The following is a 144,179-nucleotide window of genomic DNA, read 5'->3' as shown; positions in this document are numbered from 1 at the left end:
GGACCAAAAATTAATTTGAAAATCAAAAGTATAATGAACCCAAGGTGTTTGTTTTTGCAGCCTTGACTCTGAACATACATGTGCACACTGCACTGCTAATATGAACACACCAGCATTGCCAGTCAAGGCCGTTTGAAACACATTGACTGATTAAAGTACGTTATGAATTGTGGTACTTTTACTATACATTTAGAATTCTGCTCTTACAAAAGCATGGTGTTTTAGTTATGTAAAACAGACACTGAATAATTTCCTAATATTATTCTTCAGCTTGCAAGTATCTAATTAATTTTGACCATGTTATAACATTTCAAGAAATGAAAAGCTCAATGGTGTATCATATTACAATAGGATTATTATTTCTTTTGTATTTGTATGTGTGCAGGTGCTGGTATGAGCACATGTTTATTCACAAGTGTATGTGAGTGTGCATATGTGTGTATGTTTGTGCATATGTGTATGTGTACAGGGGGTAGGTGCATATAAGCTATCCACCTTGAGTTTTCAAGAGAGGGTCCCCATGAGTATCTGAAGCTTATTGATTGAGCTGGGGGAGTTATTGAGATTTATCTCCTTACGTGGCCTGGGAGCACACCCATACAGTGTCATGCTTAGCACTTTCCTTGTGGTTGTTTGGGTTCAAACTCAGGTTTTCATGTTTTTATGGCAAACACTAAACACACTGAGCTATCACTCCAGCCCCTGAGCTATTAGTTCTTATAGACACTCTGCAGTGTCTAGCTCATTCACATCAGACACTGTAGAAGTCTGTCATAATGAAGAGCTTCCCACACACCACAGAAGATATCACTGGGCTGTGGCAGGGATGGTGTGGGTGGAATCTACATTTAGTTGGCAAGGGTTTTCTTTCTTGGCTAATTTTTTTATGATGGTATTATTGTGTTAGGATAGTTTTAAAAGTTGCTGTTTGAATTGCTAAGTTTCTATAAAAAAAAAAACCTTGATTTTGACAAGGTATTAAGACAAAACCTTCAACAATTTAAGTGACCCTATATTTACTTCTGCTATCTCATACTATGTATTTATTCAAAGAGATTTCTCAGTATTGACAATTGCAAAATCAAAATATTGATCAACTTTGTAAAAGGCTGAAGATAATCTGTGTCCTGTAGTATCAAGTATCAGCCAAGATTTAATTCTTTATGCTACTATAAGTAAGCAATCTGCCTCATTAGTATATAAATTGACTTTCATTTTTAATCGTATAAAATTATGTATATACCCCAAACTACTTAAATTTATTATTATCATTATTATTGGTTATAGTAGTGCTATTACAGGCCCATGTGTCATGGTATGCATACAGAGATCATAGGCCAGCTTTGTAGAGTCAGTTCTGGGAGTTGAATTCAGATTTTTAGACCTATATGACAAATACTTTTAGGCATTAAATCATCTCAACAGCCCCAAATAACTAATTTAATGTTTATTATTTACTACCAGTTAAAGTTTGGTTTATATACCTATTTTATGTACTTATATGTAAATATACCTGTAAATGTATAAATTTTGTATATGTAAAAAGTTTCTGTGAGTGTTCTAGCTGGAGTTTTCATTTCATTTTTGCTCTGATTTTCAGTACTGAGGCTGGAGCCCAGAACTGCATGTGTGCTAAGAAGTAAGTCTGCACCTCAGCTACATGTCCAGCCCTCTACTGTGTATTAATATAGACCGCATACATTATCTCTACAAATGATGTTTCTGAAATAATTTTAAAATGTAATTAAAATTCTTCATCTGAAAAGATACTTTGGGATTTATTTTATAGTATATTATCTTTTAATTGCAGAAATTGCTCTAGTTACTTTTCTACTGCTGTGAAGAGATGCCGTGACCAAGAGAATTTATGAAAGAAATCATTTAATTGGTGACTTGCTTCAGAAGGTGAGTGCACACCTATCACAGCAGAGAGCACGGGCTGCTGGCAAGCAGGGAAAACTGGGAGCAGTAGCTGAGCTCTCACAGCGACCCATAAGCACGCGGCATTTTCCTTGTAAAGTCTCCAAGCCCACCCACCCCCACTAACACACCTCCTCCAATAAGACCACATCTCCTAATCTGCCCTAAATAATCCACCAACTGGGAACCAAGGATTGGAATATATGAGGCCATGGGGGTCATTATCACTCAACTACCACAAAAATGTTATCAAGCCTTTTTCTTACAAGATAAATATTCTACTTGAGAATAGGCAAAGTCTCTGTCAATTCCTTGGTTTTGCATTTGTATAAAAGAAGAGGCAGAAGGGATAAGATGGTTTGGCGGATTGAGAGCACTTCCTGCTAAACCCGATGACCTGATTTCAATCCCTGGTGTCCACCCAGTGGAAGGAGAGAACTGACTCCAAGTTGTCCTCTGACTCCTAAAAGCATGCACGCGCGCGCACATACACACATGCACACACACTCACATACATGTGCATACATGCACACACACACACACACACATTAAGATGTTTTTAATGGTTTAAAGCCTCCCCAATCCTACCCTGCCTTCACTGAGTATTGCTTTCCAGAGAACTACAGAAAGCTCTTCGTTGTGGCTGAAGCCTGTCTCCTTTCAGTCTGTGTAGCAAATGAACGTGGGCATCAGAGACTTGATGTTTTGGGGGTAGCTGTAAGAAACAATTTCATAGGAGGTTTCTTACTGATGCTTAGAAACTAAAGGTACTGAGAAAAAGAAATGTGTGTGTGTGTGTGTGTGAGAGAGAGAGAGAGAGAGAGAGAGAGAGAGAGAGCACTCATCAGTTTATAAATTCGGTGACAATGAATTCTCTGCTGCTCTTTAAAACCCTGGGCAAGTCTAGAGTTATTCGTGCTACTTGCACACACTTCCTGTAATGATACAACAGTATTATTGCATTCCCTCCTATAACTTATATTCCCTGTGTATTGAGTGAGCTGCTATTTTGACCTGCACATACATACAAAAGAGCATTTTTATTTAAGAAGAATTGGAACACATCAGCTTTGTGCTGTATGCCATGAATCAGACTTGCCATTGGAAGCCACTGGGATTTAACCACACCAGTGTGGTTTCCCTTCGGTAGCTAAGATGCCTGGGACTGGGGAGTTGGTTTTACTCTAATAGACTCCAGCTGAGTTAGGTGGAAGGCTGTTCCACAACAAAACCCTATCTAGGGACAAAAAACGTCAGTCTGTCCTCAAGAGCAGTTAGGGTATAGGTCAGTAAGTGTGGTAAAGCCGCCCTTCCGTGAAAGATCTGGAAGACAGACAAGTGGTAATCTGTCCCAACTTGCTATTTTCTGCCTTCAGTGGCTGGGGCCCAGAAGGCTCAGGTGACTGACTGGCTGGAGCCACACTGTAGTTAGTGGCACAGCCAGGATGTGCCTCGGACCAATGACTCATGTCAGACTTTCCTGGGCTCTGAATTCAGCGGAGGAAATGCTTTGTTTTCAAAGCTAAGTTCCTTTCTTTCCAAACTTCACTTCCTGCATCCATAGGGAGAAAAATAACACTTTTTAGAGAATGTGGTCAAAACAACAACAACAAAATGTGGTGATGTAAACACCACGTCACTGAAGAATTGATGATGGTATCGGGACAGTAACGAGAATTGAGAAGGAATATTATTTTTTTAAATGTAGAAAACACTCCATATGGAAGTTAATGTTTGCGTGTACAATACTGTGCTTCCTCAAGTTCATATCTAGCAGCTACACCCTCTCTATCCTTGTCCCACGCATTAACCACTGATCTCCAAACCAACATCCCCATTTTCCTGTCAAATCAAAGGTGCAGGCACGCCAAAAGTATCATACTCACAAAAATATGCCACAATTTCAGTCCCCTCCCCCAATACACACACATTACACATACAGCTGTTGTTTGGTGTTTTCAAGGGATCAGGGAGTTGCTTCAGCATTCAAAATATCCAGATGTGCTCATCCCATACAAAAGCTGCAACAGTGTCTGCATATAACCTTCCATATAGTCCTATATCTTTTCAATCATCTCTGGATGACTTGTAATAACTACACGTTGTGAGTACTGTGTGATTAATTCTACCTCATTGTGTAAGGAAAGGTCTGTACATGCTCGGCGTAGATGCAGTGTCTGGCTGGGGAATATTTTCCATTCAAATTGGTGCAGATCCAGAGATGTGAAGGACCAGCTCTTCTTCACCATTCTTCATTGATCCATTCTACCATACCTGTTGAATATCAGTCCAAGCATTATCTCCTGGATGCATCCTTCCATGACCCGCAGGCAGAATTTATGAATCTCTATTGTATTGCTTTGTTGTACCCATGGTGACTTCCACTATAGCACTTGGAGCCTTTGATTACTGTTATTTGATTACCTATATTCATCTTTCCATATTTGATACAAGGATGGGTTCAAGGCATGTCTGATTAAAAACAAAAATGTATGCGTAAAGGTCTCTGGCTTTATCTTGGGGCAGAACCTCTGTAGACTGAAATCCCTGTTAAACAAGCAGCACCTGCAAAGGACAAAGTTCAATTTGAGGACACTTGACATTTAAAAAGTATTGTCTTCTGTTCAATCCTGGAGAATGCGGGCGGTTGAGGAGTCTAAAAGTAACCAAGGACACTGCCACCCTAGGGCAGTTTAAACTGGAACTGAAATCCTATGGTGAGTCTGGGAACCATCTTGAGCTTTGTTCTTTCCAGATGGTTTGTACCAATGTGTATCTAATGCAGCAAAAAATGTTCCAGTCACAGAACCTGGGAGCAAAATCAATGTATAGGGGGGATACACCTGATGTATGGCAGAGGTTGCTAGACTCCCACAGTGAACTGAAGACTGACCCATGCTTAGGAAATTCCTTGGCTCCATTTGAAGTCATGCAAAATAATATTTCTTAGACACCATGATTAAGAGGCTAAGTGGTTAAGTCCATAGACTCTGATCAAAGACTAACTTGAGTCCCAGGCCCAATACTGCCACCTGCTGATAGGTGACACTGTAAACTTCCATTTCTTCCCCTTACAACCTTGTCTACCACAAAGAGGAAGGAATGGATATTAAATATCATAGAAACAACCAAATGTCAAAAGCTTGTGAGAGTGCTCTGGTAATGGTCATGAAACTAAACTTTCCTATATCTAAGAAATATTTCTAAGAAAGTTATATAGACACTGCACAAATAGCATGCATGTGGCACACATATAACGGAGATCACTGAAATACGAAGAGAATCGGCCATTTCTTATAAATGGCGATGTTTGTCTCAAATAGTGAAAGTCCATGTGTGGGATCCATTTGGTCACTGTTGTTATTGGAATATAAAGCATCCCCTAGAGTCTCCCGTGTGTGAACACTTGCTCCCAACTGGATGATCCTAGAACCTTTAGAAAGTGGTGTTTTGGTAGAGAAAGTATATCACTGGAGGCAGGTTTTAAAGTTAGATAGCTTTTCCCCACTTTCTCTCCCTCTCTCTCTCTCTCTCTCTCTCTCTCTCTCTCTCTCTCTCTCTCTCTCTTCTTCCTGAGTTCAGGTGAAACTTGATCAGCCAGCTTCCTGACTGCCCTCCCTGCCTAACATTTCTGCTGCCATATCTTCTCCATCATGATGGACTATATCCCCCCCCTTCCCCTCCCCCCGGGAACTGTGAACCACAATAAATCCTTTCTTCCTTAAGTTGCTTCTGTCAGGGTATTTTATCTCATCAGCAGAAAGGAAAATAAGATAGTCACCTAAGTGACAGACAATAATTTTCTTATTATACCCAGCATTTGCTGTATAAATACTACTCCCCCCACCCTTTTTCAAACCCTTTGGAAAACACAGAAGTGTAAAAGTAGCAAAAAAAAAAACATGTCGGGGATGCCAAGGGTTGGGGGGAGGGAGGGATGAGGGTGTGGACACAACAGATTTCCAGCAAGCCTATGTTGTCAGGTAATGTATGAATACAAGACAACACACATTTATCAAAGTCTGTAGAGTTACATCATGGAGAATGGACCAAGGTGTGAATTCCAGAGCTCAGTTAACAATGATGTATCAATAATAGCTTACCCTGGTGTTAGTTGGCTTTGCATTATTGTACTAACTAATTTGAGAAAAAAAGTTCTTTTTGGTGGGGGAGGGGGAGGAAGCTTAGAGTTTTATTTTTTCTGTAACTTTGTGGTCCATGGCAGAGCAAAATACCATGGTTGGAGGATGCAGCAGAGCAGCCTGCTTCCCTCACAGCATCTGGGTAGGAAAGAGAGAGGGAGGAGAACAGAAGTATCAGTGTCCATTTTAAGGCCACAGGCATCAACTACTTAAAGCCCTCAATTGTCTCCACCCATTAAAGGTCCCATAACGCCCCAGCTCTAAAGATAGTAATTTTTTTTCAAACTGCCCCAAATCTAGTCAGATCTCAGAGCAAATAGATTGCTCTCTATGTTGTCAAGAGTAGCAGAGTTCAAAGCCTTCTTTAGCTGACAATAGTCTAAGAGCAGTGACTATTTAAAAAGCAAAACCTCAGGGCCGAGTGTGAAGGTTGGCAGTAAAGCATTTGCCTAGCACATCTGAAACTCTGAGCTGAGTACTTAGCACTATAAACACACACACACACACACACACAGAGAGAGAGAGAGACACACACACACAGACACACACACAGACACATACACACAAACACACACACAAACATACATACAAACACACACACACACACACACACAGAGAGAGAGAGAGAGAGAGAGAGAGAGAGAGAGAGAGAGAGAGAGAGAAAGAGAGAGAGAGAATAAAGCCACTATTCTTAAGTCTAAATGAGGAAGATTTCTCAAGATGGCTTATAAAAGGTCTAAAGGAACACTTAATTATATACTAATCAAAGACTCTAATTGTAACCCAGCACCCCATCATACACAAAGAAGCATTGGTGGATGTGTTCAGAAAAGATAGACAGGTTGTATGGATAGCATTTAGAGGGATTCTAACAAGTACTGTAACATGTCATGGTGACTGTGACACAAGGATTCATTTCCAAAGGTTCTGCATTCCCTAGGGCAGTGGGGCAGGAGCGCGTGCTTTGTCCTCTGTGTGGCATGCCAATTTCTTACATGACAGTTTTACAAGGGCTTTGCAGATCTCAAGTAGTAGGATTCGTCATCCCTGCAGATCCTGACACCAGTCACAGTAGACTCGGTGCAGGGGCTTTGTGTTGAAGCGGAGAGATGGGGAAACCCCCAGAGCCCACTGTTGGGCCCATTTCTGGAGCATTCACTGCATAGCAGGGGACAGTTTCGTCCACAAAAAGCTACTCGAGAGTCAAGAGGAAGAAGTCCCCTTATTGGCATGATCTTCATCTGGTAAGTAGAAGGTTGATGCTTAGTTCGTGAATAACCTAGAAATGGTTTTTAAACAGCCACAGCATTTTAGACAGAACATTCTGCCGTGTTTTTACAATTAGCCCAGCCTTTCTCCTCAGAGAACAAAAGCAAACTCTAGTTAATGCTCCTAACCCAAATCACAATTTTGGTAATCGACACACTTCCCTTTCTCTTTGTACAATCCATTAGAAAGATAATGGGCTCTGAGTTGTATCTCAGAGCAACCACCGTCACCAGCAGCACTAAGATGTCTCTGTGTGTGTCAGAGTGGGGGTGTCAAGACAAACGCATTTGAAAGTGCCTAGGAAGGACTCTGCCTCTAGAGCACACTTACTTAAGGCCCACAAATCATTTCCATCTGAGGAAGGGTGGGGGTTGACTGTGACAGGAGGGGAGGGGGTCAGCCAGTAATCTGATCTCAAAGAAAATTGTCACAATTACCACCTGTACTGGTGGTCTTGGCCCAAGTTCACACTGCCTGGGAAGAGAGACAGACTCGACTCTACAGTTCTCCTTCTGGTCCTTGGAGGAGTAGCTATTGTGGCTTCAGGGCTGTCTGCGGTAGCAAAGCACGAAGTTAAGCATGCCACCCATGTGGGAAAAGCAAGCACAGGACAGGGAGACCCCAAAGCTACTCACTCAATAGCCTCACACATTTCAAAGGCCAGTAAGGTAAGCAGAAGTCTGGCCTTAATGATGTGTGTATGCTCTACATAGATCTCCCTGTCACTCAATTCGACACTAAATACTGATGTGAACAGTTTTTACAGATGTCACTGAAGTTCAGGAAACAGATCAGAAAAATCTTAAAACAGAAAAATCACCTGTTTACTTGACTGAATTGCCTGCATCCTTTGAATCTGGGTAAAAGAACCTTGATGAAGAGGCTCAAGAGGATGGTACCAAAGGAAACCCCATCTAATCCTTAGGCAGAGCAGAGGCTCGGGAGATGTCTTAGAGGTAAAGCAGTTTCCACAAAAGCATGAGGACTAGAAATTGCATCCTCAGAAAATCTGTAACAAGCTGGATGGCATGGTGGCCAGACTATAATCTCAGCATATAAAGCTGAGGCTGGGAATTCTCACAGCAAGCCATCTGGTTAGCCAAAATACAGTGAGCTCCAGGTTCAGGGAGAGACTGTGCCTCATTGTTGAAGGAAGAGGGCTACGGAAAGGCATGTGGCATTGGCCTCGAGTCTCCACTCTGTGTGTGCACAGATGCATGTGCACTTTACACTTGTGCAATTGCACATGCATGTGCACGCGCACGCGCACGCATACACACACACACACACACACACACACACACGAGGAGTGGGTTTAAAGAGAAGTACAGTCATGGTCTGAATCTGAAATATCTCCAGAGGCTGGGGTTTTAAATGCTTGTTCCCAGCTGGTCATACTATTTGGGAAGACTGTGGAACCTACAGGAGGTGGAGCCTCAAGGGTACAATTAGGTCACTAGGAGTGATCCTTTGAAGGTGGTCCCTAGTCCCCAGTCATGGAAACTCCCTGATTCCTAGCCCGGCTTGATATGAGGGGCCTTTGCTGCAGCTCCCACAATAGTGAACATGCCTTCCCACTATGAGCCCAGGTAAACTTTCCTCCTGGAAGCTGTCAGGAATTCAGCAGTGTCACAAAGGAACTAGTAAAGGCAGTGAGAGAGGAACAAAGTGGCCAAAGACGCATGGGGGAAATGGGATTTTCAGTTCTCCAACCTCAGGCATTGGGTCTGCCCATACTGGGCACGAGATGGAGAGAAAACACTTCTCTAGAACCTCCAGAGGAGAGAACTCGGCACAGCCCCACATCTCAACTTCCATTTTGACTTCAAGCACAAGCCCAGCCCTGCCACACTGTAGACTCTGTGAGCTGCAGATACCCAGGCCTGCACGCATGCTGCTTTGAGCTGAAGGCTGAGCCATCTATCACTCTACAGTAGATACTCACCAGTTGCTTTGTCTCCCTGCACTGTTAGCCCTCCTAACCTTCAGGCTCTAAATCAAACAGCAATGCGAAATATTTGAAAAAAATATTTAGCTTTTACAGAAAGTGTGAGGACGTATCTCCATCATTCCTTAAATAGTCCAGTGCAACAAGATTAATGTTCCTGCTATTATGTATTGTAAATTAGCTAGATGTGATTTAAAGTGTAAAGAAAGCTCCGGGTGGGTTCTAGGCAAACATTTCTTTATGTCACATACGGGACTTGGGCATGTGTGCACTTCCGTGTGCTTCTGGGGTCCCGGAAGCAGTGGCCCTTGGACACCTGAGCCCATTGTGTTTGCCTGTCTCTCTTACTTATTCTGATTCTCTTTTTTCTGCATACGGTAGAACGTAGCAAGACATATAAGAATAGTTTTATTTCTCTAGATCTAGAAAAAAGGAGAATACTTCACATGTTTTAAGGTAAAATAATATTTATTTAACAAGCTTTTGGTGATTAAGGCTTTGTGTCTTTAATAGCCAAATAGCTTGGTGCTTGCATATAATATAGATAGCTACTCTCAGAGATATGGGTAGTTCTCCGCCACAGCATCTACAAGCTTCTGATTCTAAGGCAGAAGAGCAGGGTCAGGGCCAGGGGGAGGCAGGTGAGGCATTCACAGAGGTGAAGGGAACATGCAAAATTCAACTACCTAAATAAATGATAATATTTAATTACAGGGAAATGCACACTATAAAATGCACTAAGTGCACAGTTCAGTGGTGGTGAGTACACTCCAGTATTGCACAGACACGGCTATCTCCATCGCCTGAACCTCTGTGCCCACGAGGAACAATCTTAGGAGCAAAGAAATATTGAACAGAACGTATAAAGGTTTCCCATGGATTCCCCTCCCCCATATTTAGTCACACCCTTATGAGTGCTCCACCCTTCGGTGCATTTGTTAAATGGATGAGTCTACAAAGACATATCGTCGTCACCAAGATCACCAGAGTTTATATAAGCATTCACGCTGGGTGTTGTAGGTGCTCAGGTTTAGACAGATGCATAATGGCATATGTCTACCACAACAGTACCACACTGAGTAATTTCACTCTGAGTGATTGCCTAAGCCTCTCTGTCTGCCTCTCTCTCTCTCTCTCTCTCTCTCTCTCTCTCTCTCTCTCTCTCTCTCTCGCTCTCTCTCTGTGTGTGTGTGTGTGTGTGTGTGTGTGTCTCTCTCCTCCTTACTTTTTGTTATTTCATTTATTTTGTCCTCTCCAGGGTGACATTTGGTTGGAATTACATAATGTCCCTATAATCAGACTGACTTCTTTCACTTAGCAACCTGCATTTAAGAGTTGTTTTCAGTACTGGCAATGAAACATGAGGTATTACACAAGCTAGGCAAGCACCTGACCAGTGAGCAGTAAGTCCCCAACAACTGTGAAGGATCAGAATGAATACAAAGATATCTAAGAAAAGTGACCAGAATGTATGTAAATACTAGATCCCTGTATGGCCACACACCTCAACTCACTGTCTTCTCTGATAAAGTCACATGTCTTATAAAATTGAGCCATCCTCTATTGGTTATTTGTTGCCAACATATTTTTCTTATTTTGAATCAGCTGTGACAGCCTGGGAATACTCTTTAGGCTACATGAACGCTGCCTAAGAGTGGGGTACATTCTTTCGCATTCCCAGCCCTCCCCTGCCGGACACTTCTGGGAAGTCCCTAGGTGGTGGGTGGTGTAGATTACAGCTGAGAAATTAGTTCAGATCATGCAAATAAATAAGAGGAATAGGGAATCAGCATGGGGCTCTGTCCTGGCTTCCAGCACAAGCTCCCATCCCTGTTTCCAGAGCTTTTACTGGCATGACTTCAAATACCTTCACCCTGGATCTCAGCAGCGAAGTGCCTGCAGAGCTGAGAGAATTGCTTAGTGACTAGGGAAAAAGGCAGAGCCTGGCGCCTTCACCAGCTGGCTCCTCTTTCTGGTCTTCTTCCCACCCACAGGGTGCTGTGAGGGCTGGGATCAAGTGGCCACAGGCACTGGCAGGTGCTCCTTCCCTCCCAGAACAAGGAAGGACTCAGATAGGTGATACCTCTGGGAAGGCAGCCAGGGAGTTTCTCCTCCGGTGCTGGGTGGGCAGTTTAGGTCAAATGAGATAGTACATGGACAGAAAGGTACATTTGAAACTGATTCAAGGAGGCACCTCAGCCAATGCTGCTCCAATCTCCCTCCAATGGAAGATGATCTATAAAGGCTTCTCTACCATTAGGAAGTCATCTGGTCACTCTTTTAGGGTTCATGAGTGAAGGAAGAAATGTGTCAGGTCTCACAGCAATGTTGTGTTAAGACAGAGGAAAATCTAAAGAGTAAAGATGATGCAGGACCAGACAAAGGACAGAGGAACTGGAAAGCCACTTGTAGGCCCTGAAGGCAGAGGCATGGATGTGGCCCAGACCCTTGGCAGAGTGTTGAGGTGCCAAAAAATCCTGGTTTCTGAAGCAATAAGAAAGCTTGTTCCCATTCTCTCGGGGAGAGGATGGAATGTTCTGAATTAGATCAAGCATCAATCTGTGAATGGTGGTGAGAGACAAACACTCTTCCTTTCCTGTGTTGGCCCTCCCACATTTATCCTGGATGGGCCAGTTTAAAAGAGAGCTTCACTGGTCCTCATCATTGGTCTCCTGGAACTGTTCAGCTGACAGAGTGGAGACTGGTCTATAAGGATCTTTGTAAGGTGATGGATGGAAATCATATAACCGCCCCCCCCCAGCACCAGCACCCACCAATTGTCTATGAGCCTAGATTGGACTTCATGTCTGGGCTTTATGTCTGTGTGAAGAGCAGATATGAGAAAACTAGGTTCATCGATCTGAGTCCCCTCCATCATCAATAGCTGCAACTAGAGAGAGTCAGAGCCATCCAGGGGTTTGTCCTGTACAATGACCTTCCCTGACTGACTGAGAATAGATGGATTTCCCAGAATAGACCAGGGTGCATGGTGTGGGGAATCCCCCAGGGCCTAAGTGCTTGATGACTAAAATCCAGTCAAACAGGGCTTGCAGCAGTGTTTGAAGGCTTTCTTTTGAGAGATGGGAGGTGTTGGGTTGGTTGATAGGTTGGCTGTTTTCACCCAGGGCCTCACAAACATGAAGTAAGTGCTCTATAACTGAGCAATATTCTCAGCCCTGGAATGCTTCCCACTATGGATTTTGTAGTTTGTGTGGGATACAATGAAAAGTAAAAGCTGGACTTTTTTTTCTCCTATAAATGGTTATTAAGAAGACTCTTGGGATCTAACTCCATCTAGCTGCTCCTTCAAAGACAGTGAAAAACTGCAGTTTCACACCCGATGGCGCTCTGTGGCTGTGCCCTGCATGTGCCCGAGGTCAGGGGGGCATGAGAATGAAACCTTATTTCCTCTGAAGCGCCTGGAAATGATGTTCGTGGGAGTCATCAGGAGCCCCCACTCACTCCTGTCCCCAAACTTCAAACCAAGTTTTCTGACTGCATGATTGCATCCCAGAATATGCTAGATGCCACTGTATCCATGTAGAGGGTACGGAGTGGGTACTTACTGTGGAACCTGGGATTCCCAAGTTTCTGCACTCAAGGCCTAGTTCCTGAGAGGTCAGAGTGCAGCTCCCCACTTCTTGCCCAACAGTTTGGGTTGAGACTATGGGATTCGAGGAAGTCTGTATGTAAACCTTACTGACAAGGGAAATGTGATGCATCACATCCAGGCCCAAGAAATTCTATACATGTTGGTGTGTCCTAAATGGAACTGACTCTGCTGCCTCTTCACTTTATTTACACACACACACACACACACACACACACACACTGCAGATATATACCCTGACCCTGGCGCTATGTGATCTGTTCTACTACATAGCACTTCTCTGAAACCATCCATGGAGTAGTTTATCTGTATCACCAAGATGAGTTCTGCTCCTGACGGAACTGCAAGAGAACAGAAGGGAAGCAGAGGAGACTCGCAGGTGGCTTCCGTTTCCTCGAATCGCAGACTCCACACAAAAACAAACAGCACTAAATGCCGACGCTCAGGAGCTGTGTTTGTCCCCATTTGTCACAGTCTGTGTGGCCATTTTGCTATGTCTCTGCTGCATCCTAAGCCTTTAGTTGTAAGTTTCCCTTTTCCCTTGGATTTTCTGTTCTTTTGAACCTAGGAAATGTCAGTGGTTTGTCTTAAGTATCTTTGGGCTGGGAGGAGACTTTTTTTCTCTTTAGAGTCAGAGCAGGAAAGGGGCATTCAGCTTATCTTGCTCACTTCCTGAAATCCAAACAACTCTCAGAAAACCGCCTCACACCCTATTCATTCAAATATGTCTCTGCCCTTGGAAAGAGTCGGAGCCATTTCAACTTGACAAAACTGTTTGGAACTGGTTTGAAAAGCCTCCACAGACTTAGAGAAATAACTTAGAAAGTCTGAGGCAAAAATTGGTGTGGTTAGTTTTCTCCTGTGGAAACAATTTAGAAAAAAACTTTCTTTATTCAGAGAATGGGACTCCAATTGGCTGCCCAAAGCTCTCTAGTGGACTGATGGCAAATATATTAGAACTCTGCCCCAAAGTCTGTGTGCCCACTGACCTGGGGACATCTGATTATTCTCAGAGTTCCCCTCGTCCTGGCTAGAAAAATGTGCTTTTAGATCTGTGTGTGATGGAAATGATAGGTTTTGAATAAATCTACTTGCCCCCAATCAGATCAAATGTATTTTTAAATCATTAAAAGAACATTAAGATTCTCACTTATTTTTTTTATAAAAGCAAGAATTCTAATGCAAACCTTTCTGTCTTTAAAAATGAAAAAAGGAAAACAATTACCAGGCAGCTAAGTCATTTGTACAAATCAAGTACATTTCCAAACACAGCGCATGTCTCAGACAATGATCCACGCCCCCTTCCACAGCTTTCTTCCAGCTTTCATGGGAAACACAGAGCTCAGGGTCCCGGTTCAGGAAGTGGCCATGAGCAACTTTCTCACTTGCCGGGACTCTGAGATGTACCTGCACACTCGACAGTGTGCCTAGTGTGGTCTTGGGAACATGACTGTAACATGGGGGTCACGGGTGTCCATGCCTAAAGACTGGTTATTATGACTACTGTGACATCTCTGTGGTCATGCCTCTGAATCTGGCTGCTTTGCCTGGTTGGTGCCATGAGGAATCTGTTCACTGCTATCAGCTGAGACAGTGGACATGTTCATCTGCAAGTCCTCAGTGCTCATGTGGAAATCCTTGGCCAACACTCAGTGGAGGAGCCTGCCTTAGAGTATGGGAAAGTTCCATTGTCAAACCACTGGCTTTGCCGTCATAATTCATTGTCAGAGTTAAAAATAAAACCCAGCCACCCAAAATCATGACATTTCATTCTTTTCACTATAATATGATTATTTACTATTTTTGAATAAATTTCTGTGGCATTTATTTACTAAGTTGCTTTGATAAAGACTCAATAATAGAGCCATCAAGGCAATTCTTTTTAACCCTTTAAGCAACTTGTTTATTTACTTACTTTTACATTAAGCCTTTAAGCTTTTAAGCAACTTTTTAACCCTTTAAACAACTTGTTTATTTATTTACTTACTTTTGCATTAAGCCATGATGCTTTGTTTTATTTTTTGTTTTTTATTAAAAAATAGATTTGTTTCTCATATAAAATATCCTGACTACAGTTTCCTCTCACTGTCCTCCTCTCAGTCCCTGCCCACATCCCCTCTTATCCAGATCCACTTCCTGTCTGTCTCTCATTAGAAGAAACAGGCTTCTAGGGGGTAATAAAATAAAATATAATAAGATAAAACAAAAACCATCATAGCAGGGTTGGACAAGACAAACAGAGGGAAAAGAACATAAGAATCAGACTTATTTACACACTCATTTACACACTCAGGAATCCTCAAAACCACTAAACTGGAAGCCATAATATATATGCCTAGGACCTGGTGCAGAGTCATGCAGGCCCCAGCATGATGCCTCAGTCCGACAGTTCATATGAGCTTGGCCCATGATGGTTTAGAAGGTCATGTTTTTTGGTGTCCTCAACCCTCTCTGTTTCATACTCCTTTTGCCTCCTCTTCTCTTTGTCCAGTAGTGGGTCTCTATATTTCTTCCCATCTGCAGAAGGTTGCAAATCCTAGAAGCAGAAAGAAGTTTCTCTGATGATGGTTGATGCTACACTAATCTTTGAGTGTAACAGATAATCATTAGGAATCATTTTATTGCTACTTTTTTTAAGGACAATAATATTTGGTTTCACCCTAAGTCCCTGGACTATTTAGTCTTTAGTTTTTGCTCCCTTAGGCAGTATAGGGAATGGGTTTCATCTTGTGGTGTGGGGTTTATATCAAATTAAATTCTGTTTAGTTACTTCTCCAAGCCTTGTGCAACCATTGCCCAAGCATATCTTGTAGGTAGGACACCATTGTAGATCAAAGAGTTTCTGGCTGTGTTGGTGTTTATGTTTCTCTTTTGGTAAAATACAGGGTACCTTCCTGTACCAAAGATGCAGGGCGAAGGCTCCAGCTTGACCTCTCCATGTTCAATCTCTTGTGTAGGTATTGTCTTCAGCAATAGGGACTTGTCAGTTTTGGAGAAAATCTATAGCCTTGGAAAGAGCCTGTGATGTGTGGAGATTCTGATGCAACATCTTTGGCCAACAACTCAATTAGATGCAATCCGATCCTGGTACTGGCAGCTTCATTTGGTAGCAAAAAAAGAAAAAACGAAAAGCCATTTGGAACTCTGTCTCCCTCATTAGTTGATTGTTTCATTTAGATAGCCTTTGTGTATGTGTATATTTTAGGAAATGTCTACTGTATTATATTTCCATACTACCCTTTAAATAATCCTTAATTTTAGCTGTCTCTCCCCACATTTCATCTCTTATCCTCCTGCCCTTGATCCTCCCACAACAGACCCCCTCCCTCTATTCATAACTACATATTCTGTTTCCCTTTCCTAAGGAGATCTGCCTGTACCCTCCAGTAGCTTCTTCAGTACCTAACCTCTGGGATTCTATGGATTATACCTTGGTTGTCATTGATTTAACAGCTAATATCCTCAGATAATTTAAAATCTACTGTATTTGTCTTTCTGGGTCTGCAATACCTCGGTCAAGTTGGTTTTATTTTTTAGTTCCATTCATTTGTCTGATGGCTCACTGATAAAGGCTCTTCCCATAGCTTGCTATTTATTTATTTATTTATTTATTTATTTATTTATTTATTTATTAATGTATGCTGGGGATTAAACTTAGTCTCATTTTAGCACATGCTCTACCACTGACATACTCCCCAAACTCAGCACATTAATTTTTTATCTTAACCATTTGGGTCATATCTTTCCCCCCTGAAATACATTGTGAAACTTTTGATTCTCTTGGAAACTAAAGTTTTAAAATGGTGATACAAATTCAAAACATCTGGACAGAATGATAATGATAAATGTCTATAATCCCAGACATATAATAATTTCAGGCCATAGAAGCTTCATTCCTACTGGCTAACTGACATAGTTCTGGAAAGTACCATGGATACTCTCATAGACAAGTGACCAGCAGTCTGATCCACTACAAACAATGGGAACTACAATAATGATTGTCCTGGCAAAATATGCCCACTTGTGCAACAGTGGCACAAATGTTGTTAGAGCAACCAAACACTTTCTGATTGGACCTAACGTTTGCTTCACAAGATGAAACCTATACCTGGCACCGTTATAGAGGCCAAGACAGTAGTATGGAAGAATCAACTGCTATTATTTTTCTAAATGGTTATAATGTTAAACTGAATCCTAATGACCTATTGTTACATCCACAGAGTAGTATATTTCTTCATCAGACAAACCTCTTCTTGCAGTAAATGTCAATTAGTATAGAGATATACAATTAATTAACATACAGAGAATAAGACGCCGCACAGTGCTAAACCCTAAGTGGAATAGCTGTATTGCATTCCTCTCCCCAAGAATCGAAAGAGGGACTGGAAAGATTGTTAGAGCCAGACGCAGTGGTTGACTACAACAGAGGCTTTCTGAGCACTCCTGGGCAGCCGCACACATGCACTCACAGCAGTTTTGACAGCATGCTCAAGACCTACACTAGTTCAAGTCAGGAGAAATTCCACTGTGGAGGAGAGACAGACCCAGAGCCACACCATAGTTGAAGAGCTGCTGGCAATTGCTATCTGTTGAGAAAAGCAGAGTCAGTGTGCTCAAGATGTGACCTAATCAACCTCAGGGTAGAGATCACAGCCAGGAGTATCTGGGCAGCACAAATGAACTCCATGGCTTTTAAAGAAATAAAAGGATATAAAATAGGTTGGTAAGGTTTGGGAGTTATATCTGGGAGAAGATGTGAAGGGAGTGGATGTGAATAAAATATATTTATGAAAATTTCAAATGATTAATTAAAATATTTTTAAGGAATTATAAAAGTATAAATTACAAACAAAAAAAAAAAAACAAATTAAAGAATTTCAGGTCAGGCAGGGGTACGCAGTAAGTTCAAAACCAACTTAGGAAACTTAGTGAGACCCTGCCCCAAAATAAAAATAAAAGCAATCTGGGAGATGGAGTTCAGTGGTAGAGTTTTCACCTAGCCCACACAAGGCCCTGGTAGAGTTTTTACCTAGCCCATTCAATCCCCCACAATAAAAGAAAGAAAAAGTGTAGTTCATTTTTAATTCTACAGGCTAGTGATATGAAGAACATTTGTGTGTGTGTGAGTGTATGAGATTGTCTGTGTGCATATGTGTATAGAGGCCAGAGGTCAATGCTGTGTGTCTTTTTCTATCTCCCCCTACCCTGTTTTTTGAGAAATACTCTCTCACTGAACCTCGAGCTCAATGATTTGGTCAGACTGGCTGCCCAGCAAGGCCCCATGATCTGTCTTTACCTCCCAGTTCTGTGATTGTAGGTGAACACTGGCAAACCTGCCTTTTGACATGGCTTCTTGGAATCCAAACTCAGGTCTTCATGCTTCATGTTTAAGTAGCAAGCACGTGACCAATAGAGCCATCTCCCCAGCCGCATAAGGTACATTTATATTGTCTAACCATTCCACTGTTCTTGAGTCAATTATATTTAATATGCCTTCACCTTGCCTTGATATAAGAGCTGATTCATATTAACATAAATTAACGTTGTCTCCATGTCCTTGCAATTGCTGTGTGCCCCAGACTTTGTTCTACTGCCATGCTTTTCAGGGAAGCAAGTGAGGTGTCTATGGATGTTTATCCTATATACTAAGGAGCCTCAAGCTTCGAAGGCTTTTGAAGTCCTAAGACATGATTTTCTTACTGCTCTTGGTTTTTTTTCTTACTTACCTTCTCTCACCAAGGTGTAAACAACAATTTTTCTTTAGAGAAAAATTCCCCATTCCTGAATTCTCTACTTCCGCTGTTTCCTGAGTTGCTACATGGGTGGCCAAGAGCTAAACTTTAAGTCTGACTGTAGAAAACTCTCTGAGAGTACAGTCACAAATTCTCTGTGAATGCACTCTGTGGTGTGCGCACCGTGGTAACTGGAAAATACTCTTGCTTCTTGCAGGATCTTTGTCTTACATTGCAGTGACTGACAGACACCTGACCTGTAAATAAAGGATGACTCTCATTCTTGTTTGTCTTGGTTGCCTTAAACTTCCCTTAACATCAAAAGGCAGAGTGCAATAATAACATCTGCTAGCTTAGTCCCCACTGTGAAAGCAAAGGAGAAAATTCAATTATGGAGACAGAAAATTCAAGCAAAACTCCCTGTTAGGTTACTATCATTTCCTGCCATCAAAATAAAAGACAGATTCTTTCTGTACTTACTCTTGGTTTGTCTTGCTTGTGAAGTTATTATTTCCCTCTACATATCAGGCAGGGAACTCTGGCCAGAACCTAAACCTTTAGATCAACTGGAGGGCAGGCACTGTTGGAGAAGACACCAGGTGCATGGGAATGCTTTAAATACCTTCTCCTTTCTGTGTCTCTCTCTGTGTCTCTGTGTCTGTCTCTCTGTGTCTCTGTCTTTCCCTCTGTCTCTCTCTCTCTCTCTCAATATGTCTTCTCTCAAGATGTCCTCTCTCAACATGTCCTAGACAGAGGAGAACTTTCTGGAAATATCTGCCAGTGTTGTATTTTGGAGTTTCCATTAAGCCATTGGTTCTACTATGGGTGATTTGGCCAGCCAGGATATATTTGACAATCTCTGTAGACGTATGTGATTGTTGCACTCCTCCACGCAGTGAGTAAAGATACTGATGCTGTAAACCTCCTGCAGTACATAGGTCAACCCTTGCACAAAGCTCCTCTGTTTCCAACTGCCGGGACTGCCTGGTGTTAGGACTGCAGAGAGCATTGGGAAAAAGAAACGGAAGCACAGGTAGATGAGAGAACGACGCACCAATCTCTATGAGTAATAGCAGAGATGCGGAAAGGTTTATGAAGTGTCCATGGGTGGCAAGAGTTCCTGAAAATGGATTCAGGCGCCCAGAGAGCTATTGTTTATTTGAGTTTGAGCAAACAAAATGTGGATGAGCTCGTAGGAAGTTGTGGCTACAAGGTGAGCTGACTGGAGCACTCTGGTGGGGAGAGGTGTTTTTGTGTCTCCTCTAAATGTGTGACCAGCTTTCTTCTACCCTAACAAGGAGCAGAGAGGATGAACTGAATATGGTGAATGCTGCCTATCATGAAACAGTTATAGATCTTTGAAAGAATGTCCTGCTTTGGTTCCTGGTTTTGAAACTGCAGTCGAAAGTCTATTGATCCTACTCCTGATGCTTTTGGAATTGTGGGGAGTCAGCACACCAGGGTGGGTGAGTAGTGGTTTAAGAATCAAAAGATAGAAGGGAAGGTACCAGGTCCCGATGTCCCTTTCTAGGGCATACTCCCAATAACCTAGGTGCTTTTTTATAGGCTCCACCACCTTCCAGTAACACCACAGGACAGATCCAAGCCTTTAACATAGGGTCCTTGGGAGTATTCCAGATCTAAACTATAGCATATTAGGGTGTGGCAGACTTGTCTCTGATTGGAAGGCAGTCTTACTCCTCCTCTTCTTTCTTCCCGCCCTCTTTTCTTCCTTCTTCCCTCTATTTCTGTCCATTCAGTAGGGGCAGATATCTTCAGTTCTCTAGATAGCCTATTGATTCTGTTTCTGTAAAAATCCCTAAGAGAGCCTATTACAAGTCAACATTGAAGATAACATCAATGGATTTGATAAATAGCACTTAGCATATTCATATGATTTGAATTCAGAATATTCATCTGTATGAATAATTAGGTTTAATTGTTAATGAGAGAATGAATAGCAAATGAATACATTAAGTTTGTGATTTTTCCATTCGAACAGTTCTCACCAATGAAAGGCCGACTGTACAATAGTCCTAAATGATTCATTCAACAAGATGCCAATTATGCAAATTTTTAAAAAGATGAAACGTTCCTAAGCTTCAACTATAGAAAATATAAGTTGAGAAGAAAATGCAAAAGTGCATGCCGGGAGGATGCATATCTAACTAAGGAGGGGTTGTGCTCTACTAGGAAATATTTAAATAAATGGGGCTAAGAAGGGACCCAAAGAAGGCTCTGGTTTATGAGAAAAGCTTAGTTTTGTTGTTGCAAATGTCAGGACCACATATGACATGATGGTAACATTTGTCCTTCCCAAGTAATGTTTGTGTTGAATAATGCCTCTCCCCACCCAAAACATACACCTACTTCAGCCCATGAATGTGGCATTGTTTGGAAGCAGAATCTTTGCAGATGTAACTAGGGTGCATCCTAAATCCACTGATGATTTTTTCCAATACAGCATTCAGTTCTGATTCTAAAATTCCAGAACTAGTACCCCACACTGTGAGACACCCTTGAGAGAATGCAGACCCCACTTAAAGTGTGCACTGAAGTCTGGGTGGCCCAACAGCTCCCACTGACTCCTGCCCTCTAAGCTTCTCTTGGTGACCTTAAGAGCCACGTGTTCCAGATGTCAAGGCTACAGGTGGTTCACAGTTGTCCTAGAGAGAGCAGTCTGACCTTGCCTTTAATGAGCAAGAAGTACACTTCTAATTTTTAATTTTATTTTGGCTCATGGAGACAGAGTCTCCTGGAGCCTAGATTGGCCTTGAACTTGTTACATTCATAGTTGATGCTGGACTCCTGATCCTTCTGCCTCCATTATGTCTGAATACAGGAAGGGTAGGTGTGCATCACCATGCACAGCAAGGTCCCCTTTATTGTATAAGTGAGACCTCAGGGTGAGTGTGCTCTGCAGGAAGCTCTGGTCCTGACACGAAATGCCCAGAAGTAACTATCTCATCTTTAATCTACCGACCTCCCTGGATATCAACATTTTCAGGTCTTGCAACCCAAATTCTTCTTCTATTATCAGGGCTCTGTCAGATCTCTTCAGGATTATTAAGCCATTAGTCAATGTGCATTAAAATCAAATCACAGCCTCTTCCACTGGGACCTCATGAATATTCCATAGCCAAGTAAGAGTTCATGTCTCAGCTCTGACTCAGAAAAGGAAATCGTAACACAACACATTTTGCTCAATAGTAAAAACAAAGCCATGTTCACTGAGGCTCTGGGTGCCAAGTATTGTAAAATCTCTCAGCTCTGCCCTCAGATGCCTGTGGGGTTGTTTACTGGCATTTCAGAAAGGAGAAGGGACACTTCAGTGTGGCTGGGGGCGTGGAGTTGTTTGTTACTTGTAACAGATGAAACTTTGCCTAGTCTTTTTTCTTCTTATATTTGTATCTTTCTGTCTCTCTTTCCATCTGTCTGTCTGCATGCCTGCCCACCCACCCACCCATCCATCCATCCATCCATCTATATCTATCTATCTATCTATCTATCTATCTATCTATCTATCTATCTATTCATCCACCCACCCATCCATCCATCCATCCATCATCTATTTTGAGGCCAGAGCTATCTTTGAACTCAGAATATTCTACCCCAGTCTCCCAACTACTGGGATGACCAGCATGTGTAGACTCATTCTTCATCCCTGAATGGTCGCAGACGATGGCGTTTGAATTGTTAATTTATTTCATCAAATCTATGAAGCATTTGCTTTAATGAAAAGAAAACATGAAAACAAGAGGGGAGGAATTGAAGGTTCTAAATCTGAAACCTGACTTCCGATTCCACAACTACCTCCATCAGGTGTGATCTGCCTGCATGAGTCAGAGTGCTATTGAAGATCTCAGTTTCTACATCTGCAGAATGGGTGCAATCGCACTTATCTCCTCCGATTATCTGAAATGTAAACTCGATGAGTTATATTTCAGACATCTAGAAGCAGGCTCAGAAAGCGGTGAAGGTTTTAAATTAATTGCTTTTAAACACTGCAAGTCATCAGAGAGACTCACTTTCCACACACTTGCTCCTCTCAGGGTAGACAATCCCAGGAAAGTTTGGTGCTACTTTCTAGTGCTCTGGCATGGGTTGCTAGGGCGTCAGGGAGGCTATGGGCACGGACAGAGAATGTTCTTGCCACACATCCAGGTTTTAGTATGAGCACCAACCTGAGTCACAAGTGCATACCCCCGCACGACACTCCGGGCCATCTTTCCCTGCCAATGCCACCCACCGAGGCCCAAGCCAGGTGGCTGTGACTCAAACCTGTCTTCACTGACTTGGCATCACAGAGCTTTTGAATGGAGTCCACAAACGCGTGAGACAAAAATAGGCTAGCTAGCCCTCCCTAGGCCTTCGTGGTTGAGGGATGACGGTTGGCTGGTGGTTACGCAACCGAAACCTGGGCCCACCATGGAAACGCCAGCTCAGCCATACCCAAGGCCGAGCTCTCTGCCCACAGCAAACTCCTTTGTTCTTCTTTTTTTTTCCTCTCTGCCACTCCCCCACCTTCCATTCTTCGGAATCCAATTGTTAGAAAGTTGACAGGTGAGCTGGTGAAGGCCTCCTTGGATAGCTTTCCTGTCTTCAGATAAAAATCCTGAGAGGAATGGGGAGCATCAGTGGGGTGTCATCCACACCCAGATCCCAGTGAAGGAGAGGGATACACAGACACCCGTTCTACACCTTCTGGCTATTCCTATTTCTCTGGGGCCTCAGTTGTCCTTTCTGACATCACACCACAGTAACCCATTAATGTTTTATTGTGCTGTCAACTACTCCTGGTCACTTTTCCCACCACCTCTTACAATTTTGTAGTAGAGAGAAAAATGTCAATATGCTGGTCTCGTTTTTACATACTGGTCTTATTCAAATAAGATCACATTTTACATGGATCACAGTATCGTCTTTTTTATTTTATCACCATAATGTGCCCCTTTTGCTAACCCAATTTGTGTGCTGCCTGCTGGTGCTGGGTGACAGTGACCTATGGCATCCTCTGAGGCTTGTTCTGACTGGGCTCTAGATGTAGACCGACCGGGACAAGGTCTCCTCCTTGTCCTGGGCTGTGACTTCTCCCACCTCCTTCTGCTTCTTGAGACAGAGGAAGAACAAGAACAGGGTAGGACTCAGACCCTCTTAGACAAGTTTCAGCCAGGCTACCCGTCACTCTTGGGCATGGACAGCAAGACATGCACACAGGCCCCAGTGCTAGACATCATTCGCTCAGCTGGAAAGAACTGTCATGGGGTGAAGGTTCCCACGTGTCTTGTCCCTGTGTGCTTAGCCCGCAGCCTAGCTCAGGAAGCCGGCAGAGCGGAGGTCAGAGACCAGTGTTTCGGAGCAGTGACAGTGTGCGTCTCAGCTCCTATGTTTATCTCCTTGGCTGTGTAGCCTTGAACATCTGACCTACAGTTTTTTTCATCTTGAAAACAATTGGGTGGAGGGTTGTGAGAACTGCCGAAAATTAAATAAGGCAACCTGGTTGTAGAACTAGGAGGTTCGGGCCAACCAGCTCTATAGGAGCCCTGATCTGTTTGGCTGGGCCACAGCAACCTGCCAACTCCATAGTTTCTTGTTATCTGTTGACTCTAATCCCTGTGCCAATTTGATTGGGTTTTCCTTTTTATTTTCTCATCAGCTTAGGCGTCTTCGATTTGCCCAACGAATGACTTGCTCTTTTCCAGGACCCTAGTCCACAGTCTATAATCCCTTTTGTCTATCCTTAAAAAGACCCACTAGGACACACCCCACCCCGGGCTCTCAGCCCTCTTTAGTCTTGCTCTGGTAGGGCTCCTTCAGTTCATTTACATCCTTCCTATAAACCGGCAGGCGCACAATAGTTTGAAGTCAGGAGTAGGGCTGGACAGAATGCCAGGGCTGATTCTGGGCCAGGAGTCTTGGCTACCAGGGAATGCATAGATTGTTACCATTCAAAACCAGTCTTTCCTCTTATAAAACTACGTTCATGCAAGCGCCCCACTGAACAGTTTTTTTTCCTACTTGATGAGGATGCCTCCGCACTCTGGCCAGTCCTGTTCCTCCATTTTTGACTATACCCATTTGAGGACACCCATCAGTCCACCACCCTATCCTTTGAAGAGTTTGCACTTCTTACTTGTGTTTGCTTCTGCGAGGTTTTCTGTAGCAACTGGGCACAGGGAGGGGAGGAGTATTTTGCTGATGGATAACGCTTTATAAATCAAAAAATAATAACACGAAATACTATAAGCTCTTAGAGGCTAGACAGAGCTTGTGAGCAACATGGGGTGGGGCGCAGCATGGTAGTGAATGACAACATTGCCCTCTGGTGGTCAACTTGAGGAAGAAACCCATAGGTGGCAGGCGGTGCCAGGGGGAGTCTCTGTAACTAAGTTTTCCTATTAATCCCAAAGAAAGCATAATTGAACAATGTTAGGAATTCCCCAAGAAGCTCTGAGTTTCAGGCTCAAAGGAGAAAAACTCCTGTAAATATTCAATTGTTTTAGAATGTGAATGTTTCTTTTCATTTTATTTTTTTTGCACTAGGCAAAAATGCCACATTCCATCACTGTATGTTTTTATGTTTAGTTTTCACATTGTGTACTTTGTCTATAAACTCATAATTTAGGTTCTCTATGAACAAGAAACCTGGATTCAGCACTTCCCCCTGGGCCCGGTGAGAGCTATCATCGGTGGGCTAATGTGTCAGTGTGACAAAGCCTCTTTTCCCAGGCTGTTCCTTTAAAGTTTCAATGGCTCAGGGTAAACTTCTCCAGCCTGGAGTGGGAAGAAACCTGTAGTGTGCTTGGGAGTCGTGAAGGACTGGAGCCCAGAACAGCATATTCCTTTTGCTATTTCTTCACTCCAGGCAGTGTAATTTTGGATACTTAACTCTGTTTCTTCATAAACTAACAGATTTCTGATTCTCATTCTACCAGCTTTTCATGGAAAAGAAGGGCAGGATTTTTTAAAAGAGTGCTCATAGTTTCTCACAAAGGAACAGCTTTGTGAGAACCACCTTTTGCAAATCAGAAAAAAAAATATCAGTGACAGAACACCAAAGCTAGGGCCAGTGGCGAAGGCCTGTCACACCAGCAGCTGGACGTGGAAGTCTGAGGATTCAGAGTAGCCTGGACTACACGAGGTCTGTCTCAAAATAAAACAGAAAAGCCAGCAAAGTCTCATTATGATGGTGCATTTTCTTGTGTGGGATATATCTGCCTGATCAATTGAAGGCTTGGTCTTGACACTAAGTGATGTTTCACTGTTGGTTAACTTTTAAAGATTTATTTGTTTGTGTTTTATGGGCCCAAGGTTTTTTTTTATTGTTGTTTTTACATGTATAGCTACATACCACATGTGTGCCCGTGACCCAGGGAGACCAGGAGTTACAAACAGCTGGGAGCCACCACGTAGCCGCTGGGGACAAACAAGGGTCCTCTGCAAGGGCAACGTGTGCTCTCAACTACTGAGTCATCTCTTCAGACCCAGACAGGCCATCTTTTGGGATGAAATAATGAACAACACAATCCAGAAAAGGGAGATCTAAATGAACACCATGAGGAATATGTGTGAATGTCACACTATGCTCTGCAATCTCAGCCTCTGCCCACCGCGGGCCTGGCAAGTGATGGGCCCAGAGTAGGGAGGGTGTGGTTCCTCTACCATTGAAACTAGTTTCCACTGCTTTTACAGGCATCTTCGTTTTGTAATGGTAGCAAAATGTACCTAATATGAAGTTTTCGAGGCAGTCACTGTCCAGAACAACATCCCCACTGATGTGCAACCATCACTTCTATCTAGCCCTGAAAACCACATGTGTTTGGTCGGCATCTAGCATTCTGCATTCTGTCCTTGTGAATCTGACCACTCAGAAGTGAGATCATAGCACTTGCCATTTTATAACTGGTATATTTTGTGTAGCATTAAGTCATCAGTTTCATCCAGATAGCAAGCATCACAGTTTCTTTCCTACTTGAGACGGAATCATACCCCACTGCACACATACCTCTTTGCCCATCCATTTGCCTGTCAGTAGACAATGATCGTTCTCCCCCCTTGAGCTACCATCAATAACACTGTTATGGGAGTAAGTGTAGACATTTGTTCAAGGCCCTACGTTCAATTCTGTATCTATTTTGTAGAACTGCCATGCTGTTTCTCACACCAAACTCTGAGAAAGCCAAGAACTCTGTGTTCTTCTGCCCTTGACCAAACTTGGGATTTTGCTGTTTCTTGATCACAGCCACCTTGAGGTTGCTTGGCTACTTGCTTCTGATTGATGTGACTCTTCCCAGGAGCTTTAAAAAAGGCGATTTCTCATTGCGGTGTCTCAGAACAGAACGCAATGCCATAGTGGGTGCCGTTAGTCACGAGCTACTGAAAGCCAGCTCACAATGAGACACAGCCTTCCCCAGAACTACCCATTCTTCCTGCTTCCGTCTACTGAGGCACCCCAGTCCTTGCCACCTAAAAGCAGGCTTAGAGCAGAACACTCAGACTTTGGGGAACCTCGGAGTCCTTGTGACCTAGTGTCTGGGTGGCATCTGGAAACCGAGCAGCAGCCAAGCCGGACCACACAGCCCCAGCATTGTAAAGTCACCTTCCTTGTGGCTAGAGCTGCCCATGGTCTGGTAGCTGTCCTGATTGGGTGGGGCACCACGCCGATGTCCAACCACACAGTGGTTTCCATGGAGCCTGGGAAAAGTGAGAAACCCTGGATTATGAGGGAACAAGACCCAAAGGACAAAAATGACTGAGTGGGAAGCCACCATAGCTCTGGCCAGGTCTGGGAAGGAGACGGGATGGGAAGTCATCTAAATATAGCCTGTTTACGGCCAATGATGGGCTCTCACAGACACGGTTTGTGTGTGAGTGGGTGATTGCCACTCCAGCAAATGACTAAGCCAGCGTTTTATCACCGGATTTGACTCGCATCTAAAGTGCTTTTATTGTGCGTACCAGAGAACGAAAACCCCAGACTGTTGCTGTGGCTGAAGATGGGCAGACTTTTCCATGGGAACTTGCTGTCTGTGCCTGTCGGGTGTTTGGATATTTAAAACAAAGTAAGGCTAAAGTAACCACTTGCCTTTCACATCCTAATAGTCATCCTACTTCCGGTTTCTGACTAAAAAGTTTCACATCCACTCTTTCTAGAGTCACCACCAGGTCACGACTTTATAACAAGTTGCAAATACAAAACGCATGTGAGCATTTCATATGGGAGGGAGTGTCTGGGGGGAGACAGGCGTGCTCAGGCATGCTCGCCATTTTACTTGGGACAATGAAGCTATCCAAATGTCTGCCTGAACTCTTGGCAGAAATTGGCAGTGAGTGCGGGTCCCTGGGTAAGACAAGTCATTTTACATAGCTCTAAAGAGAGATGCACGAAACCCATTAACACAGGTATGAATGCCCCTAACAGAGCAGAGCTCTGTGTACCCCTCCTCACCCAAAGGCTTATTCCCTAGACATGGTGCCATCTTCTAAAATGACCCTTGAAGACAGGTAACTTCCTCAAAGAGTAAAGGAGCAATAAGAACCAAAGAGATGCCTTTTCTGGAATCTTCTCATTGACACCTTCTCCTCACAGTCAAAACATGTAGTAGTTTGAATATGCTTGGCTTAGGGAGTGGCACTCTTAGGAGGTGCATCCTTATTGGAGGAGACATAGCCTTGCTATAGAAAGTGTGCCACTGTGGAGGCAGGGCTTTGAGGTCTCATATATATGCTTAAGTCTAGCCAGTGTGATCCAGAGTCTTCTCCTGGAAGCCTTTGGATCAAGATGGAGAACTCTCAAATCCTCCCTCATCATGCCAGCCTGGATGCTGCGGTGCTCTTGCCTTGATGATAATGGACAGAACCTCTGAACCTATAAGTCAACCCCCAATTAAATGCTGTCCTTTTAAGAGTTGCCTTGGTCATGGTGTCTGTTCACAGCAATGGGAACCTAACTAAGACAACACAAACATCATTTATATATCACCCATACATACATCTCACTCCACCTTTCTCCCCCAACTCTCTGACACACACATACACACACACACACACACACACACACACACACACTGCTCTATGTGCTCATGCACATAAATACATACACATGCATTTACGTATGGAGGTATTTATTGTGTGTGTGTGCATGCATAAATTCAATCATTCATACACAGGCATAACATAGAAACATAGCTAGGGTAGAAGCCCTTCTCTTCTATCAGACCATTGTTAAAGTTTCCCTTTGCCATTTGAAAACCTTTCCCCCTAAGACTAGTCAGTCCTCAGGTCTTATCTTCTATACTTCCCCTAGATATATATCTACAAGTCTTTTTTTCTCTAACTTTTGAGAGTTTCTTTGAAAAAAAAAACCATGGAAATTGACAAAGTTGCAAAATTGACAAACATAAGTGATAAAAATTCAGAAATATGGAATCATAGTTCTTGCCCCTGACCAGGAATCGTACTGGCCTGCCTCCTGTTTGTTTCCTGGAGGACCAAAGAGCTTCTGTATGTGATCTTATTCCACCTCATCCACCTGTCACACATGCATTCCAACCTTATCCCCATCTCCTGTGGATTCTGGTTCCCCTAAGCTCTTACATCTCTGCTTACAGGTCTGGGTAGACAGACATTTACACCCATGGGAGTCTAAGAACAACCTGACTGGGCAGAAAGAATCTGGGGCATCAATGGACTAGCAAGGGAGAACCAAGCAACATGGGGCCCTTTCATGTGGTCACGGGTTTAGTCAACAAATGAGAGGCTTCCTTCCTTCAAATGGCAAATGGACCACATCAGTGGAGGGGAGTTTTTCACAGCAAAGTAACAGTCAGGCTTGCTAATTAAGCATGTGACAATGCCATCTTTTGAGTCTGGTAGAAACAGCGGAAGGCTTAGCAGACTAGAGGGGCCATGTTAGATAGTTGACTATTAACATCCAATGAGGAACAAAAGAGACAAGTCAGAATCTGCTGCCAACCTGTCTCAATCTGAGGTTACTGATGGTGTCTATCTTCAAGGCCCTGTAAGAAACTGGGAACAATGTATTGTCTAAACTCCAGTTCTGCAAAAGGCAATGTGGTTCTGTCGTTTAACCATACTAAAGAGCTTAGATCTTTATCTGCAAGATAGAGGGTGGATGCATCCCATAAGGGTACTTTAGAACATTGCTTAGCAGCAATTTTAGATGAACAATAAGCCCATAAAAAGCCACTCAGTGCATCAGAGAAAAGCATATGTAAAGCATATGAAGTTAACACTGCCTTTCACCATGTGACTGTGACTTTGAGGGGCAATGAGGACTCCTACAGACTACTGATGGAAAAGTGATTTGGTACAAACACTTTGGAAGAACAAATGGCAAAATGGCCAAAACACTGACATAAGACCCTGCAGTCCATATATTCTATGTGATTTCCCAAAAGAAACAGATTGTATGTCCATGCAGACTCAAACACCACTGTTCATGGCCCTATCAGACAGACAACTAGAAATGAGTCAAGTGAGCTGTTGACTGACATACAGAGAGGCCACGGCTCATGAGCAGGGTAAGCATTGCACACTGCTGAGCAGTAAAAAGGCACAGGACGTGCGGAGCCCATTCTGACAGGGTGAAGAAAATCTGGTGAAATAACACCCATTGCTTGATGCCTTGATGGAAAAGTCTAGGGAAGGCAGAACTTTGGTGGTTCAAGCTCATCACTGGTGTCCAGAGGCTGATGACAGGTGATCAGGAGAGAGGATCTCCTTCAAAGGGACTCTACAAAGTTTCAGAGTCACAGAAGCACCCTATGTCTTGGGTGTGTTGATGCTTGTATGAAATAATCAACCTCTATCACACTGTACCTATGATATGTGACACGCATAGAGTATGTGTGCTTCAAATCTCGCAACTTTGGTACACAAAAGTAATGACTCAATAAAGCTATAAAAAATGCCTCTGCCCATCCAACCTCTTTTAAACACCATCACAGTGGGATATTCCCTGGGGTTGCAAGTCACAGTTTCTCTCTTTCCAGAAGAACCAAACTGTGCAACAGTGAAGCCACTTTTTGGGACCTAGCTCAGGGAGCAGAAGCCAGATACAAGGAAGTTCATAAACACTGTTCTCAGGTTCCCTGGCCATCCACTTGGTTGACTGCAACCTTGAATAAGAGAGTGAATCCTGAATACTGAGATTCCCAAGATGACCTTGGATCCTGGGACTCCCATGGCAGGGAAAACAGGACCATCCATCCCACACACCCATTGAAAGTAAATAATAACTGTGTGAGTTGGTATCCAAAGAACCACGCATGTCTTCTTCTCCTATGTGCGTGGTAGATTATGAGCTAGCAAGCCCACCAGCTGGTCGTTTGTACTGCAGTTTCAGCGTCATTGGGTTGGTGTCTGTCTGAGTCTGAGCTGCTCTGCAAGCAGAGTCTGGAGTGTGCATCTGATGCAAGTGGTTTACTGGGAAAGGAATTCCAGAAAGCAAGGTGGGGACCTGAGACAGGAGACTGACTGATAAGAAAAGTCAGCAGACACTATAGCTGGGCTACAGTAGCACCTGGGCTGGACTTCAAGTGACCCTCTGAGGAATGGTGATGAACATAACTTAGAACTATGTTCATTCGTGGAATGGGTGCCTGAAATGGTCGCCTTGGGAAGAAAACAGGTGGCATATGGCTCGCAGTTTTGGAATGCCAGTCTATGGCCAGTTGGCCAATTGCTCTTGGGCTGCGGGGCATCAGCCTATCTCAGAGGAAGCACCTGGCAGAGCAACCACCTCACCTCACTGCAAAAGGGAAGAAAAGTGACATGGAAAATGAAAGGGAGTTGGGTCTCAGCAAACCCTTCAAGGGCATACTTACAATGATCAGAAGGCTCTGGGACCCGCGTTCAATTCCCAACACCCACATGGCAGCTCACAACTGTCTGTAATTCCAAAATCTGACACACTCACCCAGACATACATGAGGGCAAAACACCAATGCACTATTTAAAAAAAATGATTAAAGTTCTATTCCCCCATCCCTTCACAATGACACTGTGCTGGTTCTGGGATCCAGGCCTTTAACACAGGTCTTTAAGAATCATTCCATATCCAAACTGCAGCAATGCTCCCCCCGCAACCAAAAGTCAAGGAGCTTGGCATTTCCCACTGGCTCCTAACTCCCATTAATGATGGGTCTCTACTACTGGGCTGTGTGTGCCTAGAAAAGGGAACTATCTGGAATTTGGAAAAAGTCCTGAGGCTAAAGGGAGACAGCTAGGGCACTTACCTGAGCATGTTCAGAGCTTCTTACTAAAACCACACAGAAGCCAGGTGGGTGGAAATGTGGGCCATTTGTCAACATCAGGGCCCAGGGGAAGGCAGCTATCAGTGGCAATCTTTTTTACTAAAGATACCCAAACATGAGGCTCAAGAGATGATGGCTCAGTGGTTAAAAACACTAACTGTTCTTCCAGAGGACCCAAGTACAAGTCCCAGCACCCACATAGTGGATTGCAACCATCTATAACTCCTGTTCGTGGGAATTTGATGTCCTCTTCTGGCCTCTGGTGGCACCTGAACACATACACATAGATAAACACATACACATAGATAAATAATAAAATGCTACAGAACAAGGCAGTTCATCCTGAGATGCTTTCGAAGTCCTCTGAGCACCACTAGGAGGCAGTGAGATGGGTGGGAACACTTCCATGGGTTGCCAGTGGCCTGTGGGGGTTTGTTGTTGATTCAGCATATAGACTCCTCAACTCTAGGATAAAAGGAGGTATTGCCATATGCTTCTCAGCCTGAAGCTCAGACCAAGTCTTGTCCCTAACGAGCTAGCAAGCATACACAGCTCAATGACTTAACTTCAGCCTTGTCTAGGTCCTCCAGAGCCCACTTCCTGCCCCTGTGCCTTGCATCTGCAATGAAAGTCCCAGATCTAGGTGGAAGATAAGCTGCCTTCGGGACAATCTGCTACTTCACTCTTGCCCTGGAGTTGTTCACAACACACCAGCATATAATCAGAGCTCAGAGGATGACAAGACATTTGCTACAAGGCCTGAGGGGGAGTCTGTACTCTTTAAATTTTGAACAGGGAAGGCTTAGCCTATTTCTGCCATGTTTCAAAATATCAGCTGAATGTGCCCCAATGCTCAGGGGAGGTCGCTCCAGCTAGAGTTGGGAGTCAAGGCCTCACTCTTTGAGAAGCTTACATCTGGGAGTGCACTCCTGCCAACTGCTCCCAGCAGAGGAGATGCAAAACCCAGGCAAGTTCTGGAGGGGTGGCAGTCACAGGGCAAAAGAGAGATAGTTAAATAGGTTCCTAATAGTGAGACCCTTTTCTCAATAGTGATGCTTTGTCTCAAAACTTCCAGGACCTGACTGAGCACCTTGGCTAAGTGCCTGGCCAGCGTATCAGCATACTATTTATTAAAAAGCTTGCACTAATTTGAATAGCTCCAGAATGGCTGACACACAGGACCAAAGCTTTTGAGAGTCAAAGTGTAGAAGTAATGGGACAAATTGACTTTAAACCAGACAAGGGACACAAAGCATCTGTCACAGCAAGCTTACAAATCAGTAGCCATGGGGTAAACATGGGCCTCACTTGAGAAAGGGGCTGAGTTACTCTCCCAAATGTGAGTCCTTGTCTTTCTGGTTAGAATCATGGCATTCTATAACAAGGGCAAAGCTACAATAGGCTGGAAGCCCTCTCTTTCTGTCTCTCTCTGTGTGTCTGTCTTCCTGTCTCTGTCTCTTATCTGTGGATGTGAAAGAGGGAGGAAGGGAAGGGAAGGATGAAGGGAGGGAAGGAGAGAGAGAGAGTGACAGAGAGAGACAGAGAGAGACAGAGAGGTTTCCATCCTGAAGTCAGCATCACTGGAGTAGAGATGTGCTGGAGTAGCTGAGTAGAGGAGTGGAGTACATGTGCTGTAGAGAGATGAAAATATATGATTCATAGCTGTAGAGAGCGGGTAAAGGGGTGTGCACAGTAGACAGTGAGAAAGGTGTGGTGTGAGCAGCTGCCTTGAACTCCTGCTCGAGTGTGATGTTTCCTAGATGAACTCATGAGGCTGGTGTGTGAGTTTACGAAGAACAGAAGTACGCTACCAGTTAACACAGGTGGGGTGCTTGCGGCCTTTAGGACCACAGCAGCAGTAGCACTGAGAAGATTTTTACAATGGGAAGTTGTTCAAAGTTGATCAAATGGATTCCCTCATGAGTGTCTCCTCTCCAATAGTACTTTGATGACACGTGTTCTGCTGTGAGAAGTCTACAGACCTTCCTCATCGCGCAGCCTCACTTGCTTCCAATCTGTGTAGAGCTCCCTGCTAAATCAATACTCAGGAAATTCATTAGCATGTAACAGTAATATAAGAAAAGAAGAACTATGTCAGAAGTACGGCCCAAACTTCCTGAAGAGATTAGAAAAAATATGCACAAACTCAGCCTTTGGGAGGGAATAAAGAAAAATGATAAAGACCAGAAGTCTACATATAAAACAAAATTTAACAAATAATCTAACAAAAATTAACAGATAAAACAATAAAATGTAAGCTTGCTCTTTAAGAAGACTATGAGAAGCCCTCAGTTTGATCCCCAGGAACAATGGCAAAAATGAAAAAAATCATTGTTTTCATAATTCTAGAAACTAATAAATGCTTGTGACAACACTTTTGTGATATTTTAACTTACCCTCCTGCACTCCTCTCTTTGGTACTTTGTGGTAGTAATGGTTAATATCGGTTCTATTTGACAGGACCTAGAACACCCTAAGAGACAACTCTCCAGGGATGTCTGGGATTGTCCACATTAGGTTGAAGTGGGAAGATGGTTCTTAACTGTGGGTGCCACCTTGCTTTTGGACTGGGATCCTGAACTAAATGTAATGAAAAGGGTCGCCCAAGCACAGGCCTCATGGCTACCTGCTCCTTGACTGCAGGTATGGTATGGTGTGAGCAGCTGCCTTGAACTCCTGCTGCTGTGACATCCACCGCCCTCCACCGTCCATGTCCATCGTAAACAGCACTTCTACTGTGAGCTAAGAATAATCCCTCCCTCTCCAGGTTTTCTTCATGTCCAGAGCCGATTACATCAGTGAGAGAAGGAACTAATACAATGCTCTTTGAATTCAGCTGCCTAGCAGGCTGCAGACAGGGCGCAATGGGTGTGACGGTCCTTCAACTTCCAGCCTGAGGGCACTGTCACCCTCATATCTAACAGGTAGTTTCTTGGGGGGAATTCCCCAAGAGTTGTTGTGGTGTGAGCCAACCTGGGAGCTCACTTGAGGAAGGAGGAGTGAGCAGAATCCTGTGCCCCAGTTGTCTACCCATAGCAACCAGAGGCACTTGTTTGCCTGAGGTGGACTTGCCAGTTGGAGCTAAATAAGAGGCTATCCAAAAATGAATGAAGAAAACTCCACAGGACTAGATGTTTCTATTGGGATTTTGAAAAGTTCTGAGATACAATGTCCCCATATGTAGGCTGTCTCTATCCATAGGAATTGCCTAAGAAAGACAACCTGTTACCTCTGGCTTTGAGCTTTATGAAAATGTGTAGTAAGACTAAGCAGAATTCTGAATTACTGTTGTATTTAAGTTGTAGCCCAATCCAGAGTAAACTTTTAGCAAGGAGTAGACTTGCCTTAAATATTAATTCTCTATCTAGAGATCACTGTTTTTAAAATATCTTAAATTATACTTTAAAAAAGTCCTCAAGCCGGGCGGTGGTGGCTCATGCCTTTAATCCCAGCACTTGGGAGGCAGAGGCAGGCGGATTTCTGAGTTTGAGGCCAGCCTGGTCTACAGAGTGAGTTGCAGGATAGCCAGGGCTACACAGAGAAACCATGTCTCAAAAAAAAAAAAAAAAGAGTCCTCAAATCTTTAAATTGACCACCAATTAGCTGAGCAGAGATTTAAAAGGTCACATATGATGGGGGATTCGAACTTACCACATACAGGGGACATCTGATTTTAAAACACTTGACAACATGAGACTGAGGGCAACTTTTAAAAAGTTATTTCAAACATCATTCAAGCAAAGAAAAGCATTGAAAAAGGACCGTGGATACAGAGGATGATGGCGGAGCATCACAGCCAGCCGCTCAGATGTGTAAGCTTCGGGCATGTCTCATAGGGAGTGTCCCCTCAGAAAAGCCCTTCTGTGGCCCATGCTTTCACTGGTCATAATTCTATTTGTTCCACAGTTAAAGGAAGTTAAAATGATGAATAGTGGAGAATTGGCTTAAGAGTTTGGCTCTTTGTGTCAGGTTTGTATTGATTAGATAGAGTTATATTTTGTGTTAATTTTATTTTTCTCCTGTAGTTAGTTAGAATGGGGACCATGTGCTCACAACTCTGAGGATGTGTGTGTTTGTGTATGTGTGAATGTGTGAAATTTTTTCAATATTTTTATTTTCTATATTCTTTGTTTACATTCCAAATGATTTCCCCTTTCCCGGATTCCCCCCTCCCCATATGTCCCATAAACCTTCTTCTCTCCATCCCTTCTCCAATCACCTCCCTCCTTTTCCTCTGTCCTTATATTCCCCTCCAATGCTAGATCAATCCTTTCCAGGATCAGGACCCTCTCCATACTTCTTCATGGGAGTCATTTGTTATGCGATTTGTGCCTTGGGTATTCAGGGCTTCTGGGCCAATTAACATCCACTTATCAGAGACTGCAGTGAATGTGTGAAATTAAGTGATTATTTTTAAAGTCTATGCGCCATACACATCTGACTTGTATCCTCCTAGTTGGGGCTCTGTGCTGCCTATAGAATAACTACCTTTAACAAATGAGATACTCTGGTCATTATGCTTTACAAATTACTACATACGGCATAAACACTGCTGTGAGCAGGTGGAAACCGTCCGCCAATATGAACGTGGGGCCCTCTTAGTCTCTCCTGTAAGGAGCATTGTTTTGAGAATGGCAAGCTGAACAGATTGTTCCAACGAGGAACAAAGCCTGGGGAGGGAGGAATCTGATCAATATCTGATCTTTTCTTCCTTACAGCACGAGCAAGGCTTCGATGGTGTCACGTGCTTCAGCTAAGCCATGTGTGATGCTCTGAGACACACGTGAGTATTAGTCAAGCTTGCACAACAAGACACTCTGCAGTGAGAGCCCATTGACTGAGCAGGCAGAAGGAAACTGAAAGCTGTCACAAGAAAACAATGACCCAAACTGGAACCTGGCTGGTGCAAACGTGGCAGAGATGGGCTTGGCACGAGTATGTGTTTCACTATAGAATTTTGGTGCACTGTTGCATAGGCAGCCAGGTGCTGAGTTAATGATTGAATGATAAGACTTTGGACAAAAACAAAGGTTTAGAGTAAAAGGATTTTTTTTAACAAGTTTTCGAAATGCATTCATAAAGGCAGACCATGTGCTATCTTTTGAAACCTTAGAGAAACATTTTTTTTGAAATATAAAGTTCAATTTATTAAACATATGGGCAATCTCAAAATTATCCAGAATAGTAAAAGTAATTTGAAAATAATTAAAATTCAGGAAAACTTCAGGTGTGTATCCAAGTTCTGAGCAACTCTAATATGATGTAAAATGGCTGAGGAAATTTACAATGAACAGGTGTGTAAAGTAATTGAAGGGGAAAAGTTCAGACATTAATTAGCAAGAATTATGAATATCTTTGTTGGATTGTTTTTCTCTTAAATTGACATATTTAAGCATATGTATAAAGAAATATTTAAATTACAAATATAGACCCTAATTCTTACTCATGGAAAGTAAACTTTATAATGATTTATACTTTTGCCATTAATCACTGGATGAAATATAGAAGGGAAACAAAATGGGGGTCTAAAGCAAAAGAAAATACAATTTCAAGTAATTTTGAAAATTTATCCAGTAAGTCTTACAGTAGTGTTGAATTGTCCTTTATCAAAATCCAGCCAAATAAGGACACATATACTCAGAGATTATCTCTGCTTAGAACTACCAAAAGTCAGATCCTGATTCCTGTATGCTAAGGTTTTAAGTGTTGTAGAGAACTAAAAAGAAGGGAAAATTAATACAGTTAGAAAACAATATAGTGATTATACACTGAGGCTGTCATGTGACACCAGGAATGTGTCAGGAGTTGGGACAGGATGGTGGATTTACACGTTCACCGGGTAGACAATAGTAGTTTTATTTCCTTTTTAAAACTTCATAAAAATTATTTAAAGAAAGAAAAGATGCATAAGACTTTAGAATTACAGAGAAGCCCGCTGCTCTAGTTGATGGTATGGAGCAGAAAACTTTCAAGGTGGTGTGCTCAGTAGACCACTGTGCTGGGAGAAGTAAGTAGAGGTGTTGGTACCAGAGCCATGCAAAAAAGCCGAAAAGACTTTGGGAAGAGTATTTAGAGCAGAAAGAAACTAAAAAGAGCATCTCATAAAATCCTCAAAATGTTTGAGGGGCTGTAATCTGAGTATTTTTTTTAAATTTTCTATATTCTTTGTTTACATTCCAAATGATTTCCCCTTTCCCGGTTTCCCCCTCCCCATAAGTTCCATAAGCCCTCTTCCCTCTGCCCATTCCCAAATCAACCCCTTCCCACTTTTGTCCTGGTAATCCCCTACATTGCTGCATCAAGCCTTTCCAGGACCAGGGCCCTCTCCTTCCTTCTTCTTGGGAATGATTTGATATGTTAATTGTGTCTTGGGTATTCAGAGCTTCTGGGCTAATATCCACTTGTCAGTGACTGCATTCTGTGTGTGTTCTTTTGTGAATGGGTTACCTCACTTAGGATGATATTTTTAATTTCCAACTATTTGCCTAAGAATTTCATAAACTCATTGCTTTTAATTCTTGAGTAGTATTCCATTGTGTAAATATACCACATTTTCTGTATCCATTCCTCCATTGAGGGACATCTAGGTTCTTTCCAAGGACAGTGAAGAAAATCCCCTTTGAAACTGGAGATAGAAGATCTCTTCTGTACTCTGGCAAAAAGTTCATCCAGGACAGGCTGTCTCTACAGTAATGGAGGCAGGGGTCTATTGAACTATATGATCTAGCTGAGATTCCCAGAAAACACAGAGAATACTTCCTAATTTCTTCTTGCCTCATATTAAACAAGAGGTGGGGATTATTTAAGAATTCTGACTTCTGCAGACAACAAATGATCCTAACACTCAGGAAAAGGCACCTCCTTAAAATTTAAAATCCTGACACAGAGAACTACTGCATAAGATGACAGACGAGAAACTTCACCACTGAAACTCAGTAAAAGAGGATAGCAAAGATAATATGGTCTTATGTTCCTATGCTAAGGACAAGGTCTGTCAACCAATTTATTTAGCTAGAGGGAGATCTCTGCAGGAAGCAGGCGGTAAAGCTGAGATCGGAGCCCTGGTAGACAGCCTCCCCATGACAGCCTATGGCTTGAAGAAGAAAGCCACCCAGTTAGCACTGGTAGAAACGACATGGAAAGGATTGCTTTCCATCTATATCCGTTACGCAGGCCTAGGAAAGCTGCAGTGTGAGAGTCAGTAATTGTCAGAAAAAGACTTGTAATGTCCCTTTATCAGCAGGCCGGAACCCCAAGAACACTGAGGTTGCAGAGGTTTGCAGTTCCCACTCCGCCATACAGTACCATGAGAAACCTACTAGAAGCAGAGAGTTCTAAGAACTTTCCAGTACAAAGCGGCTATGCCAGCAATTCCTTCCACACGTATTTCTCTTGTATTTTCTACTATTTGATTTCTGCTCTGGTATAAGTGTCTCGTGGTGGGTTTGCTTTTGTCTGAACACGGTTCATTCAGGTTTTAGGGCTGTTGTTTGTATCTCTACCCAATTCACTATAAGGCATTCTTCCATACACTTCAGCCACACCCCACATGCTTTTCTTTTTTATTCCTATTTCTTCTGTCATTTGTATCCCCTCCACATGTTACCTCTTAATTACAACCTTCTGTGGACCCTAGCAATATTTTATGTTCTCCCCTCCTAGATACTTTACCTGCCTTGAGTTTTCTCAAAGCCAATATAACAGTCCTTATCTTTATGCATACTATCTGCCTCTCAGTCCTACTGTACAAAGGTGCATGCCAAACAACCCTCTGTTGTTTACACTACAATGGTTACTGAAGACAAAGGATCCATTGTTATCAACTGTCTAGTCCAAAAATTGCATGGTGGTTGCACTCCCAATTAATATCCTACCCAGCTTACAGCAGGCACTCAAGGCTCCTAATCTAAGCAAGTATTTTCAAACTACCACCAATGCTACCACATCCAAGCTCTACTTAAATATTGCAAATACTTCAATTGAAGGAATAATTTTAATTCAGTTGATAGGATAATATTAAAAATGAATCAAGTAAAGAAGTAATACCAGGTGTGTAAATCCCAATGCAGTAACATAAGAAACACATACAGGGGGACAAAGAGGAGGAGGAGGAAGAGGAGGAGGAGGAAGAGGAGGACGAGGAGGAGGAAGAAGAAGAAGAAGAAGAAGAAGAAGAAGAAGAAGAAGAAGAAGAAGAAGAAGAAGAAGAAGGAGAAGGAGAAGGAGAAGGAGAAGGAGAAGGAGAAGGAGAAGGAGAAGGAGAAGGAGAAGGAGAAGGAGAAGGAGAAGAAGAAGAAGAAGAAGAAGAAGAAGAAGAAGAAGAAGAAGAAGAAGAAGAAGAAGAAGAAGAAGAAGAAGAAGAAAACAAAAACAAGAAACCAATTCCTCCAATAACTTATTAATGCTACAACAATGACAACTAGTGAGAGTGAGTTAGATGAAATCCAAGATAATTCAAAATAATCACTGTATGTTCAAAGACACAAACAGCTGAATGAAATAAGAAATAGGAGGGATAATATGAACTAGGCAGTCAACAAAGACAGAAATGCTAAAGGCAAACCATTCTAAACTGTGAAAAGTAAAAGACGCAGTTAAATATACTCCATGCAGAGTCTAAGCAAGAGAGTGGATCAAGAAGGGAGCCAAGTTCCTGTGCTTGGAAGCAAGTCGGAGGAGCCTGGACAGTCTGATAAGGACAGAGATAAACTAACAAGTAGGTACCAGTGGGATTCAGGCACATCGCTCTCACAAGGCCAGAGTTATACATTATGTGGATAGAAGAAAGTATAGGAAACATGTTCAAAAGAATCATCACTGAAAATTTTCCAGAGTTGGGATACAACATGTCAATCCAGTGGGAGATATTTGGTATACCAAATTGTCAAAACCAAGAGAAGGAAAAAAAAACCTCCCTTGTCATATCACAATTAAAACATTAAATTTACAAACAGAGGAAGCATATTGGAACTAGCAAAAGAGAAACCCTGTGTCATAACAAAGGAGGGCCCATCACAACGGTCAGATTATTCAACTGAACATTAAAGTCCAGTGAGCTTGGAATGGCAAATAGCAAGTTCTGAAAGATAACAACTGTTAACCCAGAATACTACACCCAGCAAAGGTATCTGTCGTAGTTGAGGGAATTTAAAAAAAAAAAGTTTAATGATAAAAATAAACTAAAGGAAGTCATTAGTATTAAGCCAGCTCTCCAGAAGAATCTTGTGGGAGCTTTTATGACTGAAGAAAAAAAATAAATTTATCTATGAGGCCACAGAAAAGAATAAAGCTGTTAGAATAATACTAAGCAAGAAAAGAAGAGAGGAAGGAAGGAAAGAAGAAAGGAAGAAAGGAAGAAAAGGGGAAGAAAAGGATTTTGAGCAAAGATCAAATCCAGGCACTCTGCTGAAAAGATGAACTAAACAGGAAACCAGAAACTTGAAACTCTTTCCTAAAACGTCAGAAATGCCAAGGACAATGAATCAGAGACCCATCCTGATAAGAGGCTGACCAAAAATCAAGATAGAGTGGGGCTTATCTGGAAGGACTTTTGGTCGCAGTCTTCATCTAATGGAGTCAGTCTCGACGTTCACATATAAAATGTCTAAGAAATCCATACTGTCAGAAGCATCATCGGCTTAGACTGAAGGAGCGGAATATAACACTTTACCACAAGGCCTCTGCACTCTCACACTGCTGACGAACGGGACTAGGCTGAGAGACGTGCGTGATAGCACATGCGCACTTGCTTTCCTCGGAGTGGATGAGAATGATTCAGAGAATGAATCAGACGCCTAGATGGCGGTGCGGAGATCTACAGTACTCAACCAGCGACTGAGTAACCTCAAAACCAAAACAACTGCACAGGTGCTTGGACCAGTGAATGACTTGATTCCTTACCTCTTCTAGCTATCTCAACCTGACAGGTGCCTGTGCTGAGGAGGCAAAACTCTCCTCTGAACTTGGAGAAACTATACTCCGAGTACTAGCACTCTAGTGAATGTTCAAGGAAAAATGGAGAGGAGACCAGGAAACCAGGGATGAAACATATCTCTGCAGCGTGCTCCAGCTAGTGCTCCCCAATGACAAAATTGAGGTGTAAATGTGAGAAGTATGGATGTGACAGGGAAGGCAGATCATGACTTACAAAGGTAATTTTGCCATTGTTAGTTCAACGTGTCACAGAAATTGTAGGATTTACTCTAAAAGGAAATGAGAATCAGACAAGCCGTTCTGCTGGGAGAGTAAAGACTGTCCTTGGGAGCAGTCTTCTTTTCCCCATTGGGGCCGTTCTGGGGCATTCCTCACTGGACTTAAGAGGATAAAATTATGATTTAACAGTCCAGTCCCCAGAAGGGATTCTGGGATGATATACTGGACTAGCGGATGGGCACTTCCTGATGTGTGCATTTTGGAGCAGAGACTGTCTTCAGGGGAACACAGAGAGAGGTGAGTTGACTCTTAGAAACTTGTGTGTTCCTCAGCCAACTCAATGAGAAACTAAAGGAAGAAGCTAAAATCATTTTTTTCCAGGAAGGATTATGTGAGATTTTGTGGCCAAGAGGAGTGATTTTATCTGTGATTTCTTATAAAAGTCCCATACAGAAGTGAGGTAAGATTCAGAAAATACTGACTTAATCAGTTCCCCAGAGGCTGGGAGGGTACACTTAAAACTTGGAATCTCTGTCTTCTTTCCCTATATTTATTTGTTCAAGACCAGAAGCTTTTTAATTAACATAATGAATATTACAGTTATTGGTAAAATGAGTAGTAGTGAGAGGACTGGCTAGAAAATCAGCACGTATATTAGCACCTTCACATGAAGAATGGAAATATAATACAGGAAGAATATAATTCATGGTCTTCCCGCTCAACTCCTAGGTTCATGCTCTTGATCATATTACCTTAGCCCCTTAAGCAGCTGGAATTACAGGCATGCACCACGCTACTCCATAAAAATCTACTGCTGTGTCTAAAGAACTCGAATGGCCAGGAGCCGAGGCTCTGAAGAGTGGGTCTCAGACCTTCTTACTCCATTACCTCTTGTCCAGCCATTCTTTGAGGGTGCTGTCACCTGATCTAGCTAGACAGTTGAACCAAGGTTCAATAATCTTTACAAGTTCACTCAAGGCAGATACTGTCACATCCATGTTGGGCAAACCCCTCCATCCAGGACACCTACAAAGGCTCTAAGAACTTAAAAGGGGGTCTTTTCTAGACCAACATAGCAGTTTGTCCGTCTGTAAGTGTGCTTACTATTCTCCATCTGCACGTGCCTCTTGATTCAGCCTATCCCTGTTCTTGTATCGATTTCACCCAGAAGGCAGGTGGTAGGAATCAGAGGGGAGATCTGTTTATTATCTTCACTGGTTTCTAACTACTGGAGGCTTTTAGTCACTTCAGAGAAGACTGCAATGGTTGTAAAGTCCCCCTTTCCCTTATTTTTATCTGAGCACAGGAAATGAGGCTAGTGCGGCATGGTGGCCGTTCTCAGCTCTTCTGCTCAACTGTGCACATCACACTAGTGATCTGGGGCTCCTGGAAGATTCAGCACTGCCGCCTTGTCTGCTCTCCTCTGCTGGTGGCATGACTGGTGGCAGCACCGTTGGCTGATGTGACTGGGGGTTGGAAAGGTCCAGAAGGGCTGCAGGGAGGTGATTTACAGTGCTCTCCCACCACGGGAGGCCACTCTCTCTGACGTGCTAGTTCTTAAAACTTGTGTAAGAATATTTTGGAAGTTTCCAGAAATAACGGTGAGTGTTGAAAAACCCATGAGCCAGCTAAATACAAAGGGGACTCTTGTATGAGACTGTATTCATACCTAGTAATGTTCAGAGGAAAATGAAAGTAAGTTCTTGAAGAAACTTGCATTAGGAGATGTGGAAAGAAATTGCTTGCAGGAAGATCCCAAGGAACCTTCTTCTTTAAAACCATGAAGCCAGAATGCTGATGCACTTTCCTGGTAGGGACTAGAAAGGCTCTGATAGCCTTCTTCTGTAGCATATTGAGGGAGACAAATGTGTCTACTCCAATTCACCTTGGGAGAGGGACACAAAAGGACAGGAGAGGACTTGACTGGCCCTCAACCCCAAATGGTCCTTGAGATTGTGCACTAAGAACTTGTTTCTCATGAAGTGTGGGCCCACGAACACTGATGTGGTTGGTGAGTGACTGCAGCTTTCTCCTTGTGGGGAACAAGTCAGATGACTCACCCCAAGGGTCAGGCCTGAGAGACCGGGTTCAAGAGGACGTGTGATTACTCTAGAGAAAAAAAAAAAAAAAAAAAAAAAACACAAGCTTCTACCTCCACCTGTGATAAAGGGACTAGGCCACTACAGCCTCAACCAGTTCTGATGTTACCCCAGCTGTGCATGCCCATTTGGGAGCTGAACACTCTTATCTTAACACTCTTATTTTTAGACACTCAAGCCCAAAAGACATCATGGCAGCCTATGGCAGGGCAGCCACTGGGTACTGGGGTTCCATGCTGGGGAGTTGTCACTGGCAGATGCCAGGGGTCAGGCAGCTGTGTTAAAGAGATTGGAAAGGTCTACTCTACTCTCTAGCCCTAGACAATATGCACATACATGTGTTGTTCAATATTTTTGGATCAATGGGAAAAGAGCTGAACTCCTACACTGGATCAACCATGTCTTCAAGTGGGACAGCTACTTTTTTCCTGTGGAATTGTCTGCTAGTCACACAGATGGTTCTGGAACCCTCATAAACATGACACTCCTTTAAAGTACCTTGGAGATTTTAGTGTCAAGTATTATCAGGTGGTCAAAAAGGAGGGGATCTGTGCTGTGTTAGCCAAGGCTTCTTTATTGAATAATTTAAATCATTAACAAAGATAAATAAGAACAAAGAAGATAAGATAGTTCTTTAATACACATACATGACTTACAATGCACCTTTAAGGCAAAGAAGTAGAGTCAAGTGTTCCTACTACATCCAGAAATAAAAATGTACATGACAGTCACAACACAATCCACTTTTAGTTCTGGTCTGCATGAATGAACCTCTTCAGAAGGACACACTGACATCTGTCAGGTAGGGTGACAACAAAATGCACACATGTCCAACTTCTCCACAAAGGGGTTAGGTATCTTCTGTTCTTTTAAATGTGCTTAAACCTTACATATATAAAGATCACTTTTAGAAACACACCTCACCAGAATGGGGCAAGAAGATATGTACAGCACTTCTAATTTGAGAAAGTGTATACTTCAGGCTGCACAGAGATGAGGTGTGAAAACGGAACCCAGTATCACCCATCCACTTTCTTGTGTCACTGAAGGCACTTTGCCATTTGGAAAGGAAATTTCCATCTCAAAAAGGTCACAGAGGAGTTGATTGCAGCTCAGTGGTATAGCATGTGCTTAGTGTGTGCAAGGTCCTGGGGTCCATTCCAGCATGAAAAGAAAGAAGGAAGGGAAGAAAGAAGGAAGGAAGGAAGGAAGTAGGAAGGAAGGAAGGAATGGAGGGAGGGAGGAAAAGAGGGAGGACGGGAAGAAGGAAGGAATGGAGGAAAGGAAGGAGAGAGGAAGGAAGGAACAAAGGGAGAGAGGTTGACTGGCTCTTAGAGGAAAATCATAGTGAGGAAGATGGACTAAATTCTAACTTAAGCAAAAGAAATAAGTGAAGAAAATTTAAAGGCAAACACATAGTCGGAGCTCCGGAGATGCCGGACACAGAACTTCAGCCAGCGTGGCCCACAGGGAGGGCAGGGCTGAGCCTGCCCACCGCAGCCCACAGGCCCTGCCTTTCCTTATTTATACTTTTACAAATAAATTTTCCAAGTGAGCTGGCCTGGAGCCCAAACTAAACAAGAAAATGTATGCATGTTGCACTCCTTGCCCAGGCAGGGGAGTGACAGGGAGCAGTCAGAGGAGAAGGAATGAATTAAAGCGTAACCCTCATTTCCTTAGTATAAAATCCATATTTTGATTCCAAAACAAGAAAATTGACTATGCTAATTTCCATAACTATTCACGTGTTCTTCAAAACACTAAAGTGCACATGCCTATTTACATTTTAAAGAAACAAAATAAATTAATATCGGTTGGGCAAAAAGCCACCAAAAAAATAAACTCATGGGTCTCTCAACAAATATGTGTTACCTAATCTAACCTGTAAAGCTTTGCCCTGAGCTATCTTAGAGAAAAGTTTATTCCAATTATCTTTATGAAGCAGATGGAAGTGTGAGCTCTTTCCTCCATGTTCTTAAATAGCAACTGTTTTGGGCAGGTGTTGGTTTCTTCCAAATTCTGGACATGGACACCCTTCCTTCCTGGCTCTCTTCAGGCTATCTCTTTCTGAACAGTACACATGCTGTGTGCTTTGTTAGCTAAAGAAAGCAGCAGCTCCAAGCAGCTTCATTGGAACTAAGAGAAGCCTCCTGTCCACGAAGACGGTGGAAGAGAAAGCAGTACCCCGAATCCCGATGACCTCTTGGAAAAGTGGATGACAGGAACCACAGAATAGCCACAGAACTGGCATCTGCTTTGATTCCCCAGCTTTGCGAAGCCCCTTTCCCATCAGAGCTGTCATCTAACAACAGGGCTGACATCATAGACTCTTACTGGAGCAGCCTCACATAAGCGGAGTGAGGGGACAGGCAAGGCCAGACTGATGGGTGGTCTCCTGCACCACCGTAACTCAGCCTGTAATTGTCAACTTGGTGACTGGACTCACCTCAGCTTGTGCATAAAATGTTCTTGCTGGAGCAGGGTACCCACCTTCCTATCCAGATGTGCAAACTTAACTGCCCACTGGGAGACCCACTCTCAAAGCAGTCTCCTTTCTAAACCTCGAAAAACACAAACTAAAGCAATCACACCCACTAACTGTGGGGTATTGTGGAAATTCGGGTGGCCAAGAAATCATGCCTGTGTGTGACCTAAGCTGTCCTTTCCACATGTGGCAGGTCCAGGTGTATAGCAATGTGAGTTAGAATAAAAAAGTTGCACATCTTGCTGAAGACCTCTCCCTGCGACTCGGGGAGAGTCCATGCCCAGAACTGAAAATGCCCTTCTATGCAGGGTTTTCAACCAGACCCTTGTGTCCCATTTAGCATCTGAGCGTGTTGCCAGCCTGCTGTGGTCAAGGAGGACTAATGCCTGTGCTGGCTTGCACTTTTTTCTCCTTGCTCAGTGAACAGCATCCACTAAGCTTAGCACAGTAATAGAGCATTGGAGTCAGAGCTTCTTCACCTGTCCCAACTTGTGTTTGTGTTTGTGTGTGTATGTGTGTCTGTCTGTCTGTCTGTCTGTCTAGATCTTTTATTTGGAGGAGAAGGTGGAGGAAGAAAGAAGGAAGGAAGGAGAGAGAGGGAGAGAGAGAGAGAGAGAGAGAGAGAGAGAGAGAGAGAGAGAGAGAGAGAGAGAAGCATTTTAAGCTTAAAGGGGACATTAAAAACCAACATTGGATAAATGCATGGCCAAAAGAAAGGGACACGCATCTGTGTGGCCGCCTGAGAACACTGGCTGGAACAAGCAGAGTTTTACAGGTAGCACAACAGTGAAATGATACTCTCCTTCACTTAAGTGGTACCTACTTCCCCTTTACTTCAGAGGTGGGCATGAAAAGACAATGAGGAGGCATTGGCTATTGGTCGGCATGCTTTAGTCAAGGGCCTCAAGTTGGCCCCCAGTGACAGGGCCACTTGGTTATTCTTACCATTGCAATTGTCACATAAATTTATGGCTAAAACCCATTGTTTGCCTGAACTAGACTCAATGACCATCTGGAAACGAGAGCCTGAATGCCAGTGGAATTTCAGGGAACTTTGCAAAGTCTTGCCTTCATAGAGAAATGTTTTCCCTGTTTTGCTATCTGTAGCTCCAGGCCACCCTGTTCCCTAAACGGCACCCACAGTGGTGTTCATATTCCTTATTAAATATCTGGCAGCAAATGGCCCATGAGCTAAGAATAAGAAAATTGCAACCAATGTCAGGCATGGTAGTGTGTGCCTTTAATCCCAGCACTCTGGAGCGATATAAATGCATTTTCTATGAGTTTGAAGCCAGTCTGGTTTACATAGCAAGTTTCAGGTCAGCCAAGACTACCTAAGGACCTTGTCTCAAAAAAAAATGTTTGTAATCAGAAATCATTTTTGCCTTACTCTTATAACCATTGGCTCCTATGAGAATTCGCATAGTTTTGAACTTGTGTAGTGTTTCAGTTTATCCAAAGGCTGATTCTGGACATAAAGCATTCTATTTCTCCTGGATGCACAGACCCAGCTCCTACTGGTGACACCTAGGTCTCAAGGGAAGCTCTTATGGCTGTATTTTGAAGGTTGTCATTTTAAAGACTATCCACAAATACGTACCACCCCAAACCACTATGATTAATGGGGATAAGCTTGCACATTAGACCAGAGCCAGGGGCACTCTGTAAAGTGGTGGGGTATGAATCTGAACATGGAATCAGCTACTGGGTAGAAACTGTTGCACTTGAGAGAGAGTTCAGAACACATGGAGGAAGGTAACCTGTGTGATGGCTGAGCTTGCCTTAGAAGCCTTATGTTCCAACAAGCTAATAATCCATTGAACTCACCTCATTTCAAACCACAAAAATGCAAATCAAAGGGACCAAATCTTAGAATTTTCCTGGTGATATAATTGCCTCCCTTGGGAAACATGGTGCAAGGACTAGAAGTCGTCTTCTCTCCTACAATACATCCTCCAGATTTTGTGTCTCAAGCACCACTCTGGTAGTCCAAGAAACAGCATAACATACCCGCTGCCCCACTAACATCCCAAACTAAAAACAAACATTGAAACATAAGAAGCCAAGAAGGCAGAGAAACATCTTCCCCTCTGTACACTAAGTGGGATGTGGGCATCTGCCTGAGCCCCTAGGGAGCAGCCCTGGGTCACCCACTGAGCACAGCAAAGCCTCTCCAAGTTCAAGTTCAAGGCCTGCCCATGTATGGCTGCCAGTCATCCCAGGGGTCAAGGCACCAGAACTGCTGATTTTTCCAAAAGCCTTCTCAAAGCAGCAGCAACCGCAGCAGTTTTCCTGCAAAGCAAACAAAATACCAGTCTTGTTAATTCAGCAGGACTTTAAAATTGTAATTAGCTGGTTGTGCCCCTTAGGAAAACCACAGAGGACTTTTCATAATGTATGTGTGTATGTGTGTGAGACAGAAAGAGAGCGTTTGACAGATTCCATTGCACACCAGGGCTGGGTTTTTTTTTTTTAAGTCCCCGTGAGTATTTTAACATTATTTGCAATGCTGAAGGACAAGGCTCTCTTTGTTTCATCTGAGGCACAGCCACTCCTGTGCTCTTGTCATCAGTCCACAGTCAACTCCATTTCAGCATCAAAGTGAGCGTTTGTGCTAGGCAGGGAATTTGGTCACCTATCATATAGGAGTGGGGGTGGGTGCTCCACTGACCCTCCCACAGATGCCAGAAGCCACAGAAGCCAAATTCCCTTTATAAAGTGGCCCAAAATAATTGTGTAAAACCTACATACAAATCCCTACATGTTTAAAATCATCTCTTGGTGGCTGACAGTGCTGGCAATATAATGCCACATGAATAATCATACCCCGTTGTTTATGGAGCAGTAATGAGGAAAGAGTGGGTATATTCAGCACAGACACTGTTTTTCTCTGCAAATATTTTCTTTTTTTCTTTTTTTCTTTTTTCTTTTTTTCTTTTCTATATTCTATGTTTACATTCCAAATAATTTTCCCTTTCCTGGTTCCCCCCTCCCCATAAGTTCCCTAAGCCCTCTTCCCTCTGCCCACTCTCCTATCAACCCCCTCCTACTTCTCTGTCCTGGTGCTCCCCTACTATTTTCTATCTACACTTGAATGGATCCAAAGATAAAAGCCACACAAAAGAAGGAGTTGACTGTATGCCCATCTCTGATTGAGACTTGTACGCTGTTACTGCCCGGCCTGACCACTGAGCCACATCTCTAGTTTTATGCCTCATAGATGAGAAAAGACAAGGTTGGGTACAATAAACAGAAAGTCACCAGGCTTGTTTTAAAGGTATTTTATGGGTGCATCAAGAAATCTCTAATGGATCGAAAGAGACTTGCGTGTCTCAATTTACATCATAAACTGTGCCTTGTTCATAGGACTTACATCTCTTTTCCATAAGAATAATCTTTAACCACTAGGTTTTTAAAATAAATATTTAATTTAAATATTAGTTTCACATATAAGAGCTTGCCAGAAACTTCATTCATTTTCTCAAGTGGTTTTGCTCAGTGGTAATAGCTACCTACCTACCTACACACACACATACACACACACACACACACACACACACACACACACACACACACCTTCTGTTTTATTTTGTATGGTGCAGAGAATTGAACTTAAGGCTTTGCACATTCTAGGTAAGCACTGCGGCCTCTGCTCTCTTATAGTTTTACATTTTGAGACAAGTTTTAATAAGATGCCTGGCCTGACCTTGAACTTACTCTGTAGACTAAGCTGGTCTGGAGTTTGCCCTCTGAGTTAATACTTTAATTTTTAATTTAAAAATAGGGGTTCCATAATAGATTCCATGCCCATCAAGCTTGAGGCTGGGTTCTACCCCTAGAGCTGAGAGTAAAGAGAAAGTAATTGACTAATGAAGCACGGAGATTGTGTAGATTGGCAGATCTGAAACCATTCTGCTTGGCCTACATGGAGACTCACACAGGCCAAGGGAGACTGAAGGAATCCAGGAAAGGGAGGCAGACATCCCACAAGACCATCAGGAGGCAAGTCTGCCCGGTCTCAGTAATTCCAGCAGAGTGTACCCAGCTGTATGGTGTGACCAGCTCAGTGCTTCCGCTGCTGTCTCCGCATGGGCTGCACTGTCTTCCATCACACTGGGTTCAAAGTGACAGCTTTGGCATGGAAGGATTTTACCTCCTCCCACCACCATTTCCTCTTCATTCTTTCCCCACAGACCCTGGCGACAGGCCCGCTTTGGAATGCAACCTCCTGTCACCCAGTATGTTCATTCCCACCAGGCCTCAAAAGTGACTCCAGGACTCTCTGTGGGAAGGTGGTTTGTGGCAAACCCAGGGGGTTTGTGGTGACCGGGGACAAAGCCGATTCTAAAGGAAAGGCCGGGGGAGAGTGGAGACAGGGACTAGCACTGCCTGGATGCTCTGGGGCCCTGACTGTTCGCAGATCCTAGGACAGGCCCTGGCTGAAGGTTGTCACTTAGGTCTGGGGCTCCTGTGGGCCTTAAAGTGATATATACCATCCTCTGCTTCCTCTCACTTATTGCACTACAATTTTGACAAATAAGAATGTCTTGTACATATAAGTCCCAAACATTCTTGACTGTTCATAGATTCTTACATAAATGACAGACACTTAAATAACTCTGACAACAGAAGGCTATGTGTTTTCCAAACCCTCGTTTGAGCCTTTGACTATGATGTACTGATTTATTCCCTCCCCATCATATTCTTCAAAAAATTCAAGGCCACTTAAAAGAATATATCCTGGCAGACAGACAGGCAGAAACCCTGGGCCCAGAAAAATACAGATCAGAATGAAAGATTAAGACCAGTTAGAGCTGGAGCTCAGTGTTAGAACACTTGCTTAGCATACATGTAGCTCTAGATTTGTCTCAGGCACCACAATATGAGAAAGAGAGAAAGGAGAAAGGAAAGAGAGACAGAGACAGAGAGACAGAGAGACAGAGAGACAGAGAGACAGAGACAGAGAGAGGGAAAGAGAGGGAGAGACAGAGAGAGACAGAGAGACAGAGAGAGGGAGAGAGGCAGAGAGAAAGACAGAAAGACAGACAGAGACAGAGACAGAGACAGAGACAGAGACAGAGACAGACAGACACACACATACACATACACACACACACACAGAGAGAGAGAGAGAGAGAGAGAGAGAGAGAGAGAGAGAGAGAGAGAGAGACTGTCCACTGCAAAAATATAGCTCTGTACAGTTGCTAAACTTAAGCTACAAGAATGACCATAGACTTTCTAAGATTAGGGCAGTAGCTTCTCTCAGACACTAAATTTGGGGGTTTTAAAGTCACTTTTGTTTGGTGTCCTGTTGTTTTAAGTCTTTTCTAAAATTTGCCTTGAATTTGCTATTAGTATAAAAGAAAGCATACATAAAGCCATCCCTTAATAATTCAACCCAACTGTGTTGATGTGTACAGTAATGATGTGTTTAGTGATGTGTGTGCAGTGATAATGTGTTTAGTAATGTGTGTGCAGTGATAATGTGTGCAGTGATGTGTGGGCAGTGAAGATATGAGAGCAGTGAAGGTGTACAGTAATGATGTGTGCAGTGACCATGTGTGCAGTGATGTGTGTGCAGTGATAATGTGTGCAGTGATGATGTGGGCAGTGAGTGATGATGTAGGCAGTGAGTGCAGTGATGATATGTTCAGTGATGTTGTGTGCAGTGATGTTGTGTGCAGTGATGATGTATGCAGTAATGTGTGGGCAGTGATGATGTGGGCAGTGAATGATAATGTGTGCAGTGATGATGTGTGCAGTGATGATGTGTGCAGTGATATGTGTGCAGTGATTTGTGTCCAGTGATCATATGTGTAGTGATGTATGTGCAGTGATGATGTGGACAGTGATGATGTGGGCAGTGATGATGTGGGAAGTGCTATGTGTGCAGTGATGTGTATGCAGTGTTGATGTGTGCAGTGATGATGTGAGCAGTGATGATCTGTGCAGTGATCATGTGGGCAGTGATCATGTGTGCAGTGATCATGTGGGCAGTGGTCTGTGTACAGTGATGACATGTACAGTGATGTGTGTGCAGTGATGATGTGAGCAGTGATAATGTGGGTAGTGATGATGTGTGCAGTGATGATGTGTGCAGTGATGATGTATGCAGTGATGATGTGTGCAGTGATGATGTATGCAGTGATGATGTGTGCAGTGATGATGTATGCAGTGATGATGTGGGCAGTGACGATGTGTGCAGTGATGATGTGTGCAGTGATGATGTATGCAGTGATGATGTGTGCAGTGATGATGTATGCAGTGATGATGTGGGCAGTGATGATGTATGCAGTGATGATGTGTGCAGTGATGATGTATGCAGTGATGATGTGGGCAGTGATATGGACAGTGATGATGTGGACAGTGATGATGTATGCAGTGATGTGTGTGTAGTGATGATGTGTGCAGTGATGATGTGTGCAGTGATGATGTGTGCAGTGATGATGTGTGCAGTGATGATGTATGCAGTGATGATGTGTGCAGTGATGGTGTGTGCAGTGACGATGTGTCGATGTGTGCAGTGATGATGTGTGCAGTGATGATGTATGCAGTGATGATGTATGCAGTGATATGGACAGTGATGATGTGGACAGTGATGATATATGCAGTGATGTGTGTGTAGTGATGATGTGTGCAGTGATGATGTGTGCAGTGATGATGTGGGCAGTGATGATGTATGTAGTTTCTTGGGGTCAGAGCGCAAAGCCAGGGTGAGAGGCAGCTGCTATTTGGGGGAATGTAGCCTTTAACTTCTGAAACAACACGGTATCTCATGCCACTGTTTTCAGGTTAAGGGTGCATAGCTTCAGGCTTTGTTCCCCCAAGCATCACTCACTGCCTCTGACATTACACAACTCCAAGTAAGGGTGACCTGAGATAATTTCTGTGCCAAGAATCTGGATCCCACTCTGCTAGGAAGTCTCAGGGCTCTGCCTGTGTTATCTCAGAGGGGTCACTCTGCAAGCTGTGGCACAGAGCTATCTACAATCCACACAATAGGGGACTGCACTTCCTCCACTGGGACATGGTAAAGCTGGAGTGAAGAAAGCACAATAACCTGATTGGAGCCCGCCAGCTCAGACACTCCCTGTTTCCCTCAATGTCGGCACAAAAAGAAATACCCAATAACTCCATTCATGTAAGCAATCTACAGACATCACTCAGCAAACAGTTTCAAGACCAGAAAATCACATTGGAACCAAATTTTTCTTGGGGTGTAATCTCAGTTATCCCCCCCCCAAAATGTGATTTTACTTGTTCCCATAGGAAGAGATGGGGGAGACTTAAGACCAACCTTTTGAATAGGCTCCTTCCATGAGTTATTTGGTCGTGAGGTTCGGAACACCAGAGTTGCAATTCTTCTAAGGAAATGAAGAGATTTTGGGAAGAAGGATTAGAACAGTTTCATCAGTTTCTGACTTATAGTAGGAGGGCATGAGAAGGACTGAAGAGTTTCTACTGGGTTCATGGTGCTCTCCCATGACACCCAAGAGGATAAAATTCCTAGCAGCCTTCTGTTGGGAGCACCTGTCTTCATCTACAGCAACATCCCAATATCACCTCCCTTCCTTCCACTGAAGACAGCATCCACCTACCTACTCCCTCATTGCATTTAGTTTGAAAATGTATGTTTGCTCAAAGTCCACTTTGACAAAGCAAAAGAACCAGTATTCATGTCACCGGGGCATGAAGCTAAAGAGCACAACTACTTTCGGGTGAGATCGGGGTAGTAGATGAAAGGATGTTAAGAGGCATTGGAAGATTTAAGACGACAGACAAGGCCTCAGATGGAGACTCTACAGTCATGGTAAAGAAGGTGATACTGACCATTAGCCTTAGTCAACAGGATACAAGGTGTTAAGGAGTGACAGAGACAAGACTGGCATGTAGGGTGTATTAGTGCAGCTGTGGCTGCTGGTGTGTTGTCTTGGTACAGACATTGGGAGATGTGTGAAAACTTTCTGATTGCAGATTGTTCTGATGCAGTTTGGATCATAGCTGCCCATCCCGCAGGCCCATATGCTAAATAAAGGCTTAGCCCCCAGCCTGCGGTGTATTACTAGGAGGTGGTGGACTCTCTAAAAGGCACTGGGAGCATGGCCTTGAGGGGATAGTAGCTTGTTCTTTCTGTATTTCTCTTCCTGGCCACAAAGTGAACTCTCTGCGGAGCAAGAGTTCTTATCGCCACAGGTCTGATAGTAATGAGATTATAGTTGTGATGCAAAATCCTAAAAATAAAAAAGAACTTATCACAAGAACTTTATCATCTCCTATATTTGTTAAAGTGCTGGAAAGATGACTAATACAGAAGTTGGAAATGAGGAAATCCTTTGGTGGAGTATGAGTGACCTATGGTATTTTACATACTAGGGGAAGAACAGGATCTGTTAGCAGATCTGAGAACAGGAAGAAAGGAAGAAAAAAGATTAGTTCTAGGAGAAAGGAAGTCACATTATCCTTAGGTACATTTCTTTCTTCTGGCTCCAGAGCACCAAGGAATTTTGTAGGAGGTGGCTGGTGAGTTCTGATAGGGAGGGGGCTGTTTCTGATGGGGGATGTATGGCATATTGTTGGGGACATAAGACAGAGCAGAATTACTGTGTGTCATTGAAGCCTAAGCCAGAGGCAGAGAATTCCAGCCCTCAATTTCTGAGAGAAAAACATGCTTCTTAAACGAAGACAGCATGTTCAAATGATCAAAAGCTAACTGAGAGTTTTTGACCATAAAACAATTAAAAAGGATAGCAAGAAAACACAAACTACTATAAAATAAATGGTTAAAATGGTAGTTTGGATCAGAATTAAAATTGTATTTTAATACAATTGTAAATTGTTATTTTAGAACCAGATTATTTTAAAAGTAAATCTGTGAAAATTTAGTCTCAATACAGGTTTAGTATTCCTAATCCAAAACTCTGAAATTTGAAATGCTTCAAAATCTAAAACTTTTTGAGTACCAACAACATAACTCATAAGTTGAAAATCCCACATCTGACCTCAAATGCTGTGCAATGATCAAAATGCAGATGTGCTGAAAACACTGAACACTCTTTCCTGAAGATATATTCATAAGGTGTGTATGAGACAAGATGATTCCATTCCAAGATGGAATCCCTTTCTTAAGATATCATATATATATGCAAATATTCCAAAATCTGAAGAGATCCAAGATCTGAAACTCTTCTGGCCTTAAGCATTGTAGACAAGGGATGTTCAACCTGTATTTCTTTAAAAAATAAAATGTACTGGTTGGATATCAGAACCCAGGAACACTAAATGTATATAGAATTGAAAACATGTCCAAGTCCTTACCCACCCATCAGAAGAGTGCGGAAGCTCTGCCAAGACTTCTACACTTCCTTGCCCCTCCTTAGTGTACTTGACAACAGAATAGGGGTGGTAATAATGCCAGGGTTATTAGGTTAGTATGAGGGTTACATGTGCTCATCTTTGTAAAGCAGTTAGATTCAGTGCCGTGTTAGTATAACTTTAATAACTAGACAGATGCACAGACATTTGAAAAATTATTTTCTTGTAACATCTATTTGCCTCAGGTATCACCAGCTGGGAGGCATAACACAAAGGTGATTTTTTTAGTTGTAGTCCCATGATTTAAAATATTTCTAAGCATTTTTTAGCCTGTATAATGTCATTAATTCCTTGCTGTGGTTTCTATATTGTCCTGACATGTCAACATGTATTTAGACTCCTGGCTAAAAATACATTGGTGGAAAATGGGCTCAAAATAGATTGGTTGCCCTAATAAGCAGTTTATGCAGTCTGGGTGAGGTACTGGCTAGGTAATGAGTTTATTTTTATTTGGCATCAGTACCAATTATCAAGGAAAGGTATATTCAGACACAAATAAAACTCAGTACTGATGCTCAATTTAGATGTAGATTTAATTTCAATAAAATTTGGCTGTGGAAAAAGTGAGAACCTGACACACAGTCATTCCAAGGTTTGCTGGTCTGAGAGAACTTCCTTTCCAAACCCCAGGCAGTGTGGACAATGAGGAGGAGAGCAGGAGGAGATGGAAGTGTAGAGCGTATGTACTATCCAGGCATGGCACCAGCCATCCAACTGATGGACACATTAGAGACATTCTTACAAGTCTGAAGCCGGAAGGCGGAGCTGCATACAGCCTCCATGCTCCTCTGTCCCAGTTAGACAGCCTGATGTTGAGGAAAGTTACTCAATGCAGTGAATCTGCTTTTGGGTTATCTCTACGATCTATGGTTATTTAGAAGAGAAAAGCATATGAGGCAGAGAAGTCCAGTTAAGAGTCAACTGAGGCAATCTAGGTGTCCCAGGCTAGGCATAAAGAGAGCCAGAGAGATTCCCAATGCATTTAGAACATGCAAGGTACAGACATGAAATGGAGGACTGAGGGAGGAGAGAAACAGGAAATGCTCATGAGCTGTTGTGCCTCACAATGGATGTTTTTTGCTGGAAGGATGGTTGAAAGTGAGAAGATGGAGCAGAGTTGGCTTTGGGATGAGAAGCCCCAAGTGGAAAACATTTAGGATAAAACCAGACATATAATTCTGAAGTTTAGATTCTGTCCTAAAGGGACAAATGAGGGAGTCAGAACACAAAGACTAAGGTGATGGGAACAGATTAGCATAGTGTGCTCAATTACCCTCAAAAATACTTCAGTCTTTAGTCTCCAATAAAAATCTCTTTCACATATATTCAAACATATGCTCATACCAAGCTTAGTATTACAACTAAGATCTGGTGCCCAGAGGAGAAGAAAGTTCACAAGATAAATAAAGAATTTAGAATTGTGAAAATGTTTAGGGAGAGAGTTCTCCTAAATGTACTTTAGCATATCTTCTCCAAACTGTGTTTATATAGCCCAAGCCATACATCTGTAGACAAGTGTGAGTTTGTGGTACAATATATTTTACAACAGATACAGTGATTTCATAATGCTAAAGGTGATCTATGAAACATATGTAAAAAGATAACATTAATATCTAAATAAAAATACTCCAAGCAATACATTTCTAGCATGTGATCTGAAGCTGTGAGCAAAGACAGTAGGAGGAATCTCATTTAAGCCTGAGTTGACTGTCACATCTGATGAGACAAGCAAGTGCGAAGCGAAGAGAAACAGGAAACATGGTCACCTGTGCACTCAGCCTGGAGTGGAGCTTGTGGTCTGACAACCAGGGGTGCTTGAGAGCTTCGCTGGCACTTAGTCTCCAACTAAAGGGGAATTCAGAAGCACGTTAGAGGAGCACACGAACGACGCCTGAATCAGCAATCTGGCTCTACTCACGGGTCTCGGTATAGTGGCTAACCCACATTCAAACTTGTCTTCTGGAATCGTGTGGTATGAAATTGTCCAGAGGTGACCATCAGCTCTAACTACACTAACAACACTGTTAATATAGGCAGGAAAATAATCAAATTCTTATTAATAATTGAGTGTTTTTTCAAATATAAGCAATTATTCTATGAGATGACATCTGAGCTTCATAAATTTAATTCTTAAGAGACTATTGAAAAGCAAATATACACTTCTTATTTATAAGAATAAAATGCTACAGTAATTCTCAATGAATACAAAAACAATTTAGGTGGTAAGTCATTTGAATATGTCTGCTAACTTTTGAATAAAGGAGTTTTGAAGAGTTTAGAAGAGGAAGCATTACCATAATGATAGAACATATTAGAATACTTTATAAAGAAACTATATTCTTTTGGAGATGAAAAAAGGTTTACAAAATTTGAAAAAAAAATATAACACGAAGAGTAATAAAAGTCATATTACATCCTAACTCTGAAACTTATAAACTTACTTGGTTGCTGATAAATACCACATTAAAATAACATTTCAAATTAAAAACAAATTGCATCAATATGAAATATGCTTCTGCAAAAACATCAAATAGTTCTAAGCAGTCACGAAGCTTCAATGTGGAGGATTGTTTTAATACAATTGCTTTATTAAATGCCAAATATTGAAGTGTAAGTCTTCACTTGCAATGAAGTTATTGAGAACAATCGCCGTTATAGGATCCTGAACATGCAGAAATTATTAAAAACTCCTCAGCCCCATCAACCCCACATGGTTCTACTTAGTGTCCTAAGGTTTTGCTGTTGGGTCCCTTGACCACTCCACAGGGATGGTGTTGAAAGATGATTATTCCTACATTCTAATGAAAAATGTTTAAGATCTATTAAAAAGTTATTAAGATTGTATTTGTAACTGACTTCTAATAATATTTCAGGTTCATTTTTGCACCCCAGATATTTATTTGATGACAGTGATATTTGGCCTGAACTTCAACCAAGTGTTGACTTGAGAGCTAAGTCAGTTGTTCATCTGTTATCTGATATTTCTTGGATACTTGAGAGACCCAGATTGTAGGAGTGGGCAGGACTCAGATGCCCGAAAACTTCACTCAGAGTCCAGAAAACTTACTTCTGGATCTGCTCTGCACTAGCCATTTGATTCCACAGCTCTCAGCCTCTTTCTTTACATGAAACTATGATGATTATCTCCATATATAACAGGAGTAAGCAGAAGTTAAAAATACATCACACACACAGTTCACAGCACATGCAGAGTTTTTCATCCTCCAAGGTTCAAACAAGTTGACATCTTTCCATCTCTATATTGTCTAGGATCCATAAAAGTAAAACAGTAACAACCTTGGCTATTATTGGGCCTAGAGGTCAAGGAAAAAGAAATTAAGTTTCTAAATTGTTTTTCCTCCCAGACGTCATTCGTTAGAGTAGTGGTTCTTAACCTATGGGTCATTACCCCTTCGGTAAACTTCTATCTCCCAAAATATTTACATTATGATTCAAAACAGTAGCAAAAGGACAGTAATGAAGTAGCAATAAAAATAATTTTATGGTTGTGGTCGCCACAACATGAGAAACTGTATTAAAGCGTTGGGGTCACCACAAAATGAGCAACCATATTAAAGGGTTGCAGCCTTAAGAATGGTAAGAGACACCACTGTCGAGGCTCAGACCTGGCCCCATTCTTCTGTGAACTGCTTTGTATTATTTCTTCCTAAAAGACACAACTTGCCAGACTGGTGGTATCTACCATTAACCTCAGCACCTGTAAGACAGAGGCAGGCAGATTTCTATGAGATTGAGACCAGCTTGCTCTACAGACTTGAGTTCCATACCACCCTTAACATATTTCCCAGGGACAGATGGCCAGTTAAGTACTTACATGAAAAAATGTCCCTCCTGGCATCATAACCCACTATCCACACTACTACCCTCCCTTACACCCTCCTCCCTCTTCCCTCACAATCTTGTTTATTAATGGGCCCAAATGCTGCAGAGAGAATCACGCAACTGTTATTGGCTCTGAAGACATTAAGTGTGATCTACTGTCATATAATTTAGGTATAAAGCCATCTAAGGTGGCTTAGTCCATGTCCATCCCACTCTGTGACACTAAAAATCACACTTGTTCATCTGCTCAAATTTGAATTAATGTGTTTTTAGCATGAAAGAAAAACCTAAGGCTGTATGACAGCCTAGAGTGTGAGCTTGAAGGAAGATCAACTTAAGTTTAGTGTCGTTCCTCTCAGTTCCTAGCAATGTGACCATAGGCTAACTACATACCACCTCATCATAAAGTAGTCACAACAGACACTTCTCCCTCTGGGAGTTAAGGGCTATGATTAAAAGAAATAATGTCTGAAAGGCATATGACACTGTCTGGCCAATAAATGTTTATAGACATGGATGGACTGAGGGCAGGTCACCTGAGGCTGACCAGAAGGCTTGATTGCGGGAACTCCATTGCAAAAATCAGAAGGAGACAAGGTTTGCAGCCCCATCCAGCCTCATGACTGAAACAGTCCTGGGCTTGAGTAGATTGGGTCAAGGGGTCAAGTCTCACTGAGCTCAGAGCCTGCACATGCATTGTAGATGTCACTGAGGGAATGGAATTCACTAACTCCACAGTGCACCCTGCACCAAACTATTGCTTCTCCCACAACATGAGATAGACTTGCTTCACCTCTTCTCCTTAATCAGGAGCTTGGAGATGAACTCCTTGGCCTCCTCCGAGATATCCTGAAATTCTTCATCTTCTAAATCCCATCGACAGGCCAGGATGTTGGTCAGCGTCTCAGCATCATTATCGCCCAGAAAGGGGGACAAGCCACTGAGTCTACAAGGCACAGGGTTCAGGGTGAGTAAGTTTTTGGACAGTCATGAATCCTTTATAGATAGGATGCTTTCTAGTTTGAGTATTTAAAAATAAAAGCAGGAATATAGCAATAAACTGCAAGTATATAGCCCATCCCTGCAGCTGGGACCCTGCCTATGTGTCCCATCCCAACCCCCAGTCCAGCAACTACAGCAAGGAAAGTTGCAGTTATATTTGAATAAGTCTCAAAGAATAAAATGAAATTTCTTTTCAAGTATTTTACAGCTGACAAGACAAGGTGCTGTTGCATACCCAGAAAGCAAACCCCAGAATGTTATTGCTGAGATGCAATAATCAGAGCAGTGTGTACTGATCCAAACACGTCAACACCTAGGGCTTTTTAAAACTCATGTTTAGGGCTCTTGGTGGTATCCTGGGACTCAAGGTAACCCATGGAGATGGCAAACATCTTTTTCTCCCCCTAGATACAATGGGGAAAGGAATTCACTCCTTTCAATATTAAGATTCAACAGAACCTAAGCAACAGGAGACAGCACAGTGTTATTCTAGAAGACCTAGGTCAAAGCTTTCATTCTAGTGAAACCTCCTAGACCATTCACTGATTAAGGACGAGTATGTGAGAGACTGCGAAGTTGCTTACAGCATGTATGTGATGACACCCACACTCCACATATCCGTAGGAAAGGAAACGAAATCATAGTTCACAACTTCAGGGGCAAGAAATTCTGGGGTTCCAAAGTTCACCTTCAGCTTCTCTCTGGGCTTGTATCTGAAATTGAGGGGACCAAGATGAGAGCTGAGCATGTCAATCAAAAATCAAAACTAATGAACATTGAAAACAGGCACTATTTATAAGATAAAATTAACTTCAGTTATACAGCAAACTAAAAAATAGACTTTTGCCAGAAATTGCATAATGTCAAAAACCAACAAAACATTCTGGGGGTGTTCAAAAGTAAAAATAAGTCCTATAAAACCTTAATGTTCTAAAACAGCTGTGAGACATCTACTCTGAATAGTTGGAACACCTAAATACAGGCTATGACAGATGCCCTGATTCGGTCCCTCACATGCATTGTCCAGCATAACCCTTTCCAAACTGACAAGATGCTGCCACCACTCATGGTATCTGCTTTCTGCTGAATGACACACTGAGCTGGTAACACACCCATGTAAATCTCTTTGTTCCAGTAAGAAACCAGACCCCTCTATAGTCTTTTTAAAATATTAACATTTTAAAGTCTTCTCATGGAACAAATACAAACATTTAGATAAACACAAATTCTGAATTAATAAGCTTAATAAACTTCACTGGACTAGGTTTTCATTTCTCATTTTTTTTATTAGATGTGTCGTATATATTTCTCAGCACTCAAATCTCAGATCTAACAGGATTAGAGTAAACGCGATTTTCATTAAGTTAATTCTAAATGAAGGCATGGGATCTATCAGCTATGTCTTTGCAAAGATGAGCATGTGTCCCATCTCCTGCTTCTATCCCTGAACTTACATCCAAACAGACATACCTTCTGGCCAATCCAAAATCAATAATTTTTATTTGCTTAGCATCCCGATTCACACACAGGATGTTCTCAGGCTGCCAGGAGAAAGAGACACATTAGCAATGAAAACAACCATCTTTCACTCAAATTGTCCTTGAACCACAACTAAAAATACAAGATGCTCAGGAAAAACATATCAGGCCTTTCACTCGAGGGCTGGTTTGTCTGTGTGGGTATTTTCTCCTTTAATTATGTGGTGGATGAGGTTGTGGGTAGCCTGCCAACCTTGCATTACCCTGCCTGTCCCTCTTCTTGGTTTTACAGATTGCCATAATGTATGAGTTCAGGCAGGGGCCTTCTTGAGGAGAGAAGGAGAAGGAGGTTGCTCTAACACTTTCCAAACAAACTGGTGTAGGCCAGTTCAGAACTGACAGACCCCCTCCTCCCGTTAAAGTATTAAGTATATTTCCTTCTTGAAGCAATATTTCCCTCAAGATTTACGAGTTCCAAGAGAAATGGCCTGATTCAGTTAAACCACCACATTGAATGCGCAATATAATGCGACCAGTTTTGACCTCTGGATGTTTCCCTAGTGCTTTGTCTATGGGAACGTTGCATGCTAAAGGAAGGCTTTTGTCTCCTGTTCATTCTTCATCCTCCAAAATTCCAAGGTTTTGCTGAGCTCTGTCTCAGTGCTTAAAGTCCTTGACTAAGTGTTCCCTTGGAGTTAGATGCTAGTAAAACTTGGCCCTGCTAACCTGACAGGCTTAGAGGAGGGGAAGAAAATCAAGCACTACTACTTAGTGCCCCTGGAATGTCCTGCAGATGTAGCTATATTTATTGGGATAGAAAACTTTAAGTCTGGGAAAAATAAGTAATTTTATTTAAAGCCAAGGTCATCCATAAAATAAGAAATAGCATTCTCAAAGAAGAGCCAAGAACTCTTAAATCCTAATTTGAGCTCCACTAAGAGCTGGGCATTGGCGAAGCTGCCAGGTGCCCTGGATGCCATCCCCGCCCTGTCCATGGGCCACATCCCCTTCCACATCCTGTCTGCTGGAAAGGAGGCCCCAGCAAGGCAGAAACCCAGACACACTTTGTGAAGTGATGGAGTGTCTCCATATCAATATCTAATCACCCATTTGGTTGTGTGTAATATCTTTGGAAGCCCTTTCCAACAATGTCTTTAAACAGATGCCCAAGATGCAAAGCCACTTTACAGTGCAGTGGGTGCTGTACTAGAGCAGCTGAAGATGTGTTTAACTAATGGGCTGAGCAAGTAAAAACCACCCTATTACCAAAGAATACCATCGTTTCCTGAAAATTTGCTTGCAGTGTGTAAAAAGTCATCTTTGAGGGCACTTCAAAAGGATACTTATGATACTAGAACTAAAGAATGTCCATTATCCATGTTCAGATAATATTTACAGAAAATAGGACTACTAAGGAAATTACTTTTAAGTCACCTCTCAACCCCTTGTGGTGATGCATACCCAATACCTTCAGTCTTTCCTTCTAAAGAGCTCTTTGAGGAAAAAAAAAAAACAGGTCCTTCATGACCCATCCAGCTGTCACCTTTATTATTATCTTTATATATAAACCATAACTAAAACTGCCCATTGCAAGTCTTCAATCAATGTTTCAAAGCCACAGATGGAGTCATTTGACTTATGATAGGTCAACTCCTGGCTCCAGTTGCCAATCAAATCCCATCAGGACTATCTATAAAATATCCACAGTGAACAAAAGTGCTCCTTGGAAATGCACATTATAATATTCAACGTGGCCAAGGACTTCGCTAATGATTTTTAACTTCTGACTTTGTCATTTTATGTATCATCCCCTCCTCGAGTGCAACAGTGAATGGGAAAGGCAAGACACATAAATCAAGACAGTGAGGGAAGCCAAGTTCTAGGAAGAGAGGCCCATGGAAACCTATTTAAGAGGGTCAGATTTATTCAGCTGTACCATCCCTGGAGAGTTACAATACACGGTATGTTACATAGAATACAAATTTATCTCCCTGTCATGCTGTGAAAACAGGGAAATGAGAAAATGGGCAAGCCACACAAGAAGATGCACTTTATGATACTGACTCTAACAGACGGGATCGGGGTTAGTAGGGATCGGGGTTAGTAGGGCTTAGTCTTTTGTTGGCTTATCTAGAGCTGTTTACAGCCCAGTTCTGGAGACTTTATAATGAGAGAGAGAGAGAGAGATAAAGAGTGGGAAGGGAGTGGACTGGCTTCCCTCCTGCTCTCTGACTTGTGAATGGCTACCCTCTTGTCTTTTGGCATTGAAGCCCCACTTTCTACCTGCATTCCATTCTCCATGCCTTCTATTCAGAGTTAAGCAAACTCAGAGGAAAGTAAATCCCAAACCAGCGTTTCCTGGAAGAATTTAAGAGGCTACTGGGAATTTTTAGTATCTGGAGAGGGCAGATACAACTTGGGAATTGAAGACTAAAATCCTCCCACCATGGACTCTGATAGTAAGTCATAAGGAATACTGTGAGAATAGAGCTGGTTTTAATTCTACACTTTTAGGGAAATGGCCTCCTGTGTTGATTTACTGCATGTAATTATAAAAATCTCAACAAAAACCTCCAAAGATAGACATGCAAATAATAGTCCCTGAAGGTGGTGACAGAAGTTGAGGATGAGATAAAAATCCTAATTATGCTAGGTGGGGTGACACAAGTCTGTCCCGGTGTCTGGGGAGGCTGAATTGAGAAGAAAGCTTGAGCCTAGAAGTTCATGGCTAGGCTAGGTGAAGAAGCAAGGCAACTCAGAGAGAGAGAGAGAGAGAGAGAGAGAGAGAGAGAGAGAGAGGCCCGTGTTATTCCTAATTCCTGAAACCATGACCATAGAACCATAGACAATCCACCTTTTCAAAGCTGGTACACCGTATGTCACAGATCCCCAAACAACGTGAGAGAGGAGCTAACAAGGCTCGCATTTCACGGGATGAAAAGCACGCTCTACCTTGAGGTCCAAGTGGAGGATGTACATCTGGTGCATGTACCTAATCCCCTCACAGATCTGCTTCATGAACAGGATGGTGTCCAGCTCTGTCAAGTTGCAGTTTTCATCAATGATGCGGTCAAACAGCTCCCCGCCCTCCACACTGCAGAGGGAAGAGGCAAAACTCAGTTCTGACTCACTAAACTCCACATGCTTTTCTTATGGTCAGTTGCTGCCCAAGTTCCTATAGCCCTATCATAGGTGTGTGTGTGTGTATGTGTGTGTGTGTGTGTGTGTGTGTGCATGTATGCATGTGTGCAGTTATTGTCTTCCCTTCTTTGCCATATGAGTTACATGACTCTTGTGTTGGATACCTTCAGTACACCTTATGTACATATGATTGTCAATGTCACATAACTAAAGTCTCAAAGTCCCTGTCACTGGTGGCTGCAGCTCCAGGTGAGTCTATGTCTATCACTTAGCAGATATTGGGGGTGAAGAGGGCTCAGGGACACTCTGAGGTGGGATTCCAGTGTTAACAGAAAGTGAGACATAGTCTTCACAGTTTGAGTTCTTAGATTAAGTATAATGGCAAGATGCTTTTATGTAGCAGGTGCTGGATATTTAAGTTTTCCAAATGCCTTCTATACTGTAGCAAATAAAACTCACAGTTTTAAAACTTGAAATAAAAATGAGCTGAGTTTTCGTGTCTGTTCAGACGGAACGGCTTGCATTTGTGGTGGGTGTGTTGGGGGGTCAGTGGGAGGACTTGGATAGAAAGCACCACGTCACACGCACAGGGCGGGCGCTCTCCCTCCTGCCCGAGCTGATGGAATCCTCACAAGCGTGCTTCTGAGATGAAGCTGCTCAGCCTAGTGTCAGGGCGGCCTCGGCAGGTGCTTTATGTTCACGAGTGCTTACCCAGCCCTCACTCATGGCTTCACATGCTTGGTTTGAGCTACTCACGGGTACCCGTGATCAGTGTAGCACAAGATATTCTGAAATAGAGACCACATTCACCACGCAACATATACTGTCATGATTGTTCCGTTTTACGATGAGCTGCTAACGTATAAGCAAATATTTACCATGGTTATTTAAGAACCTATGGGCTCAGCACTATTTCCATTCTTAGGCATCCATTAAAGGCTTTAGAACATGTTCTTGAGGACAAGGGAGACAACTGTTGAGGGAAACAAAGCTCACAAACCACTCTCCTCTAGATTGCCCAGGATAAAGTCCAGCCTTGGTTTGTGACACAGTTTAGATCCAGGCCACATCTATTTTGTTCTCTGTGTCTCATCAGTGAGTCACACTGGAAGATTGCACTTAACAGCCATTTCCTTTCTGACCCTGGCAAGATCCCATGTCTCCTACAACTCCGACCCAGAGGTGTACTACCCATGGTCCTGGCTGAGTCACGAGTGCTGCGCAGAAGGTGTGTGAGGTGGATGGGAGGAGAGGACACCTACTACTCCATGACAAGGATGATGTCATGCTTGGACTCAAAGGCATCATAGAGCTGGATGAGGTTCACGTGGTCCAGCTGGTTCATGATGCTGATCTCGTTCTTCACATCCTCCTGAGGAGAAGGAAACAGTCTGTTAGAGTGGTGGAGACTGGTCCAGATGAGAGAGACTCACCCCCCGTGGCCTTTACCTTGTCCTTTGCACCTCTAATCTTAATGATTTTAGCAGCCAGCTTCAGGCCTGTTGCTTTCTCTTCACACTTATGGACCTGGCCAAATCGCCCCCTGTCAAAGAAGAGACAGTTCAGTTAGGCACTGTAGTCTGCAGGGCTGTGTATCAGCCCCTGCCAGGTGGACAGTATGAGTTGCCTAGGCATTTGTCTCTTGAGTGAGCAAACCTACAAGTACACCTAGTGTATCTAGAATAGCACTGGTCAAGGTGAGTTCTAAGAATTGCCTATATCCCCCTTATAGATGGAGCATTAAGAATACTGCATCTAGGGCCCTGCATCTGCCCAATACATGCAGGAAGGCATGGCCCCAGAGTTCAGCTGATTCATAGGTATACTAAAATTTGAAAGCCACTAGTGCAGATAATAAAAAAAAACTTTCTGAATACATATGAATGTAGAAAATTGGAATTTATAAGCATATGAACAATACAACCTATAGGTCAAAGATATTAAAATCATTCTAGAAATTGCATTTAAATAAAATAACAATTTGGACATAGAATCATAAAATCAAAAGTACATATTTTAGCCAATGAGTTCCCAGTGAAGACTTTTATGTTAGCTTAAATAACAATTTAATACTTTATAAGATAGCTGACTTCCATGAACATGATTTAACTGTGTCTGTAGAGGTTCAAGTGGTAGAAACTGAGTCCTCGGAGCAGAGATATTGATAGCTGTATTGAGTCTTTAAGACCTAGAACCTAAGTAACCGGTAGGTAACTGTTTCACTAGAGGTTTTTGATATAGTTCTTATTGTGCCCTAGTTAGTTGTCAAGAAAGAGTATTTACAAAGCAAACTCCAATTGCTCTATGACTTCCTGTTCTATACAATTCATTCTCTTTTTTAATCTGTCTCTGCTCTGTCTCTCTGTCTCTCTCCCTCCCTCCTTTTTCTTTCTTTCTTCCTTTGTCTTCCCCACTTTCCTGCTTTCTAGCTCTCTTTGTCTCTCTGTCTCTGTCTGTCTCTGTTTCTCTCTCTCTCTCTCTCTCTCTCTCTCTCTCTCTCTGATCTACTATAATGTGATGCAGCAAAAGGGCTCTTCACTATAGCCAAGTGATGCTGGTAGTACATTACTAATTCTCCAGAACTGTAGACTGAGTAACTTTGTGTCATCACAAAGTACCCAGCCTCAGTATTTTATTATAATAGAAAACAGAATACTGTGGCTTCTCACTTATGTAACTGTATTCAGAAGTGTATACACCAGGGCAATGTGATTTGCTTCCCTTAATGCTTATTTAATAAAGCAAGGTAGGACATAGGTCTTTGCTCTGTGCATGGTAGCTTTCACTGCAGAGAGTGAAAGGGAATCTTCCATAACAACATAGCAAACCATAAAAAGACTGTTCCTGTCACCTGCAGAGATGAGTGTGATTGTGCTTGACATGTACAGGGGTAGTATCACCCAAAATTACTCTGCACTGCCATGAGTACACATAAGTGACTACTTAGATCCCAACACTCATTATAGTTGCCCTCTGGACTGGCACATGTGAATACAGGCCCAAGTACTTCCCATGTAACCATGAGGAAGGGAATGTCTTTTTCTCATTAGCACTAATCCTAGAGGTGCCTGGTCAGTAGAGATGTCCCTTCACTGTCTGACTCCAGCAACCTCTCCATGCTAAGGCTCTCACATGACTTGTTCCAGAAGGACCTTGATACTGAGGCTACCACGTAAGATCCGTGCTGGAACACCAGACTCATGCTAGCTGAACACAGACAAAGAGAGAGACACAAGTTAGCCTGAGGGAAGAAAGGTTTGTTTTGACTCCTGGGTTCAGCCTATGGCCACCCAGCCCTGGTGCTTTGTGCCTGCAGCAGCACAGAATGGCATGGGAGCAGAAGAGCTGCTCTCTTCATGGAAGCCAGGAAGTAAAGGGTAGCAAAGGATGAGAATCCACAGACTCCACTACTCCTTTCAAGGACAGGCTGCCTAATTTCAGATACACCCACGTCCTAAAGTTGCCACCATCTTCCAATAATGCCAACTAGTAGCCTATAGTCTCTTATACACATTGGGAGAGAATTTTTTTTAACCCAGATGACAACATTGACATATAAGTACCCTAACACTCCAGAGAAGAAGACGAACCAAGGAAAACTGTTGAGAATCCAGCGGTAATTGGCCTGTTTCAATACCTCCTTCCAAGGAAAAGATAAGCTACTGCATAATGAACACTTTGCTACTAACATGTCTACTACTAACACTTTACTGCTAACTGATGCCCTGTACTTGGTGGAAATAGCAATTAAAGCTAAAACAGTAGAAATGGAAACCCAGCAAGAATGAGAGAAAGATGAAATCCATGCATCTGATGCACCTCATCTCCTAGGGGCTAAACCTGGCTTTAGACAGTTCCTGGACCTTCTGGCAACTCACACTGGGTTTTTCCTACTCTTAGACTTTATGATGTGGCAAATAAAGCAGATGTTAAATGAGAAGTATAGTCACCATGACAACTTTATGGGACAGGTGACATTTTTCAAAAATGGTTAAAACTTCTTGAAATGTTTGTCCTTAGTGTTTGCAGTTTTCAAGTCAAGACCAGCAAACATTTTCATGTCTTGGGCTCTTGCCCTGGGAAGGCTCCCTGCTTTTACTGAGGGGTCGCAGTTCAAGCAGAGCTTCACTCACCCTCCTAGGATCTCAGATTTGCTCACAGTGTACAAACTGTCAACTGCAGTGTGTTTGGCCATTACAATCCGATGATCAAATGGGGCGGCAGGAGCAGGGACATCATCTGTAAGATGAGAAGAGAGAGTCTGTCCATCAAGAAGTCTGATCTCCTTTCAGCACCCAGCAGCATGTCTCAGAGTAAAAAATCTACTCATGTAAAACTGAAATACAAATGGCCACCTCTCTTATTCCTAATGATGCTAGATATAAATTTCCATTTCATGTATGAACGGACTCTAACTGAAGAATATATTTTCTGGTGTCTTTGAAAAGAAATGCCATTCATAAACTCTTTAGGGTCACTCTTAGATAATGCAAAACAGCAAGAAATTTGAAGTTCCAAGACAGTCATATCCCTGGGGCTGGTACTGATGCTCAGTGGAGAAGTACTTTCCTAGCATTGACGAGATTCTTGGTCTGATCTCCAGCACCTCAATTATTTTTTCTTATATGCCTCCAAGCTCAGGACCATTTTTCATTTGACCATGAGAAATTAATCGATCCGTTATTTTGGAAAATGACCCTGTATAATTCATATTTTAATTAAAGCATAGAGGAAAGGGGGGAAACATGAATTATTTCCTTATGTCACTGAAATAGTTGATATTATATATTACTCTTTTAAAGTGTTTTAGTCTTTATTTCAGTGGCATTTAAAGTGCAGAGTTGAATTTTCCCCAGCTGAATGGAAATAAAACACCCAATAAAACTATGCAAGTTATATTCTACAGCTATCCAATTTCTCCCACTTTCCACCGTCTACCATGCATATTTAAGTGATAGTTCATATCTGCATGATCCTAACATAAATAGCAACTCAATAACATCTCTCCTAATGATCTTCATATCCCCAGGACCACTGCTGTTCATGAGTTTGCTCATCCTCATTTAATTATTAAAACAGCTACTACATACACTCAGCAAGGGTATAAAGAGAGGGGGGTGAGAACAGCTATGTTCTTTATTTTATTAACTAGTTCATTCATTCATTTAATTTTATTTTTTTTTTAAAGACAGGGTTTCTCTGTATAGCCTTGGATGTCCTGGAACTCAGAGATACACCTCTGCCTCCTGAGTGCTGGAGTTAAAGGTGTGAACTACCATTGTCTGGCTCCAAAACAGCTAAGTTATTTAAACTTGGCATTTATCTAATACATATTTCCTGAGCACTTATCTTATTCTAAGTATACTACTAAATAGTAATATTAATTATGTTCAATTAATTCGGCATTTTTATATTCAGATAACACAAATCTCTTGGAATTTAATTTTATGTAAACATTTACCTCTCTTGCCATAAATATACTTGAGAAAAAATCATGAGAGAATTCTTCACGAAGCATTCATTGCTTCAGATTTAATTCAGGCTGGGAAGATATCTCAGCGGGTAAAAGAGCTTTGTGTGCAAGCCTAAAGGCATGAGTTTGGATCCCTAGGATCCAAGTAAAAGCGTAGCATTGTTCCTATAAACCAAATATTATAGCCACAAGCCAAGCTTCAGTCTCAAAGAAATATGGTGGAAAATGATATCTCAGGATAGTTGATGTCCTTCTTTGGCCTCCACACTATACAAGTTTTCACCCTAAGTACATATATTTGTAGGCATTATATATATATATATATATATATATATATATATATATATATATATAATATTCACACATACCTAAAATAGATAATAGATGATAGATTATAGATAGATAGATAGATAGATAATAAATAGATCATAGACAGATAGATAATAGATCAATGATAGGTAATAGATGGATAGGTAATAGGTAATGGATGATAGACAGACAGACAGATAGATGCACAGACATATAGACAGACAGATAGGGCTGTTTCTCTTGCCTATGTAAAGGTTGTTCAAGTTAAACATAATAATGACTTTTATATGGTGTATGCCTCCATAAACCTGTTAGGATAAGAGAAGTTAAGTTGGAATCCTTGCTGGGATAGTTAGGAAGCTTTAAAGTCCAGAACAAAAGGCATTTCCTACCCAGTGGGACTGCCGGGTCTTGCTCTCTAGAGGCGGCCATTCTATCCTGGAGTCTCTCATCCAGGCTGCTGGCTTCTCTGGCTTCCTCTGCCCTGGATGTGCGCTCTTCCCCCATACTCAGTACATCTATTCTGCTCTTTTTGTTGTCCTCACTCAGGAAGCACTCCTCTGCCACCCTGCGCTTACTGCTGCCAGTAGACTCTGTCTGTTCAGCATTCTGGAAAGTGGATCCTGATGCTGAATTTCCAAGGATTCCTGGCGTAGAAATGGTCTTTAGATTACTGATGCACCTGGAAAATAAAATACATTTGCAGTTTTCAAAGATTCAAGGGAAAATATTCAGATTGTCAAAACTCTTTGGAAATCAATACTTTCTCATGACAGTGTCTGGAGAAGACGATGTGACACAGAGACAACCAGTCTAGCAGTTGAGGACATCAAAACTAAGTAGATTTAGAAACAGAGTCTACCAAGGACCTCACTATGAGCCCTAAAGTTGTCATTTATGAAACCTAACTTACGGACTGGAGCGATGGCTCAGTGGTTAAGAGCACTGACTGCTCTTCCAGAGGTCCTAAGTTCAATTCCCAGTGACCACATGGTTGCTCACAACCATCTGTAATGGGATCTAGTGCCCTATTCTTGTGTGTCTGAAAAGAGCTACAGTGTACTCACATACATGAAATAAACAAATCTTTAAAAAAAAAAAAGAAACCTAACTTAATAGAAGAGGAGAAATTACAGCAAAGAAGCAATAATCTCTCTAAAGATTGACATCCACTGAAGCCATTATTGGCGGAAGAGTTGTTTTAATTAGTATGTTTTGGCAGGTACAGGTCTTTCTAAGCATATCTTGTAGTGATGGACTTCAATAACAATCATGATTAATATATTGAAAATTAGATTTCTTCAAGTTTAATTTCAAATGCTTTATGCTAAAGCTAAGTAATAATCATGTCTTGAAGACATCAGAGGTACTTGATTACTCTTTATTCCAAACACACAGTCATCATGCTTAGAGTAGCTAAGATTCATTGGATACAAAAATTCCTGTATTTGTACTTTACACTTCATAATTTTAAGGAAGAAACTTAGTCAATTATCTACTTCCTACAATACAAGGGAAGAAATCACCATTGCATGGATTAGGCCAACTCAGGTTGGGTTTTTAATTTACAGCTCAACATAACCATTATTTAATTCTTAGCTCTAGAAAGGATATTCTTTTCTTTGTTTTTAAATGGCAGAACTTTTTCCACTTAACTTTTAATAATACTGATTGCTGGAGATAATAAAAATGGTGATTTTGGTGTTAAGACTCAGAAACAATCAGATGAGGCTCAGTGAGGGAGCTCAGGCTTAACTTGAGCAAGGCCCTAAGCTCTATCCCCAGTGGAGAGAAGCAAGGAAAGAAGAAAGAAAGGGGCAGAGGGATAGAGAGAAGGAGGAAAGAAGGGAGGGGAGAAAGAAAGAGAGGGAAGGAAAAAGAAATAATTGAAAATATTGGCAAGAAGAAAGAGAAATCGCAGAATAATAGCAAAATGTAGCCATGAAAAATCAATGTAAGAAAGAATGGGTCCTAAAAATTGCCTGTAAAACTGTATTCATTTTTCTTTCAGAGTGGCCTCAAATATCACAGCACAAAAATTTGTTAGACATATCAACTGGGGATGTGTAGTATGGCAGCACTACCTTTCGTGGGACATGAGAGGCATGAAATACAGATGTGTAGTACTGTGACACTACCTTCCATGAGACATGAGAGGCATGAACTACAGATGTGTAGTATTGCGACACTACCTTTCATGGGATAGACCCCCATTTGTGTCCTCAGTGTGCTGGCTTTCAGTCGAGTGTTTGTCCAGCACTGTTCCACTTGCAGCTGTTGAAGCTCTGTTCTCAGCTTCTATTCCTCTGGAAACTTCCTTAGAAGAAACCCCCTTTTTCCTTCCATTGTTATCTTCAGTGTCTTGTTTATCTCCCAGGTTGTTGCTTTCTTGTTTCTCTAGACCCTCTATGCATAGAGCATCTTTTGCACCTGCATTCTCTCTGAGCTCTAAGGAAATACTCTGAACAAGTTCTATCTTGTCTTGTCTTTCCACATGACATATGACGCAACTCCTCTGCGCTTCTGAGGCACTGGTCTTCTCTGCATTTTTCTTGTTGAGTTTGGTAATCTTTTCTTTCTCAGAAGAGAATTGGTCTTTCTGATCAGATCTCTCTAGAAGCCACAGAACACAAAACATTTTAATGAAGAATGGGCATGGTCACTTTAATTTTGGCTTATTTAATGGCACCTGTCTTCTGGTTCCTTTCTAACATTAGATTTAAGCTTTCAGAAGCAAAGCAGAATAAAATATGCCTAGTTGACTGATAAGTGCATGTCAAGAGATCTTATTTGTCACGGGCATGGCCAATCCCAATCTAATAAAGATATTAATAAAACAGCACTCCTTTCCACAGGATTCAGGAATGTGTGGTTTCCTCTGAATAAGAGTAACAACAGAACTTTCTCCATAACTAGTAAATCTCCTAGGATGTTACCTGTGAGAGCTGATGTCCTTCCTCCTTTGACAGTTGTCCTTTCATTTAGTGCATGGTTGGACCATATATTGTCCTCAGCCTGTGGGTGCACAATCAAGCCATTGAGGTTACCAACAGTGTACACATTGCTTAGCTTCAGCACTATCAACACAGACTATCCAATTCTTCATGTGAAGAGCATCATAGAACAATGAATGGTTAGCATTGTACCAGGCCTCTCCCAACCAACACCAGGAGAAACCTGGTGAGAGCCTAAAGAACCGACTTCAGACAATTACAATTTAATTTCTTAATTAGTTTTACAGTGCATAATACATTATTGCTGACTATATTAATCTGTTGTGCAAAAGTATCTCAACCCTATTCTTGTCTATCTTAAATGTTGTTAATTAAAAATAATATTAACAAATCAAAATGTTTCCAAAGATTCCTAAATTTCCTCAGGAGTAAGAAGAAATGTTTTCCAAGTTGAAACTAATATATTATATAATTCAACCATGGATGGCAAACTCACAGAAACTGATAGTCATATAAAGTATAAAATAATCTGAATTAATGGAACCCTGTATAAACAGCAATATCAATGAAAATGAGCTCACTGTTTTCAAAAAAAACTCTGTCATGGGGTGTAGAAGATAGCCCAACTTCTTTACTTCATTAAAGGGTATGGATAATGTGTTGGCCACTCTTGGCCTCCACTTTAGTTGTCTTGGTTTGGCTCACATATAAACTGAATAAAAATCAGAGAATAAATCAGAGGGGGTTTACTAAATTATGAAGACATGAAGGCAGTGAGGTAACAATGGGCATTTTCATCCCCTAGAACATACCTTTCTTCCAAGCAGTTAAATGTTCTCATAATCCTAGCTTCCCAGGGTTAGCTTAACAAACCCTTTCACATATCATGTGATGGGTGAACATTAGCCTAATGTACACAAGTTATAAGCTATACATTATAAATTGATAAAATCATATGAAGCCACAGGAAAACGGTCCCTCTTCTTATATGATTTGCCAGGATTTCTGCAAATATGAAATATCACAAAAGTGTAGAATATAAGGATTAAGACAAATTGCAAATACTCTTATAATTCAGAAAGTTTCCTTTTTCCAGATATGCAACTCACAACACAGAGGCACATTTAGTGCATTTATAAAAAGCCAAGGTTGGAGATCAAAGCTATAGAAAGCTTCACACTTTTAAGTGCAATACAGAGATGGCAGGGGAAAAGGTCAATTTCCTTGGGTGAAGCCAGTTGCTATTTCTGTATATGGGCACAGAAGTTGGTACTCATACAATACCAGCGTCCCTTGTAATAGTTCACCAAACTGTTTTTGATGATGATAATGTGGTCATGATGATGGAGATAATGGTGATGAAGATGATAATGATAGCTAACAAATATTGGGCAATACAGTCTGTGAGAAATTCTTTGATGCACTTTGCAGGGTTAACTCACTTCTGATCCTCAGAAACCCTTTGAGAGAGACTATCAACCACATTTTTATAATGAAGTCAGGATTCTAATTCATTTCTGTTTGGTCTGTGCTCTTATGACAGCATATTCTGTACTATTTTTCTGGTATAGAAAAGGGATTTTAGTCAACCTATATAGTTAGTATTGTTTGGGATCTACCACAGAGGAGGCACCATAGAATAATAAGAGTTAACAGTTGGAGCCCTAAAATAAAATCATTAGCACAGCAAGGACGAGACATGTGCTCATCAGTTAAAAGACTAACTAGAATCAACACAGAAGAGGGGAGAAAGAGATAATTTAATTTTAATTCTAAAAAGTCAAATGGGGCAGTTTAACAAGTTGTGTTGGTTGCATTTTATATTTGACCCTTGGTAATTTCTCTTCTGAAATGAATATGTCTGGAGTATTGGTAAGCACCATGCTTTGGGTTTTAATCTGTGTATCATAAATGTCACAGTAAAAGCAAAAATTAGCTTAATAATGATGAAAATCTGGTGTGTTTATTCCAAACCATTAAAATATGTAAAAGTAAGAGTTTGGTTATATAACGGCAGAACCAGTCGGACCACGAGTAACCCCTGAGAATGTGAGCATGGTGTGTTATAACTGTTCAGACAGAGTCTGGCCTGGCCATGGGCAGAAGCTGTCAGTGCTGAAGGCACAGCAGCCAGCCAAGCAGAACATATTGTAATTATGTATCACACGTTTTACCACTTAAATATGCAAAGCCTCCATTCATTGCTACAGGCTGTTTGTAGTTTCATTTCCCTATGTAATACTGACATCTAGAGGAACTTTGAACTGATGCGTCTCTAATAAGCTGAAAAATCTTTTCCTTTCTGCACCTAGCAACCTAGTGGGCCTTCACTCCAAAGTCTTGTCATTTTGCATCTCCGTTCCTCCAGAGGAGTTCCTAAAATAGGGCACAGGTCTACAGATACATTTTATTTGTCATCCCAAAATGGCATTTATTTCCTATGAATGTAGCGGTCAGGATCAATGCTGTTAAACCAGACATTGCTAAAACCATTCCAATCATCTCGCAAGGGAGGAAGCTGCTTCAGGATTGTGCTCCTTTACTCGATTCCCGAGAGGAACAAGAAAGCTCATTTCATTCAAATCCATTTATTCATCATTTCAAAAACATGTATGAATTTTCATATGGACACCTTTGGCAGCTTCTACCAATTCCTTTTACAACAACTCTTTTTAAATTTATATTTACATGGTTTGAAATGTATATTAATAAAATTGGGCAAACAATTTATGAGTTACTATAATAAATGTCTCTAGGAATAAGCAAGCCCACATTCATTATCAGTGCTTCCCACACACATCACACCACGCCACCTCTGCAGTGTCATGGATGTCACTCTCCATAGTGATCACATCCAAATTCTCTCAGAAGTGAGGGATAATGAAAGGGAAATTAACCCCCAAGGGCAACTTGTGCCTGCTCCTTCTATCATCCAGTCAATAGAAACTATGCTTTTACTTCCATTACTTAATTTATTCACTTTCCATCCCATCGCTGTCCCCTCCTCATACCGCCCCACAGTCCCTCTCCTGAACCCCCTATACCCTTCTCCTCTGAAAGAATGTGGACATGCTCAAATCAATTCTAAAATGGATTTAACCTTAACCATTACAATAAGAGTTAAACTCCACTAGACCTCCGCAATATTGTCACCAGCTTTTGTGTTGTTGGGCCCCTGGGCTATGGAGTGTTCTATTTTTGTTTCTCTAGCACCTGAATGAGAGAATTTAGGGCTCTAAAAAAAATGTCTAGGAAAGCAAGGTGCAATGAAAGGAGAAAGCGCTTGCAGAAATGGGTGTGTCAGTGTGGGAGCATTCTGCCATTAGGCTTTGTCATGGGAAAGCAAGGGTTCCCTGGGGAGAGGAGCATCTTGGAGCGTCCTTGACACTCATATCCGTCATTTCACTTCAAAACAAAATGCTACATGACAATTATATCCCTGAATTTGGGCCTTAGAGTTGCTTCAGAACAGAAATGTGTAATATCACACATGCAACATGACCAAGACTGGATTCCCAATAGTGGTTTTGTATTTTATTGTTATGGCAATGCCCTGGTGAGCAATTTCTTGTCATTTTAACCCAATTTCCAGTAATATAAAAACAAAGTTATGATGTAAAGTGGCTGTGTTAAATTTTAATTAAGTTCTTAATGGGAGAATTGAGAATAAAAAATTCTTGAATATAAAGAGGATAATTTTTAGAAAAATAGTAAAAGAAACTATGTTTTCCTATTTGAGTATAAAAGATTAAGTTTAACATTTTGTGTCTATTTGTTTGTTTGCGGTGTGTGTGCCACAGCAGAGTGTGGCGGTCAGAAGACAGCTTGAGTTGATTTCTCTTCTTCCACTATGTGGGGGCTGGAAACTGAGTACAGGTCACTGTCTCCAGAGAAGTCGCCTGTATCTGCTGAGCCGTCTCACCAGCCTGATGAACGATTACTCTCAGAGATTGTTTGCAAGCAAATCTAGTTCCCTTGTCCTGCAGACACTCTCAGATTCCTGGTGCACAAAACAGAGAAAATGCCCAGTATCTCTGGTAGACAGGAGGGATCCTCTCTCACCCAGCACAGCCTGTGTTGTGGGTTGTGACGACTGCCATGAGGTAAGCTAGGACAGGGTCTCACTGACAGAATCTAGGAAGGAAAGTGTTGGCCTTGTCCTCAGAACCGAGGGAGTGGCTCCTCCCTGAGCTGCGGGTGACATCAGGCAGAATCAGTCACCTGAGTAAATAACCCTGCCCAGAAAACGGAAGCCAGTGGATGTGCCCACACATCAGGGAACAGTGCTGCATTCAGAACCATGAAAACTGGACTTCAGGAGTCTGACGTTAAGGCTGCTGGCACAGCAAAGTCTAATTAGACCATCCGTCAAGTGAAGATACATGAAATATAATATGGAATTTAAGTTCCAATTTTTGAAAAGAAACTGCATTCTTCAGTCTTTTCCAGCAGAAAAAGCCAGCACAGCATAATGTTGGTCCAAACATCTTCTTTGGCCGTTCCTTGGTGACAAAGGTCTTTTGTCTTTCTTTCTTTCTTTCTTTCTTTCTTTCTTTCTTTCTTTCTTTCTTTCTTTCTTTCTTTCTTTCTTTTTATTTTTGTCTTCTTTCTTTCACTGAAGGCTAAACCTAGGACTTCATGCATGCTAAACAAGCCCAAAGCCCAGATCCCACCTGGATAGTATGTCTGAAGGAGTTTTGAAAGACTAGTGGCTAGGGCTGGCCACAGAGGACGGAGTGTGGACTCCCAGTGTCTACTCCACCTTTATTGAGGTACAGGCTACAGGTCACAACAGCTGCTATCTCTGGCAATTTTTCGAAAAAAAAAATCAGTTTGAAACAAGCAAACTATAAATTTTTATCTAATGCTTAGTCCCTCCCACTGGGTACTTAGTCATACCTATCCTATACCAGATTGATGTGCTGACTCACACTAAGACATTATTTAAAAAAAAAAAAACCACATTTCTTTATAAAAATTTACTTATTTTTGCTTTATGTGTATGGGTATTTTACCTGGGGATATGTGTGGTGTACATGTGTGCCTAGATCCTGAGAAGGCCAGTAGTAGGTACTAGATCCTTTAGAACTGGAGTCTCAGGTGGGTGCTGGGAATTGAGTGTGGGTCCTTTGGAAGAGCAGCCAGATCTCTCACCCGCCCTCCTGCCCATCCCTCATCTCCTCACATTTATTTCTCCTTCCATCCTCACAAATGAGAATTAAAGTGGAAATGTAAAGGTTCTTTGGAGGGTCCGTTGTGTTGGATGGTGTTTTGCTGGGGCAGACACGTGAAGGAGTGTTTTCCTGAAGTGGACACATGTGAAAGACTAAGGCAGACTCATGAAGGGACGTTTCACTGAAGCAGGCACAGAAGAGAGGATGTTCTGTTGAAGCAAGCATGTGAAAGGACACGTGATGAAGGATTCTCTGCTAATGGCATGCATGCATCTGCCTGCCTTACATTCCACAGCTGAGCTCCATTTGTCGGGACTCTGTGGAGTCGGGCTGATTGGATGCATGTGCTGAGGCAAGGCCTGAGCTGAGGCCAGGCACGTGGAGGACACATGATGTTTGGAGAGGTATGAATAGGACTCAACGGAGTCACAGAGACAGAGTTTGACTTGCTGGTATAGCTAGCTGTGCAATACTCTCTCCTCTTCACTGATCCTCACTTCCCTGAGAGAGGCACAGCCAAGGACTTCTCCTGGTGTTCCTCCTGGTCCTCGTCTTGGCCCCTCCTGCTGACTTGAGCTGAAGTGAAAGTCTGCCTGTCTCTGTTAGGTCATGTCGCCACTGTTGCTATCCCAATTCTGCTGAACTGGACTGCTGGTATATCCATAAAGTTTTCGCCAGTGGAACAAGTTACTGCTGTCTGTTAACCTGTGAACTGAACTCTCGATTTCCAGACAACATAGACAGGAGTTGCTCCAAAGAATCTTTCTAAAGAGGTCCACTTTTCCCATATCCTTTCTTTTCCACTACCTCTGGAGAGTAGTGGGCTACAAGGGAGGTAAAGTATTTAAGAGCCATCATTAAAAATAGGATTTGAAAAAATTAAAGTTACAGAGAATGCAGCGTCGTTAGGCTTTGCTTGTTTTTTCCTCAAACGATGACTTTTCTTCATAACACTCCTACCATCCACATCTGCCTTCTTTTGCTCCAAAAAAAATCTTGGCTCTGAATGCCAGGTCCCTGCTTCTAACGGTTCTAATAAAAGTGGTAGTAGAGGAGGTGGGTCTCAGACCCTGGAGTCCTCTTAGCTCTGAGGCGGGATTTTCCCTATCCAATTACATTAAAATATTAGTGCAGCAGGAGGCCTGTGATTGGACAGGGAAAAGGGAAGCAGAGCGAGAGTTGCAGAGAGAGAGAGCATCTAAGGAGGAATGGGAGGAAGGCCAAGATGGAAGCAGATGGACAGGAAGGAGAACCTGAACCAGCGTGGCTTTAAATAGCCACAGGTAGTTATGATATCATAAAGGTTAGAATTTTGGGATAATTTGTCTTATCTGGGTGGGCGGTTTTTATCATCAATTGGTTCTGAAATTATTGTATTAGCATTTTATGAATTGAGAATGTATTGATATGTAAACATGACTTGTTAAGTATAAGCTTCAAGGGTTTTGACTTGCTTGGTTACTGGAATGTGGGACCGCTGACTACAGGGGTTTATGGCCGAGAAGGAAATAGTGGCTCCAGAGACAATCAAACCAGAGCTGGAAACAAAGCAATTGGTAGCTGTGGCCGCTACCTAGAGATAGAGCCAGAGGGACCACGCCAGCCGGGGCAGAGGGTTGTGGCAGCTGACCGCTGGGTAGATGGTTGTGTGCAGCTGGCATGGCAGAGAAGGGAACTCTGGAGCTCTGCCCCACCCCTACCCCAGAATGATGGCGGGCAAAGAGTAGCCCAGCAGGACCACACTGGGGCAGAGTGTGGCCGGAAGTATCATGGTCTTTTTTAATATTTCCTGCAACATAACCCCACTCACAGTTGTGTGAATGTATGTACTTGTGAGCCACCAGTCCATCCTTCACCTCCCCAAAGCCCATTTTACGTATCAGATGTTCATTCCTTACTCCCATAAAAGCTACGAGCAGAGTACCTAAAAACCCTTCCTCTTTCTTACCCTTGACCCAGGTATACAATATGTAAGTTGGAATCATCCAAAGCATTACCATGGGGACCCCAAATCCCCTTTCCAGAGTGATCTATGGGATACCTAAGGAGAACTGTAAAATAATATCCCTAACTATGCCTCTGGTCCTCTGTCTGAAGACCTCCTGGTTGCTTCTTAGCCACTGTGTGATAAGTAGCCAGGGAAGGGCTGAAGCTGATGGGGAGAAACATCATTGGACAGGGCACAGATTTATAGATCTTTATATAAAAGTAAGTCTGAAAAGCATAAGCATGGTATCCTTTTGTCTCCGTGGGATTCTGTGTCAGGATAACACTTGAGCATGTCAAAACCAGCACTGCCACTTTTAAGAAATTGTGAATGTGGGCCGGTGTATGAGAAAACAAATTCAAAGGGAATCCTCACTGCTTTACATGCATTTGGTTAAGCCAAGTCTTACATGTAAAATTCTTTTTTGTACTACACAAGACTAAATCTTGGAAGATTTGCACATGAAGTTTACAGTGTTTTTTCATCACCCAATAAAGCTTTTGATTTCTTCCACTGCAGACAGTTTTAAGAGTGTTCATTTCACTTGGTGTTCTCAGCATGCATTTTATTTTAGTCTCAATTTTATCCTTCTCCCTCCTGTCTCCCACCCCAAGCATTTGTCCTATCAACCCCCATTCCCCTAGAACATCTCTCTGTGGTGGCATATGCTGGCAAAGCCTGGGTAGGAACACAGTGTCTTTTAGTGGAGGGGATATGTTATCCTGTGGATAGTGGATAGTAAGGTCCTCAGAGATCTAAACTTAGACTAACTGGGCAAAATACTTAACCTCTTGCCTTCTGCATGTTCCCCACAAGTAGAAAATGCTACGATCTACTACAAAGCAGAATGGCTTTTGGAAGACTAACATTTTAAATCAATAAGAAGCTACAAAGCTCTTCAAAATGTTACTAAACTTGGTATATGTAATATGAAGCCTAGATAAAAACTAATGGCCAGGGGTGGGGGTGTGGTTGCTGGTAAGTCACTCTAATGGTAAAGTCTAGAGACTTGAACTGAATCCCTGGAATTCACATAGTAGAAGGAGAGAACAGAATCGTAGACCATACACATTTCATAGCCTGCACATAGCATTGAGAAAGTAAATAGTTTAAAAACCTAATTGGTTCTAAACACACTAATCCTTTAGTTGTTTGCAACCTTCCAGTCAACATGGGTCTGTGTACTGGCAGTGATAGCATTACCTGAAACCCTATTAGAAATGCATACAAGGTCTAGAAGAGCAGCTTAGAGGTGCATTGGCTGATTAGGTGATTGGCACACATGCCTCTGGGTCCTGACATCAGCACAAGAAAGGGAGGGAGGGAAGGAGAGAGGGAGGGAGGGAGGGAAGGAGGGATGGAGGGAGGGGAAACAAGAAACAAAGCGAGCAGAATCCTAGCCCCCACTATTAGTCCTCAGATAATTTCTATGCACATTAAAATTTGAGAACATAGAACTAGAAAATCCATATAATAAACTAATGTGAAAAAATTACCCAAATATTTGTGATGACCTTATGAATCGTTTTTAATGCTGCCTTCATCCTTAAAGATCTCACCAGCTAATCTCTTACATACATGAACTCACAGGAAAGGCAGCAGGAATGGGAAAATGGCTGACAACACAGTGCTGGTCTGCCTGTCTGCTGGCCTCAAAGGGAGTCACATTCAAGAACCCAACACTTGAAATAACACCAATAAGGTTCTCAGAGTGTCCAGACCTGACAATGACCAGGCCTCCCAGCAGGAGCTGGGAAAGGACAATGGATGGTAGGTATATCATGCTTAGAACTTTCTGGTAATTTCAGGGTATAGAGACTTTCAGATTTGGCTCTCAGAGAAAAACAACATTAAGACTGGTGCAACTATGCAAGAGTTCCAGAGAACTGGGAATATAGTTATTAGGGTATCTGAAGGAAACTGGTCCCAGGATTTCTGTTGACATTAAAACCCACAGATGCTCAAGTTTCTTGCATCAAATGGTGTAGCCCTTACATGGAAACTACATGCTTCCAATTATCTGTAGCTTCCTGATGCTGTTTAGTGTCATGCAACTCTGGGTGAATGAGTGGTTGTTAGATTCCACCACTTGGGAAATAATGATGTCTGTACATGTGCAAAGCTGACAAAAATTGTCCCCAAAATGTTCAGTTGGATAAATCTAGAGGTGCAGTAATCCTTGTATGTAGAAAGTAAGTTTGCACATGATGATTGACTTCATCAGAGCAAAGAATACAGTTATAATAAAACAAGCTTTTTGACTTGCATTCTCCTTATAAATGTGCCCAAAAGTACTTTCATGTAGAGAAAATTGCCAATCTGTATCACCGTAAAAAATAATAGTCTTCTTAGACTACAAATATTTGTGTCACCACTAACATCTGGAACTCTATTCCTACTGTGGTTTTAAAAAATAATTCACCACTTGGCCACCTTCTCAACAAATGTCTTATCGCTAATGAAAATCAGAACATGAACTGTAAATGTTCATTTGTTATTCACATTTCTCCACTGAACACAACTTCTTCAACATGTTTAACTCCTTTAGCACATTAGTGCAGAGAGATTTCATGAGTGCTTTTGGTGAGAAAGAAGAGGTTTCAATTAGTCATGGTCACTGCCACTGTTCAATCTATTATAATTATCCAATATTCTTCCCAGAAGGCAAGAGTAAACAGTAGCTATTTCCTTTGAAATAGCTGATGAAACTTCTGTATACATTACCTAACCTAACACTACATAGGTGTAAAATAAATGTTTTTATATTTTACTGTTAAAGTCCTTCACAGCCAGGTGTGGAAGTACTATGTCTACTGTTCCAGTTATCTATGAGATGAGGCAGGATCACTTTTGCCCACAGTTCAGGACTAGCTTAGCCTAGACAACATAGAAAGGCCTGCCTTGAGGGAAATGTCATGTGTGTAATTCTACTGTCCCTTCTGTTTTATAAAATGACAGAATGGCTGAGAAGTTAGATGACAGTCTGACACCATCAGTGAGTACACACTGAAGCTTCTGATACAATAAAGCACTCCTCGGGTGCTTTGCCACGGTCTTTCCGGTGGAGGGGCTCCTAAGTAAGAATGTCTCTGTAGCTCATGAAGGAAGCAGTCTGGACTTATCTCCTTAGCATCTGTAGTTCATGTCTACTTCTCAGGAGGCAGGAGCTCCACTTGGGGTTAAGACCAGGCTCTCACTGCATCAGCAACATCAACCAGAATTCTGCAGCTGACTCAGTCAATGAAGTCTCCCAAGTGTCCCTATCTCTAAATGTGACTGGAGAACACGAACTCAGCATTCCACTTGTTATAAATCCTAGGTTTTGAGTTCATAATAGATGCTCTGTGTCAGGTGTTAGTGTGCATGCAAGCCTTAATTTATGCTCTGCTTAGAATCCTCTGTGGAGAAGCACATTCTTAGTACCAGTTTTTATTTGAAGAAAAATAACATGGAAATAAAGACAAGGAAATTTGGGGGGGGGGGTTGATGGATAAGTTTAGGACCTTGTCCAAGGTGATAGCATCAAGGGTGTTACCCGTGTCTAAACTCAACAAAATGTACTTTTTGGGTGTGTGCTATTTATACCACAGAATAAAGGTTTTTAAATGGATGCAATAGCAGACACGATGAGGCCAGATTGTGGTGGTGTCGCACAACTTTGGTCCCAGCACTTGGGAGGAAGAGGCAGGTAGATCTCTATCTTTGTGAGTTTGAGGCCAATCTGGTCTACAGAGTGAGTACACAGCCAGGACTACACAGAGAGACCTTGTCTTGAAAAAACAACCCACAAAACTAGAGTAGTGACTGTGTTAATAGGTTTTACATCGGTATAACCAATTCCTGAGCTGATCAGCTTTACAGCAAGACAAGGAATATCCATGCTTGTAGTTTTTGGAGGTTTCAGTGCAGGATAAGTTGGACCCATTGCTCTGAGCTGCCCGGTGACACACTCATAAACAAAATGCTATATGGAAGAAAAAAGAAAGGAATATGCTAGTATCCCATAATGCCTCAATGCAGTTCTCTCAATGAGCTAAAAGTTCCAACTGGATGTCACACCACCTCCCAACTGTGCCACCTTGAGGACCAAGGTCTTCACACCTGTGCTTGGAGTGGGGGTGCTTGAGATCTAATTTAGCAATGCCTGTGGTATCTAAAAAGAATCCTCAGACTCAGCCTTTGCCTGTGCAGAGCTTGAAAACTATGAGTGCTACCTTCCTTCTTTGGCAGTGGAAGTCTCCAAATGGAACTCTCCAGAGGAGAAGAAAAGACATATGCAGGCAGATTCGCTCTTCTTCCACTCTGCCAAGAGCAGCAGTAAATTGATGTTTACAGTGAGGTGACAGCTGGCCTCCGCAGAACACCACAGTCTCAGATGGAAAGTTCAACTATGGGCATCCCGAGGACAGAACTCAATTCTGTTTCCAGTTAGAAGGCTCGTATAAAACCATGCTCCATCTGTGTTTACCACATGCAGCTGTGCCTTCCCAACTGCTTAGCCCCTAACTTTCTCTCCGTTGTGAACACTGCCCTGCAGAAGCACACAGACACAACCACCTGAAGCACATCTTGTGAGCAAATGCTGCACAAGACAACGCGGGCCATACATGTGTGCTTTTGCCAAGTGACTGAAGCCTTGCATGTTTCACATTCGCAGCCTGAGACAATTCACCAAATCGCAGAATGGAAATCCAAACTGTAAAGTGAGAAATGTCTTCAAAACATACAAGGAATTTTTTCCAGTCATCCTAATTCTCTCATTATTTTTGTGTATTAAAATTGAGGTGGTAGTCTAAATATACTTTAATTTCACATGTAATAAGATTGGTTCATTCTGTCATTTAACAGTCACTAATAAAACTGTTCATTTTGATTTGATTCAGTTCTATACTGATACGTGTCTCAAATCGATCTCATTGTGGGTGGAGCAGCCGTATGCAAATGTGTGACTCGATGTGGCAACATCCCGAAAACTGAACATGGAAAGTGTTTTTTGTGTAATTACTTTGCTGTTGTTCATCCTTTAGCCACTCTCACAAAATCAATGGTCTTGGCGTGAAGTTGTTCTACCTAACAGACTCGTAGTGTGACGTAAAAAGGAATATGTTCGGGCTCCAGCCAGATGCCATAAACATGACAAGAACTTTATCATTTGATACTTTTAGTTTGTATCACCTGAAATTTTTTCTCTACTTACAATATTATAATAAATGTCAAAGTCAAATTTATTTTCCCTTTTGAATTTAAAAAATGAAAAAACAAATGAAGACTATATTCTTATGAAAATTAACATTATAAAAATGAGGGTTCCAGCTGTCAAAAAACCCTCTACCCCAAATCCTAAAACCTATATTTTTTCAAATTATTAAATAATTAAGGTTGATTTATTTCAAAAAATGGATAATTAGTTTTAATGAAATTGCATTCCATTTAAATGCATTATATTTTTATTAAAATATTGTTCCTATCACTACGAATTCAACTAAATTCACTTTCATAGAGTACATATAAACTTTTCCTTCTAAAAATCTAATTTATTAATATTTAAAAATAAGAATTTTGATAGCAATAATCTCAACTTTGTATTGAGAGATACTCTATAGCATGTTTTATTCAAATAGTAGGTAATGTTAAAGAAAATTTCCCTGCTAAATCACAAAAAATAATCAAAGAACACTAGCTCAAAATAATAATGAAAAAGCTGGGAAAGCTAGTAATGAATCTGTAAGCCATTTATACGTAAAAAAAAAAATGTTGTAAACATTGCTGGACCAGAAAGAAGGCTCAGTGGGTAAGATCGCTTGCCATGCAAGTCTGAGGATGAATTCAGTTCCCTGAACCTGTCATGGAAGGACAGAATGAACTCCTAAGAGTTGTCCTCTGACCTACACACACACACACACACACACACACACACACACACACTTGAACACACATACAGAGAGAGACACACACACAAGGGACACATGTAGACACACACACACACACAAAGAAGACATACAGACACACAGAGAGACACATTCACACACATACATTAATATACTCACACACACACACTCACACAGGCTCACACGCATACACTATCATATACACAAACACACAGACTCACACATACACACAGACATATAATGAGAAAAATTTATGTGTGCTCATGAGTAGTATTTCTTAATGAAAATCCCACTTTTAAAATTTGGCCTTTGAGAGTTACATGTGGTTTCACTCTTTTTGCAATCATTTTGTGAGTTAATCTTAGCATAGACAAGAGTTGGTGTTTGCATATCAGGGCTTAACTTTGCAAGTTTGCCCCACAGTGGACTCTCCTTTGTCATCTTGACTGTGTGAGAGGGGAGAAATGACTCACCTGTTAACAAAACAGGAGGAGTTATCCAAAACCAAAAACTGCACATTTACTTTGACACAAGTCCTTCCTGTCTGCTCTGATAGCCATGATCGTCACCCAGTGCTTAGGGCTCCTAGAAGCTCACAGCTACTGACAAGGGCTGCTCTGGGTTAGTCAGGACTCTGTCCTAGCCCACTTCTTCTCTTAGCTTGTCACTTTGCAGTCCATGTGATCACTGCAAGTTCTAGTTTCTATAGAGGAAGAAGGTACTTCCATGCAGACTCCTTAAATTACAGAAAGAGCTGAGTTCTTCTTCTGAGATATATACATTATCTTGTATGGCTCGTATCCCTGACATCATGGGGTTTCCTTCTAAATGAGCAAATCTAATATGGGACCTTTTAAAACAAAATCTAGACAGTTTAACCTCCATTGACAAGCTATACAGCTGTGAAAGCAGTATAGCCATTCTCGTAGAAGATGATTAGACCTGTTCACCATGGCTGCTGTGGCATGCCTCCTGCTGGGATGCCATCACCTCTCTACACTGGCTGTCTTAGTCAGCATTTCTATTCCTGCACAAACATCATGACCAAGGAGCAAGTTGGGGAGGAAAGGGTTTATTCAGCTTACACTTCTGCATTGCTGTTCATCACAAAAGGAAGTCAGGACTGGAACTCAAGCAGGTTAGGAAGCAGGAACTGATGCAGAGGCCATGGAGAGATGTTCCTTACTGGCTTGCTTCCCCTGGCTTGCTCAGCCTGCTCTCTTTTAGAACCCAGGACTACCAGCCGAGGGATGGCACCATCCACACTGGGCCCTCCCGCCTTGATCACTAATTGAGAAAATGCCCCACAGCTGGATCTCATGGAGGCACTTCCTCAACTGAAGCTCCTTTCTCTGTGATAACTCCAGCCTGTGTCAAGTTGACACACAAAACCAGCCTGTACACTGGCCATCATACTGCCCTGACTGACCTCTCCTAGACTAGACTTATTGGCATCTATGAACACTGAACACATTTATTCTCACTCCTCCTGGTAAACTCATCCTCTACACCAATCATTTCAAAACGTATCTCTATTCCTCTAAAACAATAATTACTAAATCCTAACATTTGATTATACTATAAAGGGTGTGTGTGTGTGTGTGTGTGTGTGTGTGTGTGTTATACATGTGCGTGAGTGTGCACACCTGTATGTCCATGGAGGTCAGGGGATGCTGGCTCTGGCTGACCTGTTATTTCTACCTGATTCCTTTGACCCAGGGACTTTCAATGAACTTGGAACTAGGCTGGTGGCCAGCAGCCTCAGCAATGTTCCTTTCTCCACCTCATGCAACACTCATGTGCAGCCACACTTAGCTCTTGACATGAGTGCTGGGAATTTGAACTCGGGTACTCATACTTGCCCAGAAAGTACTTTTACCTCCTGAGTCATATCCCCAAACCCAAGGATTTTGAACTTTATGTATCAAAAAGAAAAAGTCATTTTATATAATCTTATTCTCTAAATTGGTTTGTTGCTTTAGATGCAGAATGTTCCTCACAGGAAATGTACTAGAGGTTTAGTCTTCAACTTGGTGCTTCTGGGAGGCAGTGGAAATTTTAAGAACCAAGGCTTAGTGATGGGTCTTAGGTCACTGGGAATATATCATCAAAGGGATTGAGGGATGTCAGTCCTTTCCTTTGTCTCTATTTCCAGACTGCATAAGATAAACTTCATTCCACTACAGGCTCCTTGCCATGATATGTTGCCCTCACCCACATGATCCACAAAGTAATAGAGTTGCCTGACCATAAATTAGAATCCCCTAAACTATGAGCTAAATTCATCTGTGACTCATTTGTAGAACTATGGAATTTGGAGCAGAGAGCCTGATCTGTGAAGAATTTTCACCTCTAAGAATCCAAGGTTAAGGCTTCAGAGATGTCTCAGTAAAAAGTCTGTCATGCAAACCCAAGGACTTGAGTTCAGATCTTCAGCAACCATGTAAAGGCCAGACAGGAGATCCTTGGTGCACACTGGCCAATTGAATCAGTGAGATTCAGGTTAGTGAGAGGTCCTTCATGAAAAATAAAGTAGAAGATAATCGAGGAAAACCTGATGTCATTGACCTCTGGCCTTCACAAACTCTCTCTCTCTCTCTCTCTCTCTCTCTCTCTCCTAATCTTTTAGATGTGTTACTAACCATAACTTCATGATCATGTGCCTCTATTCCCTGTTACAATGTCTAATTCAGCTCTGTTGCTTTTGTTGCAGTAAAGATGAAATCAAATGTGGACAAGACTTTACCTTAATTTTCTAACTTTGTGTTACTTTGATACAGAAGGACAACTGTTTGGGTGCCTTACATGAGCTTTTCTTTTCTTTTTTCTTTTTTTTTTATTAAGTCTTTTTTATTATTATTATTTTTTATTCGATATAATTTATTTACATTTCAAATGATTTCCCCTTTTCTAGCCCCCCCACTCCCCGAAAGTCACGTAAGCCCCCTTCTCTTCCCCTGTCCTCCCTCCCACCCCTTCCCAGTTCCCCGTTCTGGTTTTGCTGAGTACTGTTTCACTGAGTCTTTCCAGAACCAGGGACCACTCCTCCTTTCTTCTTGTATCTCATTTGATGTGTGGATTATGTTTTGGGTATTCCAGTTTTCTAGGTTAATAACCACTTATTAGTGAGTGCATACCATGATTCACTTTTTGAGTCTGGGTTACCTCACTTAGTATGATGTTCTCTAGCTCCATCCATTTGCCTAAGAATTTCATGAATTCATTGTTTCTAATGGCTGAATAGTACTCCATTGTGTAGATATACCACATTTTTTGTATCCACTCTTCTGTTGAGGGATACCTGGGTTCTTTCCAGCATCTGGCAATTATAAATAGGGCTGCTATGAACATAGTAGAGCATGTATCCTTATTACATGGTGGGGAATCCTCTGGGTATATGCCCAGGAGTGGTATAGCAGGATCTTCTGGAAGTGAGGTGCCCAGTTTTCGGAGAAACCTCCAGACTGATTTCCAGAGTGGTTGTACCAATTTGCAACCCCACCAGCAGTGGAGGAGTGTTCCTCTTTCTCCACACCCTCTCCAACACCTGCTGTCTCCTGAATTTTTAATCTTAGCCATTCTGACTGGTGTAAGATGAAATCTTAGGGTTGTTTTGATTTGCATTTCCCTAATGACTAATGAAGTTGAGCATTTTTTAAGATGCTTCTCCGCCATCCGAAGTTCTTCAGGTGAGAATTCTTTGTTTAACTCTGTACCCCATTTTTAATAGGGTTGTTCAGTTTTCTAGAGTCTAACTTCTTGAGTTCTTTGTATATATTGGATATTAGCCCTCTATCTGATGTAGGATTGGTGAAGATCTTTTCCCAATTTGTTGGTTGCCGATTTGTCCTCTTGATGGTGTCCTTTGCCTTACAGAAACTTTGTAATTTTATGAGGTCCCATTTGTCAATTCTTGCTCTTAGAGCATACGCTATTGGTGTTCTGTTCAGAAACTTTCTCCCTGTACCGATGTCCTCAAGGGTCTTCCCCAGTTTCTTTTCTATTAGCTTGAGAGTGTCTGGCTTTATGTGGAGGTCCTTGATCCATTTGGATTTGAGCTTAGTACAAGGAGACAAGGATGGATCAATTCGCATTCTTCTGCATGCTGACCTCCAGTTGAACCAGCACCATTTGTTGAAAAGGCTATCTTTTTTCCATTGGATGTTTTCAGCCTCTTTGTCGAGGATCAGGTGGCCATAGGTGTGTGGGTTCATTTCTGGATCTTCAATCCTATTCCATTGATCCTCCTGCCTGTCACTGTACCAATACCATGCAGTTTTTAACACTATTGTTCTGTAGTATTGCTTGAGGTCAGGGATACTGATTCCCCCAGATTTTCTTTTGTTGCTGAGAATAGTTTTAGCTATCCTGGGTTTTTTGTTGTTCCAGATGAATTTGATAATTGCTCTTTCTAACTCTGTGAAGAATTTGAGTTGGGATTTTGATGGGTATTGCATTGAATCTGTATATTGCTTTTGGCAAAATGGCCATTTTAACTATATTGATTCTACCCATCCATGAGCATGGGAGGTTTTCCCATTTTTTGAGGTCTTCTTCCATTTCCTTCTTCAGAGTCTTGAAGTTCTTGTCACACAGATCTTTCACATGTTTGGTAAGAGTCACCCCAAGATACTTTATACTGTTTGTGGCTATTGTGAAGGGGGTCATTTCCCTAATTTCTTTCTCAGCCTGCTTATCCTTTGAGTATAGGAAGGCCACTGATTTGCTTGAGTTGATTTTATAACCTGCCACTTTGCTGAAGTTGTTTATCAGCTGTAGGAGCTCTCTAGTGGAGTTTTTTGGGTCACTTAGGTAGACTATCATGTCGTCTGCATGAGCTTTTCTGCAGAGAGCTCACCTCATGGACTGTAGATAACTGCACATGAACAAATCTTAATGGATAGTACTAGTGAGAATCTAGTAGGTATAAGAATGCTTTGGAAGCAACATTCAAAATACACATTTAATAGGTAACATTTGTATTAACTGAAAAGAACCTTTAAGAATGGTTGGATTTTAGAGGCAAAAATTAAGGTCTATAATTTTAAAGTAGGTTCTAAGATTCTCATTTCAAACAGCAACACATAGTAACAAATGTTTCCAGAGTAACTCTTCCAGCCATAGAATCTCTTCATGGCATTGTAGCACTTAGGTTAAAATTTAAAACGTGAAACACAAGTAATATGTTATTCAAGTAGATGCATATCAGAAGATAGACCAGAGTGGGCCATTCAAAGTAGCTTTATCTTTTTTTTTTACACAATTTTTTTATTCGATATAATTTATTTACATTTCAAATGACTTCCCCTTTTCTAGCCCCCCACTCCCCGAAAGTCCCGTAAGCCCCCTTCTCTTCTGCTATACCACTCCTGGGCATATACCCAGAAGACTCCCCACCATGTAATAAGGATACATGTTCTACTATGTTCATAGCAGCCCTATTTATAATTGCCAGATGCTGGAAAGAACCCAGGTATCCCTCAACAGAAGAGTGGATGCAAAAAATGTGGTATATCTACACAATGGAGTACTATTCAGCCATTAGAAACAATGAGTTCATGAAATTCTTAGGCAAATGGATGGAGCTAGAGAATATCATACTAAGTGAGGTAACCCAGACTCAAAAGGTGAATCATGGTATGCACTCACTATTAAGTGGATATTAACCTAGAAAACTGGAATACCCAAAACATAATCCACACATCAAATGAGGTACAAGAAGAAAGGAGGAGTGGCCCCTGGTTCTGGAAAGACTCAGTGAAACAGTACTCAGCAAAACCAGAATGGGGAAGTGGGAAGGGGTGGGTGGGAGGACAAAGTAGCTTTATCTTATCTTTTGTTTTAAATGTAGAAGAGAGAGACTATCACTAGCTGGTTTATTTAAAGAAGAGATCACCATGTCTCTACCAGTGCTCTGTAAGCCAGCACTCTCAAGCACTGCTGTTGGGGCTCATGTTCATCAGAAGCCATCAGAGTTCATGGCTGATCTCATGGAGAATAGGCAGGAATCTAAGCAGGCCCCCTTTAGTCTTTCAACAGCTTCACCAGCTGCATTCATTCACAGGCATCCTTGTACTCCATGATAAGCAGGGCTAGTTAGCAAATTCTAGAATGTGGACTGCCTGTAAGAAAGCCTGCCCGGGCCTGTGTGCCAACCTCAAACCACTTACATCCAAGCTGAAAGGCAACAGTAATTCAAACAGCATTGCCAGTGAAACAATCAAGTGTGGTCAGTGTGGTCTCTGACTATAGCAGTACCAGTGAATTCATTAATTTATGCCATTGTGTTTCAAGAGGTGATTTTTAAATCATCCCAGTAATGTGCAATGGTTTCTAAACTTATGATGGGAATCTCAGAGATAGCTCATTTAATAAAATTGCTTGTTAGACAAGACCCTGAGCTCTCTCTTTAGAATAGATCATTGAAAGATGGTAGTAAGTAGCTAGAATTAGTGACACACATCTTTAATCCCTGGCCTGTATAATTGAGTTCCACAACAGCCAGACCTACATAGTAAGACTCAGTCTCAAGGGGAAAAGGGGGCTGGGCTGGGATGGAATGGGAATGCCGGTGACAAGCTTGCTCAGCAAGTAAAAATGGTTGCTGTAGAACCTGACAGCCTGAGTCTGCTGTCTGAAATCCACATGGTAAAAGAAGAGAACAAACTCCTACAAGCTGCCCTCTAACGTCTACATATACACTATAGACATGCAATGTGCCTCTCCTTAAAATAAGTAAATAAGTAAATAAATTTCTTTAAGAAAGTTGAATATAGTAGTGTGCAAGGTGTTTGAGAAGCAGAGAAAGAGACCCCAAAGATTGACCTCCAGCATCTTCATGCACATTTATACACATGTGTACATACAAATTCACACATATACACCCCAAAATAAACAAATTTAAACAAAGTAGAATAAAATCAGCCAAATTAAACTTTAATGGTTCGCTTGGGAATTTGGTGGTTAAGAAGACCCCTTAAGCTATGCCTGTCTTCACCAAACTGAACTCCTGCACTGGAGTTTTGAACACTGAAGCATAGGTGAGCACTCTCTGTAACACTCAACAGAGTAACTTAGCTCAAGCCTAGAAAAGTCCCGAAGAAGGCAAGCTATTCATCTCCATCAGGTGTTCACTCCAAGGGAATGTCTCTGTCAAAGCCAAAGACTGACTTGGAGCTAGATACCAGAAGTTGCATTCTGAACAAACATTGTCCAGAGACCCATGTCTAAAAAGTCTGGACACTAGCCAATGACACTAGGAAAGAGTGGAACCTTTAGGAGGTAAGGCTAGTAGGAGGAAGTGAGGCCATTATGGCTGTGCTCTTAAAGGAGAAATTAGGAGCACAGCCTCCTTCCTCTCCTTATTCCTAGTTATCATTAGATGAACAGCTTCCCTAGCACATACCTCCCACCTTGATACTCTGCCTTACCACAGGCCCAGAGGCAATGGAGCCAACCATGGACTTAAATCTCTGAAGTCATGAATCAAAATAAGCTTTTCCTTCTAATAAGCTAATAGCTCCAGGACTTTGTCATAGTATTAGAAAGCTGAATAACACAGGCTCTGATCCCATGTCTGCTGACCAACTATATACCCTTGCGGAAGTCATGGTCAACATCTGCTTCTGTCTGTTGCATATTTTCTATAGAACTGTGAGAATAACACACAGTGACATATGTGAAAGTGTTTGTAAAACAACAACAAAATAACCAAGTGCTAATTTGGTTTAGACTTCCTTTGACTAGGCATTTTCAAGATCTACACAAACACAGCAATGCAGTGATACTCCTCTCTACTGCTAAAATAGAAGGTTCTCCATGTATGAATCTCAGGGTTGAGTCTTTGCCACCTCTGCTGAAATTGGAGGAGTGTCCATGCTTGACCCTTCCACGAGGAAAAACACTGTTCTTTTTACATAACAGCCACAGAAAGCTACCCCTAGGAATATGTTAGGCAGCACATTCCCCACCCACGAAGTCAGGACAGGATATCACAGCCCTGACTCTCCTGGGGAGGTCACTAAGGAACAGCAAGGGCTGGTGGTGCAGCCAGTACCTGTTAAAGGTCACATCCTACTTTTAGACCTAAGCAGAGGCTGCCATATGTGTCCTGAATTGCCATTCGGTGAGGGTTTCTCCTCATCGAAGAGTAAGTTGTAGCCACCCCTATCCAAGTGAAGGTGAAGAACAACTTTTTGCTTGTGTGAAAAATAATACATATTCAACCCAGATGAGACGCGGTCTACAACAGTGGCTACCGTCAAAACTGGGATATTGCTGAGGAAGCAGAAAAACTGGACCTTTTTGTGCACTGTTGATAGGAATGTAACATGATACTATGCTGTGATAATGCATGTGGAAGTCCCTCAAAAGGGGGAACCTAACACCTCCATGTGATGCAGCCATGCACTTCTGTGACTTCTGGTTCTATACACACAAGAATGGAAATCGGACTGTCTTTGAGTACTATTGCTATTGCGATAAAACACCACAACTGAAAGCAAATTCGAAAGGAAAGGATATGTTTTGCTTACTCTTCCACATCACAGTCCATCATCTAAGAAAAACAGGACAGGAACCTGGAGGCAGGAGCTGAAGCAGAATCCATGGAGGAGTGCTGCTTACTGGCTTGCTCCTTATGACTTGCTCAGCTTGACTTCTTATAGCCCCCAGGACCATTAGCCCAAGGGTGGTACTGCCCATAGTGAGTTGGCCCCTCCCACATCAATATGTGGGAGGGCTTGCCCAGAAGCTTTTCTGGTGTAAGCATTTTTCAACTGAGGTTCCCTCTTCCAAACTGACTCTAGATTGAATTAAGTTGACACAAAACTAGCCATCACATGGGGCTAGGTTCACATTGTTATACATGACAGCACTATTCACAACAGTCAAAAGGAGGAACCCAACCACCCAGAGACAGAAAAATGAGTTAACAACATGTGGTGAGCCTTACAATATAATGCTTAGCAGCATTAAAAAGAAAAGACATTCTGAGAGACATGCTTCTATACAGACAAACCTGGAGAGCATTATTCTCAGTGAAATCCATCAATCAAAAAAGGATAAATGATATATTATTGCATTAATGGGAGAACTTGAAATAGATATATCCATAAGATGAAGAACATAGCAAAGTTTGTCAAGAGCTAGGAAGGTAACGGGGGTTCAATGGTTGTATTATCAGTCTGTGAGGATAAAGTTTTGGGGATGCTAATGTCAACTTGTCTGGAGAGAGCTGGGACCAAGGGCACTTAAATGAATGCACTTAAAGAAACAGGCATCACACCATAACAGAGGGGATCTCTTCTGCCAGGTTCCTATCTCCTGAGGATTGGAACTGAAATAAGTGTCAGCTAGATGGTGAAGACCACTGGGTGATTGCAAGGTGAAGAAGGAAAGATGGGAGCAAGGTAGCTCTATGATGTGTGGCCACTGTGAACTTCTGAACCTTCCTTCCAAGAGCAGCACAAGGAAATGAAAAAGAAAGCAACTTTGTTCATATTTTAAAAGTCCAGGGCTAATTCCTGTAAAGTCTGACCCTCCATAAGGCATTTCAGGCTCACATGTTAAATTTCTTTTATACAGTCTTCTTGGTAGACGTTCACACCTGATCAAACATCTGTAAATGAGCTAGTATAAAAATTGAAACCCCTGAACTATAAGGCCAATCCCCAAGCAGACCTCCAGGGCACAGACTGCCTCACACCTCTGAAATTTAATTGACACCTGCTGTGGGTGTTTGTGGCCAAGAGAGGGCCCATGACCTTATATCTCCCCCAGTACAAACTGAGATTCAGAGGTGAGGATCTTGCATGCCATATGTTGTCCCCACCCCTCAATTGGAAGTTAGACTACAGTCTTGGGCTATTCAACTTGGAAGTCTTATTGATTGAAGACGATGTGTTAGAGACTCTCAATTAAGACACTCCTATTCAAAAAAGAAAAAAGAAAAAAAAAAGAAAAGAAAAAATAAAACAACCCATAAGCAGACTTCATTATGAATCTGCACCCGATATCCAAAGTGATCCAAAACTTGAAATTTCTGAAATGCCATACAATACTACAAATAAAAAACAGCACACTCAGTCTCATATTACATACTAAAACCATTGTATAAGATGATAATCAGTGTATGTGTGCAAGTTACATATATAACATATATAAATGTCATGAGACCTCAATCCCATCCAACTATGTTACTATTAAATAAAAGCATTTCAAAATATGAAACACTTCCAGCTCAGGCCTTTCAGATAAGGGGCACTTAGCTTGTATTTCTCTTTGGGTGGGTGGGTGGGTGTCTGCTAAGGAGCTAAAAGCTTGCCTGATAAGTAGCTGGGACTCAGACCCACATCTCTGACTTTATATTTAGTGCTCCTCACTGCTACCTCCTGCTGCCTGGTCTGAGAAATACCTTAAACCCAATACCCTAAGATGTCTCCCAGAGCCGTAGAGTATTGTGAGGAGATGTGAGGAGGATTGAAATCTCCAAACCATGCACCAAGACTGCTATGCACACAGGTTTAAATGCATCTCAGCATTGTGCAAAAGTCAGACAAGTCAAAGGCTGCTAGAAATATATTCCATATCCTCTCCCATCTTCCAACTATATAGATATCTGTGAAGCTATGTCCTGCAGATTCCATTGCAGATAGGATAACCAATAAAATAATCATAAAAGAATAAAAATCTTCCATAGAGAACTGTCTGCTCTGTTATCACCTAGGATAGCAACAGGAACCTGGTCTTGGACCCATGGGGGGAAGAAAACCAAAGCTTGGGGCTCTAAACTAACATTCTAACCAGCCCTGGAATGCTTTGTTACAGGGCTTACATTTTTACACATTTAATTGACATAGTTAAGTCTCTGCTAGAAAATGCTTGCAATCTCCAGCTGATACATGGACATGTGATTGCTAGATAGTCAGTTGCTTTTATACCTGTGTGATTAGTAAGAGTCACATTTACTTGAAAAAATAACAAATAAAAACTACCCATTTGCCATATTTTAATGTGACAAATAAAATTTTAATTTTATTTCAACATGAAATAACAGAAGCGCAGATGTCACTGTGAGGGAGTCTTCCAATGTTTCTTCTTGCATTGAGTGCTGGAGGTGGGGGTGGGGTGGCACTATTGGTTGGTCATTTTAACTTTAACAGGGTGGGAAGTCAGTCTCTTATGGTCTCTGAGTGACTTTCTAAGGCCAGCTGCTGGACTCACAATGGGGGCTGTGATTCTTCTGACACCCTCTCACTGTTGTGGTACACTGAATGAAAACAGGGGCTGGCTTTGCGCACAAGTCTCCTGGCTTCCCAGGAGAAGCCAGCAGCATTCTTCACAGAAAGACTCTTCAAAGGGCAGGATGTGCAGCTAAATCTTGAGCTACATTCTTGAGTTACATCCACCCACACATGGGGAAAAACATTCCCATCAGCTTCACACGTACAAAAAGCACAATGAATGTTTATCCAGGACAGAGAGGAACACAGGAAGACAAAGGAAGTGGAAAGGAGCAGGGTCCAGCACTAGGAAGACCAACAGGCAGCAAGTGGGAAAACAAGCATCAGCCCTGGGACCTGGAAGGCAGGGATGAGGTTTGCCTCCATGTGCCCTAACAGTCCTGAAGGAATTGAAAGGATGTGACGGTGCCCCAGGACAACTATCAGCTTAAAAGCACTACAATATACAATAACAATTTGTCCAACTGCAGAATGGAGGGCTAATAAGTCAGTATTTACTTGCTAAGAGAATATGCAGCATCTTCGCCTTGTGCTACTTGCCTATGCTCACTAGTTTATTAGCTATAACTGAAACCTGACCTTTTACACTTTGTCTTGTCACAGTTTTCATAAGGATAAGCCAAAACAATTCCAGTTCAAATAGATGGGAAGTCTATTAGAAAACCATCGAACAGAGTGGTGTGTGGAGCATTAGCCTCACATCTTCACCATTTGTAATCAGAAGAATTAGTTCATTTTTTAACCCAATTTTAACTATTTTGTAATAACCACTAGTATTTTCTCTTACCTGTGTTTGCAATCCATTTGCAAGCTTCTCCATTACTTTTGTTTTCAATGTTGGGGATAGAATCCAAGACCTTTCATGTATTAGGCAACACATCCTACCACTGACCCACACTTACACCCCCACCCACACCCTCATCTTCATCCACACCTACACCCACATCCTCATCCATACCCATACCCACACCTACAAGGCTCTTTTAAAACTGAATTCTCTTAGAGCCAAATAACCCTATTAAAAATGGGGTACAGAGCTAAACAAAGAATTTTCACCTGAAGAATTTCAAATGGCTGAGAAGCACCTTAAGAAATGTTCAACATCATTAGTCATTAGGGAAATGCAAAGCAAAACAACCCTGAGATTTCAGCTCACACCAGTCAGAATGGCTAAGATTAAAAACTCAGGAGACAGCAGGTGTTGGCGAGGATGTGGAGAAAGAGGAATACTCCTCCACTGCTGGTGGGATTTTAAGCTGGTACAACCACTCTGGAAATCAGTCTAGTGGATCCTCAGAAAACTGGCTATGACGCTTCTGGAGGACCCTGCTATACCACTCCTGGGCATATACCCAGAGAATTCCCCGGCATGCAATAAGGACCCATGCTCCACTATGTTCATAGCAGCCTTATTTATAATAGCCAGAAGCTGGAAAGAATCCAGATGTCCCTCAATGGAGGAATGGATACAGAAAATGTGGTATATTTACACAATGGAATACTACTTAGCAATTAAAAACAATGAATTCATGAAATTCTTAGGCAAATGGTTGGAACTGGAAAATATCATTTTAAGTGAGGTAACCCATTCACAAAAGAACACACATGGAATGCAGTCACTGATAAGTGGATATTAGCCCAGAAGCTCTGAATAGCCAAGACACAACTCACATATCAAATCATTCCCAAGAAGAAGGAAGGAGAGGGCCCTGGTCCTGGAAAGGCTAGATGCAGCAATGTAGGGGATTACCAGGACAGAGAAGAGGGAGGGGGATGAGGGGGGGATGGTGGGGAGAATAGGTGGAGGGAAGAGGGCTTATGGGACTTATGGGGAGGGGGAACGGGGAAAGGGGAAATCATTTGGAATATAAACAAAGATTATAGAAAAAATAAAATAAAACTGAATTCTCTTCCTGTCAAATAAGACAAAGATAAACTTTACCAAGCCTGTTATCTTTACCTGTAAATGAGCAGTGTCTGTATGAAGTTGTCCTGGGTGATATCAGAGGTCTCACACTAGAGACTTGGGTTGTTTAAAAGCTATTCGCTCTCTCCTGAACGGACACTAAGGTCTCAGTACTGCTAACATGGTACAGGAATGTTAGGAGGACTCCCACTTGAAACTGAGCTCTACACGTTTTCTATCCAGCACTCTTGTGTTATGTCTCCCCACACACGGGAGGCTACTCCAGCCAGCTTCACACCCCGGGCCACTACACTGAGTCCATATCAGAAAGCAGGGAGAAAGAAGAGAGAAAGGAGGGCGGTGTGGAGGGAGGGAGGGGGACTATGCCCTGCTGCTTCCTTGGATGTCACTAAAAGAGCAACAAAGAGATTTGAGAATAACAAACACATTCACACAGTCAAAAGAGATGAGACAGAAGGCAACACTAGTAGAATTTTGGAACTAAATATCACCAAAACAGTCAAATTTTAAAGAGAACAGAGGGAAAAATGGGAAGAAACTTGAGTTCCATATTGAACCTCCATAAGTCTGCTTCCCAAGCAAATAGCAACAAACAAACAAAACAAAATAAAAAAAAAAAAAAAAAACAGCCAGAAACACAAGGTCTCAAATTATTCCAACTATCCATCATGTTGCAGGGAGCACATAGAGGTTATAGTCCACTTAAATGAGAAGATCAAACAAACAAGCAAACAAAAAACAAACAAACAAACCTCAAAAACCAAAAGAGGCAGTCCAACATAGAGAACAGCTCACTCACACACCATCTGTGCTTTGGGTGGAGTGGGATGAAGGCAAGACTGCCCAGAACTGCTTTGGAGAGTTTTCTCTAAGAACATAAAGTTTGTAGACTATATAATACATATGAGTGTGTGTAAAATGATTTATATAGTTAGTATATAGTTCAGCTTTTTTTACTAACAAAAAAAATTTAGATAAAGGCAACTAAACCTCTGGGGGCAGAGGAGAGTTTAGCAAGAAATAAAAGTTATGATAATGTTCCACCTTGCAATCACTCACAAGCAGGATTTTCAAGAAGCACTTAATTCTTAATTAACAAAATTTAGTAATAATTCCATGTTTAGAGAACAGGATGAAGAAGGACAAACTAATAAGTTTGTGTCTGTGTGTGTGTGCGCGTGTGTGTGTGTGTGTGTGTGTGTGTGTGTGTGTGTGTGTGTGTGTATGTGTGTAGCGTAGTATAGGTGTGTGCATGAAGTGTGTTGGAGGTAGAAAGTGGGAGAGACCTAATTTTTATCTCCTTTTATAATAAGTCATTTTTTAAAAGAAAACTTAAGTATGAAAAGCAAAAGAAACAAACATGTACTATTTGGATGGACAGAGGAAAGTGCTAAACAAATTAGTCAATTAAATGAAAGTGTCCATCTCTGGTGAAGAAGAAATGGGGGGAGGAGCATGGATTGCTGTTCTCACAAAAACCTCATAGAACTTTATGAGTTTTCATAACACACACACACACACACACACTACATATATAAAAATATGTTATATGTAACAACATTAAATATTTAATATTATAGTTATAAGTAGAGTGTCCTAATTGTAGCCTGGCATTCACTGCTTTATCATCTCAATAATTAGCGGTTTTCAATAAAATGGAAGTTTTTTGTGTTTGCACTTTTTTTTTTAGGCTTGTTTTATTTTAATGACTGATCCATGTGAGGCCCCAGCCAGGCCACTATGTACAGACAGGGGAAGCTTTATTTCTTGGTCTCTTCCTCTTTGGACAGAGTCTTGGAGATCTCTTCCTTCTTGGCCTCTAGGAGCTCCTCCGGCGCTTTCGTGCTTCTTTGGTCTTAGACCTGCGAGCCTCAGCCTGGTCTGCAGTCAGCTTGTGGTTGTGCTCCACGAGAATTCGCTTGTTTTTGAACACATTCCCTCTGACCTTCAGGTACAGGCTGTGATACAAATGGTGGTCAATCTTAGATTCCCACTATCTCCTAACAAGCCAGCGAAGGGTCCTCGTCCTTATCCAGATCACCTTCTTGGGCATCTGAGCGTTGGCAGTACCCCTCCTCTTCCCTATGCCCATATGCTTGCCCTTCCGTCAGGCCAAGGTGTCCCTTCCCCCCCACACACCCCCGCAGTGAGCCAGGGAATGGACAGTCACAGGCTTCCAGGTGATCAGCCCATCCTGATCTGCTGACGGGAGTTGACGTTGGCGATTTCATTGGTCTCATTGGGGTCCAAGCAGACCTTTCTTTCCCACAGCGGAGGACACTAGAGGCGAGCCTCTTCTGTAGCCCGAGCATACTCGTGGCTGCGGACGCAGCAGCAAAAGGAAAGAGCTCGTGTTTGTACTTCTTTAACATCATTTTATTTTAGATTCGTTTTCCTGTCTGCATATATGTATACTGTTTATATGTCTGGTGTCCATAGAGGTTAGAAGAAAGTGCTGGACCCCCTAGAAGTGAAGTTACAAATGTTTGTGGGCCACCATGTGGGTTCTGGGAACTGATCCTAGGTCTTCTGCAAGAGCAACAAATGCTCTTAACCACTGAGCAATCTCTCTAGACCCTTTCCTCAGTTTTTAAAAAAGCTTAGTGAATGCTGACAGTTGTCAAAGCATTAAGTAAGATTTGAAACATACGTCTTCTATTCCCTATTTTCCCATACCATAGGGGAAAGTCGACTTTATAGCTCTAATTTGAAACAAATCTGCTCAAGAAATCTAGCAATCAAATATTTAGAAATACAGAATATGCAACCATTTCTCAAGAAAGGCAGTCTCCTCTGCCTGAGTCACCATAAGGTTCTCCTGCCCTTACTGGCAGTGCCGAGTCTGTATTTGTCTTCCTGTATGCCTCCTTCATTCATGGTCCAGTCAGAGATTTCTGGGAAACTCGAGATTTGGCCTTTTGACATTCATTGAGAGCTCAGGGGGAAGACGGCCAGGCTTGCATCATTCTGGTTCCAGTCATCTCTGGCTAGACAGATACCCTTCATTAGGTTTCTGACATTCATGGAGGTCTCACCTATGATCAGTTGCTACCACTGGCTCTGTTGACAGAGCCCTTTGAAGTTGACATTGTCCTCTTCCTGCAACCCATTTCTGTGACATTTCTCTTTGTTTAGCATCTACCTCAGATGAACCATCCACACGCAAGACATTCTAGAAACTGCTTAGTCATCCCTAATCTAAGGTGCCATAGAAACTTGGTCTGGACAGGGACAGGAGTCCTGGAGAGTCCAATGTATAGGAGCTATAAAACGTTACCACTGATTTTGATCCCATTAAGGAGAAATCAAGACATAACTCATATTAAAACGTAGCTACAAATATTTTGTCAGCCTATGCTTAAGATATGATCTATGAAATGAAAGTCATGGGAAAACATGTTCTAGAGTTGGGAGATGAAGTGTTAATGGTTTGGTTTTCAGTGAGGCACCTCTGAGAGGCAGGAGAGCCTTTAAGAGCGAAGGGCTTAGTAGGAAGACACTGAGGCACGTGCCCAGGAAGGGGCTTGTGAGACTCCCAAGCCCTCCTCACTCTCTTAGTTATTGCCCCTGGGGTAAGTGGTTTGGTTTGCTCTACACTCCTATCATGATGTGTTGCCAGTCTACCTGGGGCCCATAAGCACTGAGTCAGCCCAGACAAAGGCTGGAATCTCAAAAACAGAGACTCAGGCAACTCTTTCTTCCTGCAGGCTGATGATCTCAGGTGCTAGTTGTAGAGACATCTGGCTAACATATCATGAAATCCATCCTTTGACTTTCTTCCTTGCTTTCTTTTCAATCTGTTGCTTAAAAGGCCAAGAGACTCGAACTTACTATTCCAAAGCTTATCATTTATTGGGTATCTTGAGGAATCTATTCTGCAGTGATAAAGTTAACAGTGGAAGCCTACCTAATCAAATGTTCTAAGCAGGGTGCAAATCCCATACCACACGAAGAGAGACTTATCTCCTTTGTGATAATAAAAATATGGGATGTGGAGAGCTTCATATTCTAATAACATAAGAAACACAAAACTCAAGCATATTGAAACTCTATTGAAAGTAAGTTGTATGTAAGATGTTAAACTTCTCTTTTGAGTTAAATCTTGATAGGCAGAGCATTTTAAAATAGCCTTATGTGTTTGGCAGAGTGTGTCACCAGAATTCAAAGTTTATCTAATTTTGATATTTCAAATCATTCTATAGTTCAGAAGCTCTACGTGTATATTGAGCATTTGACCTTTTATGATATGCCTAGCAGGCACTTGCTTATTTAGCCACAAATGTTTTACTTTGAAAGCCTATTCTGGAATATAATTGTCTCAGTATTTGGAAGGCCTGTTTTTATATACTAAAGTGAACATTCCTGGTCTCTTATTTTAAACACACTGATTTGAAGGGTCTCCCAAGAAGCGGGCTATACCATGGTACCAGCCCTTTCCCTTGGCTTACTCATTGCTGTCTGCCAAATACCTCATATGGGTAGAAGCATCCGAATACTTGTAATAAAAAGTCTTGTCCTTACGCACAATGTGTTTAGGAGATATGCGCTATATATGAAAAATCCAAAAATAGTATTGAGACTCTCTGCTGACAGAATTTCTACAAGTAAAATGTTTCAGGTTAGACAGATGTAATAAAAAGCAGAGAAGATGGAGTACGTGTGAAGAGAGTGAGGGATCTGGACAGACAAAGCCATATCCATTTCTCCCAAGAAATTGTTTTAAAAGATTTTAGTAGGCGGGCAAGCAGTTAGCATGAAACCAGATCTTTAGTGTTAGGTGTTTGCTTAAGTAGATTTCAACTCTGGAATGTTCTCCTTTCCGCCCTTGAGAAAATTACTTAAATGCAGAGGAGACAAAGGCCATGCCCAGAGTTGCTGGGTTCTTACCAGAGATGAGGAAGCAGAAAAGTTGGAATGGCTCAAGGGAACCACAAACCAAAGTAGCCTCTAATTGTCAGCTCTGCCTACAACTACCTGAAGACAACTCAGGCTTAATAAATTACCAAGTAAATACCTCCACATGGTATTATTACCTCACAGCAGGAAAGCCCCATTTTGTGGTAGCTAATGCATTTAAACATCTCAGAGTGTGATCCAAAAGGTGGTGCTTACAAAGGCCTTTATGCAAAGAGCAGAGGTGCAGGCAGCTAGGGCGGAATCCAAAAGGCCCATGTTTGTCATTCTTCCTGAGGCAATGGACTTCATGATGTAAAACTCAAAGGTTGTTCCCTCCATCCTCAGCAAAACCAGGCCACTGCCCGGCTTCAAGCGCAGGAAATTCCCACTACTGTAAGGTTCTGCCTTTGAGAAAAGCACAAGACTCTGGAAAGTTACATAAACATTCAGAATTAAATGGATGTTGAGAAGAATAGGGAAGAGTAGAGACAACGGTGGGCAGTGGGACTGCAGAACAGGAGACCCTAGATAGCCTCGCTCTCCACAGCGGGTACCCTCACGTGGAGCAATGGAAGCTGCCATCCCAGGATAGCATTCTTTCCTTGAATGCTAAGAAAAATCAGTGATTCTGTGCTCCCCTCTGCAGCACATACATTAAAGCTGAAACAATACAGAAAAGATGAGCAAGCACCACCCCTGTGTAGGGGTGACACCCAAATTCATGAAGAGTACCACAGTTTATACAGAGAGAATCTGAAGTTTGGTGGGTAGGAAGGTGGGAGAGAATCCAGGAGGAATTAGGGAAAGGGAATGAATATGATTTAAAAATGCTGTATGAAATTCCCAAAGAATAAATAAAAACATTCTTTTATTTTTCAAAATCAGTAATTTAAACTTTCAAAACATTTAGGGACTCAGAGTTGTTACATCTGAACATGAAGGTCATAGACTTTTATTCCACAGGTCAGGAATGTTTGATGTATTTCTTAAAGCACACAGTTCTTATTATGATCACTATTAGTATCTAACACTTATAATGATCTTACTCTGGTCCTGACAGTCCTTATTTAATGCCCATCTCTACCTCATATATGCCACACACACACACACACACACTCACACACACACACACACACACACATCAGCCCCATTTATACTTGAAAGGTTAAATAATGTCTCTGAGGCCATACAGCACTAAGTAGCAGACTGGGGGAATATGGTTCAGTAAAGCACTTGCCTAAACACTTAAAAGCCCTAGGTTTTTTTTTTCTCTAGCAGTACAAAAGCCACCAACAAAAAAAGTGACCATGTGAATGGAAAATCCTACTGTAGTACATGTTGCTTTTGAGAATTTTTCATGGCAAACAGCAGGGTCGAGAAATCTGGCTATTTTCTGCAGATTGGGAGACTATTACGTGCCCCTTGGAGGGTCTACTTTACGTCTTTTATTTAACTCATCCTTTATTTATTATCCAAAGAATGTGCTTTGAAACAAAACAAAATACGTTGGTTGGTAATGCCTGGCCATTGCAAGTTGAAAGTTCTTTAATCAGTTCCCTGGGGCCTCCCCATGCCTGCCTTCTGCAAGGTTCTGTTTTAGGCCATCTGCATGTGGGCTCTGCATTCTTTCCTATCTGAGACCTCTCTCTTCCTGCTTGTGCCACTGGTTTCCTAGGTGTGAGCACTCCAGAGAAGGCTGAGGCTTCGAGCCAGCTAGGGGTCCACAGAATGGACTTCTGTTCTGGTTGCCACAGCAACCAAAAATTCCTGGCACCTGGCAGGCTTCTCCCTGATGTGGAAATCATACAACTTCACATGTGCTTTCCCTTGCTTTTCAAAGCACTTGTCAAGTCTACTCCCAGTCAAAAGACTCCCTGAGACCTCAGTCTCGCTTGGATTGAACCTACCTCTGCTGCTTCCAACCCCAAGAAGCGTTAGAAAGAAGCTGGAGAGCATTAACTGTTTCCAGCATCATTGGTTTGGGTCCTTTTTTATCTTACATTGCTGCCTCCTCATTTTGCAACTCCAATGCCCGGTATAATAATGAAGTCTCTGCCGGCTGGCTGCCATTCCTATTTGCAATGCAATGGTCCCCAGGATGTCCTGACTTTCTGTGAATGTCTACCATCTGTGCTCATATACAAATCAGTTCTTCAAATGTGCTTATGTAAGCCTGACCTTCATTTTGGAGGAAATAAAAGTCGTATTTTAATTCTTTCTAGGAGACTCCTTTTCAGGGGCTTTGTTTGGCATTTATGAATTGACATCATCAGGAGGGGAGACTTTACCAAACACAAAGAATACTGTTGGAAGCAATGACTTCCGGGGTTTGGTTTGTTTTTCATTTACATAACCATGAAGGGTCACTTAATCTGTTTTTTCCCCAACAGAATCACTGAGCTCCAGAGATCTGTGGCCTCCACCCAGAAACATGGCTTCTGATCTTTAAATACTGGGTTTTCTCCCTAAAGCACTGCCTTACCTAAGCTCCACTATCCATCCTGCTGACCCAACAGTGTAAGTAGCTCAACAGCAATCAATGGGCGGCTGGAAAAAGAGCAAAGCACTGGGGATGTGTCCAGAGATGGCCACCGTAGCTCACGGTACACACACCGAACACAGCTTTTCTTTTGAGAGTTGAATTTGCTCTAAGCCAGCTTGTGCTCCCTTGGTTAAGCCCAAGAAGAGAGTGTCAGCTGGCCAAGATGTGTGTCTACAGTGCACGTAGAAGGATGTCCTTGTCATTCTGAGGCCCAAGAGGGAGTGACTTTTTAAATTTTGCAAAGCTGCACTTGGCTGGCTTAGACTGGTTCTCTATTCCAAGAGGGTTTCCTGGTATTGAAGAAGAAGGATGTATAAAGCACAAGGCAGGTGCTAAGTCTCAAAAACCCAGTTTTTCTTCAATTCCACATTGATTAAGGGTCACAAACAGCCACGGAGTAGAGCAGGTACCTGTGTGGTTAAGGGCTCAGTGGTTCACTTAAGAGGGTAGTTTTCAGGTAACAGTCTCTTACCTGGATGGCATTTGTAATCAAAAAGTTCAGTGTCTGGAGAGGAATACAGAATGAACAGGACAGTGTAGGAATCCCCTGTTACTGATGAAGAACTTAAATATCAGGACAGCAATGGTTTATGCTGCTTCTTGCAGAGAAGAGGTTTATGCTGTTTCATGGAGAGAAGACCTTTACTGTGGGCCCCATACCTTGTTTTTTCCTTTATTTGAAAGAAGAAAAAGTAGAATTTATGTACTTTAAGAAAATACAAAGTGAAAAATTATCCATCAGAACAGCAAAGACCTGTTTCCAGGAAATGGATTTTGAAAGGAAAGCCTTGGTGTCCTAAGGTTGAAACCAGGAGGTCTCCTGACTTTGAACGTGAAGGATGAAAGAATCCTATGTCCAGGTGCAGGTCAGGCGGGCCTCATTTCAACTGCTACAGGAGGCTGCTTAAAGTCCTGGTTATGGTCCAAGAATATCCTGGCAGTTAGTATCCTGCATTAAAATTTATAAACCACAAAAGACCTTTTCTCACAGAGAAGTTAATTCAGGCTGCATAGTCTTTGAAAAAAAAACCTTTAAAAGAAGGTAGTCATCAGAAGAGGTTGTATGGAAACCTAGAAGTAAGTGATGCTTTTTACTCCCCCCAAAATGTACTAAAAATACAGCAATAGGAATTTCAGAAGGAAGGGAAATGGCACCACATATAATTTTATTTCAAAGAGGTCCCAGGAATGAGCTATGGGATTGCCAGAATTAACTTAACGGTAACCAAAATATGGGAAGAGTATTACAGGCTACAGACCCTGCCTGAAGAATGGAAACTGTCTCACCTTGGTGTCTCACTCTCTGGAGACACGAGGTCTGAAAAGATCCCCCAATCGGTGGCCCCAGCTGTGACTGTCCCCAAACACCCAGTTGTCTGCCCTGTCCTCTATCACTCCCCACTGAGCTCCATGGGCACCTCCTCTAGAATACCCTGGGTTAACCTGGCCAACCTTTAGTGCCAGCTGCAGCCCAAAAGCCATTCTGACCCTATAGGTTAGGATAATTCTCCCTGCTGTATGCTCCTCCTGCTCTTACCGTAACCCTTGGCAACCTTCTCCATCACCTGGGCAGGGTGGGGTGTGGTTAGGTTGCTGCTATGTCCAACTTTCACTTATCTACCCAACAAATCCAGTAATTAAGTCTTCATGAAGTAAATGAAGGCCCCTCCCTAGGACTCCAGCTTTTTATGTTCTGGTATTGCTCCTCATTACTATACATGCTCAAGACAATCAACTTGTAAAGAGAAACGTTTGAGTTGGGCTCATAATTTTTAAGGTCCCAAGACATGATAGATTCGTCCTGTTATTTTGGAGTCTGTAATGAGATAGTTCATCACTGTGGAATTGTGTGACAGTGCAAAATGGCCATAGAAATGAAAACTAGACATAAGAAGGAATTAGGGTCACTCTATCCCTTCAATGTATGTTTTCAATGTCCTGAATGCCATCTAATAGGCCCCATTCTTAACGATCTATCACCTTCCAAAGTGCCAAGTTGGCCCCCACCTTCTACAAGCCTACCACCTGTCAGAGTCTCCCTCCTGACCCGTCCTTGTGTGTGTGTGTGTGTGTGTGTGTGTGTGTGTGTGTGTGTGACAGAAATCCACCTGCCTGTGTCTTCTGAGTGCTGGGATGAAAAGCATGCACCACCATGCCTGGCCACACATCAACTTTCAGGGAGGGGGCTTCATTATATATGCTTCATTTATCTTTTATTCTAAAAGGATATAGAGAATTAGCTCTGAAATTGGCATTCTGAGGATATTGGTAAAGAAAATGAAGTAGTAGCAAGAAGATAATCATTAAAAAGCAGGTAGTCACAATGCTGTTAAGTGGTTAAGCCCAAAGGCAATTAGGCCGATGGGTGGGGAAAGCATTTCACTTTATAGGAACAGAAGTGAACCCAAAACTATGCTCCTAGCTGTCTCAGAAGTCAACCTGCTCCAGTCTATACTGCACCTGTGGGAAACACCTGGAAGATTAAAGGAAACATCTGGAGGGGTACAGGGCAGATGTAGAGGATTACAGAACACACCCACTCAGGGTGTTTTCAATCTCAAATGTACTCAGTCTTGTTTTCCTCCTGATTTATGTAATTAGTCATTTCAACTGCAACAAAATAACAACTTTCTAGAATAACATTAACAACAGCATTAGTAGTTATTTTACCTATTTGCTGAGTGCCAACTTTATACAGGACATAGGGGTAAGGATTCTGTGCCCAGTTTCTGTTTATCTTCCATAGAAGTCTAGACGAGAGCAAAAGCGTGAACTTGTGCTGTGGTATCTGCACAGAAAGCTGGAGAAGTGTGTATAGGTTCCATAGCTAGTCATGGAAGGCACACACAGGCAACTCTGTTACTTTGGCCTCCTCTGCAGATTGTTGAGGATAGCTGGGTTACAGAGGAAACATTTAAGAAGTCTCTGAATCAGCTTGAGCAGAGGAGAACAAGTCTTCATATTTCAGCTTACAAGAGCTGCAAGGTGGGTCCCACATACAGACATAGGGTCTACTCAAGACCCTGACCTTCACAGAATCTATCAGTCCACTCTAAAAATGAGGCTATGCTGTGTGTGTTATGTGAGACTTGAGGCCTGCTATGCTGATGGGCCCAGGAAAGTGCTGGATCAACATCTTAGGAGACTGCAGTCTTCTACTAATGTTAAAATTGAAAATCTAGAGTATCTTGCAAGAAAGGCCAAGGGGACTAGACTGGTACCTCAGATCTCCTGGGAGTCACCCATGTTGCATAAAGTTTGGGCTGCACTCCACCCAGGCTTGGCTCCTTCTGCTAGACATGAAGCCTTCTGTAACCTCTGTCCCTGTCTGCCCTCTCAATCTATTTTCAAATGTGACTTAAGCTAACGCTGCAGAGTTAGATTTTAGTCAGCTTTCAAGATGTCAGAAAGATACGCTGCTTTATAATTATTCAGGACAATGGCTTCTACCTGCTTTCACATAGAGCAAAGGGAGTCTCTAGTCTTCCTTCAAGCCTACTGAAACACCTATATTCTTCTTTAGAAGTATTTTTAACCTATTGGTCTTATCTGTACACATCATGTTTACTACCTCAGCTATCTGTTAACTCCTTTATACAAAACTTTAAAAGAAGCAAGCCTTCTGTTAAAAAAAAAAAAAAAAAGCTTTCTCACTTAGTGGGCAATGAGATAACCAAAATTTTAATCCCATCTTTTAGTCCAGTGTTGATGTGACTCACACAAAGGTAGGTGGCGACACTGGCAGCACCGTGCTGAAGCCCAAGCAGGGTCCTGAATCCACGCCCAGCCCCAGATCAGAAAAAGGAGATGTTACACTGGTGATGGAACTGTGTGCATGACAACCACAGTCTCCACAAGTTTTCCTGTGTCATTGTCCGCATAAACCACAACCACAGAAACCAAGCAAGCAACAGAAGGGAGAAGAAGCTCAGTAATTAGCCAGCTCATAGGCCTATAGCATTTACTCCAGACCACGCTATCTGAGAGCTTGTCCTTCGTGTCACTCTGTAAAGAGCCTAAGGAGCCACGAGGCTAACTTAACTATCAGAGGTAAGATTAATGGGTAATCAGGCCAGAAAGAGGTCAGGGTTTTAAAATTTCATATTTTTATAGCCTAGAAAAATCCCCAAGGCAACATGACATCTTTTTAGTCACTAGACACAAGCAAAAAGGGAAAGAGAGAAATCTGCATAGCGCTCCAGTGTCTGCCCAGGAAGACTGCTGACCACGCCTCTCATCAGAACTTTGGTGCTATTAAAGACATGAACCCCAAGCTCACTCTAGCTAGCACTTACTGCTAAAGGATTCTTATGGAGCCTAGGAGTCTATATCTTTATCCCAAGAGATGATTGTTTCCAGTGTCTCTCATCCCATAAAAAATATCAGAGTGTCTCAAATGCATAGAAGTCAAGGTTACTCATCTGAAACAAGTTGCAGGACTCAGATGGAGTTGTAAGCTCCTGACACTACTGACCTTTCCAAGTGACCCTGGGAACTGTGAACCTAACATTAGCATGGACAGAGAGCAGGGAGAGTCAGTGGCTCCCTGCCATGGGCACTTAGGTTTACAGGCCCTGCCAGCGGGCACCTGGCACGAGGAACTTGGTGACAACAGAGAATCTCACAGCCTGTTCTTTTACTCAGCATACATGTGGCTTTCAATTAAGCCACCTGCTGCCTGTCTGACAAGGGCAGACCAAGGAATTTCCATGATGCACATTCTGTTGATGTCCTGTCACGCAGCAGCCTACTTTCAAATGGGTAAAGAACTAGATGTCCAGACCACCTCCCTGGGGATGAATGTGACCCTTCCAGCGAAGGCAGGGTGTGCTGCCATTCACATGTCCCCTTGCCCCAGCTTATCTGACTGGCTGAGAGACAAATTCTGTGTTTTGTCTGCCTGGGAAATCTAATGGAAACAACTATTAATAGACATATTTATTTTATCAAGGAAAATATGCTCTTAAAATGTTCAAGAAAGGATATTGCCTGGTTCTCAAGGACTAGCCTGAGAGAGTCTTGAGAATACACACACACCACACACACACACACACACACACACTATTATAAACATACATATATATGTATATATGCATATATATATATATATATTGCATGCATCTATTACCAAACTAAGTATATATGTGCAACTGTACTAGTATCACATTTCAGTAACTTTCATGAAAAAATAATTATTCCTTAATTTTTCAATTGCAGGAGGTAATTAATATTCTGGTGCTTTTCAACTGTCAGCATTCACCCAGGTAACAGCACATGGATGGGCCTGAGAGTATATATCTGGAACAAATCCTTTGGTCACACCAATGATACCTGGCAGGCATGGGCTGCTGTTTGAAGAGTGAGATTCCACTTTATGGTGAAAGGCCATTTTTATATCACTATAAAATAATAAGCGACAAAGTAGAACCTATAAAGCAAACTATTCAAATTGGCTTATTCTTTCTAGGTTGAGTCTAAAAGGGACACCAGAACCTAGGCAATGCCTTATTGCTGTTGTTAAAAACAATTTCCAGTGTGCTGCTAGTGCCACTGCCATGTAGAAGTTAACAAGTTTGACTAAGAAGGATCAGATTGCCTTCTTTTTCTGAGATAGCATCGGGTACAACGAATGTTTTTCTTCATGCTAATACTGAATGAAGACACTCAGTGTATGTCAGACCATACTGACCTTGTAAAATTGATCTTATCTGCAGAGAAAGGATTAAAATTCACTCCAGTGTATTCTCTCTGAAGATCTTGGAAAAAATAGGTAAACCCAAGTTATCTAAATATCCTGACTGGCCATACTCATAATTTTGTCTAAATACTTGAATAACTATATTAGTCATCATCACTTCTAAAACTTAAGAAATTATACCTAACAGCTATAGCTAAACAGTACACAAAAGTAAGAGGGCTTATCTCATTAAAGGATATGATACAAAAATAAATAAACAGGGAATGATCCACCCGGAGGGAAAGTTCTAGCTTTCTGGACATGGAAGAATTTTCCTGCAAAGCAGTAATGATCATAAAAGACACATAAAGTAGCCACAGTCAGCATGGGGTCCTTAAACAGTGTGTATGGAAGATCACATTAGAACTATCTGTGGTGAGATTTGAATCTGGTCTTGAAAGATTCAAAGATTCCTCTGGTCTTCTCAGGGGGAGAAAATGATCAAAGGTGTGGAGTATAACCAAGAGGCAGGTCCAGGAGTCAATGTATGTCTGTGTCCGCCACCCAGCCACCTGCTTATAGGCACATGATCTTATGTAATCCTTCCCCCAAATAATTTGACATTATTATAGCAATGTGGTGAAACATGAACTGAGACAAAGAAAAATGGAATGAATAACATCACACAGTTAATGAATGGTCCCCATGGATATGAATTTGAGTAGAAAGGATACTAGAATCAAGATATGAACCCCCACATCTATCTTAGAGTTCCCCAAGCTATTAATTGTGAGTTGGGGGAGAATATTGAAGTAGAATAATTAGAAATAAATTTTAATGGGGTTCAGTGATAACCCTTTATTTTATAGGCTGTAATATGCCTCAGCATGAATAAGATGTTAAACAATTTAATAATTTAATAACAAGAATGTGCCTTTATAAAACAGAAGCGTGAATGAAGTAAATGCTATGTGGTGGGACCCTATCATTTGACTTGTGAGAACCAGATAGCAAAGGCTTCAGAGAACATGAGAAAAGGCAGAGATTTGATATTTTATTAACCAGATCAAGAGCTGTGCCTCTTGATTTTGCAGGCTTTCATTTATTCCCAACATTATCTCATTAGAATACAGTGCCATGTTGGTAACTGGCCCCCTGAGCTTGGGACTTATGAGAGTTCTCTGGGGAAAAAGATAGAGAGCAGAAAGTGAAGAGCTTTCTCCGTGTGAGTCAGGTAGAGGTACAGCCCTGTAATTAAGACATGGCTCTGGACACCAAAAGAATCTCTTCTGCTCCTTTGTTAGGCTGATGACAGTAGTCATAATTTTAGAGTTGACGATTTTTAGAAACAATCTGTGCCAGGTTTGACCTAGATGTGTACTCCTTGGCTGCTAAGAGTATTTGGCAGTATGGGCCCCATAAACCAATGGGCCTTGTCTCATGTCTGTGGAGCCCATGTTGCTTGATTCTTACGCACATCAGAGAGCAGGATCTCATCACGCAGTATGTATGTGCATATTCACGTGCACATGTGCACGTATGTGATTCTGGCCCTGCAGCTCATTCATGCAGGAACTCCTTCTCCCTCTCCATGGTCTCTGATGCCGAATCTTCTGCATACATCCTTACATGGTGGTGAGGCAAGCCAGCTCATCTTGCCACCAGTCCAGTAGAAATATAAGACATAGTTCAAGAAATATAAGACATATTTCAAGAAATCACATGCTGTAACAATGTCTGAGAGAGTGTAATGGTGGGGACAAGAAGGAGGCCAGCAAGGCAGTGCAGTATCACAATGTCTAAAGAGCAGCCCGGGTACCTCAGAAACGTGGATTCTTCCACCCACTGAAAACAATGCGACATGGAAAAACAGGAAGGGCGTAATGTCTTCCAGGAGTGTGATGTGGGGCTCTGAGCAGGAAAGCAATTGGGAGCCACAGAAGGTGTGCACAGTTGGAGAATGGCTTCAGGCTACTGAGAGTGAAAGCTGTGCTGAGGACAGAGCTAAGAGGCAGGTAGGGCCCTGCGAGGCTCTGTATCCGGTCTACATTGTTTTCTTTATTGAGCACAGTGCCCTCTCTGGACCAAACACTGTGCAAACTGCAGCAGGCAACAATTCTGTGAGGTCAATATTACTAACTTCGCATGATAAAGAACACGGGAAGGGTATACAGAACATGCTCAGTGCCACAGAGGTAGCAAGAGGCCAAGTGAAATTCAAATCTGTTGCCATACGTATGTCAATGTGTATTACAAGGTAAAATGTCTCACACCATAACCAAGGTGAAGTGAAACTCAATAAACAAGTCGTGCTATAAAAGAGAAGCAGTATATTTGGAGACTATCTCCCTTCATAAAGCTAGCTTTGGTGAAACATCAGTTGCATTTGTTAGTTATAACTTCTAATGGATTGACAAAGTACTGAATTCATAGGATCTATTGATGAAACAGTGCAGTATTTAAGAGCACAGGGTTTTATCTAACCTTACTTTGTATGCTTAAATCAATCAAATCCAGGATCCTGAGTCTTTTCTAAGGCAGAGCTGAGAAAGTACTGGCGTTGGTTTGAACACCTGCAAAGAGTATGCTGGACTGATGTGTAGCACAGTGGTAGAGCACTGGCCAAACACACAAAAGGCCCTGGGTTCCATGCTCAGCGCCAGGACAAAACAAAAAGCCTCTAAGGTCACCTTCTTCTCACAATAACTTTTTCAACTTCATTCCACTGGAGGTCGCTGTTACTTAGTATTTGCTGACAAGAACCTTGGTTTACAGGTTGGCAAAGTAGACATTTAAAACCTATCCAGTCCTTTTATGTGTACTTGAATAGCAAACAATTAAAGCAGCCATTAAATTGGGAAAAATACTTCAGATCATGTGAGGATAAAACAAACTGTCCCTAGAAAATTCTGTTTGTCTATAAATATTTAAGGTTTTTGTGGCCTTTTAAAATTTAAATTACTATAGTGGTATAAACATGAAATTTCAGACCCACAGACTGTACACCAGAGATGAGCCTCACTATAAACTAAGGAGTATCCGAGTGGGCTTGTCAGAACAAAAGTGCAGGTTGTCTAGGCAGTCTGTATTGTACTTTCTTTGGTTTTGCTATAAACCCAAACTTCTCTAAGAAACAATTTTTAAAAAGAAACTCTAACAAAAATTCCTGCAGTTAAACCTACATATTGGTTTTAAATGTTGAGCAAATGAATCCATTCAGAAAGAAATACCATCATGGACATGTAGCTATATTAAATTCCTAGTCCCAGTAAACCGTGGCTTACTTCTCTGTAGACAAAGAGCTTCATGGGACCACTGTGAAATTAACACACACACACACACACACACACACACACACACATACACACACACACATATGTACACACATGGTGGCACACACATACACACACACACACACAGGTGTGGGAAGTACTTAGCACAGTGCCTGGAGCTTGAAGCATAAATGCTAATATTCAGTCAGAGATGGAGCTGCCTCCTGAGTCAGTTTTTATTGTTGCATTGCTGGAGACTGGGCCCTACAATGCTAGCCAAAATCCTGAACTCCATCCCCATTTATAAAGTACTTAGACCAAGTACTGACAGTGTGGACTATTCATGTATCTGATCCTTAAAATAATTGTGTAAATAAAGGAATACAATCAGGTTAAAGACATAGGTCCTAAATAGGTAATCAGCAAACAACCCTAAGAACATAAAAATTGAAGTGGGGTGCAGTACATGTGCACAAAATGTGAGACGCCATGGGCTGTGCCTCCTTCCTGGGGACAGATAATATATTAGTGTGATATGCTCATTCTAGAAAAAAGGCGGCCTAATGCATTCAGTTCTCACGTTTCTAAATAACTATGGCCTGCCAGGTCATTTGAATGGGTGCCCTAACCATGCATCTCTACTAAAAGGAAAAGACACCTCACAGACTCTAACCCTGTTTGATGCCCAAAGGGATGCTCTTGCTTTGCCTGCTTCTGCCTCTTTTTGAGACTGCCAGTGACCATAAGCAAATAAAATTGCTGTTGTCAGTAGGTTTCATGTATTCTCCCTTCAAACAAAAGTCATTATTTAAAAACTTTTTTTGTTGTTTTGTTTTTTGTTTGTTGAGACAGGGTTTCTCTGTATAGCCCTGACTGTCCTGGAACTCACTCTGTAGACCAGGCTGGCTTCGAACTCACAAATCTGCCTGCCTCTGCCTCCCAAGTGCTGGGATTAAAGGTATGTGCCACCACCGCCCAGCTTTTTTACTTTTTGTTTGTTTGTTTGTTTGTCTTGATTTGAAAAATTTTATTGGCATCTTAAGTATAGCCAACACAAAACCTTTCTAGCTTAGTAATAGTTGTTTGTTAATTAAGTTAATATAAAATCCATGTGTGGTGATTTAAATGAATATTTCGTTTCTGGTATGGGTGAGTTAGATATATTTGTGAATTAAAATTTTGCATTAATATTTCATTTTTATGCCTGACCCTTGTCTTAATTCATTAATATAAGCATTAGACTATGTAGAAAATGTAAGAATAGGCCTAGCTTGCTCATGTGTGGAATACAAATACTAGAAGCTTACAGTTAGACATGTTGGAATGTGAGTTCACACACTACTGGCTTCTAGCCTAGTTATTTCTCTTTTTATAGAATTTCCTGATGCCTGGGCCACTGACAAGATCATTAACCTCGCACCTGTTACAGCCTGAGTCTCTGGACTCACCCCCTGCTGTGCAGACTTCCAGCTCCCACGCTGAGACATTCAGAGAATTTCTGGGTACAGTGCTGAGCCCCTGGAAACTAAGCACCAGTGACAATCGGTGTAGAGCCAGTGCTTTGCCAGCCCCAAGGAAAGTCTGCAGGACTCAAGGAACTGAGCCAGATCTTGATATGTAGATCCAATGTAGGAAGTGGCTAGAAGGGGTGGGGTGGTGACCCTAATAGAGACAAGAACTCTGAATAAAAAAGCTGGCTCTGGCAGCACAGAAGATGAGTTGGAAGAAAGTCCTGATGTTCAGAAAAGATAATTCCTTCCATGTCAGGAATCTTGGATAAATCTGCTTCGCTGCTCTTGGGTTTTGATTCCTCCCTTTAAAGAGTTGGATAAGCTGGCCTCCAAGGTCCTTCTCTCTCTCTCTCTCTCTCTCTCTCTCTCTCTCTCTGTGTGTGTGTGTGTGTGTGTGTGTGTGTTCTGTCTGTCAGAAGGCAAATCTAGAGGTTTGTGCATTGTAGGCCCATGTTCGACCATATTGCTGTACCCCAAGTTGAGTTACAACCAGCATGCCCAACAACATAGAAGATATTAACAGAAAGCACCAAACACCACAATCTCTGAGCAGCAGAACCTCCCGCTGGGTGAAGCGATGAGCCATGGACTAAGATTTATAAAGGTATTCTTTTAAAAGCATATATTATCTTAATTCCATAAGATGAACTCATAAATCAAGTGCTTTCCCCTCCCTGAAAAATATTAGAGGAGGTTGAAAGAATTGTTAAATTGAACACTAGGGGTTGGTCTCCATGCTTACCCTATGTCATCTCTGTGTAAACCGATAGAAGTGGTAGAGAAAAACAATGCACTGAAACTGGTAACAGTTATAGAGCCCCACATTTACAGACCCTTTCCACGAACACATGCTGCTTTATTTATCCAAACAGTACTCCAGTATGACAAAAAGGGCAGTCACACGCTGCTCTTCAAAGAACATTAAGAATGTCCATGGAGTGGAAGAGTTTCGACTAGAAACTCTATTCTTGGGACAGTGCTCAGTGCTGGTTTTGAGAACTAGCATAGGAGTTGCTCTCAGTCCTCGTCTTACATGTGGACTGTGATCAGGCATCTGCCATTTCTGTTGTGGCAAATACACTAACACAGGGGAGGAAGGGGTTACTCTATTCTAGGTCACATCGCTCATCGGGGAAACCAAGGCAGGAACCTAAGCAGCTAGCACATCACATCTGCTGTCAAGAACAAACAAGAAAATAAGTGTGGGCTTGGTTGCTGCTTATTCTCGGCTAGAGTTCGTCAATCTTACACAGTCTAGGGTCCAGTCCCTCCCATATGCAATTACCAGTCAAGAGAATCCCCCAAGGACATGCCCACATGTCCTTGATAACCCCCCTTTTAAGATTCTCTTCCCAGTTGATTCTGGGTTGTGGCACTGACAGCTAAAACCAACCAGCACAGCAGATTAACTGACTCCAGCTATCTGGAGAAATACCAGTATGTGCCTCAGAGACAGAACAGGGAAGGCCCTGGTGCCCACCAAAGATTCCTGCTAAACACTGGTTGCTTTCAGAAAGTGGTTTCCACAGATGACCAGGTTCAGCAAGCTGTCTCCCCCACATAACAAGTACCCCATATAGGGGTAAGGAGCAACAGTAAGCACCTTCACCATTTTTTTGTGAGCTTCGTGTAGAAAGACCCAATAAATGTTCATGAGCATTATGTCTGTGTCAAGTGAAAAACTGTATGTGGACAGAAAGAACTGACAAGGTGTGCAGGCATGCTGGGATCCTGTGCAACAGTGAGCAGTATATTTGGCAAGGCCATGCTTTTCTCTGTATAAACTTTTTACTTTGAGACAGGGTATCTTAGGATGAATCTCAACTCAGAGATCTGCCTGCCTCTGCCCCCTGTGTAATGTAATTAAAGGTGTGCCCTGCTAGACTGTATGTATATGTAAGCTTTGTTCCTCAAATCTCAAGAGGCAGTCCTGAGACCCAAAGCCATGCATGCACCGTCTCCCTTGCGCTCACCCACAGTCCCCAAGGCAGGATTATTGTGATGCTAGCTCTTGCCTCTTCACGACTTGCATCTTAAAGTGTGCAAAAGTTCCCTGGTATAAGCCAGTGAGACCAAAAATAAGCTGGTAACACTACAAGCTGGAAACTGGTGACACCAAAGCTTAGGTTATAACATTAAAAAACAGTCCCAAACTGAGCAAAAGAATGCTATCTGATTGGCAAGACCTCAAAGGCAAAACTTTGAAACTTAATGTATTTGCAGATGTGTTCCTTTCTGTGTTCTTTCCACAGTCTACCTCTGCTCCAGCTGTTCCTGGACCCCGCAGAGCACTGCATCTTGCCTCCTTCCTAGAGTTCTCGGCATTTCTGAGTGCTTACACAGAGGCTACTGAACATGCCACAGGGCATGTTAAACTTAGCATTAGAGACAGAGCCTGGTGGACTTCAGGCTTACAGCAGGGTTCAGCTTCCCCTCCACAGTGGTCAGTTTAGCTAGCATCATGCTGGGGCTCCCTTCTTTTACAATCTCACACTCCAAGGTCTGTGCCTATTCCTAGGAGCCAATTCCCAAATTAAGGATTTAAACACAAGCCTTGGTTTCAGGTTCTGCTTTCTGCTGGGAATTCTGGAGTGACAGATTGGAGACAGGAGACATACAGTCTTGGTAACATAAAAATCCTAAGCAAACTTTCCCAATATCAGTGTTCTATAGTAAATGTCTCCTATTATCAATTTTCTCTTTTCTCTAGAAAGAAGACTCTGCTGTTGCTGGCTTACCTTGGTTTCCTTGGACTTTGTGATTGCTGCCACACAATAGACAGGAAATAGAAGAACATATGGAAAAGGATCCAATGCCACTGGGCTAAGACCTGGAAATCGATCCTGCTACAGGAGCTGGAGGTTGATTGGGGACACCTGGCTGTGGGGGTGGGGTACGTTCTCTGAGGTCACATATTAACAAATCATTTTAAATTTATGTTGTGTAGGCATTGCTGTGCATTTAAAAAAAATCTGTACTTAGCATATCAAAATCATAATTTTGTTCTATTTTTGCTTTGGCTAAAATTTTTTAAATAAGTTGGCATATTAGGTTATTAATAAGAAAAGTAACATGAAAGGACAACCACTGGCATGTACTCTTGGGAGATCTGTTTCTGGAACCCCTTCCACTTTTTAAAAATCTTTTATATAAACTGTCACAAGGTTTATATATGATTGGGTACCTCCTCGCCTATGCTTTAAATCATCTCAGACTTGCTTATAATACCTAAAGCAGTATGTATGCTGATAGCTGTTGTTCCCTATTATTTAGGGAATAATTACAAGGAAAAATGTCTGCAGATGCTCAGTACAGACATAATGTTTTCTCCATGGTTGGCCAAATCCACAGATGTGCAATTCAGGGATATAGAGGGTCAATTGTGTAGTGAAAGTCACGAAGATAGTCTGTGAAAAATGGAAGTCTGGGTAATGCTAAGAGATAAATGTACATTTTTATGACCACAATGGTTTTGGGAAATGGAGGAACACAGTCTGGTAAATTATATTTAGAAATTTCATTAACACATGTGTTAGGCTTTCTCTTACCTAGAAGGATAGCATGACTAACAATTATATATTTAATTATATAGTTTTAGCTTTGATAGAAATAGGCAAAATAAATATATTTTTTCATATTAACTAATAAAAATGATATAAATTATCATAATTCTGATTATTCAGAGACACTGGAACAATGTATATTGTAAGGTTTCTCATCTGTATCCGTATTCAAGGGCACATAGAACTTCACATGAGTCAGAATCTATACATAGTGCGTTGTAAAACCTTTACCCTTGACTGGAGACAACATTACAAATGGATTTTCTGACACTTGTGTGAAAAATAACCTATAAACTGTTGTGCCTGGGCAAATTTCTAAGATAATGAGTTGTCAAATTATAAACAACCCTTAGTGATGAAGAAGGGTAAGAGTTATGTTGTAAATCTGACATAAATGTGCTTTTCTTTACAGGTAAAAAGCTACAAGAGACCTTTAAGAAAATATGTGTGGGACTTCTAAAGGCAGATACCAGAGGCAGAAATAGCAGTGGCCCACATCCCAGAGCTTCAGTGAATACCATTCTTTTCTACACAGAAGCTACAGGCCCTCGCGGTGTTTCACAGAGAAGAAATGTAGCCCTCCTGATATTTCCCACAAAAGATATATTAAACAGCCAGACATGATTAATGCTTGGGCACCAATGACTGGATCTGAAGAGGCAGACAACCGTGAAGCCAAGCCTGGCCTAAAGACAGGTCCGTACATGCTTCAGGATTTTTTTCTTTTGCTGTTTTTCTCCAACAGATTTTACCTTGCCCTCAACTGTTACCTCAACACTCATCTGTTCTTTTGAATGTGAACTTGGCAATCACAGATGTTAAGACTCAGGCATCAGGAAAGCATAGAGCTGTGTCTTCTAAACACCACCAAGATGCAGAACTTGTGGCTTCTCGCAGGATAAGACCGTCAGTAATGCATGTATACACACTGCTAGAGTATTCGATGAACCACCTCCGAGGAAATCTTTTAAACTGTAAATAACACATTGCCAGTGGAGCAATAGGACTCCAATGGGAGCACTGGCTCTCTGTGGAGAATGAGTGAAGAAAATCTTACTCTTAGGATGTGTAAAGGCTGTGCATTGAGCTATACGTACCACTTACTGAAAACAGAGTATCTGTAGAAATAAGGTTTATGGATAGGGCTGTGATGTGGCTCAGCAGTACTTAACTGGAAACTTCAAGGTTTGATGCCTAGCACTGGATGCACACAAGCAATGTTATGTCAGCAGAGGTAGGAGCAGGGAGAGGGGGAAGGGTTAGATGTCCTCAGGAACACCACCTACCTCTTTTTGAAACAGGATCTCACTGGAATTCACTAATTGGCTAGATTGGCTGGCTAGTAAGCACTGGAATCCAGCACTGAGGTTACAAAGAGGGGTCACAACGCCTGACATTTTTACGTGGGTTCTGGGCTCGAACTCATGCCCTCATGCTTGCAAAGCAAGCACGTCACCAACTGAGCCGTCATGGCTCTAGTCCTTCAGGAAAAAAAAAATATTTTAAGGAAAGGAAATACAATTCATGGACAGGGGGAGGGGGTGCTGGAAGAGGATGGAAGAGAAAGAAAGGGGTGCTAAGAAACGCTGTTGCAAGCCTGTCTTTCTGATAGATTGCTGCTCTCCTTGGTCTCCTGCCGTGATTGCTAAACTGTCTTAAAGCATTTCAAAATGAATTAGCAGACGATAATTGATAAGATAACCAAGTGAAGGGGGGAGAACTGTTTTTCTGGGAATGAACACCTCCTCTCAGAAAGTACTAATCTCTTTACACCGAGAACCATTTCTCTGCCAGAACTATATTTTGCTCACAGAATTTCATCCTAGGAATAGCTTATGAAAAGCCACATCAGCTGCAGCCCAAAGCACAGAAGGTGACATTCCCAGTACTCAGCACCTTCAGTGCTGTGCCTACAACACATTTCCTACAAGGAGGGAGAATCTTACATTTTTTTCATAAATAAGACATAAAAAGAACAAGAATGAAATGACGGCAACATTATTTTTTGCTCTCATAGCCAAAGCAGATCACCAGCTTAAAGTTAATTCCAGACACAGCTGCTTCAAGATTCCCCGAAAGTTGGTCTAATTGCTAGAAATGATGAAAGTTGCCACATGTCACTATTATTATCCCGGCCCTCCTAAGATGGTAGTCCTGGGCAAAGATCCAGCGAGGCATAGATCAACTGCCTTTGGCAAGAACCACTCCTGGGCTGGAAATGCTCAAAGAGAATTGCAAAATGAATCTGCCCCAGTTCAAGAGGGTTTCTCTACCTGTGCATTCTCAAGTGCAGGTACCTGCTTGGCGCCTCCCCAAGCGGCCACTGACCGAAACAGGCGCCAGAAGACGGAAGAAGACAGGAGGCACACGCTACCCACAATCCAGAGGTCTTTTCTGCGAAGTGTGGCATCCATTCTCCGGCAGCAGCTGTGAAGTCCCTGGTTTTGGGGGCACCTTCTCTGCCCTGCTCTAGCACGGCCACTTTCGAAGCTCCCTGTGCTCCGGGCTCTGCTCTGAGGAGTGGGCATAGTGAACCGCAATGGCATTCTTTGTGCAGTCCTACGCTGGCTGTCTCCGGTTACACGATCGACTAATACTCTGCTTCTTTAAAAGGAAACACATGATGGCTTTTTGTGACAGATCAGAGACAGGTGCTGGGACTGAGGGAAATCGCCGGTCATAATTTACACTGACAAACGTGTGTTTGTCCCCTGGTCAAGGACTAGTAGCTGTACCGTAACTGGCATCAGCTGCCTCTGATGAGCCAATGTCACCTAGGAAACTTACCCTTGCCATTGTAGGGCAAAAATCAAAAATCAGGGGAGCGTGGAAGAATGTAATTTCAAAAATGAAAATCCTCCATCTTTAACTATGCTATTTTGAGCTCTAAGAATAGTCATTATGAACATGGCTGGTGGTACAATTTCATAGCAGCTGTTAGGAAATGCCACCTGCTATTAGAACAGCCAACTCATTCAAAATAGGGCTGCCCATGCTTTACCCAACCAACCCTCTCTATAGTCTTTTGCCTATCTGGCTAAGAAATATTTTTGCTCAGTTCAGTCTTTGAATATCTGTGAGAGGCATTTAAACATCCCAGAGACTATGAGAGCCTGACTCTATTTGGACCATCTTAATCTTCTTCCCTCTGAATGGGGCTATAGAAGAATTGAACCTGTTTCTGATGGTGGTGTTATTGTATTTGGAGGGCTTTTCCCCCTTCTTTTTGTCCTTTGTTTTTGAGACAAGGTGTCATGCATCCCAGGCTGGCCTCAGACATTTTGTGTGGCACAGAATGATCTTCAGCTTCTGATCCTCATGTCTCTCTATCTCCCAAGTGCTAGGGTTATAAGCACAGAGTCATCATGTGCTTATAGGGTTATAGGATTATAAGCATGGGTCACCATGCCCAGTTTGTCTTGCTACTGCACAAGCTCAGGCCATGCATGCATCCCACCAGCTGAAGGACATCCCCAGCCCTGACACCTTCTTACTAAAGAAGACTTTTCTACAAAAATCACAATCAGCATAGATTCAGAAAGGATCCACCTTGAATAAGCCCCGGAGGAGTGGTTCACAAAGACATATTTTTGTAAATGGACCATCCAAACTCTAATACTCTTTAGTTTTTGCACTTGGGCCCAATGACAGGGTAAATGAGAGGAAATTACAGTCGCACAGGAAGATAGAGAAAACCAAGAGAGGTGAGCATAAATTGTCTTGAGTATAAAATGTAGAAATAAGGGTTGGGGGTATAGCATATCCTTGAGAATTTGGTTTGGGTCCCTGGAACCAACACTTTGAATATAATCATTTAATTAAAACTCTACATTTGATTGTGTCAAAGTAGCTATAATTGCAGTTGTGAGAACTACTTTTCATTTTACAAGGTCATGGTATATATATATATATATATATATATATATATACCTGCTGGCCACTAAGCTCGTCACTCAGATCAACTGCTTGTTAAGTTCTACTTGATTTCAATAACATACTTTGAACAAGTTTAGATCTAGTGTATGGTGGTACATGGTTATCTGTGGAAAATACTTTATTCAACCACTTATTTAATTTTTATATGTGTATGATCTGTTGATCATGTTGTGGGTGTCCTCGTGGGAAGGCTGGGGCAAGGACATGGCCTAGGAGTGAACTGAAATCTAGGCTTTGTTCTGAGCATTTCAGAGAGGATTGACCTGTGCAAAATCCTGCCAGTAAGACAGTCATGCTGGTGGGAAGTCAGGTTGGAGATGACCCAGAAGTGATGGATATAGGGTACCAATGGTGTCACAGGTTTAATGGCTTCTAGACGTAGAGTCTGAGCTGAAGAATTAGTCTTACTGAGCTCATACTTATGGTATAAAGGAAGAAGAGGAAAAACACCCTTCAGAGTCTTTAGTTTTGAGATATTGGTTGGAAAAGAAGGAGCAAGGGGAAGCAAGCCCGTGGGCTCCCACACTAAGTCAGAGCCCTTTTTAAACCGACAGCACTGTCACAGAAGGGCTAGCGGGCATTAAAGAATCAAATGGAAAATGAAGACAAATTAAAGAAGCAAAGTTAAAATAATAAAATAAGTTAAATGTTTTGAGTCCAAAGAAGTAGAATATGCAGTGTTTAATAATTCACACAGAAACTGGAGGAAGAGAAAGGTAGTTTAAAATAAACCCAGTGAAAGGAAAATAAATGATACAGAAAATCCTGGTTAAGAGCAGGAAAGGTAAAAAAAAAAAAAAAGAACCCAAGTTTCACTGAACTGTTTTAACAAATACAGGTTGTTAAATTTATATACAGTTTTTCTGCTCTTGGGACTGAGAGCAGATAAAGTTGCTTTTGGAAACAGTTCTCCAAGCTTCCAGAACAAAGCTGTGTCCCCAGAGAGTCTGAAATCCAGTGAAAATTGCCTTTCAGTTCAGCCAGCAAATGTTTCTGCCATTAGCAACCCTAATCTTCTCAGAAAGAGAATGGGAGGGGGAAGAAGAGAGGGTGAGAAAGTTGACAGAACTTTAAATGGTCCTGGGAGAGAGAGAACAGAGTGGCACAAGACAGATCTACTGCAGTCCTGCAGAAGATGGAGACAGCCACAGGGGCCCGGCCGTGCCCACACACCCAAACCGTGTCCATACATCCAAACCGCGTCCACACACCCAAACCGTGCCCACACACCCAAACCTCGTCCAGAGGAGACTCCTCTACCCCTAGCTGCTGGGCCTGCTGCTGGGCTGCACCCACCATAGGGAGAGCTCTACATGTCCCTCCTGTGCGTGCCCAGAGAAGGACAGATGTCACTCATGGTGACATCTCTGGGCTCTTCTCTGATTATAAATAAAAAACTGAAGAGGATGTATGGCGCTCCTTGTCACTGGAATCGACCTCTGATGGACTTAACTGTAGCATGAAGCCAAAGGGGACCTGCTACAAAGTGTCTGTTTTCTTCTTTTAGGGTCTCTGCCACTCCATCTTTGCCCCCAATGCCAAATATGTAACTTCCAAATTAGGTTTTGAACTGTCTAGAACGGTTGGTAATCATAAAAGCAACTCTTCTGAAGAAAGTTTATACTCCAACTCACCGTTCCCTCACAACCTTAAGGCTGTTAGTTTACCATTCTTATCACATAAACTCGGCAGAGGGGCACACCACTGTAATCTTAGCTCTTAGAAGGCAGAGGCAAGAGGATCAGAAATCCAAGGCTATCCTTAACACACAGGGAGTTCAAAGCTGGCCTGAGCTACAAAAGACCCTGTCTCAAAAGAAAATTATACTACCGGTTTATAAGAACAAATGGACTTGACAAATAATTAAATCCACATGAACCAATTGTTGATTTTTGTCAAGCAGAGTGACAAAGGATGAATGGTTTTCCTAGAGAAATTCATGAGGAGAAGGTGAATTCTGTTTACTTGTTTGTGGTTCCTTTCATATCTCTCTTACGTTTTGCCTATGACATTTTGCATCTTCTTCTGTCTGTAAAAAGCTGGCCCTATCTGTGGCTTTAGGACTGTGAATTTTACCATATTAGTATTTCTTCCATCCCAAATCTATACAATATGCATCATAAAATAAACTTACAATGCCATGTGCAAAAGGAAATTCTTTAAGATAAGAAAAGTAACTAAACCATCTTATTTTTTATATGTGTCTGAGGGAGAGACTGTGTCCGCTGGAGTGCTGTTCCTTAGAGGCCAGAGGCAGCTGGGCCCCTGGAGCTAGAGTCACAGGCTGTTATGAGTGACCTTCTCCTGGGGACTGAGAGTCAAACTCAAGTCCTTTTCAAAGTCAGTGTATGCTCATGAGAAATTTCTCTAACCCCTATAATTCTTACTTAATTTTAAATTTTTCTTTAATCTTTAAACGTGTTGTAAATTAACCTTTTTAATTTTTTTTCTACTTATTATGTGTGTGAGCCAGATGGTGTGTGACACATAGGCCACCACAGGGTGGCGTTAGAAGACAATTCTGTGGACTCAGTTCTTCCACCTTCATGTGGGTTCCTGGATTCTAACTCAGGCCACCACGCTGGTGTGCAGCACGTTTACCTACTCAGCCATCTCTCTGCACATGTCAACAGTGTAACTTAGAAATCCTCAAAATCAGATCTGAGTATATGGCGCAGACACCTAGATACCCATGAAATTCTATCCTACAGTATAGTCAAGGATAAGCCTTTACTTGAGTGGAGGTCCCTGGGGTAGCGGATGCCTGCAGTAGTGTGGTAACAGGTCCCTTGGGTAGCAGATGTCTGCAGTAGTGTGGTGGCAGGCTAGACTGCTTTCCCTTCTACCGCTGCCACTAACAGTTTCCCCTCACCCCCATACTCACACACCCAAAGTGCTTACCAAGCTTTAGACATAGTATTCAACCTACTTTCATAGCACCTGTCATCTTATTGATCAGATTAGCAACTCCATGTTTGAATTTGTTGCATCTCTGAGCACTTGTTCTGTACAATGGTCACAGGACTCTACTATCATGACATCAACAAGGAATGCTGTCCTTTCTCTGAACGCTGCTGTCAGTAGCTGTACCTCTCACAGAGTTCAGGATTTTTAGGAAATTAGAAGCTGCACAGTTGTGCCCTCAATGGTGCTCCTCTGAGTTCTCAGCCCAAACATGTGTTTTAAATGATCCTCCTATGAGGCATGTTTTTTTCATAGCATATTCCATCAATATGTATGTATGTATTCATGTATGTTTGGTTGACAGGGCTGATATGGAACCCAGGGTTTCCATCATGTTATACACAGCCTCCACCACTGAGTTTCACTCCCAGTATCCAGGACCTCATTTCAAAGCTCCTCAGCACTGCAGGTAAAATGCACATTCAGAGGCTTCCAAACTATTAGCCCAACTCAAGTGTAGAGTTTACCCACAATCCTCAGAGAAGTGGAATGGAAATTTGTCTGTTTGCAAGCTTCCTTCATCCTACACACAAGTAACACCACTGAATTTCAAAAGGGTCACATAAATAGCAGCATCCATGAGGTAGGGGAGAACACGATTACCTCATTGTCTCCAGACTGCAGATCCAGATCACTCGAATTCTCCTCCAGAAAACACTTCACCTTCTCCACCTCTTCCATGCACTGGAAAAAGGCCACCTTCTCCAGGGGGTGGCTGCTGTGGCACGAGCTAATCTCCTCCAGCCTCTTCACCTTCAGCATGCTGGTGGTGAGGCTGATCAGACTACGGTCAGGAGCGGGGCTCTCATCTCCTTCTATCTCAGATTTGTAAATCAGGACACAATCGTGACTGTTCAGCACTCTCTTCTCTTGACTATAAAGAAAGGAAATGAATAAACAAAACCTTCAGCTCACTTATTCTCCATCTACTTCCCAAATCAGAAGCAACATCAATATTCACGTCAAAACTTTTCCCACTGCTGGAACTTTTAAAGGAAAAAAAATGAATATTTTTTTATCATTTTCCCAGAAATTCAAATAGTAAGAAGTGCCATGCCAGGTGGCTGTGTCTGTCCTTCACTGCATTAAACAAGACATACACTGAGAGAAAGTAAGAAATCCAACCCTAGTTGTTTATGCAGTGTATTTCAAATTGGTTATTCAAACAAACCTTCTCTACATAGGAACAGCTGGGAAAAATCCTTTTGTAAAAGGAAATTTCTATCATCTAGAAGTAACAGATAAAGATACAGGTATTTCTCGCTGGTATATGCCCCCTTCCTAGAACCCAGGAAGACTGATTCACCCCATGAAGAAAAGACAGTAGGCCTCACATCTGCCCTGAACAGAGATGCCCGTAGAAGGCAGCCATCTGAAAGATTTCATTTGCACCCAGGATGTTTGTGTACTCTGCTTTGATCTTCCTTTCACCAGAGAAGTCCAAACTTCAGTCCCTTCAGGCGCTCAATAAAAAACCACCATGCGGCCCCCGAGTTGAGTCTCATACTCCCATGCTTCGAGGAGCATGTGTTTCGTTTTTGTTTTTTGTTTTTTGTTTTTTTTTCTAGATATATATTCATTATCAGTTTTTTTTTTTATTTCACAAACTAAAATTTAGCCAAACTGCAGGACATAGGGGCAAATGAAAAACTCTGAGACCATGTCAAGTGTCTGGTTAAAACACAGTATGAGGATTGGGATTTTTGGCTGTGATAGCTTGGCTTTCTCCTCACAGACCTGCAGGAAAGAGAGATTTGTCTCGGAAGAGGGGAGTCTCCCTTTTCCTTTGGAAACTGTGACTCCTTGGTCAGTGTCTTCACCACAGCGATTTTTCTGCCTACATCCTCCTCTTTAAGATAATCAGTGCCGGAGATTAAACCCAATAACCCACACAAATTAGGCAAACACCCCTACCTCTGAGCCACACCCCACCTCCTCTCACCTATGTCTTCAGACATTTGGTATTGACTTTTTTCAAAGGAAATTCATTTCAGAAGAAAAACGAAGTCAAACACTTTTCATTGAACCTTTATCAACAGCTGCACGCCCTCAGCTGCCCATGCTCTCTCTGAAATACTCTCCTTACACATTAGGCAATGCACACACAACAAAGTAATGCTTAATTCTAGACACATAAATGCATCTGTGTATTACTTGGCTATACAAGGAGACAAAGATTAAAGCAAGATTTGAATTTGGGCTTTCCAGTGGCTAGCCCCTGAGGCCCCCTGCTGGAAATTCTCTGAAGTTTACTTCATTTTCTCTAGTAATAATCATTTATAATTCTGCCAATGAAACTTCATTTTTACAATTCATAGAGTAAAATAATCTACTAGAGTTATAAAGTAATTTAAATTCAGTGCTCTATGAATTTGTATATATTGCCTGAAGAACTTACATTTTTAAAAAATGCAAATAACATCAACCAGAACTCTACAGATTTATTACAGACCATTATTAGTATTTTTTAACATTCTCAGAGGTAGGACTTCTTTAAATAAGAAGACAGATGCATGTCTGTTTAATGGTGAACTGTGGCTAAGATATAATGTTGAATTTCAGGTAATACCAAAAGATAGACCAGGAAGCCTCAAAAATTGACATATTAAAACAGTTTAGATTTAGTACACAATCATTCAATACAGAAATACCAAGCACTGAGCCCTGCCTGAAGTTTGGAATGACTTCCTGTTAATTAAAGCAACACAGAGAGAAAATGCATCTGGATCCGTTATAACAATAAACAGAAGTGATTACCATCTGTAGGAGGACATCCTGGAGTCTCAACCACTCCACAAGTAGAGGATTCTTTCCAGCAGATAACAGGAATCTGCAGAATTCCAACAGACTGCAGACCTCTCCGGTAAGAGACTTCACTCTCAGTGGGCAGAAGTCATCTGGGAAGACAAGTGTCTTCTACCACCAGAGGAAGTGTCTTCCCTCTCAAATGCCACGTTGAGCCCCTGTTTAAACTAATGTGCTCCTTGATCTCATGTTGCTCAGCTGTTGCACCCTTAGTCAGATGGGGAAGAATATTAATTTTAGATGCCAGGCCTTTCAAAGCTGATGGCTCCATTTCAAAGGTCAGGTAAGGAGAGGATGAACTGAGAACACTGGATGAAATATCACCTTTACCTTCCCCTCTCAGCCCCTTGTAATTACTGGGCTGGATTTGTGCTTGGTGGTCGCATATTCTTCTCGGACATGATTGCAGCTGCCAGGACGAAAGGAATGGGAGTCCAAAGTCCCATGAGCATTTGTTTTGATGATTTAGAAGTGATCTGAATGTAGTGTGGGACCTTCTGAATGCATTTGTGAGTACTGCTTAATTTACTCAGTCATAACAGTATTTGCAAGATCTCCAACTCTCCCTAGTTCAGGGGGAAGGACAAAGGCACATATATCCAGAAAGGTACGGAGACTAGAGGCATATTTCTCAGATTCTTGTGAATAAACTGTGACTCTTCCTAAATTATCACAATAATAACCACCTTTCCAAGTCTACTATTCCTAGATGTATACAATTGATATGGAACTACCATTGCTGATTAACTAAAACTGACATTATAAACAGCTCTCTAATTGTTCACAACCCAGAAAAATTGTCACCTCTTCTTCATCCTTTATGAAGCCTCTGTGTCCCATTGCGACACAGGTAGCCTCTGGCCCTTGACACAGGTAGCCTATGGCCTTTGCGTACATGCGTGTGTGTGTGTGTGTGTGTGTGTGTGTGTGTGTGTGTGTGTGTGTGTGTGTGTTTAGAGCAATGTTTTCTAGTCAAGACAAAAATGAGTGTTTTCCATTTTAAGTAGTATTTGAAGCAGAATCTTATTTGAAAAGCAGAACTGTTGCTATTTTTCTAGGATTCCAAAACTTAGTTCTTCAGGAAGAAGATATATTATTCCACAAAGCAGTCTCAAAAGGTGGAACTGACTTCAGGCTACCAACTTTTACAGGCACGATTAAACTGTGCATGGGTGCTGATGACAAATCTTTCTCAGAATAAGGAAGATGTATGTGGCCACACTTCCAGTCAGACCATAACAAATGAAGTTATGATTCCTGTATCCTTGGCTCTTAGCCACAAGCATTAGAGATCCAGGGCCAGCAGATGGCACCACTATTAACAAAACCCAATAGTTAATTTTCTTTATCCCCCTCCCCTTTTTTGCTCTAGAATCCCAGGCATGCTTCCACATTTCCTTTGGAGCCAACACATTTGTGATGGATTAGGCACAGGGTATAAAGGGGAGACCATAGACGGGATGATTTACAGATTCCTTCTGAATACCTGAAGGACAAAGGTGGAGTGATATGAGGTGACTGTGGGAGGCCATAGAAACAGGCCCCCATCATCATAGAAACAGATTTGTACAGTCATCTACATACGGATATTCCCATACATAATATATACTCAGTAAGTATTTGCTACTTAGTCACTAGAGAAAATAATTTTGATTGCATCTATGTGTCCTAGCTGTCTGTCTTATAAACTTTGGCAACAGTGACACAGTTCTGCTAAGTCACGCCATTCAAGCTTGATGGCTTAGAACACAAACTATCTGGTACAATAGTTGATCACATCATTTATGTGTCTAAGTGTACCTGCATGCTCATATCCTTGCTAGCCTCAGGAAGGACCTGAAGTCCACTACACACTCTGTAATGCTTAAAGATGCCCATTATGCCTAGAAAAAATAAAAGTAGAGCTGTGGGCAGTCCCAGCAATACTTCCCCAGTGTTTCCTTGATATTTTGGACTTATATGTCTTCTACAAAATATATACAGAAGAAAAACAGCCTTTCACAGAGCTAAGAAATCCATAGTTGTAAAACCGAATTGCTCAGTGTTGAATAGGATGTCTTTATCCACTCCACCATCTTTCCCCACTCTCCACTCCCAAGGTTAAGGAAACATCTCTGAAGTGGAGGCAATGTAAGAGCTGGGGCGTATGAAGAAGGGCTGTGATGTGCTTCACACATATCAACCCAGTGCTGACCTGCACAAGATCAAAGCAGCTGGAAAAGTGTTCTCCATGCATCTCCCTCTCCAGCAACTGAAAGCTTCTGGGGAAGGAAAAATCATTCTTTTTAAGGAAGAAACAAAGTTGGGAGGGAGACATGTTGACAGAGTTTGGGAAGTGGAAGGAGGGAAATGGGGCTGATGTACTTCATTGTACACATGCATGGAGTTCTCAAGAATAAGTAGATAGAATTCCTTGACATTTTGGGCAATATTTCCACTACCCAAGGAAGAGGCTGCAATCTAAGGAGACACATAAACAGGCATCACTGACAGACCACCTTTTGCTGGACATTTAGAGCAGGCCTGAAAGTGTTGATTATTTCTGTTTATACATAGCTTTCTGAATTTCTTCATAACAACAGGCTTCTACACACAAAAAATGGAAAATTTTTCATGAATATCAAAATGCAGCTAAAAGGCTGCTTCATTCTAAATGCCTCCCTAACAATTATATGTTTTACCTTCCCTAAAGCACCAGACTGCATGACCCCAAAAGCAGAAATTGATAAATTGCACTCCATCAAAATTCAGGGTCTGCTCCTCAAATGACAGCATTAGAAAAATTAAAAGACCAGCTCCAGCCTTGAGAAGATGCTTCAGTTACCCAGATGTGATAAAGGGCTTGCATTCAAACATACAACAGATCGTGACAGCTCAGTAGTGGGATGGCGGGCACCCTAAGTTTAAAAGCAGACAAAGGATCTGAATAGGCAAGCAGACAGAATATCAGCCATCAGAGAGATGCAAACTCAAACCACAACATTTTCACCCTCTAGGAGAGTGCTAACTACAGAGACAGAGGAAAAGCAAACATGGTTAGGATAGGTGAGAGGGGATCTCTCATCAGACAGGGAGTGGGGAGGAAAATGACACAGATGCTTTTGAAAGTGGAACGTCTGTCAGTTTAAGTTACTTCCCGTAAATCTAGTACCTCTGGTTACACAGGGAAGAGAAATGAAAACACAAGAACATGCAACCCTTGTACATAAGTTTTGGGAGGTGCAGTGCCCACAATTGCCACAATTAGAAGCAACCCAAATGTCCAGTAGTTAGTTTTGTGAGGGGAGAATACAATGTGGTAGCCAAGTAAATGGGATACTAAGTCGGAAATGAAATACGATCCTTCCTATAACATGAATGGATTACAACTTGATGGTAAATTCAAAAAGCCAGGGACAAAGGCAATATACTATAGGATCCTATATAAAAAAAGACCAGTCCATAAATATTGAAAGTACAGTGTTGTCAATAATTAGCTGTAAAGAGTATCTCAGTGGATCGTGCATAATGGTTAAGGATTACATAACCACCAAATGTCTTAAGGTACCATTGAATTGTATACTTAAGATGAGTAAATTTTATGATCAGCAAAGTACACTTTACTAAGTTCACAAAAAAAGAAAACTCAGTTTTAATATGATTCATTAAAAATAATCTTGTTAAAAGAAGGGGGCAGTGCTCCTGGGCAGTTTGGAGCAGGTTGTTCCAAGTGACCAAAGCTGGGATCCAGGGAGCCATAAATTAAGGCCACAGTACTGGGTCACCTGGGGCTGAGGAAAGGGAAAGGGTGGGTGGAGGAGAAAGTTAGAGTCTCAAACTTTTCCTCTAGCACAAATGCCATGTAACATGAGATTTTCTAATTAGTAAAAAATGTGTGCTACATGAATGGAGTTAGCGTCTATCACTTATTATCTCCTTGGACATAGGATACTCTCAGCCAAGAGGGTAATGATGTTACAAAATGTCCAGACTTGTTTACAGTCCATTTGATATTAGACCTTTAAATTTTCCAAGTGGCAGTGAGTAACTAGCTAAATATTTTGTAACAAAAACCAAGGAGTCTAAAACTCCAGGCAGGCTAGGCATGGTGGTAGAGTTCTTGCCAGTGTATATGAGGCCCTAAATCTGTCTTCAATGCCACAGGAGAAAAAACAAAGAAATAAACTCACATTTCTGAGGCATGTAATTCATTTTCTGTTTCTTTTACTGTTTAAAACATGAAAACAAAAGAGATGTTATAAAACTACATTTAAATTACTTTATCTTAAACATGCTAGAAACTGAATTATTCCTATAGTAGTTGGGTACTGTTCTTTTAATTATTTGCCATTTTATTTATTGTTGGATACAAAATACTTATCGTTGAGTTGATATGTTATTTAGAAAATAACATATGATGTTTCATTTGAAATAAAGTACATTGTGTAATATTGATCATAAATAAATTGGAAAATGAGCTCCCAAAGTCATATATGACTTTTACAACGTTTTGTTGGATTCCTTTGCTTCCTAACCTTTTAAAAACAAACCAAGAGGCTAAAAAAAGTGTTTGTCCAGGATGCATAAGGTCCTGGGTTTGGTCCCCAGAACAGTAAAAATAGATAAATTTAAAACATTTTAAGTTCAAACTTGCAGAAGCCTTACAAGAAAAGTACAGTAAATAGCTATATAGGTTTTCTTATCATCACCAAATGGTAAAGTGTTTTCCACATTTGCTGTTTCTGTCTTCCTTCAGGGAGCTGCAGTTTTCATGAGACTTCATCCTACGAGCATGAGCATGTCTCCTCAGAAGGAAGACATTTCTCACATAAGCGGGTCCAGTCAAATATCCTATAGTGCATTTATTGTAAAGTCTTTTTTTAATCCCCCTTTCTCTACTTTCATCCTATTCTTTTCCCCTTTTATTCTACATGAAATTGTTATTTTTTTGAAAACTCCAGATAAATATAGCTTCCTAAATTATCACAGTGTGAATTGCCTGATTGTGTCTTCATATGTGGAAGTAAGTTAGATTTATGGTAAGAAAACCAGAGAAATAGTATATTTTTCTCAGGGTATCCCAATGGGTGGTACCTAATACCAACCTGTGCCATCATTAATAAAGGTAAATTTGATGATCTGATTATGGTGGTGACCGTTAGATTTCTCAAATATAAGGTTATCTTTTTCTCTTTCGAATGATGCATAAATTATGGGACTCTGTGCATGTCCTGTGCTCCAGCAATTCACTGCCAAGACTAGCATCTATTCTTGGTATGATGGATTGCCTTGGTGATGATGTAACAGTATGTTTCTGAGCCTACCATTTCTTCCACATTTGCTAACTGGTATTCTTCTAAATCACAGTACTTCCTTCTTGAATCTGCATGTTCCTCCTTTGAAGTGGAGGTATAAAGTAACTCCAAAACCAAGCCAAACCAAACCAAACCAAACCAAACCAAACCAAAAAAGCTTTACATTTTCATTTTGATGCTCAATCGTCAAATTGTTGCCTATCTGTACAAAGACAGCATCAGTGTTTGCTGTTGTGTACTTTTGATATGCCAATACTATTTCTGATTACTCCTTACTTCCTCCATATGCCCACTCTTTTTCTGGAATTTTCCATTTCTTCAAAGAACTCTGGTTCTTTTTTAAAAGAAGGACAACATTTCAAAATCAAAACCAAGCCACAGAGATGCCCCTTAAAAGTCAAGAACTGGGCACAGGGGTGCTCCTTGCTACTAAGGTGTCATTGCTTCTTGTCATGACAATAAAAATAATAAGTGTCTTATAATGGGTTAAATCACACATATTTCTAATTCCATCCCCACACTGTAGGATTCTGCCTCTTTCCACGTCTTCCATCTGTATCTCCCTCATTGGTTCTTTAAGCCTAAGTAGGAAAGAAGAAAGTAAGATGCTTGCTACAAGACACAGTTCACACTATTGCTCAGACTATCCACTCTAAACACGTGGAGAGGGCCTAGGAGCCTGCTGTCCCCTTATGAAACCCTCATTCTATGGCATGAATCATCATTTTCTAGATTTAGGAACTAGAACAGTATATTTATACTGACAAGCTTAGAAATGCTCTTCTACTTTCTAAATTGGAGGAGGATTTGAGGAGCCAGGAGCAGCTTATGATAGCAGCGAGGCATGAAATTACAGAAGTGCAAACCTCAAGTCATGCTCTCTCACCAAAGCTGGGGAGCCAGAGGGTAAGCAAGGCTCAGGAGAGAAATTTTCCACAAGGAAAAACACTGCACTGGGGGGTACGGTAATAGCTGGTGAGGAGACCTGGGGAACCCTTACCCACTGTCAGGATGCGTTATTTACTGTGAAAGATAAAAGATTTCAGATAGAATCTAAACTGGGCAGCCTTAGAATAGTTCAGGCTTATTCTGTGTGTTCAAAAGTATTGAAGAGTTTGGTTGCAAGGTCTCCAGTGCTCTGAAAAGACTCCTTGTAGGCAACAAGAGGATGAAAGGCACGACCAATACAGTTCCCACCCAGAACAAATGTTCACTGTGAAGAAAGGTGAGGTGGCTGCTGCTACTCTCACAGATGGTAGAAAATGAAGGCCCAGCTAATCATCATGAAAGGCACCTTGAGCACACCCTCGATCCGCATGAATGCATTTTTAAAAAGATTTATTTATGTTATGTTTATGAGTGTGCATATTAATATATTTTATGTATATGGAGATGATGTCTTCATACACATCAGAAGAAGGCATCATATTCCATTTCACAGATAGCTGTGGCCACCATAAGGTTGCTAGGAATTGAACCCAGGACCTCTGGAAGAGCAGACAGTGCTCTTAACCTTTGAAATTATCCTTGAAGGTATTATTTTTTTGTTTAAATAATGGCATTGTTTTTAATGTTTAAAACATTAATTAGGCTATGAAGATGTTCAATAATAAGAATATTTACCTTTTGTATTCAATCTCCAACACTGCCAATAATAAACATAACACATTGCAAATCAATATTAAAATAAAGTGTAAGTATAAGAGTATCTTAAATAGGATAGTATCTCCATGAGAAATATCATTTCATCACTCCTATTTAACAATGTAAGAATAAATGTAATTATCAATTTGAGAAAAAAAATGAAAGATTCCAGAACAGTATTTGCAGTGGGTTCCAAATTTGTTTGCTTACTTGTTTGTTTGAGACAGGTCTTACTATGTAGCTCTGGTTGTCCTGGAACTCACTATGTAGACCAGGATGGCCTCAAACTTACTGAGATCCACCTACCTCAGCTTCCTAAGTGTGGAATTAAAGGTGTGTATCACTATTCCCAGATATGTTCCCAATTTTTATGATTTAAAAATATATGCTGTAAATAAATATTACATATATAATAATATATAGAGAAAAGTAATAGAAAAATGTCAGACAAGATTGTTGTAATACATATGATCTGGGCTTTTCTAAAGTTATCCACTGGTCTATAATATAATATAAGCATTTATTTTCTTTTTAACCTGAATGAAACAAAACAATAGATGTCACAATAGCCTGGTGGGAACTCGTGGGCATTACAGAGAGTGATCTGAGGTTTGACTTGAGATTCTCTTACTGTGTAGCTTCAGAGTGACTGTGAGGTCGCCCAACGCCTTAGTTTTTCTCATCTGTCAAATGACAGTAATAATATTCACCTCACAGAGATGGGAGGGTAGGAAATGAGGTGAAAGTGATTGGTCTGTAACAGGGACTTGACAGATGGCAACCTTTATGTTATTTTTGGTACTATTATTGCTATTAATATTATTAAATTGCCTCTGCCTGCCCTCAACAAAGGATAACAGCTTTAAATTTTAAGTGGAAGGACATGTCTGAGGATTTTAATTACTCCACAGTGTACCTGTAAAATATTTTCCCCTTTACTGGGCTGTTACGCATAGAAAATTCAAAATAACTATAAATATACCTTAAGAATAATGATCTTTCATAATAACCACCACCAGGCTACACACTAGAATACTGACAGCACCTCTAAACCTCATTCCTTTACCTTCTCTCCAGCTAAGTTCTAATCTGAGCCTTTAATCAATTGCCTTGATTTTCATCATAGTTTTACCACTCAAACGTGTACTGTAAACATAACTTTATGCCAGTCTAGGGTTTGTGTGTAAATGTATCCATACTGCTTGCATTCTTTTGTGTCTTTTTTCTATCAAATCCTCAGCCTATGGTTTACTATATTTTTGTGTCTGCTAGTTTTACTTATGCAACATTGCATTGCATAGGTACTTATCCAATATTCCATAACTATACAGTTTATGTTCTTATTATAGTATTGACTGATGTTGTGGGTGTTTTTGGTTTGGGGATGTTATGAATTCTACAGTGCATATAAATAGCTACCAATATATTCCCACTAGAGCTTCAGGGATGCTTCTTTGTTCTACTTTTAATGCTTTTTGTTAATTTAGTGACCATATAATAATATAGCATTTTAAACACGTAAATTATATTTCTCTAATAACTAAATGGCTGAAGATCTCTTTATATGAATATATGCAAAGCATGTATATATATATAAACATGTATGCATGACTTACTTTCATTAAATGCATATGTTAAGGTTTTAATCTCATGCTTTGATAGATTTTCTCTTTTATCACGATGTAGAAATTTTCAAATATGTCTTAAATATTATGTTGGATATATTGTATTCTATTTAATAATATTTATAAATAAATTTATTTATACTGCGTTTGATATTTTATTTTCTAAATATGTCATAATTTGAACTTCTCATACAGAAATTTGCTATGAACTAAAGTAGATCCAGTATTTTTTTCATATGTTCTCTCAGCATCTCTTATAGAAAAGTCTATTTTTTTCACTAATTCTTGAGATATTCTTCTTATTATTGTGATACCTGTATGTTTGAAGAGTGTCTTTTGACAAGCTCCTTCACCCACTGAGAATATCTTGATATTCTCAGCACATTTGAAATATTTGTGGAATCAGATTGGTGGTTTATAGATGCACATGTGCATGTGCACACGCACACCCGTAGCCTATCGGCTGGGATGGAACTGAATCTGTAACTGAGTCTGGTGGTAGTTTGCATCTTACACTAATGGGTGTTGGAACTGAAGGCATGGAATATCACTCCACTTATCACATTCCTGTTCGGTTATTTCAGGGAGATTACGCAGCTTCCTGCCCGTCTCTTCACACCGTCCACCAGCTTTTGTGTCAGGTGTTTCCTATTTGTGCTGCTCTTTGCTGCTGTGCTCTGTCCTTCTTCGCACCTGTGCCCACTTACAATGGCGAACATTTAAAGCAGACAACTCATTAGACCGATATCACTGAAGTGATTTTTCTATCGGCATATACAACCTACAGATAAAGATGTGTCACTCTTCCCTGCAGTCTGCAGCCCTTACCCTCACTCATTCCTTACTCTCTTCCTCATGTCCTAGTGCTTCTAGCACAACACTGAGTAGAAATGGTCTGACATTTATTTGTTTATTTATTTATAAATATTTATTTGTTTTTAGTATATGTAAGTACACTGTGGTTGTCTCCAGACACTTCAGATGAGGGCATCAGAGCTCTTTACGGATGGTTGTGAGCCACCATGTGGTTGCTGGGATTTGAACTCAGGACCTTTGGCAGAGCAGTCAGTGCTCTTAACCACTGACCCATCTCTCCAGCCCCAGTCTGACATTTATTATTGATTCTCTTAGCTGAACTCAATATTATCATTACTTTTGTTTCTGCCATTCTGGATAGGATGGAGTGACATTCATTGTGGTTTGAATTTGCTTTTAATTTTATATATCCTGTCTTGAAACTTTTACTCATTTGTAATGGGGTTACTTAGTTTTACTATTACAGTAAGTTCTCTTTCCATATTCATGATGCAAATCTATTTTCTCAATTTCTTTGTGTGTGTATTGTAGTTTCATTTTCCTAAAGGTGTCTTTTTTATTTAGCTAACTAATTTAAATTTGTAGTCCAGGCTGGCCTTACATTTATAGAGATTTCTTGTTCCCTGCCCCTCAACTGCTGGGATTACAGTATGAGTCACCATGCCCAATATTCAAAAAAGTCTTTTCAACAAATGCATTTAAATTTTGACAAAATCAATTTTAACATTTTCATGATCAACACTACCCATGTCCTCTCCAAGAAGCCATTTCCCCCAAGCCCCAAAGTCGTGATGCGGTGAAACTTCACAGAACTCTCCATTTCTTGAGGCTGATGATCTACGGAGAATTCATTATTTTTCATATGGGATCAGGTTCATTATTCCACTCTCTTCTGGATAATTAAATGTTGGGAGCACCCATTACTGAGCTCCAAATAAATTCCAAATACTTTTAAAGAAATGTCACTTAAAAGTTTCCCCTTTGCTTTGCCATTCAATCCAGCAAACACACAGCAGAACCCAGTGTATTCCCTACATGTTTCTGGAAGTCTCTTAGAGACTCATCTGTGTTCACAGCCAGTCCATCAGTGAGGCCACTGATGAAGACGTCACTATTGACCTGCTGTGGATGCCCACATGCACCCCTAAGCACCCCTAAGTCTGTGTGGTAGGTGTTTTGAGCAGGTGTTCCCTGAGCTACCATAATCTCAGGCCAGAGCAAAGCTGGGGAACATGGTGCTTCGGGCCTTCCACGCTTGGAGAAAGTGTGGCTCCCTGAAAGTTCTGCTCATGTTTCTCCTCCAGCCTTCTTGCCATTGGACTTCCAAGCTAATGCAGTATAGGAGAAGAAAAGAATATTTGGTGTGTCCACTACATCTCTTTAGTCAATCCCATTGCTCTCAAAAAGGACCCGTGTTTTCTTTCTACTCTTAGCTCTTCATTCTTCCCAGATGACTGTTTTACATTTACCCCTGGAAATGCTTTTTTCTTTTCTTTTTCTTTTTAGAAGGCCTCTCTAAATATCTAAATCAGCAGAAAGTCTTCATCTGACTTTTACTACTTTAAAAGCCCCAGTCAGGTGGTTTCCCCAGAAGAAACAGAATGTTCCAAACATTAGCCTTGAGCAAAATGAGTTAAGCCTACACATCAGACCTGCCCAATTGCTTTCACCCACTGATTCTGTTCCAGCACACCCCACAGCATGTGAGGCCCAGTACTTGGCACTGAGCTGGCAAGGGGAAGAACTTTACCCTCTGGTGGAGGTTGGCAGGAGTAGTGGAAACAGACATAGTAACTGGCAGTTGGGATACTGCCAGGCCACTGCTCTGAGGGACAGTCAGGGTCAAATAAGCATATGGCAAAGAGCAGCGAAAGGGCCTGGAGCCCAGGAGAGGCTAACAATAGCACCTCTATGCAGAAAGGTAACCAGGGTTCCAAATCTAGTGGAAGGCTAGAAAGGTCTCTAGGGTGAGGCAGCATGCTGTGCTGGAGGAGGGAGCTGGATATGAACATAAAAGCCACCTTGAGTGCTTCTGATCATTAAACATCATAATGGCTGCTGGTTGAGGCAAAAGAGAAATCATGGAGTTAAGGAGGTATCTTTGTAAGTCAAGGACTAATACAGATTGCTGCCAAATGTTCATAAGATAAAGATGCATGCTTTCTCCAATAATTTGAGAACATTTAGTATTAGAAGGGAAAATTAAAAAAGTCTTATCCTGATAGCAGCTGTGCATTCTGAAATTCAGTTCTGACACTGCACTGCTCGGTTAGTACATCCTTTACTGGTTAAGAGCAACGCTCTCCACACAACGGCTCCTCCCACTTTAGACTTAACTGATGTCCTAGGAAGTACTTTCACTTTGGATAAAGTGCAAATGCGGTATAGTTAAGCAGAAAATCTTCACAGAACTGGCTGAAAAGAAAAACTACACTTAAGAAATTAAAGCCTCATTATAAAGGTGACACAAAGGAAGAGTGTGTGCAGGGAGAGGGGCAAGCCCCAATTATGAAATCTTGTGTATGGTTGACAATGGGCACAACCCTGTCCAGGACTCCAAAGCTTTGGACCCATGTGACACTGGCAAAGGTGGTTTCCCATGTGGTCCAGGCTCAACATGGGTGACAAAATTCTCCACAGGAGTCCAAGTATTAGTATTTAAAAGCAATTGGTCAGTGTGTGCAAAGACTAGAAACTTCAGTTTCCTCTTCCAGGCTAACTAATGCCCTCCCTCCAACCCCACACCGCAAGGCACACATACACCTGCCACATTCTGGGATGTGCATAATAAACATGCTGAGATCTGAGGTTGTAGGACATAGAGTTCCAACTTCTACCATATCCCACTACACTATATATGTGTCTGCCCTTTCTTCACTACTCAGGATCCCTGCAGCTACTCAGGAGTCTCGGACCCAAGCCTTGCAGGCCATAGTAAGTGTGTTAGTCAGCTGTCTACTGCTGTAACTGAATACTTGAGACACCTTTAAAAAGGCAAAGGCTTATGGGTAGGCCATTGTCTTGGGCCTGTGGTGAGGCAATTGGGTAGGAGAATGAAGGGGGAAAAGCACACTCATAGCAGCCAGGAAGGAAGGAAGGCAAGAGAGAAACAGGAAGGGTTTGCTAGGATTCCAATATCCTTTTCAAAGACGCTTCTCCAATGACCTACTTCCCACTAGGATTCATCTCAGAAAGGTTCTATCATCTCC

At 41.8% G+C, this 144,179-nt stretch overlaps 1 protein-coding gene, 1 non-coding gene and 1 pseudogene across 3 annotated transcripts; 1 reads left to right on the top strand and 2 right to left on the bottom strand.

Annotated features, from left to right (window-relative positions):
* Positions 1-53,956: 53,956 nt before the first annotated feature.
* Positions 53,957-129,653, bottom strand: Mylk4 (myosin light chain kinase family member 4). Of its 2 annotated transcripts, XM_052156992.1 has the most exons (13): positions 129,390-129,548; positions 74,189-74,267; positions 73,445-73,865; positions 71,645-71,934; positions 69,604-69,709; positions 66,920-67,013; positions 66,733-66,842; positions 65,282-65,423; positions 62,322-62,392; positions 61,436-61,564; positions 60,643-60,795; positions 57,773-57,851; positions 53,957-53,998 (listed from the first exon to the last, which is right to left on the bottom strand). In XM_052156992.1, exons 1-13 carry the CDS (start codon positions 129,546-129,548, stop codon positions 53,957-53,959), a joined length of 1,875 nt encoding a protein of 624 aa, XP_052012952.1. The 2 variants fall into 2 exon arrangements, with proteins under 2 accessions (XP_052012952.1, XP_052012953.1); XM_052156993.1 differs by lacking the exons at positions 71,645-71,934; positions 73,445-73,865 and having other exon boundaries at positions 129,390-129,653.
* On the bottom strand, positions 102,186-102,737 carry LOC127664810 (60S ribosomal protein L19-like; annotated as a pseudogene).
* On the top strand, positions 105,952-106,062 carry LOC127665340 (U6 spliceosomal RNA). The gene has a single exon (XR_007973384.1). It is a non-coding gene; the product is annotated as a U6 spliceosomal RNA (small nuclear RNA).
* Positions 129,654-144,179: the final 14,526 nt, after the last annotated feature.

The sequence above is a fragment of the Apodemus sylvaticus genome, chromosome 14 (assembly GCF_947179515.1).
Source record: "Apodemus sylvaticus chromosome 14, mApoSyl1.1, whole genome shotgun sequence".
NCBI classification, from domain to species: Eukaryota; Metazoa; Chordata; class Mammalia; order Rodentia; family Muridae; genus Apodemus; species Apodemus sylvaticus.
Note: the sequence above shows the minus strand (reverse complement) of the source record. Positions and strands in the feature narration are given on the sequence as shown.

Excerpts from the sequence above, each read along its gene's own strand:
- Mylk4 (XM_052156992.1), bottom strand. The coding sequence starts at position 129,548 with ATGCTGAAGGTGAAGAGGCTGGAGGAGATTAGCTCGTGCCACAGCAGC. Across the intron at positions 74,268-129,389 it reads TGCAGTCTGGAGACAATGAG|GCTGAGGACAATATATGGTC; the intron begins GTAATCGTGTTC and ends GTGCACCCACAG. Across the intron at positions 61,565-62,321 it reads GATTTTGGATTGGCCAGAAG|ATACAAGCCCAGAGAGAAGC; the intron begins GTATGTCTGTTT and ends CCTCAATTTCAG.